This window comes from Oryctolagus cuniculus, chromosome 18 (genome assembly GCF_964237555.1).
Source record: "Oryctolagus cuniculus chromosome 18, mOryCun1.1, whole genome shotgun sequence".
In the NCBI taxonomy this organism is placed as follows: domain Eukaryota; kingdom Metazoa; phylum Chordata; class Mammalia; order Lagomorpha; family Leporidae; genus Oryctolagus; species Oryctolagus cuniculus.
Window position 1 is genome coordinate 1,551,363 of NC_091449.1, and position 140,819 is coordinate 1,692,181.

General features: G+C 46.5%; 7 protein-coding genes, 2 long non-coding RNA genes and 1 pseudogene across 15 annotated transcripts; 4 read left to right on the forward strand and 6 right to left on the reverse strand.

Annotated features, from left to right (window-relative positions):
- The first annotated feature begins 318 nt into the window (after nt 1–318).
- On the forward strand, nt 319–6,315 carry LOC138846765 (uncharacterized). The gene is made up of 2 exons (XR_011384304.1): nt 319–1,523; nt 1,728–6,315. It is a non-coding gene; the product is annotated as an uncharacterized lncRNA (long non-coding RNA).
- Nucleotides 6,316–7,997: 1,682 nt separating this feature from the next.
- Nucleotides 7,998–20,951, reverse strand: LOC100338781 (zinc finger protein 805). 3 transcript variants are annotated; one of them, XM_070063445.1, is made up of 5 exons: nt 20,715–20,951; nt 18,195–18,321; nt 13,272–13,367; nt 12,702–12,820; nt 7,998–12,207 (listed from the first exon to the last, which is right to left on the reverse strand). In XM_070063445.1, exons 4-5 carry the CDS (start codon nt 12,802–12,804, stop codon nt 10,577–10,579), a joined length of 1,734 nt encoding a protein of 577 aa, XP_069919546.1. In that variant the 5' UTR covers nt 12,805–12,820; nt 13,272–13,367; nt 18,195–18,321; nt 20,715–20,951; the 3' UTR covers nt 7,998–10,576. The 3 variants fall into 3 exon arrangements, with proteins under 3 accessions (XP_069919546.1, XP_002721938.1, XP_008247195.1); XM_002721892.5 differs by lacking the exon at nt 12,702–12,820 and having other exon boundaries at nt 20,715–20,944; XM_008248973.4 differs by lacking the exon at nt 18,195–18,321 and having other exon boundaries at nt 20,715–20,736.
- A 3,209-nt stretch (nt 20,952–24,160) lies between these two features.
- Nucleotides 24,161–28,808, reverse strand: AURKC (aurora kinase C). 3 transcript variants are annotated; one of them, XM_070063466.1, is made up of 7 exons: nt 28,790–28,808; nt 28,430–28,454; nt 28,091–28,282; nt 27,645–27,783; nt 26,655–26,803; nt 24,640–24,814; nt 24,161–24,455 (listed from the first exon to the last, which is right to left on the reverse strand). In XM_070063466.1, the coding sequence occupies exons 3-7, from the start codon at nt 28,135–28,137 to the stop codon at nt 24,285–24,287; spliced, it is 681 nt and encodes a 226-aa protein (XP_069919567.1). In that variant the 5' UTR covers nt 28,138–28,282; nt 28,430–28,454; nt 28,790–28,808; the 3' UTR covers nt 24,161–24,284. The 3 variants fall into 3 exon arrangements, with proteins under 3 accessions (XP_069919567.1, XP_008247187.1, XP_017193408.1); XM_008248965.4 differs by lacking the exon at nt 28,790–28,808 and adding an exon at nt 28,585–28,726; XM_017337919.3 differs by lacking the exons at nt 28,091–28,282; nt 28,790–28,808 and adding an exon at nt 28,585–28,726.
- Nucleotides 28,809–28,943: 135 nt separating this feature from the next.
- On the forward strand, nt 28,944–40,727 carry LOC138846767 (uncharacterized). The gene is made up of 2 exons (XR_011384307.1): nt 28,944–31,991; nt 32,418–40,727. It is a non-coding gene; the product is annotated as an uncharacterized lncRNA (long non-coding RNA).
- Nucleotides 40,728–43,901: 3,174 nt separating this feature from the next.
- LOC100343611 (zinc finger protein 264) lies at nt 43,902–70,674 on the reverse strand. Of its 3 annotated transcripts, none has more exons than XM_051835288.2 (4): nt 70,417–70,674; nt 54,141–54,267; nt 50,015–50,110; nt 43,902–47,344 (listed from the first exon to the last, which is right to left on the reverse strand). In XM_051835288.2, the coding sequence occupies exons 2-4, from the start codon at nt 54,172–54,174 to the stop codon at nt 45,750–45,752; spliced, it is 1,725 nt and encodes a 574-aa protein (XP_051691248.2). In that variant the 5' UTR covers nt 54,175–54,267; nt 70,417–70,674; the 3' UTR covers nt 43,902–45,749. The 3 variants fall into 3 exon arrangements, with proteins under 3 accessions (XP_051691248.2, XP_017193392.2, XP_069919547.1); XM_017337903.3 differs by lacking the exon at nt 70,417–70,674 and adding an exon at nt 55,692–56,049; XM_070063446.1 differs by lacking the exon at nt 70,417–70,674 and adding an exon at nt 51,351–51,433.
- LOC100343354 (double homeobox protein A) lies at nt 56,065–65,821 on the forward strand. The gene is made up of 6 exons (XM_051835314.2): nt 56,065–56,714; nt 61,394–61,560; nt 61,775–61,889; nt 62,519–62,694; nt 64,322–64,426; nt 65,027–65,821. Exons 1-5 carry the CDS (start codon nt 56,681–56,683, stop codon nt 64,412–64,414), a joined length of 585 nt encoding a protein of 194 aa, XP_051691274.1. The 5' UTR covers nt 56,065–56,680; the 3' UTR covers nt 64,415–64,426; nt 65,027–65,821.
- Nucleotides 70,675–76,701: 6,027 nt separating the features above from the next.
- LOC127488025 (U6 spliceosomal RNA) lies at nt 76,702–76,800 on the reverse strand (annotated as a pseudogene).
- A 3,854-nt stretch (nt 76,801–80,654) lies between these two features.
- On the forward strand, nt 80,655–85,510 carry ZIM3 (zinc finger imprinted 3). The gene is made up of 3 exons (XM_002721904.2): nt 80,655–81,341; nt 81,881–81,979; nt 84,300–85,510. The coding sequence occupies exons 1-3, from the start codon at nt 81,035–81,037 to the stop codon at nt 85,508–85,510; spliced, it is 1,617 nt and encodes a 538-aa protein (XP_002721950.2). The 5' UTR covers nt 80,655–81,034.
- Nucleotides 85,511–96,147: 10,637 nt separating this feature from the next.
- LOC100342339 (ubiquitin carboxyl-terminal hydrolase 29-like) lies at nt 96,148–98,355 on the reverse strand. Its single transcript, XM_008249042.3, has one exon. The coding sequence runs from the start codon at nt 98,353–98,355 to the stop codon at nt 96,148–96,150; it is 2,208 nt and encodes a 735-aa protein (XP_008247264.3).
- Nucleotides 98,356–118,862: 20,507 nt separating this feature from the next.
- On the reverse strand, nt 118,863–121,070 carry LOC100341314 (ubiquitin carboxyl-terminal hydrolase 29-like). The gene has a single exon (XM_008249038.3). The coding sequence runs from the start codon at nt 121,068–121,070 to the stop codon at nt 118,863–118,865; it is 2,208 nt and encodes a 735-aa protein (XP_008247260.3).
- Nucleotides 121,071–140,819: the final 19,749 nt, after the last annotated feature.

Here is a 140,819-nt window from a genome sequence, read left to right on the forward strand (position 1 = left end):
CACACTGAGACGCCCTTCCACGCATCAAACTCAACATCGAACACCAAATCCATGCATCGGTCATTTTCTTCTCACTACCACCCTCACCTGATTTAATTTCCTCAAACCTAGGCATTCTCTGCATTTTCTACTCAGTTATACTAATTATGCAGCCATTAAAAACTGAGTTTGATTTACCTTACTTGAAGAGTGACCGAGAGGTACTGTCAAATGAGAATAGGTTGTACATAAATAAGCACTGTTTGATCAATTTTACTGACAATTAGTAATCAGGAAAACCAACGCCACTCATTGAGATGCAATGGATTCTGGAGCCCCACATGGCCTCTAAATCCAAACTTCATAATCATACACTTCTGAAAAGATTCGTTTAATCTTTCTGTTCTTGTTTTCTGAGCTATAAAGTAGGATAAATATAACCTGCCAAATAGAGTTTTCATATAGGTTAAAAGAGTTAGGCCGGCGCCGCGGCTCACTAGGCTAATCCTCCACCTAGCGGCGCCGGCATACCGGGTTCTAGTCCCGGTCGGGGCACCAGATTCTGTCCCGGTTGCCCCTCTTCCAGGCCAGCTCTCTGCTATGGCCAGGGAGTGCAGTGGAGGATGGCCCAAGTCCTTGGGCCCTGCACCTGCATGGGAGACCAGGAGAAGCACTTGGCTCCTGCCTTCGGATCAGTGCGGTGCACCAGTCACAGCGTGCAGGCCGCGGCAGCCATTGGAGGGTGAACCAATGGCAAAGGAAGACCTTTCTGTCTCTCTCACTGTCCACTCTGCCTGTAAAAAAAAAAAAAAAAAGTTGATGTGTGTAAAACATTCAAAACAGTGGTCTAATGTATATAATACCATGCTTGCTTTTATGGTGGTTACGATTGCATACCCATTGCCGGATGACAGCCACATGGATACAGGCTCAGTGTATATGAATACAGAGAAAGAGTACAAGAATGATCAGTGAGTACACAGAGGTAGCTAGCGGCTTACGGGTCCAAAAAGGGAGTTGGAGGGGAGGGGGAAGATCATCAAAGGAGACTTGAGATTTAAGTCAGGTTACAGTAGCAGAAGCCATTCTGTACTATCTGTGGAATGAAAGAAATGTGAGGTGGAGCAGACAGGTAGAGAACAGGTTCAAAGGGCATATTTATGAGACGAACAAAAAGAAATGGGCAGAACTTGATAGGCAAGCACTGTAGAAGTGGGCTGCAAATGAGATTGGAGATTTGAACATGGTATAGGTTATGGGGTTAATAAGCAAAAGTTAGACTTAATAGTTGAGAGTGTGAAACAAAGAACTCCTAGATAATCTATGTTAGGGAAGGGTATGTGTCCATCACCAAAGCCTGGAAGAGGAGTGACTACTTCTCTTTTGAGGATATGAGGTATAGAGAACTGGGAAATTTCTCATGCAAAACTTTCTCTTCCCTACAGAACATAACCCTACAGCATCTACAGATCACTCAGCTCTCCGTTCCTAGAAATATTTTGTGATACTCAAAATAGAACACTGAAGGACTTTCATTCCTCCAGGTAATTTAGAATTTCTAACTAAATGTCAAACTATCATAGAACCATGACTTCTGTCGATTTTCTCAGAGTCCTTTGGCATTATAAACTAAGCAAAGTGAGGAATAAAAAAAAAAAAAAAAATGGGGAGGGGGTGCATAGTGCTATGGTATAGTAGGCTAAGCCTCCGGCTCTGGTGCTGGCATCCCATATAGGCACTGGTTCTAGTCCCAGGTGCTCCTCTTCTGATCCAACTCTCTGCTGTGGCCTGGGAAAGCAGTGGAAGATGGCTGAAGTGCTTGGGCCCCTGCACCCACGTGGGAGACCTGGAAGAAGCTCCTGGCTCCTGGCTTCAGAATGGCTCAGCTCCAGTTTTGGTCATTTGGGCAGTGAACCAGCAGATGCAAGACTTTTCTGTCTCTCCCTCTTAAATAAAAATTTAAAAAAATCTAAAAAAGAAAAAATGGGAATAAAGCAATTGAGAAAATTAAAAAAATCAAAATGAGAACACATTGGATAAGCTCAACAGATTAGAAATGGCAGTGGGGCTGATGCTGTGGCACAGCGGGTTAAAGCCCTGGCCTGAAGCACCGGCATCCCATATGGGCGCCGGTTTTAGTCCCGGCTGCTCCTCTTCCGATCCAGCTCTCTGCTATGGCCTGGGAAAGCAGTGGAAAATGGCCCAAGTCCTTGGGAACCTGCACCCACGTGAGAGACCTGAAAGAGGCTCCTGGCTCCTGGCTTCGGATCGGCGCAGCTCCAGCCATTGCGGCCATCTGGGGAGTGAAGCAGTGGATGGAAGACCTCTCTGTCTCTACCTCTCTCTGTAACTCTGTCTTTCCAAATAAATGAATATATCTTTAAATAAATCAATCTTTTAAAAAAGGTACATGAAAAAAATAAAAGCTCGATAGAAATAATTAGTATGAACAATAGAAACTAGACTAGAATAAAACAAAATTAATTACTGAGATGACAACTTGAGGAACCTAACAGCAACAAAAGACCTACCATTCATGTGGCAGAAGTTACCAAGAAAAGAGAAAGAATAGGGGGACCGGTGCTGTAGCAGAGTAGGTTAATTCTCCGCCTGTGGCACCAGCATCCCATATGGGTCAGTTCTAGTCCCAGCTGCTCCTCTTCTGATCCAGCTCTCTGCTATGGCCTGAGAAAGCAGTGGAAGATGGCCCAAGCACTTGGGTCCCTGTACCCCCATGGGAGACCCGGAAGAGGATTCTGGCTTCTGGCTTCAAATTGGCTCAGCTCCGGCCGTTGTAGCATTTGGGGAGTGAACTAGTAGATGGAAGACCTTTCTCTCTCTCCCACTCCCTGTCTTTAACTCTACCTCTCAAATAAATAAAACCTTAAAAAAAAAAAAAAGGAATGAAAAAAATTTGAATGGCTGAAAATTCCCCAAATTTGGGAAATAGCAAAAACCTACAGTTAAAAAAAGCTGAACACTACAACTGATGTTGTGGCACAGTGGATACTGCCACTTGCAATGCTGCAAACACTGGAGTGCTGATCCAAGTCCCTGCTACTTTGCTTCTGACCCAGCTTCCTGCTAATGCAATGCAAAGACAGATGACGGCCTAAATGCCTGGGCTTCTGCCACCTATGTGGGAGCCTCAGACGGCATTCCTAGCCTCCGACTTCTGCCTTCATGGAAGTTCTCTCTCCCTCCTGTCACTCTACCTTTCAATTAAAATAAATCAATAAATCTTTTTTAGTATTTTTTTAAAAGAAAAAACTGACCACTAAACAGTGTAAAAAATTCCTTGTTGGACACATCACAAACTTTTGATTGTAGCTTAACATAAACAAGGGCCAGTGTCATGGCACAGTGGAAAAGCAGCTGTCTGTGACACCAACATCTCATATGGGCACCCGGTTTGTGTCCTGGCTGCTTGATACCCAATCCAGCTCCTGGCTAGTGGCCTGGCAACAGCGAGCGATGGCCCAAGTGTTTGGACCTCTACCATCCATGTGAAAGACCCAAATTGAAGCTTCTAGCTCCTGGCTTCAGACTGGCTGTGTTAGCCATTGTGACCATCTAGGGAGTGAATCAGCAGATGGAAGCTCTCTCTCTGTCTCTCCTTCTAACTCTTTTATGTACCCACATGGGAAACTGGGAAGACACTCCTGGCTCCTTGCTTCTGATCAGTACAGCTCCAGCTACTGTGGCCAATTGGGGAGCGAACCAGCAGATGGAAGACCTCTCTCTCTCCTTCTCCGTGTAATTCTTTCAAATAAATAAATCTTTAAAAAAAATTACAAGACAAAGGAGAGGGGAGAGGAGACCTGGTGGATGGACACATTCAGAGGCCAGCGCTATGGTGCAGTTGGCTGATACACCAGAGCGACATCCCTTATGAACACTACTAAACCAGTGGAATCCAGCTGCTCCAATTCCAATACAGCTCCCTCCTAAAGCACCTGTAAAAGCAGCAGATGACTCAAGTACTTGGGTCCCTGCCAGCCACATGAGACCTGGATGGAGTTCCTAGTTCCTAGCTTTAACCTGGTACAACCCTTGCCATTTTGAGCATTTGGGCAGTGAATCAGTGGATGAAAGGTATCTCTTTTTCTTTCCTCTCTTTCTGCAACACTACCTTTCTAATAAATGTTTTTAGAAATAGAAAAACAAATGACACATTACAACCTGCAAGAGCAATGATTCAAATAGTGGCAGATTTCTCATCTGCAACCACAGAAGACAAAAGGAAGAGACTGGTGCTTAGAACTGTCAACCCCAAATCCTATATCCCACAAAAATATTCTTCAGGGATGAAGGGAACATAGATATTTTCAGATGAAGGAAAACAAAGAGAATCTGTCACCAGCAGACCAACCCAGAAGGAAGACTACAGGAAGTTCACCAAACAGGAAGGAATTATCAAGGAAGAACAGAACAATGGGATGGGTAAAGGAAGATGCGTCTCACGATTTGTCACCTTTATCTGATATCTGAAGTAAAAACTACATCTGAGGCCGGCACTGTGGCTCACTAGGCTAATCCTCTGCCTGCGGCGCCGGCACCCCGGGTTCTAGTCCTGCTCTGGGCGCTGGATTCTGTCTCAGTTGCTCCTCTTCCAGTCCAGCTCTCTGCTGTGGCCCAGGAAGGCAGTGGAGGATGGCCCAAGTGCTTGGGCCCTGCACCCACTTGGGAGACAAGGAGAAGCACCTGGCTCCTGAACGGCGCAATACGGTTGCAGCGGCCATTTGTGCAGTAAACCAACGGAAGGAAGACCTTTCTCTCTGCCTCTCTCACACTGTCTAACTCTGCCTGTCTAAAACAAAAACAAAAACCAACAACAGAACTACATCTGATGGGCTGGTGCTGTGGCATGGCAGGTTGAGGTTGAGGTTGAGCTGCTGTCTGCAGCACTAGCATCCCATATGAGCACCAGTTCAAGTCCCAGCTGCTCCACTTCTGATCCAGTTCCCTACTAATGTGCTTGAGAAAGTAGTGGAAGATGACCCAAGTGCTTGGGCCCTTGCACCCACGTGGGGACCTGGATGAAGCTCCTGGCTGCGGCCTGGCTCAGCTCTGGCTGTTCAGCCATTCGGGAGGGGGAGGGGGTGGTGAGCCAGCAGATGGAAGATCTCTTGCCTTCTCTCTTTGTAACTCTGCCTTCCAAATAAATAAATCTCTAAAACAAAAACAAAACTACATCTGCCAACATGGTGCTCAGTGTATAAAAAGAATATTTCTGACACTTACATTGAATGGGAAGGTAAAGGAAATTGATGGATGTAAGGTTCCTATAACATCAAAGTGCTAAATTACAGATATCATTTACTGTGATTACATGTATATTATAATAATTAGAGCTAGCACTAAAAAATAAACAGATATACTAAAAATATCAAATAGAATTCTAAAAGTTGTTGATGCAACACACAAGACAAAGACATAAAGACAGGAATAATAAACAGAATAAAAAACGACCCAATCATAAAGTGGTAGATGTGTTAACATATCAATAATTAATTATTTTAATCTTAAAAGGTCTAAATATACCAATTAAGACAGACATGCAAAATGGACAGGATGATCCAAGAACATGCTGATCATAAAAAAAGTTACTTCAAATGCAATCATAAAGGTAACGCTTAAACTGAAACAATGAAAAAAGTTAAAGCCTGAAAACATTAATCAGAAAGTGCAGGAGTATAAAGTATACTTCAGGACCAAGATAAAGTATACTTCAGGACCAAGTAACGTTAACAGGAGTGGGGGAGGGAGGTGGCACTACATAATGATACAAGGATCAATACACCAAGAGGACAGAGCAAGTCTACATGTGTATGTATCAAAATTACAGCTTTGAATTAAGTAAAGCAAAGATAGATATAACTTAAAGGAAGGGTAACTCTCTAATAATAGTTAAGGACTTCAACATTCCATTCTGAGCAAGTGATAGAAATACAAGACAGTAAGCCAGCAAAGATATATAATATCTGAGTACACCATCAATCAATGGGATCAAGGAGGCATTTACAGAAATTTCACCCAGGGGCCAGCGCTGTGGCATAGCAGCTAAAGCTGGTTCAAGGCCCAACTGCTCCACTTCAATCCAGCTCTCTGCTGTGGCCTGAGAAAGCAATGGAAGATGGCCCAAGTCCTTGGGCCCTGCACCTGTGTGGGAAGACCTGGAAGAAGCTCTTGGTTCCTGGCTTTGGATTGGTGCAGCTTTGGCTGCCAACTGGGGAGTGAACCAGTGGATGGAAGACCTCTCTCTCTCTGCCTCTCCTCCTCTCTCTGTGTAACTCTGACTTTCAAATAAATAAATAAATCTTAAAAAAAAGAAAAAGAAGAAATGTCACCCAATGAAAACAGAATACATATTCTTTTTTTTTGACAGGCAGAGTGGACAGTGAGAGAGAGAGAGAGAAAGGTCTTCCTTTTCCGTTGGTTCACCCTCCAATGGCCGCCGCGGCCGGCGCATTGCGCTGATCCGATGGCAGGAGCCAGGTACTTATCCTGGTCTCCCATGGGGTGCGGGGCCCAAGCACTTGGGCCAGCCTCCACTGCACTCCCTGGCCACAGCAGAGAGCTGGCCTGGAAGAGGGGCAACCGGGACAGAATCCGTCGCCCCAACCGGGACTAGAACCCAGTGTGCTGGCGCCGCAAGGCGGAGGATTAGCCTAGTGAACCACGGCGCCGGCCAGAACACACATTCTTTCAAGCAGCCATATATAACAAGACAGACCAGCAAATGCTGGGACATTTTAAAAAGTCAACAAATTTAAAGTGAGAGAGCAAATGCAAAACACACTAGTAATCAATAAGAAACAGCAGGAAATCTTGCAAATACCAGGAAATGAAATGTACTTCCAAATAATTCATAAGTTAGAGAAGTAGTCTCAAAAGAAATCCAATAATTTTAGAAACAAAGAAATTATAATCAAAACATTAAACCTTGTGGGATGAAGGCAACAGTGCTGTAATGGAAATCCATAGGACTTAATCCATGTGCCATGTGTAAGGAAAGAAAAAAGTGGGGGGAGGGTCAGCTTTGTGGCACAGTGGGTTAAGCTGCCTGTGACACCAGCATCCCACATCAGAATGCCAGTTAAAGTCCTGGCTACTTTGCTTCCAATCCAGCTCCTGCCAGTGTGCCTGGAGAAGGCAGTGGAAGACGGCCCTGCCACCCATGTGGGACACCTGATGGAATTCTTGGTACCTGGCTTTGGTCTGGCCCAGACCCTTCTGTTGCAGCCATTCAGGGAGTGAACCAGATGAAAGCATGTGCATGCTCTCTCTGCTGACCTGCCTTTCAAATAAATAGATCTTTCATTTACAAAAAGGAAAAACACCCTCAAATTAATAATCTATAGATCCACTTCAAGAAATTATTAATAGCCGAGTACATGAAACATAAGGGTATAAAGAGCAGAAATCAGTGTATTAAGAAAACAGGAAAATTCAGTGATGTAATGTATTGTTTTTTTTTTTTTTTTAAGACGTTTATTTATTTACTTGACAGGTAGAGTTACAGTGAGAGAGAGAGAGAGAGAGAAAGGTCTTCCTTTTGTTGGTTTGCTCCCCAAATGGCCACAACGCCAGAGCTACGCCGATCCGAAGCCAGGAGCTTCCTCCTGGTCTCCCACATCAGTGCAGGGGCCCAAACACTTGGGCCATCCTCCACTGCACTCCCAGGCCACAGCAGAGAGCTAGACTGGAAGAGGAGCAACCAGGACAGAATCCCGTGCCCCAACCGGGACTAGAACCCGGGGTGCCGGCGCCGCAGGCAGAGGATTAGCCTAGTGAGTCAAGGCGCTGGCCAAACACTGGTTCTTTAACATAACAAATGATATTGATAAATGTCTAAGAATGATAAAGATCAAGAAAATGGATATATTTTGTGGGCCAACTTTTGTGGCACAATGGGGTAACAGGATGGATGCATTTACAATATCAGAATAAACGGGACTACAAGTAAACATCCTCATGTCATCAGCAGGATAATAAAGGAATGCCTGAAACAATGCTGCAAATTAGAAATTATATATTTTTTACAATTACAATTTTACAATTCATTGAAAAGAATTATAATTCTTCCAGTATGAAACATTCTGAATAGTTCTAAACTTATTAAATAAAATAAATACATAATCTAAAAACCAAAAGAAAGAGTCTATAGGTCCAAATAGTCTACTGGAGAATGCTACCACATATTAAACAACACTAGCTCTACAAACTATCTTCCAGATAATTGAAGAGAGAGTATCTTCCAATTCAGGAGTGTGTGGGTGGGATGGCTACTATTACCTGGACATTAAAATAAGACAATGACAGCAATTTCACTAATGAAATTAGAAGAAAATACTAACAAATGCAATACGTAATATAATAAAAAACTATTCCACATAACCAAGTGGTGCTTACTCCCAGGATGAAAAGCTGGCTCACTATCTAAAACTCAATGCAGTATATCACAACAGACAACTGAGTAACTGCATGATCACAGCAACTGATGGAGAAAAAGTTTCTGACAAAATCCAAGTCACTAAAAAGAAACTCAGTAAAATACTAGGGTAAACCTTCTGAAGTTGAATGAAAACTGTATGAGAAAATTTATAACATCATACTAATGAGAGACTGAACATTTTTGCCAAGTATCACAAACCAGGTATGGAAGATTTCTTACTATTCCCATTTGGCATCATAGTGGAAATCATACTGAAAGAAGTAACTCAAGAAAAATAAAGGTACACAGATGGGAAGGAGGAAATACAAGTGCCTCTATTTGCATATCACATCTCCACACATAAAATCCCAAGGATTCTCTGAAAGAAGTAGAAACTTACATGTGTATTTAGCAAGGTTGTAGGATGTCAAAAATTTTTAAAGTGATATTTCTGTATATGATCAAATACCATGTAAAAGATTTTGTAATACTTATTTATTTGAAAGGCAGAGTGACACAGATGGAAAGACTAGAGAAACCTCCCATCTAATGGTTTACTCCTCAAATGCCCATGACAGCCAGCGCCGGGCCAGGCCAAAGCCAGGATGTAGGAACTCTATCCTGGTCTCACACTTGAGTGACAGGGTACCAAGCACTTGGGGCACCATCTGTTGCCTTCCCAGTAACTTTATCAGAATGCTGGATTGGGACTGGAGCAGCCAAGACCCAAATTAACACATCCAATATGGGATGCTGATGCTACAAGTAGCAGCTTAACAGACTATACCCCAATGGTGCCCCACCATGTGAAGATTTAAGCTTTATATATAAATATATTTGTAATCAAAGCAAAAATGAAGCTATAAATCTAATTTGAAATGTACAGAAGCTATACCCTGTGTGTTATAAGAGAATAATGAAATAAAACAAGGAATACTTAGATACTTCTATGTTCATGAACTAGAAGACTGAACACAATAAAGCTGATTCTCAACAGACTGATCCATAGATTTAACATATTTTGTATTGAAATCTGAGGACGATTTCTTTGTAAAAACAGAAAATCAAAACCTAAAATGTTTATGGAAGGTCAGAGGAGCTAAGAATGCAAAATCCATTTTAAATAGGAACAAGGTAATCACTTTACCCAATTTTAAGATTTACCATAGCTACAGCAATAAAATATACAATCAAATTGGGATCAAGAAAGTATTCTGAATGTTTTGTGTTTAAAACCACATACTTTTTTTTCTAAAAATCAAATAGATAAAAGTCTTAAGTGGTACAATAAAATGTGCCCATTCATATGTTTCCTTGGCTCCTTATATAGAAGCACTTTAGAACTCAAGTCTTCATATTTCTCATGAAAATTGTGCCCCACAAGAAGAGAAACAATGTTGTGGAACATGGAAGATACCTGGTAAGTTTCCAAATGTTCCTACAACATTCTACCTCTCTTGACCCTAGGCCGCAATGGGTGCATACACAAGACACGCGTAGAGCACCAAGGCCCACTTCCACACCAATAAACTAGGAACTCCATGATCTAGTGTCACAGACTCAGCACAGCACTGTGAAGCAGTGTTTGCATTTCATTTTCTCTTCTCTCCAATTATGATCTCTTTTTTATAAAAAAAATTTTAAGGAGAAAGAGGAAGTTTGGTTTTCCTATTTGCACAATAACTAGTGGGTCTCTCTGTGACTTCTTAGGAGAATAAGGCTTATAAACTGGGTCAATTGCTAATAGAACTGTTTAGATAGGCCGGCGCCGCGGCTCACTAGGCTAATCCTCCGCCTTGCGGCGCTGGCACACCAGGTTCTAGTCCCGGTTGGGGCACTGGATTCTGTCCCGGTTGTCCCTCTTCCAGGCCAGCTCTCTGCTGTGGCCAGGGAGTGCAGTGGAGGCTGGCCCAAGTGCTTGGGCCCTGCACCCCATGGGAGACCAGGAGAAGCACCTGGCTTCTGCCTTTGGATAGGCGCAGTATGCCGGTCACAGCGGCCATTGGAGGGTGAACCAACGGCAAAGGAAGACCTTTCTCTCTGTCTCTCTCTCACACTGTCCACTCTGCCTGTCAAAAAAAAAAGGGAGGGGGGGGGATAAAAAACAAAACAAAACAAAAAACTGTTTAGATGACCAGTGTATTCTGCAAATAGATTTTCTCAGAGTGAAGACACTTGTGGGGTTTCTCTGTGGTAAGAATGGTCAGACAGCACGCAAGATGTTTCCTTCTGCAAAAGATTTTCTTTAGTAGTTACATTCAAGAAGTCATTCCCCAAAAGTAATTCTTGGATGTTGACAGAGGTTTGCTCATTTGCAAAAGGTCTTCCTACTTCTGCTACATTGACAGGGTTTCTCCCCGTGTGCATCCTTTGATGCTGAATAAGGGATGAGCTGCGACGGTAGGCCTTTCCACATTCACTGCACTCATAGGGCATCTCTTCAGTGTGGACGATGGAGTGGCGAATGAGGTTTGTACTCCAGCAAAAGGATTTCCCACACTCGACGCATTCGTAGGGCTTCTCTCCGCTGTGAGTCCGCTGGTGCCTTGTGAGGCCTGACTTGCGGTTGAAGGCCTTTCCACACTCTGCGCATTCATAGGGCTTCTCTCCAGTGTGGATGCTGAAGTGTCGAATGAGGTCTGCTCTATTGCTAAAGGATTTCCCACACTCTTGGCACTCAAAAGGTTTTTCTCCAGTGTGGGCCCTCTTATGCAAGATGAATGTAGAGCAGTGGGTGAAGGCTTTCCCACATTCGTTGCACACGTAAGGCTTCTCCCCGGTGTGAATCCGCTGGTGCCTCTTAAGGTACGACCTGTGGTTGAAGGCCTTCCCACACTCCAGGCACTCAAAGGGCTTCTCCCCGGTGTGGATGACATAGTGGTGAATCAGGGCCGCACTCTCACAGAAAGCTTTCCCACACTCACTGCACTCATAGGGCTTCTCCCCAGTATGAGTCTGCTGGTGCCACATGAGGTAGGACCTGTGCTTGAAGACCTTGCCACACTCGAAGCACTCATAGGGATTCTCCCCGCTGTGGATGATGTAGTGGCGGATGAAACCAGGCCTGTCTCGGAAAGCTTTACCACATTCTTTGCACACAAAGGGTTTCTCCCCAGTGTGGCTTCTGTTATGTAAGACGAAACTGGAGCGGTGAGTGAAGGCCTTCCCACATTCATTGCACTTGTAAGGCTGCTCTCCGCTGTGAATCCGCTGGTGCTGCGTGAGGTGTGACTTGCGGTTGAAGGCCTTGCCACACTCCATGCACTTATAGGGCTTCTCCCCAGTGTGGACCATGTGATGCTGAAGGAGGTATGCGCTCTTGCTGAAGGTCTTCCCACACTCCGTGCATTCGTAGGGCTTCACCCCAGAATGAATCCTCTCATGCTGAGCAAGGAGGCGTTTCTTGTTAAACACCTTCCCACATTCACTGCATTTAAAACTATTTTCTTCTTCCGGAGTCATGGGACATGTACCTGGCCCGTGGGAGTTCTGCTCACCGACAGTGCTTCCTGGAGCGGCTTGTTCCTGTACATTCCGGGAACACAGGTCTTCAGCAGTCCCTAAAACACCATCTTCAGGGATCATTTTCCCAGGAAGCTTCTTGCTCTGGAGGTCAACCCCCAGTCTCAAGTGTCCTTCCTGCCTTGCTGATGCCCCATCCTGATCCTTGGCTTGCACCAGCTGGGAGTCCCCTGAGGCTCCTTGCTTTAGTTGTCCCTGGAGTGAAGCCACCTCAGACAGGGCTGGCTCACGTGCATTAGGTTCTGTGTTCTTGCGTTCTCTTTTGTCATCTAAAAGAAATCCAATACACAAAAGGGATTGTTCATACTGACAAAATACAATAAAACCAGGATTTTAGTGAAAAAAGTTATGTTGAAAATAATGCCTCTATGTCTGTTTTGTTATGCTCTTTTAAAATGTTATTTATTTATCTGAAAGGCACAAAGACAAGCAAGTAGACTGGTTTACTCTGCAAATGTCTACAATAACCAGGGCTGGGGCAGACTAAAGCCAGGAATCTAGAATTCAATCTGGGTCTCCCATATGCTGGATCAAACCCAAGCACTGCAAATAGGGGATGCAGGCACCCCAAGCAGTGTCTCAACCACAACACCAAATGCTCACATCTACGTTACTCTATCTCCAGCTCTGCAACTTCTTTTCTGGTCTTGGATTCTTGATTCCTTGAAAGGGAGATCAAGTAAAAAAAGCAGGGTGAAGTATCAGAGGATCTAGAGTGCAAGTACCTCAACTCCAGACAGAACATTTACAAAAGCTAACTCACTTTGGGTCCATAGATAGTTTGTTCTAAAGGGATGACTCCAGCTAATGGCTCGCCACAACAGAAGACCAAGGAGTGCAGCTTTAACCCTTCGAGCACATGACATGACATCAGTTGAACATCTGGAAAGGGGATGAAGTGAGCCCAAAAACAATGATTCAATCAATGGTTGTGTATGAGGTTCAACAACTGAACAGCAAAGCTCCAGTGACCTTCCTGGGTTGGCAACCCTCCTTCCCGACATTGCCACATAGAGATACCAGGGAGATAATGAGCTCCTGAATAGCAATGCTTCCTGATGGCAATCCTTTCAGTCCCGTTTTGTACCTCTTCTAATTTGTGTCCCTTAACTGTAAAAAATGTAACTGTTTTCTAAGTCTTTTTAGTTGATCATAGAACCTGCTGTTAATTTATTACATTACCAATGTGTTCAGAGGAGTTGGAAAGATTTGACAGTTTTGGAGTATGCGTCATGGTAATGGTGTGTTAAGCTACCACTTGGGATTAAAGGGCCCATGGTCTCTTCTGGTCTCAAGCCTGCAAGGATTGATACCTGCCCATCTTGGCTCCTACCTAGACAGGTGCTTTGGAAGAGGTGTTTCTTCACTGTCCACAGCTCCGGCCTGTGCTCCGAATGGCAGATCAGCTCAGGTCTGGGAACAGGACACCCTGTTCAGGGAAAAAAAGTGGACAATGGATTTTTGTAGAAAGAAATAGAGATCTTCAATCTAGTCTGGATGGGATTTTAGGATGAGGACTAGATCTCAGAATGGAGCTGTACCCATCAATACAAACAAAAAGTTGTCATGTACCTAGCAAACCAAGGGCGTGCCGTGCCATGCCATGCTACGATAGTTTTTTTTTTTTTTTTTAAAGATTTATTTATTTGTTTGAAAGAGTTACACAGAGAGAGAAGGAGAGACAGAGAGAGAGAGGCCTTCCATCCGCTGGTTCACTTCTCAATTGGCTGCAACAGCCAAAGCTGTGTGGATTTGAAGCCAGGAGCTTCCTCCGGGTTTTCCTACATGGGCACAGGAGCCCAAGGATTTGGGCCCTTTACTATTGCTTTCCCAGGCCATAGAGAGAGCTGGATTGGAAGTGCAGCAGCTGGGACTTGAATAGGTGCCCATATGGGATGCTGGGACTGCAGGCAACAGCCTCACCTGCTACACCACTGCGCCGGGCCCTACAATAGTTTTTAACGATTAATAGTAAGTCTTCATTTTTTAAAAAGACTTATTTATTTATCTGAGAGGCAGAGTTACAGAGAGAGAGAAGGAGAGACAAAGATCTTCCATCCACTGGTTCACTCAGCAAGTGGCCGCAACAAACAGGGCTGGGCCAAAGCCAGGAGCTTCTTCCAGGTCTCCCATGTGGGTGCAGTGGCCCAAGGACTTGGGACAGCCTTCACTGCTTTCCCAGGTGCATTAGCAGGGAGTTGGATCAGAAGTGGAACAGCTGGGACTCAAACTGGCACCCATATGGGAGCTAGTGCCGCAGGCCATGGCTTTCACCTGTTGAGCCACAGCACTGGCCCCAATAGTAAGTCTTAAAATTACTATTTATAGGGGTAGACATCATGGAATAATAGGTTATGCTACCACATGGGATGCCTGCATCTCATATAAGAGGGCCTAGGTTCAAATCCCACCTCTGCTTCTAATCCAGTTTCCCACTAATACATAACCTGAGATGCAGCAGATGATGGTTCAAGTACATGGTTTCCTGCCACTCACTGTAGGGGACCCAGATGGAGTTCTAGGCTCCTGGCTTCAGGCAGGCCCAACAGTGGCTGCTGCAGGCACTTGGGGAATGAATCAACAAATGGAAGATTTCTCTCCCTCTGTCACTCTCAATAAATGCCTTTTTTTTTTTTTTTTAACAGGCAGAGTGGACAGTGAGAGAGAGACAGAGAGAAAGGTCTTCCTTTGCCGGTGGTTCACCCTCCAATGGCAGCCACGGCCAGTGCGCTGCGGCCAGCGCACCGCGCTGATCTGATGGCAGGAGCCAGGTGCTTCTCCTGGTCTCCCATGGGGTGCAGGGCCCATGTACTTGGGCCATCCTCCACTGCACTCCCAGGCCACAGCAGAGAGCTGGCCTGGAAGAGGGGCAACTGGGACAGAATCCGGCACCCCGACCGGGACTAGAACCCGATGTGCCGGCGCCGCAAGGTGGAGGATTAGCCTAGTGAGCCGCGGCGCCGGCCAAATGCTTTTATTAAAAAATATATATATATATTATAGGGGTATGATGATATTCAAAGGCAATAATGACTTCATTCAAAACGAAGTATACATCTTCTTTGATCTAACTTTTTAAAAAGATTAATTTTTTAAAAAGATTTATTTATTTGAAAGGCAGAATTACAGAGAGGCAGAGAGGCAGAGAGACAAAGAGAAGTCTTCCATCTGCTGGTTCACTCCCCAAATGGCCACAATGGCTGCAGCTGAGCCAATCTGAAGCCAGGAGCCAAGAGCTTACTCCGGGTCTCCCATGCAGGTACAAGGGCCCAAGCGCTTGGGCCATCTTCCATTGCTTTTCTAGGCCATAGCGGAGAGCTGGATCGGAAATGGAGCAGCCAGGACTTGAAGTGGTGCCCATATGGGATGCCAGCACTAAAGGCTGTGGCTTTACCCTCTAGGCCACAGTGCCGACTCCAAAGATTTATTAATTTAATTGAAAGGGAGAGTTACAGAGAGACAGAGAGAGCTTCCATTCATTGGTGCACTCCCCAAATGGCTGCAATGGCCAGGGCAGAGCCAGGCTGAAGCCAGTAGCCAGGAGCTTCATCCGGGTCTCCCACATGGGTGGCAGGAAGAAAAGCACTTAGGCCATCCTCCACTGCCTTCCCAAGTACATTAGCAGGGAGCTGGATTGGAATTGGAGCAGCCAGGACTCAAACTCCTGCCCATATGGGATGTCAGCATTGCAAACGGTGGTTTAACCCACTGTGCCACAATGCCAGCCCCTGATCTGAATCTTTTTAAAGATCTCAAATGAAGTTTTATAGCTCTCTTCCTGTGAGTCATAAACTAAATGCCCAAGAACACACTGAGGCACAGGCAGACTGAGTAACTTGGCCAGGACCACACAGGTTTTAAGAACACCTGGGAGTCTGTCTGCAGACTGTGGTTGCCCAAGCATCACACTAAGAAGGAAACAGAACACCCCACCACCCTGTGTGGCCAGCAGGAGAGACTGCAGAGGGTGATGGTGAGGGAGCTCCACAAGCAGACAGACTCATCCTGAGGGGGCAGGGGGCAGGGCAGGGGCAGACTTTGACTGAATCTCAGCCTTTCATGAATCACTGACAATTTTAAGTGGCAGGTGTTTGGCCTAGCGATTAAGACGCCACTTGGCATGCATACATTCCATAGCAGAGTACCTGGGTTCGAGTCCTGCTTCTGCTCCCCATTCCACCTGCTAATGCCTACCTGGGAGGCAGCAGGTGATGGCTCAAGTAGTTGGGTCCCTGACACCCATGTGGACAACCCAAATTGAGTTCTTATCAGCTAGCATTGGCCTTGCCCAGCCCTAGCTATTGCAGGCATTTAGGGAGTGAACCAGTAGATGGGAGAACTCTAGCTCTCTCCTTTCAAATAAATTAAATAAATAAAAATTAAAGGGAAAAAAGTCACATACCTGTCCTGCCCTCCCCAAAAGCTTTATTAAAAAAAAATCTTTTAAAAAGGAGATCCCAATGATACATTGCATAAAGACATTTACAGAAATATCAGACAGCATATATTTTCATCAATATTTCACACACAAAAAAACTACTAAAAATATACTATGACAGCCTCATTAAATGAAGATGTGTCTATAGTATGCAGCAAGCTAAATTCGATGAGGGACTTGCTGCAGTGTTCATATTTTCATTAATTTTTTGAGAGAGTTAAGGGAACATGAGCAGTCCCTGCAACAAGCTGGATACCTCAACAGTGCTCTAGGGACATGAACTGTGATCATTAAATGCTTTTTTTTTTTTTTTAGTAACAGCGTGGAACTTATTTATTTTTTTGAGAGGTAGAGTTACAGACAGAGAGAGGGACAGAGAGACAACCATGACAGCTGGAGCTGGGCTGACCCGAAGCACAGAGGCCTGGAAGGGGAGCAGCTGGAACAGAACCCAGTGCCCATATGGGGTGCTGGCACCGCAGGCGGCAGCTTAGCCTACTATGCTACAGCACTGGCCCCTTTAATTGCTTTTAAAATGACTCTTTTTACTCGTCCTAGGTTTCCTACAAAGGGAAGGCTACATCACTCTGGTAAATGAAAAACCCAGAGTCACTGGCCTTGATGGCAGGTCCCCATGAAAACCAGGCAATGAAATCAAAATAGCGTTCAGTCCCAGCAAGTTCACGCTGCCTGCTCAGGGCTCTGAGCCTGAGGCTGCTCCCTCTAATGAAAAGGATTTAAACCCTCTTTCTTCTAAACGGAATGCTTGATGGTTATTAGAGACTTTTAAGAAGAGAACCAACTAACCTGGTATTTTTAGCATTCTTGACATCTAGGGCTTGATAATTCTTTGTTACAGGGCATATCCCATGTATTGTAGGATACGGAACAGCACCTCTGGACTCTACCCACTAGATGTCAACATCTAGTGATTGTCATTCCATGTGTGACAGTCAAAAGTGACTAAATGTCTCCTGGTAGCCAAAACCCTCAAGTGTTGAGAAGTGCTGGTCCAAACTTTCTCATACTAACAGAATACTTTGGTCCAGGGCTTAGGAAAGAGGAAATCATATAGGCATATGAAGAAAGAAAAGTCTTTTAACAGAGCTAGCGCTGTTTACAAGAGTGTCTGGTAATACTGCCGGCAAACATCTGCTAGGATTGGCCTGAGTCCCTCTTCTTCGAGAACCTCCTGCTCTCCATGGCCCTGCTAAGTGGGCCATAGGGGACATTGAGCCAACTAGGCCTACTCATTCAGATCCCTCACTGAAAGGCAAAAAACAATCCCTGAGAGACTACCCTATGCCTAGACTGCTGGAGACGCAAAGGGACATACGGCTTGGGTGCCACCTCCTGCTAAGAACAACCCATGGAGGCCAGCTGCTAAGAAAAACAACACAGACATGCAAAGAGAGACAAATACAGGGGTCAGGGAGAACGAGGACACTGGTGGCCTCTCATGCTACAAACTCACTGAGGCAGAAAACGCCATTTTGTATAGAGTGCCATGAGACCAAGAGAAACACTAGTACATAGCCATGATGGTTCTCAGTTTCTGTATCATTCCATCAGCGTGTCGGACTAGAAATCCTGCTTGGGTTCTGCAAAGCACCCTCCATGTCCTTTGGCTGCAAGCCAGAGTACTGTTTCTTGCTCAAAGAGACACAGGGAGGCCAGCAACAAACAGGTGAGGGTAGAAAATGACTGAAGCTATGAGAAAAGGCGAGGGCGGGCTCCGGTGTCTTTAACCATCCGCACCTAGTGCCAGAGAGGCAAGGAGGCTGCAGGTCTCCTGCACGGTGGAGAGGGCGGCCTTACCCAGCGAGACCAGCAGCCCACAGACGTCCAGCATCACCTCCCGGTACAAGTTATGCTGAGCGGGCTCCAGCTGCCTCCACTCTTCCTGGGTGAAAGTCACAGCCACATCTTCAAAAGTCACAGACACCTGGGAAGTCAAATAGAGATAGCAGTGCTGTCTCACACGCGTGTTTTGTTGGAAGAAGTCGTGGGAGATCAAGATCCGAATCACTGGGCACATTCTGAGGGCCTAACTTTGTACTGGCCTGAAGGCAGATGGCAGACATTGCTTTGGACATAAGTGGTGTCAGAGAGAAATGCTCCTATGTGGAAGTCATTAGATAATGAAAGAAGACAATGGACATGACTTGTGGACTGTGAGATGCAAACAGTGAGGGCTCTAGAAAGTTAGAGGAATGAGGAAACAATAGTACCAGGTTATTAATAATAACAGGTGCATCATGGGAAGGCAGGTATGCTGGAGTAACAATAGCAGCACATGTGTACACTCAGTGTCTAAGGAACTACAACTCCTCAGAGAAGTCAGATTTCTTATGTTTGAAAGCAACCTCCTCAAACTGACATTTGCCAGCAGGGACTTAATCTCTGAACTTCAATGTCCATGTCAATATAGTACTTCTGACTTCACCGATAGCAACTGTGAGATTTAAAAGAACATATCCAGCGCTTCACAGGCTTTGGAGTTTTTATTAATCTTTCCACAGCTACTAAGGTAAACACCTTCGAGAATCACCTCCACGTTACAGTCAGTGACCGCAGGTTAATGCTTCACAAATTCACGCAGAGGCTCACCTCCTGAGAACAGAAACCAGGGTAAGAAGAGAGGAGGCAATTTCTGCTTGAACTGTCATGAAAGACACTTCAGCAAAGCCAAAAAAGATGCGAAGTGCAGTCCTGGAGCAGCCTGAGGGCAGTATCTGAGACAGAGTGAACTGCAGACCAAGCGCCAGAATGGGAAGAGAAATTTCTGTGGTCAGTGGGCCAGGGCTCATAAGCCAAGACCAAAATCCGAATAAGGTGCACTGAAAGCCCCTGAGAAGCCTCATTTATCCTTTGACCAATCACAGAGCAGCACCAGAGGCCTGACACGGCTTGCACTGGGAAGCTGTGGAACAGCCAGTGGGAAGAGGGGCATCCTGGACGATCGGTTAGGGAGTACATGTCTACCTTTCTCTGGCTGGTCTTACAGCAGAAACGGGCAAAAACGAGGAAACACTTATTAAGTAAGTAAAGAGCATTTAGGGTCAGTTACTACATGAACTATCTTTGAGCTCCCTGGACTGTCACCAGAGACAGTAATCTTGATATGGGCTAGGTAGGGAGTCAGTGAAAACAAACCAGCTGGGAGGTTTCCAGCACACTCTGTCTCACAGCCCTGCGCCCGGAACTCCACCCCCTTCTATGCCACTCCAGCACACCCGCCTTCCTATGATGCACCTGTACCCCATCATGAAAAAGACACCAAGATGAATGAATACATATGCACTGAGCTCCACCTGCAGACCCCGAAAAACCTCCTAGAGACCACCATGAACCCTGCGCAAACTCCACCCCGTTTCTATCACCTACCTAACAGAGGGGACCACTGAACTGAGGTGCAAGTGGATTCTCCTCATGGGCCTGCCCACACTGTTATATATTTCTGTTAGCCGTCACAAAGCACACCTAACAGCGGAGTAAGGGAAAGAGTTTATTGGGGAAAACCCAGCAGACTGGAGGGGAGGGACGAAGAAAGATAGCAGAGAGAACGAGAGTATGAGAGAGTCACAGGGGAGAGGAGCTAGCGAGGAGAGGAGAGAGAGAGAAGGGAGGAGGAGAGGAGAGCAGAGAAGAGCCAAGAGAGAGGAGAGAGCAGAGGAGGAGGCTAGAGAGAGCACGTGTTCAGGAACAGGCCCTTTTAAACTTTGCCGGAGGTCCGGCAGGGAAGCAGGTGCAGCGAATCCCATTAGGGTGGGGGTGGAGCTTGGCACAGGTAGCTGGGCCATGTGGCCACCTGGCTGCCAGCAATGGCGGCGGGAACCGGGGTATAGAACACAAATCAGGTGTAGATCGCGCCACAGATAAGATTGTGCCAGTTTCCTAACACACCACCTCTGAATGTGGACTCAAGTTTTTAAACAAACCCTGTTCCCATCCTTGCACTGTATCTGTCTCTGCTTTGAATTCGCATCTCACGTGGAGGGAGAAGCAGGAGACCCTACCCCGCCACAATCCGCCCTCCCGCCAGTCTGACTGACGAGGAACCGGCTGCCTTCCAGAGTTGCTGGCTGTAGAAAAGAGGAGCAGCTGCTGCAGGGTGTAGCTAAAAGGCCGACTTTTATGTATGGCCCGGCTACTGTCCATTTGTATCTTTATCTTCCCAGGTATTGACTGGAATTAAGCAGTGCGACCAGCCAGCTCCACTTTACATCAATAGTCACACCTGCGCTGAGCTACCCCGCGGTTTTCTTGCCTTCAGACTGCCCACGAGGCCTCTCTGAACTAACAGAGAAGCCACAATGCAAAAAACCATCCGCTCACCTGCGCCGGGTCCATGAACGCCGCCGCCATCCCGGGATCCTGAGGACCCAGCTGACCCCAGACCCCGGCTGACTGTCACACTCCGTCCGAACAGGGAGGCTCGCGGCTCTTTGCAACCCACGGAAGTCAGTCTTAGACGCCCTCCTGCTGCTTTACGAAGTGCTGCCAGGTGAGGACCAAGGAACACCACCGCCCTCCGCAAAGCCGGCGTGGACCGCACCGTCGCGGGCAGATGACGTTTACCTCCAAGGAGCCGGAAGTCCCGCCCTGGGCCCTCGGCCCGCAGGAAATGCCCCGTCCTGAGCTTCAAGGAGGTTCCCGGTGTTGTGCCTTCTTCAGCAACGTAGTTTTTTCTGTACTAACAACCGACAAAGGAGGGCGTTCTAGAGTCGGATTTTTGGTGTAAAAGACGCCACAGACCCAGGGCTGCTTCTCAGACCTGTCTACAGTGGGCACAACTCGGGGGCACCAAGGCGCGAAACAAGGTTATCCTGGGGACATAGAGGCGCGAGAGGCAGGAATATTCTGGGGTGAGGGCAAGGATAAAGGCAGGAGCCAGACCTGGACTGGGCCCCTGACTTCCACTTGCATCTTCTCTTAGTTGGTAACAGGTAACAGACCAAGTAACCCCCAAAGGCAAGAAGCCTGCTGGCCCGCAGCCTGCGCTCTCTCGGACGTACCTGTCTTGGGACCACTCCACCCTCACAGTGCAGGGGCGTCTGAGGAGGGCACTTGTCCTCCCACCCCCAACCTGTAGTCGTGCAGTCCACGGTTTCAGTTACCCACGGTCAACCAACCTGAAACTACTAAGTGGAAATTCTAGAAATGAACAATTCTTAAAGCAATTTTTAAAAAGTTTATAATTATTTGAATCGTAGAGTTACAGAGATCGAGAAAAGTCTTTGATCCGCTGGTTCACTACCCAAATGGCCACAAAGGCCAGTGCTGCACCAGTCAGAAGCCAGAAACTTCTTCCAGGTCTCCCACGCCGAGACTTGGGCCATCTTCTACTTTCCCAGGACATAGCAGAATTGGATCGGAAGTGGAGCAGCCAAGATGCGAACCGGCACCTATGTGGGATGGTGGCACTGGCTTTACCAGCTAAGCCAAAGCGCTGGCCCCTCAACAGTGTTTTCAACGGATAATTTCAACTCCTTGTACAGACATCATTGCAATTACAAATGAAATTATAAAACATTTCCCAGCAGGATGAGGTCATGGACACCAGGGACCTGTTCACTTGCAATGTCACGTAATAATCAACCATAGTGGGAACTGCTCAAAAGAAAGCCTTCTTTTCTAAGATTTATTTATTTTGAAAGGCAAAGTTGAGAGAGAGAGACTGACTCTTCCATTCTCTAGTTTGCTCACCAAATACACAATGGCAGAGACTGAAACCAGGAGCTTCTTTGGGGTCTCCCACATGGGTAGCAGGGGCTCAAGCACTTGGGCCATCTTCTGCTGATTTCCCAGGTGCATTAGAAGGGAGATGGATTGGAAGTAGAACAACCAGGACTCGAACTGACACCCATAAGGGATGCTAGCACCACACACAGTGGCTTTCCCCGCTATGCCACAGCACCAGCCCCAAGCCCCATTTCCTTGTGCCAAGTAAAGGACATATATGGTTATGACAATGAAAACAGGACAGGAAATATCAACAGATTTAATTTTTAAAGTGGAAAAGCATTGAGTTGAATAAAGGAGTGGAAGTGGAATTCATGTCCTAGGAGAAACTATTTATAAAAAGAAAATGGAGAAATGTGTGTGAATTACCATGCAGGGAACACTGTTACTAATCACTGGCACTAGTAATAAACCCCAATTATAAAAGAGCCGTGATTCTCCTTTTCATATGTGGATGACTCTTAAATGACTTTGGGATGGGATGTAGAACACGCATTAGAGTCAGAATGTTCATTTATATTCCCTGTGTCACCAGTCCTGGCTGCTCCACTGGTGATCCAGCTCCCTGATAATGGGCTGGGAAAGCAATGTAAGATCATCTAAGTGCATAGACCCCTGCACTTGTGAGACCTGGATGAAGCTCCTGGATCCTGGCTTCAGTCTGGCTGTTTCAGCCACTTGGGGAGTGAACCAGTAAAGATACCTCTTTCTCTGTCTCTTCCTCTATAACTTTTCAAATAAAGAAAAAGCCAGCACTGATATGCAGTAAAATACATTGTTTCAAAGGTGGCAGCATGGGGCCAGCACCATATTCCCATAGGGATGTCAATTAGAGTCCCAGCTGCTCCACTTCCAATCCATCTTCCAGTGCTTTTCCCTGCTAATGACCTGGGAAAAGCAGTCGAAGGTGGCCCTAACATGGCAGATCTGGATGAAGCTCCTGGCTCTTGGCTTCAGCCTGGCTCAGCCCTAGCCATTGTGGTCATCTGAGGAATGAAACCAGCAGATGGATCTCTTCTCTGCCTCTTCCCCCTTCTCTACAGCCGTTTCAAGTGAATCTTAAAAGACAACAGGGGCCAGTGCTGTGGTATAGTGGGTAAAGCTGCCACTTGCAGTGCTGGCATTCCATGTGGGCACCGAGTCCCAGCTGCTCCACTTCTGATCCAGCTCTCTGCTGTGGCCTGGGATAGCAGTATTAGATGGCAGGGTCCTTGGACCCCTGCACCTGCGTGGGAGACCTGGAAGAAGCTCCTGACTCTTGGCTTTGGATTGGCCCAACTCTGGCCATTGTAGCCATTTGGGGAGTGAACCAGCGGATGGACAATCTCTCTCTCTGCCTAATAAATCAGCCCAACTCTGGCCATTGCAGCCATTTGGGGAGTGAGCCAGCGGATGGACAATCTCTCTCTCTGCCATTATAATAAATTGGCCCAACTCTGGCCATTGCAGCCATTTGGGAAGTGAACCAGCGGATGGACACTCTCTCTCTCTGCCTAATAAATCAATCTTTTTTTTGAATAAATCAATCTTTAAAACAAAATGGTGGCAACATGTTGATGGCAGTACAGAGTGGACCTCTGCATTGTTTAAAGTCTTGTCTTACAAATGACATACTCATGAAAATGTGAGAAACGTTAAGTTATGCAAAGAAGCCACTAATGGCATGCAATCCTGGGGTGTTTATCTGCAGTGAGTAGGCATTAGTTTTCAAGGAGTTTCCACATGAAATAAAGATTCTACTGAGGAGCAGGCATTGTGGCACAGTGGGTTAAGCCATCAGCAGGGATGTTACTCCACTTTGGATCTAACTTCCTGTTAATGCACCTGGGAAGGGCAGCAGATGATGGCAGATACTTGGGTTCCTGCAACCACATGGGAAACCCACATGGAGTTCCTGGCTCTTGCATGGCCCAGCCCTGTCTTGTGCAGGCACTTGGGGAGTGAACCAGTGGACAGAAACACTCTGAAAGTCACTGTAACTCTTTCAAATAAATAAATCTTTTTCAAAATTTTACTGTATTACACGCCAACTCAGCTAGTACTAAACGATTCAGCTTTTATTAATTTATATCTTGCATCTTAAAAAGGAAACAAACAAAAAATAGATGAGGTAGCAGAGCCAGGAGAGTTCCCTGCACAAATGCAGACAGAAGCAGACAGGATTCAGGAAGCTGGATGAGCACAAGGAGGCAGCACCCTCCGGGAGTGGGCCTGGACCCAGGGGTGCCTCAGGATCTGGGCTAGGGGTAGCCGCTCTGACGGCTGGTATCTCAGAAGCCTGGATATCAAGTCTCGGGCTCCCAAAGACATTGTTACAGGAAACTTCACATCCACCTGATAAGGTCAGGAAAGAAAAAGAAAAGTCTGGTTAATTCCTCTGGTTAATGTTGTCCCTGCTCATTGAGTATTTAAGGTATTGTCTGGACCTTTGTAGACAACCTTGTATGTCTGCCCCATATCCTACAGCCCCCCCACCAAGCAGCTTCCCCTTGAATCCTCAAGTATGTGGGCCTCTCACCTTAAGGATGCGTCTGTATGTCTCAGTGTGAGAGACGCTCTCGAAGGGTGGATTTCCCACCAGCAGCTCATAGCAGAGCACCCCGATGCACCACAGGTCCACTTTCTCATCGTACGTTCTCCCCTCAATCATTTCTGGGGGTAAGTAATCCAAAGTGCCACACATCGTCTTTCTCCTAGAGGACGACAGAGATTTCTGGAGCTCTGTGCAGGGTCCCAGGATGAGAAATTCTCCTTCCCGAGCTTCCTGCATGATGGGGAGACTAGGACAACCTGAATAGTCACCTCCCAAGCATGGAGGTTAGGAGACACTAACTTTTAATATGGATCAAGATTCGGAGAAGACAAAGCCTGGTACCCACTAATTCCATATTTTGCAATTATTTGTAAAATTATTTAGTCCATGACACAGAATGGCTTCATGAGAATATTCTCAGTATCAAGAAAGATCTGGAGGCTGGAGCTGTGGTGGCATAGTGGCTAAATCTCCGCCTTCAGCGCGGGCATCCCATATGGGCACTGGTTCGTGTCCCAGCTGCTCCTCTTCCAATCCAGCTCTCTGCTATGGCCTGGGAAAGCAGTGGAAGATGGCCCAAGTTCTTGGGCCCCAGCACCTGCATGGGAGATCCGAAGAAGCTCCTGGCTCCTGGTTTCGGATTGGCCCAGCTCTGGCTATTGCAGCCATAAGGGGAGTGAACAAGCAGATAGAATACCTTTCTCTCTGTCTTTCCCTCTCTGTAACTCTACCTTTCAAATGAATAAATAAAATATATTTTTTTTATTTATTTTTTTGACAGGCAGAGTGGACAGTGAGAGAGAGAGACAAAGAGAAAGGTCTTCCTTTTGCCGTTGGTTCGCCCTCCAATGGCCGCTGTGGCCGGCGCGCTGCAGCTGGCGCACCACGCTGATCCGATGGCAGGAGCCAGGAGCCAGGTGCTTTTCCTGGTCTCCCATGGGGTGCAGGGCCCAAGCACCTGGGCCAGCCTCCACTGCACTCCCTGGCCACAGCAGAGAGCTGGCCTGGAAGAGGGGCAACCGGGACAGAATCCGGTGCCCCAACCGGGACTAGAACCCGGTGTGCCGGCGCCGCAAGGCGGAGGACTAGCCTAGTGAGCCGCAGCGCCGACCTGAATAAATAAAATATTTTTAAAAAATCTAAAAAATAAAGATCTAGCAGTTGTTACTGTGGCACAGTGGGTTAAGCCACCATTTGCAATGTGGGTATTCTATACAGGAGCACCAGTTTGAGTCCTAGTTGTTAAATGTTTTATTCATTCATTTAGACATAGAATTACAGACAAAGAGAAGGACACAGAGAAGTCTTCCATCCGATAGTTCACTCCCCAGATGGCTGCAATGGCCAGAGCTGAGCCATTGCCAGGAGCCAGAGGCTTCTTTTGGGTCCCCCCATAGGTGCAGAGGCCCAAGGACTTGAGCCATCTTCCACTGCTTTCCCAGGCCATAAGTAGAGAGCTGGACTGGAAGAGGAGTAGCCGGGACTCAAATCAGCATCCATATGGGACGCCAGCACTGTAGGCAGAGGCTTAGCCTACATGTGTCTGGGAAAGCAGTGAAAGATGACCCAAGTATTTGCTGTTTCAGGCACTTGGGAGTGAACCAGAGGATAGAAGATATTGCTATGTCTTCCCCTCTGCCAAAGGAAGGAACGAAGGGGGGCAGGGGAGGGGAAGAGATAGAGATCTGGAACAAAATGATGGTACATCAAGAGAACTACATAAATTATGATTTATTCATCAAGAAAAAACACACTCCTGGGAATTATGGGGAAAATGCTCTTCAATATTTTTTCATCTGGGACCTTATTGGTCAAGTTATATATTAATGAAGATCAGCAATAAATGTGCCACATTCTTTATATCTACAAATACATAGTAAACATATGTATTCGGGGAAAAAAGTACTCAAATACATATCTAGGTTTGTATATAGGTTTTGCAAAGTGGAATAAATTCAAATGGATCATTTCCAAGTGGTCCCTACCACCACGTGACCCACCTGAGAGAGAGGGTGTGCACAGACCAGCCAAAGTCGGCAATCTTCACCTCACCCCTGAACCCCAGCAGCAGATTCTCTGGCTTAATGTCCCTGTGAATCACCTTCTTGCCATGGCAGTAGGTCAGCGCATCTGCCAACTCCTCCATTATCTGTGTGAACGAAGAAAAAGCACCCCGGAAGGGAAGCTGGCCACAATTCCCCTTTATGGTAGTATTCATCATGAATGCGAGCGTAGTAGAATCTTTTAATTCTTGGATACCAATGCCAATGCTTCTTTTTGGTCCCCATTATCTCCTTTTAACAGCACCATAGTTACTGTCGGGGAAGGACCTATGCTGAGCCAACTGGATGATGTCACAAAGGACCTGAGTCCTGAGGGAATAATACAGACTCCAGAAGAAGGGTGATTCCAAACAAGCTGACCCAACCACTACCACTGAGATGACCACGGCTATGTTCCTTTTCTGGAGCCCTCTAGAAAGCTCCTCTACCAATTCTAATCTAGTTCTACTCCTTTGTACAGAGAATTTCCTCATAGACATTCATTATGTTTCTTCGCATGACACTGTAAAGATAGATTTTGTTGTTTACAAAGAATCTAAACTCATACATAGTACTTATTAGTATCCTGGATATACACTGGAGATAATTAGAGTATCCAAATAGGAAATGTAGGATAGATGCCATCTATGGGCACTACATTAATTGTGATTGTAACTGTCTTAGCTTAGACTCAAGGAGTATTTTTAGGTGGTAGATGGGAAGTTGATTTCCCACCACATAAACATAAAACCCACTTTTCGGAAATGTTGCCATTTTCTAATGGGATGTTCTTCTTCATGTACTTAGTTCAAATATCAACTTTGCACAGGATAAACTGTGTAAGGAGCCACGGGAAACCCTGTGCAGTGCATGACTTTCTGCTGCATCTGGAAGGAACAGATCAACCATCTGCACAGAGCGCCCCCAGCCTCCACGCTCCCACCTCACCGTGGCTGTCCGCTGCTCATCTAACGTGTGGCATTTCTGCAGCTCTTTGTAGAGCTCACCCCGTGGAGCATATTCCAGAATCAGGTATATCCGACGAGCATCGTGGAAGTAGTTGTACAGGCGCAGGATGTTTGGGTGTCTGAAAACGGGACAGAGGAAGGGTCAGACTTCTCCCTGAGGCCTCACACGTCCCGTTTCCGGAAGTTAGGCGAGCGGTGGATAAACAGCCGGACCTGGGAGCGTGTAAGGGAAGAGCCAGGCACCCACATCTCGACTGGGCTGCCTGGCAAGGAGGAAGCTTTGCATGCTCTAAGTGGGACGAGCTGCAGAGAACACCTGGAAGGTGAGCCAAGGAGCTTATCTGGGGCAGTGCAGGGTGCAGACACCGCAGCAGGCAGCGGAGGCGGGGAGCGGGGGAGCGGGGGTCTCCCGCGGGCAGCCCTCACTGGAGGTGCGCCTGGATTTCGATTTCCCTGCGCAGCTGGTGCTCCATGCCTTCCTTTTCTATCTGGGACTTGAAGAGGACCTTCAGGGCCACGATGAAATGGCTGTCCTTGAGCCGAGCCAGGTACACATTCCCGAATTTCCCCTTGCCAAGCGGACGCCCAATCTCGAAGTCCTCAATCGTGAGGCGCCTCCTGGCACAGGAAGAGAGGCTCGGCTGGGGACAGGCCCCGGGGCTCCCTCCCGCCCCTCCCTCCGCCCCGCGCCCTCGCACGGCGGCGAGCTGGGCGCTCCGACCCGGACACCCAGGTCCCGCCCCCCTCCCTCAGGCAGTCACTCACAGGGGGACGCTCGGCTGCGCGGGGCCTGCGGCCGCGGCGGAGGGAAAAGCAAAGGCAGAGAGAACGAAGTGAGCGCCTTCCTCGGTGCACCCCGCCCCCAACGCCAGCAGCCCGAGCCCCTTCCCCTCGGCCGCCTGGGTTTCCGTCCGTCCCACCTGCGGCCTGAGAACTGCCCGACTGCATAACGGCCTTCGGGGACTCCCGCGGGCGATGCTACCGCCCGAGCCCCTTCGCTGGTGCCGAGCCCACGCGAGCCTGCGGGTCCCGCGGAGCTACTCGCTCCCGGCCGAGCCCGTCCCGCCCACAGCCGCCGCGCCCACACCAAGCCCCTCGGGCATGCCCTGGGCGAACCGGGGAGACCTTTCGTACTGCGCGCCTGCTACGGGGCGGGCACTTCCCGATTCCCATTGGTTAAGATTTTCGAGGCCGCGCGGCCGCTTGCCCAATAGAAAGGAGAGAAACACGAGCTTCCGCTCGGGCGCGAAGGCACTACACCAATGGGCGGGCGCGGGTCGCCCGGCACCCGCCCACGGGGGCCGCCCACGGAAGCGTGGGCGAGGCAGGCGGCGGAAGGGAGGCTAACGCCCGCGTGCGGCGGCGGGCGCGTGAACACGGGGAACGCTAAACCAGTGTAAACCGTAGTTAGTCCGCAAGTAGGGGAAAGTGGAGTTCCCGTTGGTGCACAAAGCTTCCCTGAACCCACTCGTTAGTTGGGTTACTTTTCTGAACTAGCTGACTTCACTTTCCGTAACAAAAACCAAGCGGGGTCCTGCGTTGCGGTCGGGGTTTTGAGATGCCGGCACCGTACAGTGCAGGTTGGAGTCCCGGCTGCTGTGTCCGAGCCAGCTTCCTTCCACGTGTCTGAGGGTGCGTGGATGGCGACTCCTGCGCTTGGGGCCCTGCCACCCACGCGGGAGGCCCGGACGGGGTTCTGGGCTGCTGGCTTGTTGGGCTGTTTGGGGGAGTGAACCAGTGGATAAAGATTCATAGTCTCTCCCTCTGCCTTTAAAATGTATAAAGGAATCAATCAAAAAGCAAACCAAGTTTTCAGGGGTAGGTAGCCAAGATGCCCAGGGAAGTTAGGCAAGTTAGAAGCTGGGAGATGGGGTTTTGCTTCCCTTGGTGTTTGTATGTCACAGAGGTCTTTAGGAAGACATTCTTGAGTTTGAAAGTTGGCAAAGGGCTAGAAAATTTATTTGCAAGGCAGAGCTTCCATCCGCTGGTTCACTCCCCAAATGGCCGCCACAGCCAGAGCTGGGCCATACTGAAGCCAGGAGCCAGGAGCTTCATCTGGGTCTCCTACAGGTGCAGGGGCCCAAGCACTTGCGCCATCCTCCACTGCTCTCCCAGGCACATCGGCAGGGAGCTGGATCGGAAGTGGAGCAGCCAGGACTCGAACCAACACCCATATGGGATGCCAGCACTGCAGGCAGTGGTTCTAGCCACTGTGCCACAACGCCAGTCCCCCTCTCTCACTTTTAACAGGGAGAATTTGTCTCTTTCCTTATGTTTGTCCTTATAGACGCAGTGGAAAGGTTCAGATTCCCAATTGATAAATTACTTAAAATCCAAGGATTTCTGTTGCGGTGTATCTCACAGAAATACAAGCCTAAAATTCCCAGGGTTTGTTCAGTACCTTAAAATGTGATGTGACGAAGGAGTCTCTGGCTTTTTCTCTTCTCCTACACTATTTTCAGAGTATGTGTTGGCTTTAGTGATCTTGTCACAAGATGGCATCAACACTTCTGCACCTCACAATCATACTCAAATATGTCTAAAGGGATGGAAGGTGCAGAGGTTGCCATCTGCTTGTTCACCACCCACTCCAAGATGGCCACAGCGACCAGTGAGGGCTGGGCCAGACCAAAGCCAGGAGCCTGGACCTCCATCAGGGTCACCCACGTGGGTGCAGGGGTCCAGGGACTTGAGCCATCTTCCACTGCTTTCCCAGATGCATTAACAGGGAGCTGGATGGGAAGTGGAGCAGCCAGGACTTGAACTGGTGCCCATATGGGATTCTGGTGTTACAGATGGTGTGTTAACCCATTGTGCCACACCACTGGCTTCAGGGGATATCTTTTAACAGTGTGCATGGGTAACTCAGGGGAGCTTGACTCCCTTTCCCTTTGGTTGGGTGGACTTAGTGACTAGGCAACGAAAGAGCAAAATAGTAACCTGACAGAGGAGAAAGCTGGCAGACAGCATCCTAACCAAGAAATCAAGATTAGCAACATTAGTGATAATTCACAGACATCACAGACCATCTAGGATGATACAATGACTTTTAGTCAGGGCTGATGCTGTAGCATATTGGTTAAAGCCGCTGCCTGCAGCTCTGGCATCCCATATAGGCCCTGGTCTAACTCCCTGCTAATGATGACCCAAGTCCTTGGGCTCCTGGAAGAAGCTCCTGACTCAGTTCCAGCCATTGTGGCCATTTGGGAAGTCTCTCTCCCTCTCTTCCCCACTCTCTGTAACTCTGCCTTTCAAATAAATAAAAAAAAACTTGCCGGGTGCCAGCGCTGTGGCGTAGCAGGTAAAGCCATCTGCAGTGCCAGCATCCCATATGTGTGTTTGGCGAAAGGATATCAGAGTGGCCAAGCATTTTTAAAATATTTATTTATTTGAAAGGCAGAGTAAGAGAGATCTTCTATCTGCTGGTTCACTCCACAAATGGCCACAATGGCTCTCAAGTTTTGTTTTTTTTTTTTTAATATTTATTTATTTATTTGAAGGAGTTACACAAAGAGAAGGAGAGACAGAGAGGGAAGAGAGCGAGGTCTTCTATCTGTTGGTTCACTTACCAATTGGCCACAACAGCCGGAGCTGTGCCGATCCAAAGCTAGGAGCCAAGAGCTTCTTCCGGGTCTCCCACACGGGTGCAGGGGCCCAAGAACTTGGGCCATCTTCTACTGCTTTCCCAGGCCGCAGCAGAGAGCTGGATGGGAAGTGGAGCAGCGGGGACTCAAACTGGCGCCCATATGGGATGTCAGCACTGTAGGCGGCAGCTTTACCTGCTATGCCACAGCACTGGCCCCTGATCCATCGCCTTGCTAATGCATCTGGGAAAGCAAAGAAAGATGGCTCAAGTACTTGGGCCCTTGTCACCCACATGGGAGACCTGGACGGATTCCCTGGCTCCTGGCTTTGATTTGGCCCAGCCCAGGCCCTGGCAGCCATTTGGAAACTGAACCTACAAATAGAAGAGGGCGCTGTTTCTCCCTCTCTGTGTAACTGCCTTTCATATAAATAAACAAATCTCAAAAGAAAAAATGTCTGGATCATGAAAAACAATGACAGAGAAACTCTGAGAAATGGGAGATTAAGATATAGGATGATTAAACACAATGTGCTGTCCTGAATTCTCTTCTGCAACAGAAGACATTAGTGAGGAAGAAATGGTGAGATGCAAATACAGTCTGTAGTTTAGGTAAGACTGTTATATGTAAACCAATATTAATTTCCTTCTTTTCTCTTTTATTTTCTTCAGCATTTATTGGCTTTGAAAATGTGCCATACACTTGTAAGATGTTATATTAACATGATATGAAGAAGGGTGCAGGTTCTTTTTTTTTTTTTTTTTTAAATCAAACCCAGGCACTCTGATATGGCATGTGGGTATTCTAACCAGCATCTTTTTTTGTTTAAGATTTATTTATTTATTTGAAAGAGTTACACACACAGATAGAAAGAGAGGCAGAGAAAGAGAGAGAGAGAGAGGTCTTCCATCTGCTGGTTCACGCCCCAGATGGCTGCAACTGCCAGAGCCGTGCCGATCCGAAGCCAGGAGCCAGGAGCCTCTTCCGGGTCTCCCACGTGGGTTCAGGGCCCCAAGGACTTGGGCCATCTTCCACTGTTTTCCCAGGCCATTAGCAGAGAGCTGGATCAGAGTAGAGCAGCCAGGACTTGAACTGGCGCCCACATGGGATGCCGGCACTGCAGGTGGCAGATTTACCCGCTACGCCACAGCGCCGGCCCCAGGGTGCAGGTTCTATAAGAACCCTTCACACTATCTTTGTCACATTTAAGGAAATCTAAATTGTTAACATAAAAAGTTTAAAGCAAAAAGAGCAGAGGCTTCTAGAATGACAGGCTTGCTCCCCAGCAAAACTGATGAAAATTCAAATATGCAAGCAAATACTTAATGTGTCTGAAGATGGTCCCAAGCATATAGAACGTACTAAATAGTGTTCATTCAAGACAACCTGTGAAAACAGCAGGTCTGCAGTACTTGGCCGAGGCCACCACCCTCCCTCCACCCTACTTTGGTGAAATGGAACTCTTCTCCATAGTGGCACAGGCCTATCCTACCAGGAGAGAGGGTATAAGGCTTTCTCACACTGCCCCAGCCACTCGGTGTTGAGGAACTTCCTGGCAAGTGCTGCCTCAGGAGGGGCCCACCTTCCTCCGCAGTCACCACCTGGGGGACACAAGCGGCACCTCAGGCACCATGCCACTGAGTACACTGGGGCTCATCGTACTTGCCCAGTTCTCCACCCGGGGGAGAAGACTGACTTTGGTCTCCACTGCTGAATGGCGCATTCATTGCCCAAAGCCAGGCTGAGACAAGTGGCCCTGTTTCCTCCTGAGCACCAGAACCCCAGCCCAGAGGTGTTCGCTGAGGGTGGACTAGGTGAACAGGTAGGGTCAGAGCGAATGATCACCACATGCCATGGAAACAAAGAAGCCCCGAATCTTTTGGTTTGGGGTTATACAGTTTATGCTCCAGAGAGTCTTAACTCTTCCCTCAAACCCTGTTAGTGATCTCTGAAGGTGTGCAAGTCAACAACCAGACTCTGGCCAGTAATGAATGGTACTGATGTGGGCTAGGCAGGGAGTCAGTGAACAAAGGAGCTGAGTGGTTTCGGGCAGTTTCTGTCTTATAGCCCTTGTACCCCTCACTCCACCCCCTTACATGGCAGTTCAACACACCACTTTCCCATGATGCATCTGTGCCTCCTCCACGAAAAGATGGCATAACAAACACAGGCGAACTCCATGTGGCAACACTATGAAAACCTTTTCTGAGAACATCACAATTACTGAACCCCGCCCAAACTCCACTCCCATTTCTACATATTCAATTCTGGCACTACCTCTTACCCAGTAAAGGGGACAACTAAAGTAGGCAGAGGCACATTCCTCTCCTCACAGACATTTCTCCTCGCACACACCTCTCCTCAAGGGGCTGCTGGCATTCACATCTGAATGTGTACTCTTTCTCTTCCTCCTTAAATAAATCCTGTTCCCATCCTTGCGCTGCCTTGAATTCTTATCTCACATGGCGGCAAGAACCTGGAATGAAGAGCTGGGGACCCCGAATCCTCACAAAAGCCATAAACTTGAAATTCCTCTGGAATCCGTCACTTTCTACTTTGTCCTATCTCTCTGCAGGAGATGTGTCCACTAAGAGGTATCTGCTCCAATCAGCTCCTGTTTCTCTTCCTGTGGAAGCTGTTGTGTCTCTAGGGAGTCAGAAGCATAAACACAATCTTCATCCCAAACCAGGCCTCTCGTCCTCGACGTGGAGCGCCTTTTGTAGTCACAGGCTTTCTGGGAACACAGACAGGGAACCAGCGGCCTCAACAAAGTGTGGCCCACCAGTTCTACAATGGTGACCAGAGTGATGAGCCTCATTGTAAAATACACACAAAACCCACTCTAGGAATACGTCCTCGAAAAGCCGAGGGAAGACGCTTAGAAAGGTACTGCAAAGAGTAGGGTTGTCAGCACCCATGTAGCTGGTTCAGGATGATGAGATGCAGTTGACGTCAACCATTCCCTCCTCAGAGGCCTCCCCAGTCTCAGCCTAAAGCAGTTCGGTCAATATCATCCTGTTTTATTTTCTGCAGATTATAGGCCATCATTTGAGTTGCATTTTATATATTTAGGTACAATTAGTTAAATTCACAAATTCTGATTCGGTCCCTACCATGTAACAAGCACAGCCCTAAACAATGGGAATATATTCATAGTAACAGTTATGCATTCCTATTTTTGAAGATCTTTGATTTCAATAACTACCAATTCAAAGGCAACAACACCTAAGCAATATAGAAAATTAGCAGGAAAAAATAAGAAAGTTAGAAGGAGGTAGTGTTCATGGAGATAAGAAAAAGTAGAGGGGGAATGAATTAGGGAAAAATGGAATAAAAACACATTTCCAATATTAAGAAGCATGGTTGAGACATGTCTATTAAGATGGTTATATCTGAAGAGTCGGAGAACTCAAGGGGCTTCCATAGCCTTGGAAACTCATAACTGGTGCATAGGGAGATTACTGATGCCATAAACAGGAGTGTCAATTGGTAAAGTCAACAACAGGAGTCACTGTGCACTTACTCCTCATGTAGGATCTCTGTCCTTAACGTGCTGTACACTGAGGCTTAATGCTATAACGAGTACTCAAACAGTATATTTCACTTTGTGTTTCTATGGGGGTGCAAACGACTGAAATCTTTACTTAATGTACACTAAACTGATCTTCTGTAAAAAAAAAAAAAAAGAAAGAAAGAAATTATCAATTCCCAACTTGACTCTCACTGGGATTAAACATGACAATAGGTCTGATCTGATTTCATCATCATTTAAAAAAAATCATCTATTATTTTTCACTTTATGTTTCTGTGTGGGAGCAAACTGTTGAAATACTTACTTAAGGTATACTAAGCTGATCTTCTGTATATTAAGATAATCGAAAATGAATCTTGATGTGAATGGAAGGGGAGAGGGAGTGGGAAAGGGGAGGGTTGTGGGTGGGAGGGACGGTATGGGGGGGGGAAGCCATTGTAACACATGAGTCGTACTTTGGAAATTTATATTCATTAAATAAAAGATAAAAAAAAAAAAGATGGTTATATCTGAGCATGGACTTGAAGGAGTGGTGAAGGGACAGTGTCTCATACAGACAGAACACTTAGGACAAGGGAACAAAAGTGGGAAGACTCTTAAATGTTTGAGGAATTGGAAAAAGGCTGGTGTGACCATAGCAGATTATGAGAAACAAGACGGTATGAGATGAATCAGAGAGACAACTTGTATAGAATTGTAGTCCACAGTAAGGAGGCTGGAATAAGCTGCCTGTTAATTTTAAAATGTAACTGGGATTTGATTTAAAAATAAAGGGTATAAGGTGCACACACAGAAATGACTGTCATGAAGAATGAAATTTATACTCAGAGAGCTCTAGACGTGTGGAAGCACCAAGATGTGCTAGGAGGCAAAGGTACCACAGAGAAAGGCACAGCCCAGAGCCTTCACTGTGTTTTCCTCAGGAAAGTCAGCCGGAGGAAAGGAAAGGTAAACAGTTTAGAATGGGCTAGTGTGAGTAACATCCAAAGGCTTCAGGGTATAGGAACCGTCCTTGGCTGTTTGGTACCTGGCTCTAGTGATTAAGGTGAACGAGTGTCTTCCAGAAGGCACAGCCAGTAGAGGTGGTTAGTTCAAAGGGACCACCTGAGTGGTTAATCATTGGCTAACTCTGGGAGGGGCAGTCAGTCAGCAAGACTTCAAATTCCAGAGCATCAGGAATACAGCCGAGCAGGCAGTTGGTGCAGGGATTAAGATGCCACTTGCGATGCCCACATTTCTATCAGAGTCCATGGCTCTGCTTACAACTCATTTCCTGTTAATGCACTCTGGAAGGCAATAGATGGCTGGCACTGGGTCCCTGACACACAGGAGACCTGGACTGAGTTCTAGGTTACTGCTTGGGCTTGGCCCAGCCTGGCCGATAGGGACATTTGGAGAGTAAACCATGGATGCAAAAAAAATCTGTCAGTCTAACAAACTTAAAATAAAAAAACTTTAAAAGAATTTTATGTTTCTTAAGAAAGAAAATACAGACAATAAGAGTACTTTAAAAAAGTCACACCAGGGGCCAGCATTCTGGCACAGAGGGTAAAGGCATCACTTGCAACACTGGCAACCCATATGGGCACCGGTTCAAGCCCTGGCTACCCCCACTTCTGATCCAGCTTCCTGCTAATGGCCTGGGAAAGCAGCAGAAGATGGCAAGTGCTCAGGCCCCTGAACCCATGTGGGAGACATGGAAGAAGCTCCTGGCTCCAGCCTGGCCTAGCCCCAGTTGTTGTAGCCATCTGGGAAGTGAACCAGCAAATGGAAGACCTCTCTCTCTTTCCTTCTCTTCCCTTCTCTGTGTAACTCAGACTTTCAAATAAATAAATCTTAAAACAAAAAGTCAGAAATTAAAACAAAACTAAAACAAAAAAGGGCTTGTGTGCAAAAGATAGTAAAGTACTCATACCCTGAATTAAATAATGCCCAATAGATGGTTATCTCCAGGATTTGGTTTCAGCTTTTTGAAGATGTTATTCCTCAAGGCAGAGTTAAGAGCAAGAGGGAGAGAGAGAGAGCTTCCACCTGTTAGTGCACTCCCCAAATAGCCCCAACAGCTAGAACTGGGCCAGGCCAAAGCCAGGAGCCTTGAACTCTACCCAGGTCTCCCACATGGATGGCAGGGATCCAAAAGCACTTGGGTCATCTTCTACTGCTTTCCTAGGGCATAGCAGAGAGCTTGATCAGAAGTAGAGCAGCTGGGACTCGAACCAGCACCTATATCGGATGCCGGCACTGTAGGCAGCAGCTTTACCGGCTATGCCACAGTGCCAGCCTGCTGCATTGTGATTTTTTAAAATATTTATTTGAAGAGGAAACAGATCTTCCATCTGCTGGTTCACTCCCCAAATCGACGAAGTACTTGGGCCATCCTGCTTTCTGGGGCACATTAGCAGAGAGCTGGATTGGAAACAGTTTCTGGAACCCAACTGGCACTTCGATATGGGATGCTGGCACTGCAGGTGGCAGCAAAGCCGTACCACAATGCCAGGCTCTGTATTGTCATTTTTGAGGAAAGAAATGGGTGATCTGAGGCAAGCAGGCCAAACAAGTTTAGAATTGGCTAGTATGAATAACTTTAGTGATCCCTAGAGTATAGGGACTGCTCTAGTTTCCCAGTTCCTAGTACTGGAGTAAACAAGGAAGGAGGTTTTGTCTAGATATGTGAGAACTTCATAAAGACGACAGTGAAGGGGTAAGGGATCCAGGTCAGTTAGTTTCCATACTAGAGGCAAGCTCACAGGGCCATTTTGTGCTGTCTCCAGGAGTTGGCTTGCTTGGAAGGTACAGTTTCTCCCATTGTGGCAAGGTCCCAGGTATGGAAAGAGAATAAAAACAAATGCTTAATATGTGGATCTTCAAGTGAAAGGGGGTTTGTCATTCAGCAGGTAAGAGCAATGACAAGAAATATACCCAGGTTGAGTACAGCACCCACACCTCAGGACACTGCTTTGAGGAGGACAAGTCGGTTTCCCATGTGCAACCAAGCTGAGACCATACAACTTGTAAGATAAACACCACACCTCTGGTAAAATATTTAAAAATCAGGCTGCACACACACCCAGATACCATATTCCTATAGGTCTCCAGCAGAGGGTACCTTAGCTGGAGCGAACTGCTCTCCAAGTAAAACTCAGACTCATGACAGTGTCAGCAGTAACAAACTCTTAAGTGTCAATTTAGCTGCATATAATGATGCAGGAACTATTATGGACCCCAAAATCTCTCTCCCCAATGAAGCCGGGGCTAGTGTCATGGGCAGCAATAAGACGAAAACCTGTTTGCACTGATCTGACAATTACATCTTTACAGACACAGGCAAACAGTATTTGCCAAATCACACAACTTGAAACTGTATATATTACGTACAAACATACAAACATACGTATTCAGTCATGCATTGCACACCTTCTTGGAAATGTTATCATTAGGCAGTTTTGTAGTTCCAAGTACACCAACACAAACCAAGGCAGCCACAGAGTCACTAGGTAACAATCTTTTTTTTTTTTTTTTTTTTTTTTAATTTTTGACAGGCAGAATGGACAGTGAGAGAGAGAGAGACAGAGAGAAAGGTCTTCCTTTACCGTTGGTTCACCCTCCAACGGCCACTGTGGCCGGCAGACTACGCTGATCCAAAGCCGGGAGCCAGGTGCTTCTCCTGGTCTCACATGCGGGTGCAGGGTCCAAGCACTTGGGTCATCCTCCACTGCACTCCGGGCCACAGCAGAGAGCTAGCCTGGAAGAGGGGCAACCAGGACAGAATCCGGCACCCTGACCAGGACTAGAACCCGGTGTGCCGGTGCCGCACGGCGGAGGATTAGCCTATTGAGCTGCGGCGCCGGCCCAAGGTTAACAATCTTAAGGGACCACCATTGTTGACCGAAATGTCCTCGTGCTGGACACGACTATATGAAGTTTCAATGGTGCATCCAGTGTAGGTTTATAAACACCTCAGGCAGACAAAGCCCATTCTCAGACTTCCTCTGTATTTTGTCATCACTAAATTAAATACTGGCTATGTTGTTTATAAGAAGTTCCCACAGTGACAGGATTTTTTTTATTATAATGGTTATATTTATATAAGCCTTAATATCAAAACTATAACCCTTGTTTAAAGGAAATGAATTGAGTTTAACAGAAGTTCGAATTTACTTGTATTTTAATACAATTTACTTTAGTGAATAAGAGTTAAAACAGCAAGCCAGACTGCTATCCTTCAAGCTTAAAAAAATCCACCCTCGGCTGAGGCGTGGGTCATTAGATTTGGGAAACTTCCTACTGCTCCAAGAGTAGCTTGGTGTGCCCAGGTTTTGTGTGTGAACAATGTGACTTATGTTGAACACCTGCTATCTTCTAAAGGTCTATAGTTTTAATATGTCCTACACAGTGCACCCCCAAAAAACTTTGGCCCAGGAGACATTTCACACAAATTCTAGATGCAGGCTATTGCTCATTCTGTGTGACTCTGCTGACATAGGGCTCTAAAATTGTGCTTGTCTTTTTCTGGACTTCAGCCTATGAGAGTTTTATTTAGTTTGTAGTTCTTTGGTGTGGTACATCATAGATGTTGAGAATTAGAAAATGCTCAGTTTTGTAAATTCTTAGCAAATCACTGAACAGATAAAAAGCATGACTGCAATATGTACTATTTAAAAGCAGCTTACTTCAAATACAATGATATAGATAAAACTTGCTATGGATTGAGGACTTAGCTTCTCATACTCGTGCAGACACTTAAACCACAAAGTCTTGTGTGGTAAAGTTAATGGATCAACACTAATGATTGATGAACTAATTGTGGAGGCCAGAAGCTGGGACTAGTAGAAGTCTTTCAAGTCACTGGGGTGCTGTCCTCAGAAGGTAATTCTTCTATAAGGTTAGCTATTCAACTTAGTTCAGCCTAACCTCTCTGAGGCCTGGCTCACCACGCCACAGCTCCTTCATACCTGCTCTGCCACAGCCAGCCTCCACACAACACCAGAATAACCGAACCTAAAACCATAAGCTGAAATGAAACTTTCCCTTCCCGAGTTCCTCCTTCCTTTCAAGTATCTTAATGAAAATTGACTAACACAAGGTTGAAAATAAAATGAAAAATATAAACCATACAAATATTAACTTTAAAAAAATGCAGGGGCGGGCCAGTGCCGTAGCTCACTTGGTTAATCCTCCGCCTGCGGTACCAGCATCCCATATGGGCGCCGGGTTCTAGTCCCAGTTGCTCTCTTCCAGTACAGCTCTCTGCTGTGGCCTGGGAAGGCAGTGGAGGGTGGTCCAGGTGCTTGGGTCCCTGTACCCACCCGCATGGGAGACCAGGAGGAAGCACCTGGTTCCCGGCTTTGGATCGGTGTAGTTCCAGCTGTAGCGGCCATTTGGGGAGGGTGAACCAACAGAAGACCTTCCTCTCTCTGTAAAAAAAAAAAAAAAAAAAAAAAAAAAAAAAAAAAAAAATTGCAGGGGCTGGTGCTGTGGCGTAGCAGGTAAAGTCACTGCCTACAGCACCAGCATCCCATATGGGCACCAGTTTGAGTCCCAGCTGCTCCACTTCCAATCCAGCTCTCTGCTATGGCCTGGGAAAGCAGAAGATGGTTGAAGTCCTTGGGCCCCTGCACCTACACGGCAGATCCAGAAGAAGCTCCTGGCTCTGGATTGGCACAGCCCTGACCATTGCAACCATCTGCAGAATGAACCAGCAGATGGAAGATTCTCTCTCTGCCTCTGCTTCTCTGTAACTCTACCTCTCAAATAAATACATAAATCTTTATTTTAAAAAAAATGCAGTAATGACTGTTAGCTAAGATAAAGCACATTGGAAAGCCAACAAAATTAACAGTGGCAAAATGGTGAAAAAGGACTAAGCAATCATAAATATACATAAACTAAACAAATGTGCTTTGAGTTACATAAAGCAAAAACTGAAAGAATTTAGAGGAATTTTTTTTTTTTTTTTAAAGATTTATTTATTGGGGCTAGCGCTGTGGTGCAGTAGGTTAATCCTCCGCCTGCAGCACCAGCATCCCATATGGGTGCCAGTTCTAGTCCTGGCTGCTCCTCTTCCCATCCAGCTCTCTACTATGGCCTGGGAAAGCAGCAGAAGATGGCCCAAGTCCTTGGGCCCTTGCATGAGAGATCCAGAAGAAGCTCCTGGCTTCAGATCGGCACAGTTCCGGCTGTTGCGGCCATTTGGGGAGTGAACCGATGGAAGAATTTTCTGTCTCTTTCTCTCACTGTCTGTAACTCTACCTCTCAAATAAAAAAAAGACATCTTTAAAAGATTTATTTATTTACTTGAAAGTCAGAGTTACACAGAGAGAGGAGAGGCAGAGAGAGAGAGAGAGGTCTTCCATCTGCTGGTTCACTCCCCAGTTGGCTGCAATGGCTGGAGCTGTGCAGATCCCAAGCCAGGAGCCAGAAGCTTCTTCTGGGTCTCCCACGTGGGTGCAGGGGCCCAAGGAGTTGGGCCATCTTCTACTGCTTTCCTAGGCAATAGCAGAGAGCTGGATCAGAAGTGGAGCAGCTGGGACTTGAACCGACACCCATATGGGATGCTGGCACTGCAGGTGGCAGCTTTACTGGCTACGCTACAGTGCTGGCCCCATAGAGGAATATATTCTATAATTACAGTTCGGGACTTCAACACCCCTCTCTCATCAACAGAAATATTAGACAGATCCTTTCTTGCTGCTTGAGACTCAGTCATGTGAAATATAAGAAAGATCAAAATGTAAATCTAGAAGATGACACAAGAAGCTTCTAATCTGGTTGGGCCTCTGCTTTCTGCACAATCTGGTGATCAACCACCTCGACAAGAGCCACATGGTGGCACAGTAGGCTAAACCTCGACCTGCAGTGCTGGCATCCTGTATGGGCGCCGGTTCGAGGCCTGGCTGCTCCTCTTCTGATTCAGCTCTCTGTTTATGGCCTGGGAAAGCAGCAAAGATGGCCCAAGTCCTTGGGCCCCTACACCTGCATGGGAGACCGGAAGAAACTCTTGGCTCCTGGCTTCAGAATGGCTCAGCTCCAGCTGTTGCAGTCATTTAGGGAGTGAACCAGCAGATGGAAGACTTTGTCTGTCTCCATTTCTTTCTCTCTGTAACTACTTCTAAAATAAATAAAAACGAAAAATCTTCCAAAAAAAAAAAAAAAAAAAAAAAGAGGAACTAATTAAGGTGAGGGTATTATACCTGGCAAGGAGACAGAAAATGAGGGAACATTTGAGGTTAAAGGGCCTGACTGGAAGCAGTGGATGGCCCAAGTCCTTGGGCCCCTGCACCCACATCGGAGACCTGGATGAAGCTCCTGGCTTCGGTCTCATGTAGCCCAAGCCATTGCAGCCATTTGGGGAGTGAACCAGCTGATGGAAGATCCCCCCCCCCCCCACCTTTCTTTCTCTGTATCTCTGCCTTTCAAATAAATAAATCTTTAAAAAAAAAAAAAAGACTTGAGGTTAACAAGGTATCTGGTGTTGATGTCCAAGAGATTGTATCAAACCTAGAACCCTATAAGGGGCCAGAAGTAGCTGAAGGTTTAAAGAAAGGTAAGTTTAAACAATGCAAACTGTTCTTAGATTGGATATTTGACAACATTCTCAATAAAGTCTTACAATTTTCTCAAAAAATAAAGCCTGGACCAAAAAAAAAAAAAACAAACAAAAAAAAAACAGCAAAGATCTACAACAGCTAAATGATTCCATTAACCAACAGATCTGCAGGCAACTACAGAAACTCCACCCAATGACAGAACACACATTCTTGTTAAATATCCATACAGAACAAGACACCATATGGTAGGTCTTTAAAAAAGAAAGTGTACAAATTTAAAGTCAGGTCAAAAGTGAATCAAATTAGAAATGAATTAACAGATAGGAGATAGTCCATACACCAGGAAGTCACAAATATCTATGTAATTCCAGGGTTGGAGGGGAAGTCTCAAAATGAAGGATTCCAGAACTGAATGAAATATAGGGCCAGTGTTGTAGTGTGGCAGGTAAAGCCACCACCTGAGACGTCAGCATCCCATGTGGGTGCCAGTTCCAGTCCTGGCTGTTCATCTTCCAATCCAGCTCTCTGCTAATGTGCCTGGGAAGGCAGTAGAGAATGGCCCAAGTGCTTGGACCCCTGTACCCACATGAGAGACCCAGAGGAAGCTCTTAGCTCCTGGCTTTGGCCTAGCCCAGCCCTGGTCATTGCAGCCATTTGGGGGAGTGAACCAGCAGATGGAAGATCTAAGTCTTTACAATAAAAAAAAAAATCTTTAAAAAAAGGGAATTTCCTTAAAAAAATAATTGAATATAATTAAAACATTAAAACTTGTTGGACAAAGCTAACAATACTATGAGGGAAACATGGAATTTGGTTTAAGGCCAGCATCACGGTGGTAAAGCTGCAGCCTACAATGCTGGTATCCCCTAAGGGTGCTAGTTCATTCTAGCTGCTCCACTTCCAATCCAGCGTCCTATTAATAGCCTAAGAAAAGCAGCAGAAAATGGCCCAAGGGTTTGGGCCCCTACCACTCACATGGGAGACTTGGATGAAACTCGATTTCGGCCTGTCCCAGCACTAGCTGTAGTCGCCACATAGGGAATGAAGATGGAAGCTCTCTCTCAAACAAACCAACTTTTTTAAAAAAAAACTTTCTTACATTAAAAAGTAAAAAAATGTCTTAAGTAAAAAATCCAAATATCTACCTCAAGAATTAGTAAGAACCACATACAAGTAAAGCAAGCAGAAGAAATACATGTCAGAGCAGAAACCAGTGATACTGATAAAATAATGCTGCCATTGAAAGAATAAAGAAACATTCAAACAATGATTCAAATTACAAAATTTGAGTGAACCAGTGAATAGGAGCTGTCTCTCAAAGTTTTTTGTTTTTTTAAAAAGAGAAACAAAAGAACTAAACTATTCATGAGAACTAAAACTATTTGCAGATGATATTTTTATGTAGAAAATCTAGACTTGCTCAAAAGAGGCTAGAAATAATAACTGAGTTCAGCAAAGTTGCAGGATAGCAAAATATTCAAAATATAATTGTGGGGGCCGGTGCTGTGGCATAGCAGGTGAAGCCGCTGCCCGCAGTGCAGGCATCCCATAAGGGCACCAGTCCCGACTGCTCCTTTTTTTTTTTTTTTTTAGATTTATTTGAAAGTCAGAGATACAGAGAGGAGAGGCAGAGAGAGGTCTTACATCTGCTGGTTCACTCCCCAATTGGCCACAACAGCAGGAGCTGCACCAACCGTAGCCAAGAGCCAGGAGCTTCTTTCAGGTCTCCCACGTGGGTGCAGGGGCCCAAGGACTTGGGCCATCTTCTACTGCTTTCCCAGGCAATAGCAGAGAGCTGGATCAGAAGTGGAGCAGCCAGGACTCAAACCAGCGCCCATATGGGATGCCAGCACTGCAGATGGCGGCTTTACCTGATACACCACAGTGCAAGCCCCTACTCTACTTTGGATCCAGCTCTCTGCTAATGGCTTGAGAAAGCAGTGGAAGATGGCCCAAGTCTTTAGGCCACTGCACCCATGTGGGAGACCCAGAAGAAGCTCCTGGCTTCTGGCTTTGGATCAGCCCAGCTCCGGTCGTTGTGGTCACTTAGGGAATGAACCAGTGGATGTAAGACCTGTCTCTGCCTCTCTGTCACTCTTCCTTTCAAATAAAATAAATCAATCTTTAATATATATATGAGTGTGTGTGTGTAATTGTGTTTCTGTACACTACAAAATATGTAGAAACTCCAAGTTTAAAAAATAAAGGCTATTTATCACCACCCAAAAAAAAACCCACAACACAAAGGCATTTGGTGCAGCAGTTAAGACACCACAGGAGGTGCCTGTGTTGCGTATTGACAGTACTTGACTCTGCTTCCAATCCAGCTTCCTGCTGGCATGCTCCCTAGGAGACAGCAGACGATGGCTCAAGTACTTGGGTATATGCCCTCTATGTGGAAAACCTAGAGGGCTCCTGGTTTTGGCCTGAGGTAGCCCCAGATTGTTATGGACATTTGGAGAGTGAACCAGCAGATGGAAGATCTCTCTCTGCCTTCAAATAAAATGAAAAGTTAAAAAAAAATCTACGCCAAAACAAAAAACCACTAAATGTGAATCCTAAGAAAACCATACAGGATATATATATATATATATATATATATATATATATATATATTTTAAACTATATAAAACTGAAGAATGCTTAAATAAATGGAGATATATATTAATAATACCAAAATTCAACAAAGATATAAATTCTCAACAAACTGATCTCAATTTCTTTGAAAATCTGAGAAATTTTTTGCAAGTATAGACTAACTTGAAATTTTATAGGAAATGTTAAAGAGAAATGTCAAATAAGTTCTAACCTAGAAAGCAATTATTTTTACCTAATTTGAAGATTTACCATATAGCTACAGCAATCAAGTACACCAACATATAGGAATCGAGAAATGGTCTGAGTGTCAGGTTTTTAAAAGCAAATGAACGAAGCTTTTTTTTTTTAAATTAAGCCTTAAATAGTCTAAAGTGGTGCTCCAAAAATGTGCCTGTTCAAGTGTGTATTATTATTGCCTTAAATACAAATGTATTTCATGGCTCAAGCCTCCCACTGTCGTAAGAACACAGTAGAATTTACAGACTTGATTTCAAGCGTCAACCTCTTGATCCTGGACAGACATAAGACACAACACTCCTCTCACCTCAAATAAACTGAGAAGACGATGGCAGAGAGTCATAACTTTTGGCAGAGGAGTCTGAGATCTGTGCTTGCACTTTACTTTCTCTACATTTCCTATTTTAAAAACAATTCCTGAGATAAATTGGCACTGTAAACTAAGAAAAAATAGAAGCTAAAAGTTTTCCTATGTGCAAAAACTGTACTGGGTTTCTCTCCAGTATGAATTTTCAGATGGAGAATAAGGCTCTAATTTCTAATATGAATCTTCAAATGGCAGTAATATCCTGCAACTGAAGGTTTTCTCACAGTGAAGACACTTGTGGGGTTTTTCTTTGGTGTGTATTCTCAGATGCTGAGGAAGTTTCCTGTGGCAAAACATTTTTCTCATTTGTCACATTCAAAAAGTCTTTCCCTAAAAGGAGTTCTCGGAGGGTGACTGAGGTGGGTACACTTGTGAAAGGTCTTCCCACGTCTGTCACACTGATAGTGTGCTTCCCCGTGTGCATCTTTTGATGCTGAGTAAGGGATGAGCTGCGACTGAATGCCTTTCCACATTCACTGCACTTATAGGGCTTTTCTCCAGTGTGTATGATGGCGTGGCGAATGAGGTTTGTGCTCCAACAAAAGGATTTCCCACACTCGACGCATTCATAGGGCTTTTCTCCACTGTGAATCCGCTTGTGCCTCGTGAGGCCTGACATGCGAGTGAAGGCCTTCCCACACTCTACACACTCATAGGGCTTCTCTCCAGTGTGGATGCTGAAGTGTCGAATGAGGTCTTTCCGGTTGCTAAAGGCTTTCCCACACTCTTTGCACTCAAAAGGTTTTTCTCCAGTGTGGGCCCTCTTATGCAAGATAAATGTAGAGCAGTGGGTGAAGGCTTTCCCACATTCACTGCACACAAAAGGTTTCTCCCCAGTGTGAATCCGCTGGTGCCTCTTGAGGTACGACCTGTGGTTGAAGGCCTTCCCACACTCCAGGCACTCAAAGGGCTTCTCCCCGGTGTGGATGACATAGTGGTGAATCAGGGCCGCACTCTCCAAGAAGACCTTCCCACACTCACTGCACTCATAGGGCTTTTTCCCAGTATGAGTCTGCTGGTGCCACATGAGGTAGGACCTGTGTTTGAAGACCTGACCACACTCGAAGCACTCATAGGGATTCTCCCCGCTGTGGACAACATAGTGTCGTAGGAAACCTGGCCTATGTCGAAAGACTTGCCCACATTCTGTACACACAAACGATTTCTCTCCCGTGTGTCTCCTATTATGCAACACAAAATTGGAGCGGTGAGTGAAGGCCTTTCCACATTCATTGCACTTGTAAGGTTTCTCTCCACTGTGAATCCGCTGGTGCTGGGTAAGGTATGACTTGCGGTTGAAGGCCTTCCCGCACTCCATGCACTCATAGGGCCTCTCCCCGGTGTGGATCATCTGGTGTTGAAGGAGGTGAGTGCTCTTAATAAAGGTCTTCCCACACTCTGTGCACTCATAGGGCTTCACTCCAGAGTGTATTTTCTCATGTCCAGCAAGGAGGTGTTTCTTGTTAAACACCTTCCCACATTCACTGCATTTATAGGTATTTTCTTCTTCCTGAATCATGGGATGCTTACCTGGTCCATGGGAGCTAGGGTTATGGGCAGTGTCTCCTAGAGAGACTTGCCGCTGTATAATCCTTGAACACATGTCCTCAGCTGGCCCTAAAACATGTCCAGAATTCACTTTCCCAGGAAGCTTTTCCTCTTGGGAGTCTAGCCATTGTCTCAAGTATCCTTCCTGCATTTCTGATGACCTGTCCTGATGCCTGACTTGCACCAGCTGGGAGTCCCCTGAGGCTCCGTCACGCAAGGCTGGCTCACAAGCGGCAGGTTCTGTGTTCTTGAGTCTTCCTTTAGGACCTGAAAAAACGCAGTACGCAAAACAGCCTATCAGTAGTATCAAAATAAAACAAAATCAGCACTTTGGTAAAAACAAGAAAATAAAGTTGAAAGTGGTCCCTCTATATCCATTATGTTTTATCTTTGAGCTCCAGGTTTCTAATTTCTTTCTTTTCTGGTCCTTGAAGCAGAAAACATTGAATGGAGATTCTGGGGAGAGCCTGGTTCAGGGGATGAGGGTCTACTGAATAGCCACCTTCAAAGTTAGACTGAACATGGATGGAGTAATGCCGATGGGTGTTGTCAGTTTTCTCTAAGCAATAATAGCTCGTGTTCCCAAAAGAATGCTGAGAAAGGGCACCTCATGCAGACACATGGAAGACAAGATGTCTGTAAAGGAAAACAGACTTCCCAGAGGGAAGTCTGGGTTTTGTCTGGCCATGAGAAGTATCCCTCAAACACTGGGTGTTTTCAGAATTTTTTTCTTATTTTCTTTCCTTTCTCCCCTCAGACTGTCTTTATCCAGTAGGCCCCAAGGACCACAACTGTTTATATCAATGGGCAACTCATTATAGGCCCCTCCCTACACAGTTTATCCTGAAGAGATGACTGAAGATAAGGTCTGGCCACATAGAAAGACAAACCATGTGATTGAAAGCTGGACCTCCGGAAAGAGAAGTGTGGCTATTTAGCCATTTGGCAACAATTCAAACAAATCTGTTTAGGGAAGGAAACATCAAAAACACTCTGACACCAAAACTGCTGAGATTCCTGGGTTGGCAACACTTCAGGCACATATTTCCACGTCAAGGCCAGGAGGTTAAGAACTCCTGAAGACACGGAGGCTCAGTATTTGGAACCCTGCAGCTCCGCATGGCACATCTCTTCTAATTGGTATCCTTTGTCAGTAATAAACAGGATTGTCAACAACGTATGTTTTACAGAGTGTTTTTTTTTTTTTCTTTTTTTTTTTTTTTTTTTGACAGGCAGAGTGGACAGTGAGAGAGAGAGAGAGAGAGAGAAAGGTCTTCCTTTTGCCGTTGGTTCACCGGCGCGCTGCGGCCGGCGCACCGCGCTGATCCGATGGCGGGAGCCAGGAGCCAGGTGCTTTTCCTGGTCTCCCAGGGGGTGCAGGGCCCAAGCACCTGGGCCATCCTCCACTGCACTCCCTGGCCACAGCAGAGGGCTGGCCTGGAAGAGGGGCAACCGGGACAGAATCCAGCGCCCCGACCAGGACTAGAACCTGGTGTGCCGGCGCCGCTAGGCAGAGGATTAGCCTAGTGAGCCGTGGTGCCGGCCTGTTTTACAGAGTTTTTGTGAGTCTTTTTAATTAGCAAACCTGAGGGTGGTTTGCAGAAACCCAAACTTGCAATTGAGTTGTGATTTAGGAACTTCTTCCAGGTTTCCTACATGGGTGGCAGGGGCCCAAGGATTTGGGCTATCTTCTGCTGCTTTCCCAAATGCATTAGCAGAGCTGGATCGGAAGCAGAGCAGTTAGGACCCAAACCCATGTCCATATGGAATGCCAGCGTCACAGGCAACAGCTTTACCTGCTACGCTACAATGCTGGCCCCCTTAGCAGGATAATCTTAAAGCAACAGAAGATATCTGGGTCTCTGAAAAACCAGGTGGCACAGAGCTCACTATGGACAGAAACCACGGTGGGAGCAAACCACTGAGATTTTGATGCTTGCTTCATAAGGCAGGCAGCATTAATTCAGCTGAACTTATTTACGAAGACACAAGATCACACCTCTGTGCTAGGGCCACAAAGCTGGTAATCAGCAAGCCAGACTTCAAACCCACTTAGATGGAACCCTGACACAGATCACAGTTCATAAACCTCCCCTCTCCCAGAAGTGGTGATGATTGTGATGGAGCTAGGAGGACAGGGGAGCCACAGGTCAAAGGCTCCCTGGTTCTGCATCCCCAAAGAGGCTACAAAATACTTCCCAAGTGAGAGGTTGCAGTGACTTACAGGTTTGAGATTACAGCTCCAGCCGGGATGACAGAGGTTGTTTGCAACAACCCTATGGGCAAGAAGGCTGTGTTAACTACAACACCAGTAACACTATCAGGGACCTTAAGAAACTGCAGATCAAACTGGCACTCATGGGAATAAGACTGTTCTTAAGAAATGGTATATGGGAGCTAGTACTGTGGCATAGCCAGTGCTGGCATCTCATATGGGTGCCAGTTCAAGTCCCAGCTGTTCTACTTCCGAACCAGTTCTCTGCTATGGCCTGGGAACACAGTGGAAGATGGCCCAAATGTTTGGGCCCCTGCACCCACGTGGGAGACCCAGAAGAAGCTTCTGGCTCTTGGCTTCGGATCAGCCCAGCTCCAACTGTTGCAGCCATTTGGGGGAGTGAACCAGTGGATGGAAGACCTGTCTGTCTCTCTCTGCCTCTGCCTCTCTGTAACTCTGCCTTTCAAATAAACAAAAAAATCTTTAAAAAATAAAATTTCTAAGGACAAGTTGCTGGTGGACTAGAAAATCCATGACAGGTGAACCTGGAGCTTTCTTAGCAATAGAGCGGAATTCCTTTCCCTTGCTCTACCCGAACCCCCTATACTGGTAAAGATGTTTGTTTTTAAAAACTTGCATTAATAAAAATCTAGATGCTGAAAGCAAAACACAACAGAACAAGAGCTACCCAGTGATTCCCTCTGCCCAATCTCAGCTCTTACCTGACCGAGAGCTTTGGGAGAGGTCATTCTTCAGAGTCCATGGCTCCTGCACCCGCTCCAGCTGGCAGATCAGCTCAGGTCTGGGAACAGGACATCCTGTTCAGGGTACACACAGGCGTTTTGTGAAAAGAAGTAACTTCTCTAAATCTAGTCTAGAAGCTGCTCCCACCGACACGAACAGATGCTATCCTGTGACGTGCAAATATACTCTGTCGATCGTAGTGGTAGCTGGGTGGGCAACCTGTATTCACTTCGGCTTCCTTTTTCTAAAATCCCAGACCTGTTCAGATGCAGACTCTGGAAAAATTACACTTCTTTCCTGAAAAACTTTTTCTAATTAGTCCAGAAAGTCAGTCTCAACCTCACAGCATATCAATACCTCCTTGGATGTCTGGTTCACATCCAAATCTCTGGTCTTGAGGCCTGAACATTAGAATTTCAAAACTCCTCTTGGTGATTCTGGCGGCCAGGGACAGTTGAAAAACCGTCCAACTTGTGAGCTGCATTCCTTGACCTTCCACAGTCTGAGGCGGCCAGGTCCCCTACACTGACCACCTAGAGGAAGTGTTGTTTCCAGGCAGGGATCAATGGAGGGGTCGGAAGCTCCTGCTGCCCGGCAGCATCCTGGGACTTCTGTGCGGGAAGCTCCTTCAGGCTTGTAACAAGGAGCAGAAGATGGCAGCCACCACCACCGGAGGCCAGCCCCGCTCTGGGCTTACTACGTGATATATCACCTTTCTTACAGAGCAAGGACCGTTTGAACTGGTTGTCATGTGCAGTCAAACACACATTGACAGACACGGAGGTAACAGAAGCAAAGACTCTGTGGAGAAGTCAACAGCAGGAGCACCAGGACTCACAGCTGGCTTCTCTGGATGTCCTGAACCACAGCACAGGATTCGTCAGTCATCCCCAAGCAAGGTTCACTTGTGTCTGCTTCATGCCTGGCACTGGACTCTGATCAGGCAGGCAAAGAGGTGGGCCAGTCCTCAGCTCTGTCCGTTTCATGCTTCCTCCCACCTCAGGGTCTTTGCACACACCAATCCTTCTAGCTGAACAAGGTCTGCTCCTCTTCCTTGCTCCTTCCAGCTAACTCTAATACCTCGGGGATCCTCTCAAATGTCATTTCTTAAGAAGACTTTTATGAACTGCAGCTTCTAAGTCTGCGTGCTTAGTCATTATCCCACTTTGCCTGCTGTGGAACTTTCCCTCTTAAACATAAAAAACTACTATTTATTGAGTGTGACCACATTCTAGGAAATGTACCAAGCAACACATTATGTCATTTCAAATTGAAATAAATTTATGGGGTAAGAAAGTGATATATTTAACATACCAACTGATTTCATTCAATGCAAGGCATGTAGTTTCACTGATTGAAGTCTTTTTCGCCCCGAACAAAGTTTTACAGTTCTCTTCCTGTAAGTCATAAACTAAATGAATTTCCCCACAGCATAGCCAGGATGTCTATATCGTGATCAGCACTACTGTATAGATGAAGAAACCAGGGGCCGGCACTGTGGCACAGCAGGTTAACACCCTGGCCTGAAGCGTTGGCATCCCATATGGGCGCTGGTTCTAGTCCCAGCTGCTCCACTTCCAACCCAGCTCTCTGCTATGGCCTGGGAAAGCAGTGGAGGATGGCCCAGGTCCTTAAGCCCCTGCACCCACGGGGGAGACCACATGAGGGATCTGGCTATAGATCGTGTTCTCCAAGCACCACAGAAGGCAGCTGAGAGTGCCCCGGTGGGTCAGCAGCAGAGGCCGAGTGGCAGGTGGTGTTGGGTCAGGCAGGCGGGTGAGGGGGACTCATCCTCGGGGGCAGGGGGCAGGGCAGACTTGATGCCTCTACACACTAGCCTTTCAGGGATCACTGAAAATTTAAAAATCTGAAATATTGGGGTTGCCTACAATCCCAGCATCCTGTATGAGCACTGGTTCCAGACCCGATGGCTCTGCTTCTGGTCCAGCTCCCTGCCAATGTACCTGGGAAAGCAGTAGAAGATGGCCCACATCCTTGCGCCCCTGCACCCATGTGGGAGACTGAGATGGAGTTCCAGGCTCCTGACTTTGGCCTGACTAAACACTGGCCACTGCAGCCATTTGGGGGAGTAAATCATTGTATGGACTCTTATGGACTCTCTCTTGCTCTCTCTGGTTTTCCCTTTCCCCTACCCTGCCTTTCAAACAAACAAGTAAATAAATAAATACATTTTTAAAAATGACTGATAATACTACACACCCAGCAGCTCTTCATGCTTTGGGTCATGGAAACAGTACCTTCCTAGTTTCACATGGTTTCCCAGGCCTCCTGAAGACGGGACAGAATCCAGTGTGGGTCCTCTCCTGTGTGCCCCCTGCAGGAAGTGGTGGTCTATGAGCTACACTCAATCTAGCAATGTGCAAACGTACTGGAGGTGACCACTTCCCCAAACTCTCAGGGATTTAACTGAGAGAACAAAAAAGAATTTCAGACTATGTGAATGACAGTTCTAACCATCAGACACCATGGGAGTTTAACGGATTACTGTAGCCTTCTTTTTTTTTTTTTTTTTAACAGGCAGAGTGGACAGTGAGAGAGACAGAGAGAAAGGTCTTCCTTTTCTGTTGGTTCACCCTCCAGTGGCCGCTGTGGCCGGCGCACCGCGCTGATCTGAAGCCAGGAGCCAGATGCTTCTCCTGGTCTCCCATGCGGGTGCAGGGCCCAAGCACTTGGGCCATCCTCCACTGCACTCCCAGGCCACAGCAGAGAGCTGGCCTGGAAGAGGAGCAACCGGGACAGAATCTGGCACCCCAACCAGGACTAGAACTCAGTGTGCTGGCGCTGCAGGCAGAGGATTAGCCTAGTGAGCCGTGGCGCCGGCCACCTTCTATTCTTCAGCTAGGAAATCTTAGATAAAGGACAAGGCCTATAGTAAAACACACTTGGCCAAACTGCAAACTTGTAGCACTGGATGCCTTAACAAAAAAATAAAGGTCTCGTTTTTCAAAATTATTATGAACTGCTAGACCACTGTATAAAACTTTTTTTCCAGGTAATAAAACCTGCCTCACAGACAAAAAATAAATTAACCACACAGCTCTACACATAATACTACTACAAAATAAGGCCTTCCCAAGACACTCCTTATTCCTTTCACAGTTACAGACACTACTGACAATACCTGAGTATATGTTTCACTTATCAAGTGCCAAGCACTTAAAAAAGGCATAAAATTTTATGATCCTAATAGACCTAGGGGCCAGTGCTCTGGTATAGTGGGTAAAGCTGCCGCCTGCAGTGCAGGCATCCCATATGGGCACTGGTTTTGAGTCCTGGCTGCTCCACTTCCAATCCAGCTCTCTGCTATGGCCTGAGAAAGCAGCAGAAGATGGCCCAAGTCCATGGGCCCCTGTGTCCACATGGGAGACCTGGAAGAAGCTCCTGGCTCCTGGCTTCAGATCGATGCAGCTCCAGCCATTTCGGCCATCTGGAGAATGAGCCAGCAGATAGAAGTCCCCTCTCTCTCTCTAGGCCGGCTCCGAGGCTCAATAAGCTAATCTTCCACTTGCAGCGCTGGCACACCAGGTTCTAGTCCCGGTCGGGGCGCCAGATTCTGTCCCGGTTGCTCCTCTTCCAGGCCAGCTCTCTGCTGTGGCCCAGGAGTGCAGTGGAGGATGGCCCAAGTGCTTGGGCCCTGCACCCTCATGGGAGACCAGGGGAAGCACCTGGCTCCTGGCTTTGGATCAGCGCAGCGCACCAGCCACAGCAGCCATTAGGGGGTGAACCAACAGAAAAGGAAGACCTTTCTCTCTGTCTCTCTCTCACTGTCCACTCTGCCTGTCCAAAAAAAAAAAAAAAAAAAAAAAAAAAAAATAATCCCCTCTCTCTCTCTCAACTCTGACTTTCAAATAAATAAATAAATAAATTCTTAAAAAAAAAAAAAAAAAAAAAAGACACAGGGATACCAGCAAGGAAGTAAGGTTGGAAAATGGCTGAAGCAGTGGGAAGGACTGGGGGAGGGGCAGGCCAGGCAGGGCGAGGCGGGGATTAATCCAGGAGCTTTTTTATTAGCTAGGCTGAAAGCCAGAGGGTAAGTTGAGGGAGGCTGCAGTTTCCTTCTATGATGAAGGTAGAAACCCTTACCTAGAGAGACCAGGAGCCCACAGTTCTCTAGCATCACCTCCTGGTACAAGGACCGCTGAGCTGGGTCCAGCTGCCTCCACTCTTCCTGGGTGAAAGTCACAGCCACGTCTTCAAAGGTCACAGGCACCTGGGAAGTCAAGAACAGGCAGTGGTGTTGGCCTGTGAGCTGCTGAACGTGAGCAGAGCTTGTCTTCGCTTTGCTGGAAAAGGTGGAGACAGAATCGAAAGCCTAACTCTGCAGTGGGCTGACGGCAGAGGTAGTCGTGTTGAGAGAGACCTTCCTATGCAAGAACCATAAGAGGACGACAGGGGACGAGGGACACAGCTGGAGAGATGCGAGATGCAAACAAGAGGAGCGCTAGGCAGTCAGGGAATGAGGAATCAGTGATAACGGTAATGACAGTAATAGAGCTAACAGCAGCAGTACCGGGGCCTCACTGGTTCCGCTAGAGGCCTGCCCCAAGCTGCAGGCTCCACGTTCCGTGTTAAAGTGACTAAAATTCCCCAGCGCTGATGTCAGACTCTTGGGGTTCGAATCCAAAATCCGGAAGCCAACACATGACACTCCGGAGACATCACTCCATTTTTGAGAGTCCTAATTTCTGCATCTCAAGTTACCAGTGACAGCTGGGAGGCTTTGAGAGCCATTATTCAATGCTCAGCACCTTCATGAAGGTGCTCATGAAGCCTCCCACAGGCCGACAGGAACACCATTTTAAGTCACAGGCGGAGACCTCAGACTAAAGGTGCTCTACCAACCATTCAAAGGCACAGATTTACAACCAGACAGGATCTGAACACAGTTTTCCCCCACCACCCAAACGAATCTAGGGAAACCTGTGAAGTGTCCCACTTGCTTTCGCTGTTAAATCCATTCCAGTCACCTGTGCCTGCACTGCGACCACGGGCAGCAGCAGCACAGCTCTGGTGACCGACCCCACGAGGAGCCTTGGAGGAGCTGGCGTGTTCCCAGGAAGGGGCAGGACCCACAGCAGTGCCCCGCGCCATCGGGGCTCTGCCTGGGCCTCTCAGATCCCCGGGAAGCTCCACAAGGAGCCGCAGCCTTTCTCCTTGCTGGGACCTGATTGCACTCGTCCTTGTGGCCAGAACACTGCAGAATCACGGAACGCAAGCGGTCAACAGTCACGCAGGCTGTGCCGTGAGAACCAGAGCCTTGGGCCACAATGCCGGCACTGGCTGAGGGCGGGGGGACACGCAAGAAAAGGACACAATTTCACTCTCAACGTCTCGGCGGCCGGAGGGCATCGTGGCACCCTCAGACCCCCCACAGCACCACCTAGACAGCCAACACACGCCGCAGGCCGGAGCGGGACCCGAGTCTTGGCCTAAGTATGACGGCAGAAGCCGAGGGAAGCATCGCTCGTTCTTTCGCCCAACAACCTTTAAGACCAGGGTTAAATTAAACCACAAGGCAGCCCCACTGGCAACACGAACCGCAGCAGAGAGAAAGCCAGGAGCGAGGCCGGGCCCGGCCCCCAGGAACCGTCTCCGCCCCGCCAGACAGCAGCTGTGGAATCAGCGTCCACTCACCGGCGTCTGGTCTGTCAGGGACGCCACGGCCGCCATCACGGGACCCTGGGCGGTCGGTGCAGCCGGCGCCCTGCGACCCAGCTGACAGACGCACTCGCGGCCGCCGCCTCCCCGGTGGAAGGTGCGCACCCGGCGCAGGGCGCTGCCCTCGGCGACTGCGAGGCTGGAGGGCGGGAGAGCCGGGGACACGCCCTCCCTGGAAGGCCTCGATTTGTGCAAAGGTGCGGAGGGGATTTCCTCACTAGGTTCCGAAAAGAAGCCCGAAAAGGGCGCCCAGCCCGAATACTCAGCGACTCAACACTGCAGGGAACCAAAGCGTAGGGGTAAATGGCGTCGGAGGGCAGCAACCCAGAAGTCCCGCCCCTGCCTCCCTGAGCCACAGGAAGCGCCTCTGTCCCGGGCCGTCATTGGCCGAGCGCGGGCCACGTGCTCGATGCACAGACTTCTGGGTAATGTAGTTTCCATGCGATGTCCAACGACCTGAGGGATACCTTAACCAGCCTGTCTCCCTTGGGATGAAAGGTGCGCCAGGACCGGAGCGCCGCTCCGTATCCGGCTCATCTCGGTGTTCACTACGGGGAGAGCGGGGACCGAGGAGCAACGGCGACACCATCCAAAAGCCTCACTACTCAAAATCAAGAGAGAGAAACTGAAAACAAAGCAAGATGTGGTTACAGCTGGACTTGTACAGCTCCAGATATCAACTCCCCAGCAATGAGAAAGTCACTGACGGCTAAATGACAAATTTGCAAAACCCTGTACAAGCTTCCTCGTAGCCCAAAGGATTTAAACCCCGAGACAGCTTCCTTTACTCCATTGGAGGCCCGTTCCTCACGGGAGGGCTTTGTCTTTCTTCGATAAACTTTGCTTCTGTGCCTGCCCTTCCTTGTCCATGCTCTTCATTCTCCGTGGTCGTGAGACAAGAACCAAAGAGATCAGAACCACAGGCACCTGCATCCTTTTCCACAGATTCCTGCCATGTTACCAACATGATCAGAAAAGCAACCATGAGTGTGTCCTCTGGTAAACGTTATTAAAACTCATTGTGTCTTGTTCTCCATTTGCCCTGTTTTTTTTTTTTTTAACATTTACCTATTTATTTGTTTTATTATTTTTTAAAAGATTTATTTGAGAGGTAGAGTTACAGACAATGAAAGGGAGAGACAGAGAGAGAGAGGTCTTCCATCCATTGGTTCACTCCCCAATGGCCGAAAGGGTCAGAGCTGCACTGATCTGAAGCCAGGAGCCAGGTGCTTCTTCCTGGTCTCTCCTGTGGATGCAGGGGCCCAAGGTCTTGGGCCATTTTCTACTGCTTTCCCAGGCAGAGAGCTGGGTTGGAAGAGGAGCAGCCGGGACTAGAAGCGGCGCCCATATGGGATGCTGGCGCCCCAGGCAGAGGATTAGCCTACTGTGCCACTGTGCTGGCCCCAACATTTACCTATTTATTTGAAAGTTACAGATGGGGGGGGGGAGAGCAAGTGAGCGAGAGAGAGAGCTCTCTTCCATCTGCTGGTTCATGCCTCAAATGGCCACAGCAACCAGGGCTGAGTCAGACCAAAGCCAGGAGCTAGGAGCTTCTTCCAGGTCTCCCACATGGGTTCAGTGACTCAAGCACTTGGGCCATCCTCCACTGCTTTCCCAGGCACATTAAAAGGGAGCTGGATGGGAAGTGGATCAACAGGGACTCAAACTGGCACCCATATGGGATACCAGTGCTGCATGTGGCAGTTTTACCTGTTATGCCATGATGCCAGTCCCTAGGTTGGCTTTTCATGGTTTCCTTTGCTTTACGGAAGCTTATTTATGTAAGTACACTCTATGATGGTCACACAATGCCAAAATGAATGTAGTCCCATTATTAAGAGTTGCAGAACTGTAATAAGCAAGAATACTTTTAATTTACAAAGAAAAAGTCACTGCTTCAATAGATAGGTAAAGCCTGTGTAAAAGCAATTTTAAAATTATAGAGGCCAGTGTTGTGGCACAGCAGGTTAAACTGCTGCTCATGATGTCAGTATCCATTATCGGTGTGTCAGAGCCTCCATTACTGTTTCTCTCCTTCAGATTCAGCCTCCTGCTAGTGTGCTTAGGAAAGCACCAGAAGATGGTCCAACTGCCTGGGATCCTGCCACACACGGGAGACCTGGATGGAGTTCCTGGCTCTTGGCTTCAACATAGCCCAGACTACCACTGTGATCATTTGGGGAGGAACCAACAGATGAAACATCTTTCTCTTTCCCTCTCTCTGTTGCTTTACATTTTTAAAGAAATGCATTTTTCTTAAAGTTCATCCCACAAGTGACAGTTTTGTCCTGTAGATTAATGAGATTTTTTTTAAAGGTTAACTTTATTTGAAAATCAGAGTTATATAGGGAGGAAGGGAGGGAGGGAGGGGGAGGGAGAAAGAGAGAGAGAGAGAATCTTTCATCGGCTTTCTGGTTTGCTCCCCAGATGGCCACAATGGCCAGGGCTGGATCAGGCTGAAGCCAGGAGCCAGGAGCTTTTTCCTGGTCTCTCATGTGGGTGGCAGAAACTCAAGTACTTGGGCCATTTCCCACTGCTTTTCCCAGGCCATTAGCAGAGAGCTGGATCAGAAGTGGAGCAGCCAGAACTAGAATCAGCGCCCATATGGGATGCTGGTGCTGCAGACAGATGCTTTACCCCCTACACCACATTGGTCCTGGTATATTTTTTTAAGTATACAATAAACACTGCAAACAAGACGTGTACAGGTAATAGCACTCAGAACTGTTCCTGAGATGATTTAGATGCAGGCATTGGTATAAATTATTAAATCTGTTTATTGAAGAAAGCCTATCAAGACCTTTTTTAGATAAAGAAAAGCCCTTTAAGAAATGATGATATTACCATTTGATTCAAGTACTCTTACAATTGCTGTGGATGATGAGATTTACCCAAATGATTAAAGAAATGGGTGGGGCCATCTGGGCTAATCCTATAAAAGCCATGCTCCTTGGTTTGTGTCCTAGACAGACACTTAGACACTGTGATTGTCTTCCAACATGGCCGAAGACAACTCTTCAAATGGTAAGTTCCTTTCACGTTTGACTGCACTTTTCTCGACAGGAGGAAGAAATTGGGCTAACCACGACTGGGCTTGTCAGTTGTAGAAATTGCATTTTTAAAAAAGATTTATTTTATTTATTTGAAAGACAGAGTTACAGAGAGAGGTAGAGACAGACAGAGAGAGGTCTTCCATCTGCTGCTTCACTCCCCGAATAGTTGCCATGGTTGGAGCTGAGCCGATCCGAAGCCAGGAGCCAGGAGCTTCCTCCAGGTCTTCCACGTGGGTGCAGGGGCCCAAGCACGTGGGTCATCTTTCACTGCTTTCCCAGGCCATTGTAGAGAGCTGGATCAGAAGTGGAGCAGCCAGGACTAGAATCAGGGCTTTAACTCAGTGTGCCTCAGTGTTGGCCCCAGCAATTGCATTTATTTTTTATTTATTTACTTAGAAATTGCATTTTTAAACCTTAGAAATAACTGCTGGTAAAAGGGGAAAAAGTTGAACAAATACTATTTTCTGTGTATTTGGGCACTGGGACTTTAGACAGGTACAGATATTCAAGAACTAAATGAGACAAATTTTTGCTTCATAAGGAAAGAGGCAAGGGAGGTACGGATGGAAAGTAAGAGAGAGGCAGATGCACTATCAAAAGCAGCTGTAGGAAGCATTACAAAATTCAGAGGTTAGGGCCGGTGCTGTGATGCTGTGGGTTAAAGCCCTGGCCTGAAATGCCAGCATCCCATATGGGTGCCAGTTCGTGCCCCAGCCACTCCACTACTGATCCAGCTCTCTGCCATGGCCTGGGAAAACAGTAGAAGGTGGCCCAAGTCCTTGGGCCCCTGCACCCACGTGGGAGACCCGGAGGAAGCTCCTGGCTCCTGGCTTCGGATCGGCTCAGCTCTGGCTGTTGTGGCCATCTGGGGAGTGGATAAAATAAATCGCTTCTAAAGAGTCTGCTCATGTCATTTTCTCAGTAAGCCCCTCCTTAACTACTGCATTTAGAATTCTGATTTCACCCCTGCACTCTCTACTTGCCACTTTCGTTCTTTCCCATAGAAATATTCAACTTTTTTTTTTAAGATTTATTTATTGGGGCCGACGCTGTGGTGCAGTGGGTTAACGCCCTGGCCTGAAGTGCCAGCATCCCATATGGCCGCCTGTTCTAGTCCCGGCTGCTCCACTTCCTATCCACCTCTCTACTATGGTCTGAGAAAGCAGCAGAAGATGGCCCAAGTCCTTGGGCCCCTGCATCCACATGGGAGACCCAGAAGAAGCTCCTGACTCCTGGCTTCAGATCCAGTGCAGCTCCAACTGTTGTGGCCAATTGGGGAGTGAACCATCAGATGGAAGACCTCTCTCTCTCTCTAACTCTGACTTTCAAATTATAAATAAAATAAATCTTTAAAAAAAGATTTATTTATTTCAAAGGCAAAGTTACAGAGAGGCAAAGAGAGAAAGAGAGAGAGAGAGAGGAACTCCATCCACTGGTTCACTCCCCAAATGGCTGCAATGGGCAGAGCAGGGCCAGTCTGAAACCAGGAGCCAGGAGCTTCTTCTGGGTCTCCCATGTGGGTTCAGGGACCCAAGGACTTGAGCTATCCTCTGCTGCTTTCCCAAGCTCATTAGCAAGGAGCTGGATTGGAAGTGAAGCATCCAGGACTCGAACTGGTGCCCATAAGTAATGCTGACATTGCAGGCAGTGGCTTAATCTGTTAAACCACATGCGGACCCCAAAATATTTCCTTTCTGATCTATTATATTGTATTTATTTTCTTTTACTTTTTAGTTTTTCTTTTTAAAGGCAGAAAATAAGGAGAGATAGGGATCTTCCATCTGCTGGTTTATTTCCCAAATGGCTACAACAGCTACGTCTGACCCAAGAACTTCTGGGTCTCTCACATGGGTGGCAGGGGCACAAAGAACTGGGCCATCATCTGCTGCTTTCCCAGGCACATTAGCAGGGAGCTGGATCAGAAGTGGAGCAGCGGGGCCAGTGCTGTGGTGTAGCGGGTAAAGCTACTGCCTGCAGTACCGGCATCCCATATGGGTGCCAGTTCAGGTACCGGGTGCTCCACTTCCTATCCAGCTCTCTGCTATGGCCTGGGAAAGCAGTGGTAGATGGTCCAAGACCTTGGGCCTCTGCACCCACATGGGAGACCAGGAAGAAACACCTGGCTCCTGGCTTCGGATTGGCACAGCTCTGGCCATCGTGGCCATTGGGGAGTGAATCAACGGAAGGAAGACCTTTCTCTCTGTCTCTTCCTCTCACTGTCTGTAACTCTACTTTTCAAATAAATAAAAATAAAATCTTTTAAAAAATACCAGATAGCTAAACTTATTTAAAAAAATCTGCCAAGCAATTTTGACCAGAAAACTTGAGGGTGCTTGTGTCATAGACTCTTCATTTCATCGCTGTAATGATATGCATTATCTTGACTCATTTCTCCTAATCTATATGAAAAAAAAACTATCAGTTTTTCAGAACAGGACCCAGATTCCCAAGTCATGGCATTTAGATCAGTGGGGACAGTTGGAAAATTGACTTTGTATGTTCAGGGTCTTTATCATGGAATGAGTATGGTTCTGTGGGTTCTGGGATTCCAAATGGGAAAAGGAAATGAGGGGCACCTTGAACTGAAATTTGAGTATCTAAATTGGCTGTTAAGTCCTTCTACAGTTCTTTCCACAGAGAAGCTATCAAAAAATTATAGGCGCAGTCGCACAAGATTCACAGAAGAACAACTGAAAATCCTCATCAATGCCTTCAACCAAAAACCATACCCTGGCTATGCTACCAAACAAAAACTTGCTTCCGAAATCAACACTGAAGAGTCAAGAATCCAGGTCAGTCATGCACTCTATATCTCCAAGGGTAGAAGTAGAAGGGAAAAAGCATTGAGTGAGCACATATTACAAACCAGTGTGCTAAATCTTTGGAGTAGCTTCACACTCAGGTTCCTGACTGAAAAAGATGTTGCTCTTAGTCTCACTTCACAACACAGGAGGTGGGAGGAAATACGGTGAACTTTCTACTCTCTCTAAGTCATAGTCTTCTTAGGTTTGGTTTCAGAATCGAAGAGCACGACATCGATTCCAGAAAACACCAGAGCTTAAGGAAGCTTTAGAATCAAGCCAAGGCCATGGAGAAGACTGTCCTCAAGAAGAGATTCAAAGTAAATAGCTTTCTTTGACATTACTTAATGATTTGGAATTCAGAGTGTCATTCTTCTATTTGCTCATAAAATACGTAATAGGCTATTGTGAACGAAAGTTAACCCCCTTGTGCTATGTAACACTAGGAAAATATCCATTCAATCCAACTCAGATGTAGAGTGATAACCATGATTTGAGCTGTACATATGGTACATATGTACATATGCACTGCACCCCATTAATATGTACCATTATGGCTAACAGAAAACTAAATAGCCTGCTCCAATGTTGTTCCCAACTTGGCCTCTATAGCAGGGCTAACTACTGTCTTGAGTAGTAAGGCTGTTCCGTCCCGCATGGTCTTCCATTTAGGTCTTCTGTTGACAAAGGGTTCAACATGACCCAGGAAGTTCTCTGTCCTGTTCTTGGACCTTCTGAGAACCCCCTCATCCTGCCCCCTGCTACTTCTATTCAGCTCAAGTCCAGTAGCCCAGACACATTATCGGCATCTCCTCTAGAATCTTATCTGGAGTGGGATCGGGACAAAGTCCTCTCAGGGAGAGAAAGCAGGTTACAAATTGGATGGAGAGGGACAAGATGATTGGTTTCCATATTTAAATATGCAAAGTAACCCCTGAAATGTTCCTAGACCCATCCTCTCTAGATCCTTCTACTGTACAAAGAGAATCCAGACGGTGTCGTACCAACTACAGCTCCTCTCAACTGCACACCCTCATCAAGGCATTTATGAGCAACCCTTACCCAGGAATTGATTCCAGAGAACAACTTGCCAAAGAAATTGGGGTTCCTGAGTCAAGAATCCAAGTAAGTGATACAGAGTTGTGGCTGCTCCACCTCCTAGATATTGAGATGCATAGACCGGGAAGCCACATTGGCCGTGGGCTGTTCTACCTTTCAATATCAATGTTGTATCCATTGTGACCTGAACAGTACTGAGCATATGACACTAGGAATGAGATGAATGAATGAGTAAACATTGAATATTAGTTAGGCACTTGGCAAAAATCTTTATATCTATTTTACCCTGCAGCCTTTCTAATTTTCCCTTGAGACTGGAATTATTCTGTCCACTTTAGAGATCTAACATTTAGCTCAGAGAAATGTGGAGGCCTGCTCAAGGATTCATTCCTGATTAATCCTAAAATAATTTTATCAGAATGCATTGATACAAGCATGAGTGTATTTGAAGTTATATTTTACAAATTATACTGTATTAGTTTCTATGTTTTATATGCAAATATATACATAGAATATATATATATATATCTATATAGAATTTATGGGCACAGACAAGGAATATAAATTAATTAGGTCTTGCAGATGAAGAATGTCTTTCTAGAATGTTACTCTACTAAAGATCTTGAGTGACATAAGCATTTTTCAAGGGAAAATGTAAAGATTGAAAGGATTTCAGGGAAAAGACAGCACTGCAATACAGAACTGCACTTTAGAAAAAGGCTGACCCAGGGTCAGCGCTGTGGCTCAGTGAGTTAATGCCCTGGCCTGAAGTGCCGGCATCCCATATGGGCACCAGTTCTAGTCCCGGCTGCTCCTCTTCCAGTCCAGCTCTCTTTCCAGGCCCGGGAAAGTAGTGGAGGATGGCCCAAGTCCTTGGGCCCCTGCACCCACATAGGAGACCCAGAAGAAGTTCCTGGCTCCTGGCTTCGGATCGGCGCAGCTCAGGCCGTCGCAGCCATCTGGGGAGTGAACCATCGGACGGATGGAAGACCTCTCTCTCTGCCTCTCCTTTCTCTGTGTAACTGATTTTCAAATAAATAAACAAATATTTTATTTATTTATTTATTTATTGACAGGCAGAGTGGACAGTGAGAGAGAAAGACAGAGAGAAAGGTCTTCCTTTTCCATTGGTTCACCCCCCCAATGGCCGCTGCGGCTGGTGCGCTGTGGCCAGCGCACCATGTTGATCCAAAGCCAGGAGCCAGGTGCTTCTCCTTGTCTCCCAAGCGGGTGCAGGGCCCAAGCACTTGGGCCATCCTCCACTGCACTCCCGGGCCATAGCAGAGAGCTGGACTGGAAGAGGAGCAACAGGGACAGAATCTGGTGCCCCGACTGGGACTAGACCTGGTGTGCCGGTGCCGCAGGCAGAGGATTAGCCTATTGAGCCACGGCGCCGGCCATAAATAAACCTTTAAAAAAAAAAAAAAGGCCAACCCTTGTAATAGGGGCCATGGAGACTATCAGGATAGATACACAACCCATCACCAGTTTAGGAATGGACTGGATGTGAGGTCCACAATTTTGTGTCCTATTCTCAGATTTCATAGACTTTCACAGGTGTCACCTGAAATGTCAATAATGATATTGAGATTAGTCCTAAAATGAACCACCCCTCTCCTATACATTAAGAAAAAAAATGGTGAGTTTCATGCAGCATCTGTTATTTTCACTAAATACATTTGTTCTGGCTTAGATTTGGTTTCAAAACCGGAGAAATAGATTCAATATCCAGAGAAAAAGGAAATCTAATGAGCTCTTAGAACAAGACCCAGGGGAAGAACACTGAGACTGCTTCAAGGTAACCGGCCTCTTTTACCTAATTCAGTTCATAGGAGGAGTCTCTTGGGTATCTATTGCTTCCATGCAGGAGTTCTCTTGGGAGGTGCGGGATATTTCCACACCTTATCTGGCTCCCCAGAGTCAGGAGATTAGTCACAGTCCTTAAAGACTTTCCAAGTCTGTGGATCTTCCAAGGAATTCCATCGCCCTCTTTTCCCATAAGTCCAGTCCTACTTAGATGTGGATTTTTTTTTTCACTGATGTCTCCTCAGTACCTGGTTGCATAGTAAATGCTCAAATTTTTGTTGATGGTAAGAATGAGGAAATGGAGTTGTAGATCCTCAGCTGGGTTTTCCTAGGGGCAGGATGGGGCATGGCTTTCTAAGGAGGTAATGGCTTCCATATTGGATTGGCAAGTGGGGACTGGTTGCCTTCCACATCTGAATATAAATTGGCCTGTAAGCTTTTCTCTTCTATCTTTCCTCCTTAGGTATGGAAGGTACATAAAATGGTACCCCTTCATTAGCAACTGTTTTCTCTGTAGTCAGAACATTATAGACATAAAGACAAATTCAATATATTTGATATAATCAACCTGAGCCCTACATTTCTCTCACAGTCTTTCAAGAAATCTACCTTTTCACTGAGAGTTCAAGATAAACCTTCAAGAAACAGTAAACAGGACTTCAGGAGGCAAATACAAGAGAAACTACACAGTCTGACTGACCCATCCTGGTTTCAGAATTCACCAGACATCGAGACAATGCAAATGAATCTAATAGGAGCCAGTGTTGTGATGCCAGAGTAAAGCCACACTGCTATGCCAGCATTCCATAGTTCACCGGTTCAAGTCCCAGCCTCTCCTCTTCAGATCCAGCTCCCTGCTAACGTTCCTAAGAAAGCAGCAGAGGATGGCCCAAGGGCTTGGGCCCTTGCTTTCCATATGCAAGACCTGGATAGTTTCAGGCTCCTGGCTTCAGCCTGGCCCAGTTCTGGCCATTGCAGCCATTTGGAGAGTGAAAAAGCAGATGGAGGATCTCTTTTTTTCTCTGTGTCTCTACCTCTCTAATGCTAATAAATAAATCTTCTTAAAAATGAAAATAAATCTAGTAATTTTTTCAATCATCACAATAATTATTGATGCACGCAAAAAGCATAGATTGATATTTAAAAATCTTAAAGTTTGGCCTAATAAGCTAAGCCTCTGCCTGTGGCACCAGCATCCCACATAGGCTCCAGTTCGTGTCTCGGCTGCTTCTCTTCTGATCCAGTTCTCTGCTATGGCCTAGGAAAGCAGTAGAAGATGGCCCAAGTCCTTGGGCCCCTGCAATCATGTGGAAGACCCAGAAGCTTCTGGCTCCTGGCTTTGGATTGGCACAGCTCTGGCCACTGTAGTCATTTGGGGAGTGAACCAGTGGATGGAAGACCTTTATCTCTGTCTCTCCTTCTGTCTGTAACTATCTCTCAAATAAATAAATAAAAATCTTTTTAAAAAATCTTAAAGTGTGAATAACAAGGTACGTACATTATCTCAAAGAATCTCCTCATACATGCTTACTGATTACAAAAGGAAAGCTGATCATTGTGCAGTGGAGAAACCTGGCTGGTTCCATCTTAATCAAGTGGCTAAAATCTACTCCATGGGGTTAGCATTGTGGTAACCTGCCACCAGTGATGCCAGCATCCCATACCTGAGTGCTGCTTCAAGTCTTGGCTTCACCACTTCTGATCCAGCTTCCTTCTAATGTACATGGAAAATCAGTGGAGGATGGCCCAAGTCCTTGGACTCCTGCCACCCACTTGGGAGACCCAGATGAAGCTCCAGGCTCCTGGATTTGGCCTGGCCCAGCTGTGGTTGTTGCAGCCATTTGGGAGGTGAACCAATAGAATAAGTCTCCAGAGTTCTTTCCTATATGTAGACCCTGCTACCATTTATGTGGATATTCAGAGGTCTGTCTGTGCTTAGGAAGTGGCAATTTTTATTTGTCCCTTCATATATGGCTTATTTCAATAGTTATCCTCAAGGTTCATCCACATTGTAGCACATCAGAATTTTCTTGCTTTTTAAGGCTGAACAAAATTCCATTGTATGTATATCCCATGTACAGTCATCCACTGCATAATTACCTTCTGGTCAACCATTCCTATGTATGATCTATCATGCACCTGTTTTATAGTCTAAGTGTATGGCAGGCTAGCCCATGTAGGTTTGTGTAACTGTGCTCCAGTTACCCAATGCCCCTAAAGATCTTCTAGTGGGACAAGAGGTATAGGTGGAAGACAGTAATGTTAATGATCCTGACCAGTGCAGACCTGAGCTAATTTGCATGTTGTCTTAAGTTTTTAACAAAAAATGTTCAAAAGGCAAAAATTGGAAAGTTCCAAAGGTAGAAGAAAACTTAGAGTAAGAATATAAAGGAGTAATATTTTTGTACAGTTTTACAATGTGTTTTAAGATAAGTACTTTTACTAATGAGTCAAAAAGTTTCAAATGTTAAAAGGTTTGTAAAGTTATAGTAAGCTAAGGTTAATTCATGATTGAAGAAGAATATTTTTATAAATTGAGTATAGTCTAAATATGCTGTGCTTATAAAGTCTGCAGTGGAGTACAGCAATATCCTAAGGCCTCACATTCACTCACCAGGCACTCAGCTGGCCCACTCAGGGCGACTTCGAAGCTTGCAAGCTCCATTCATGGTTAGTGCCCAATACAAGAATTCCATTAAAAAAATCATTACATGGGGGCCAGCGCTGTGGTGCAGTAGGTTAAACCACCATCTGCTGTACCATCATCCTATGTGGGCACCAGTTCAAGTACTGGCTGCGCCACTTGCAATCCAGTTCCTGGCAATTGTGCCTGGGAAGGCAGTGGAAGATGGCTCAAGTGCTTGGGTCCCTGCACCCATGTGGGAGACCTAGATGAAGCTCCTGGCTCCCAGCTGTGGCCTGGTTTTGGTCCAGCCCTGGGAGTTGCAGTCATTTAGGGAGTGAACCAGCAGATGAAAGATCTCATCTCTCTCTGTCTCTCCCTCTCTCTCTGTAACTCTTTCAAATAAAATAAATAAATGTTTTTTTTAAATCTTTAGATTTACTGTACCTATGTTTAGATGAGCTTAGCTACACAACATTGTGTTACTATTTCCTATAGTACTCAGTATAGTAACATACCATGCAGATTTATAAATTAGAAGCAGTAAGTGTGTACCATCTAGGTTTGTACACATGCACTCTTAATGTCTGCACAGTATAAAATAACCTAGCAACTCATTTCCCAGAACATGTGCCTATCATTAAACAATGCATGGGGGCCAGTGCTGTGGCATAGTGGGTAAGGCTGCCACCTGCAGTGCCGGCATCCCATATGGGCGCTGGTTCAAGTCCCAGCTGCTCCACTTCCAATCCAGCTCTCTGTTATGGCCTGAAAAAGCAGTAGAAGATGGCCCAAGACCATGGGCCCCTGCATCTGTGTGGGAGACCAGGAAGAAGCTCCTGGCTCCTGGCTTCAGATAGGCTCAGCTCTGGCCGTTGCATTGGGGAGTGAACCAGCGAATGGAAGACACACTCTCTCTATCTGCAACTCTGCCTTTCAAATAAATAAATAAATCTTAAAAACAAAACAAAACAATGCTGGGGCCAGTGCTGTGGTGCAGCGGCTTAAAACCCTGGCCTGAAGTGCCAGCATCCCATATGGGCATCGGTTCAAGACCCGGCTGCTTCTCTTTTGATCCAGCTCTCTGCTATGGCCTGGGAAAGCAGTAGAAGATGGTCCAAGTCCTTGGGCCCCTGCACTCAAGAAGCTTCTGGCTCCTGGCTTTGGATCGGCACAGCTCTGGCCATTGTGGCCAACTGGGGAGTGAACCAGCAGATGGAAGACCTCTCTCTCTCTCTCTCTCTCTCTCTTTCTCACTCCCGCTCCTCTTTCTGTTTAACTCTTACTTTCAAATAAATAAATAAACCTTTTTTAAAAAATGTTGACTGTATATTCATACTGATTGTGAACACATAAAGAAAAACTGAAACAATTTCAAAATGTACAAAATCCATCTATTTGGGTCAGTAGGGTAAGGTGAATGGAAAAATAAATAAGTGAGGCTTACTAATTATATGCATATATGTAGGTCTTGCACATTTCTAAAAATTTTGGCATATGAAAGTGATGATTCCTAAAATAAAAGTTTAAATTACACTGTATTTTTTGAATCATACAAACTTGATGATTTTTTGAACTTTTACAATTTTGAATTTAAGAATTCCATATTAAAAAGATAATAATTCCTAAAAGGAAATGTTTAGGATTTAAATTTACATGGCATTATAGCTATAAAGTGTTACTTTTTGAACATTTTCTTTTAGAACTGCATTGATTCAGATGAAAGATGGTTTGCATCTGATACCTGTGAAGCTCTCTGTATAAAGGCGGCAGCTGTGAGGGGCCTGCAACGGAAAGGCTTCTAAGAGACTGTGAGGGGCCGGTGCTGTAGTGCGGCGGGTAAAGCTCCTGCATGCAGTGCCGGCATCCCATAGGGGCGCCGGTTAGAGACCCACCTGCTCTTCTTCCCATCCAGCTCTCTGCTGTGGCCTGGGAAGGCAGTAGAAGATGGCCCAAGTATTGGGCCCCTGCACCCACGTGGGAGATCTGGAAGAAGCTCCTGGCTTCTAATTGGCGCAGCTACGCCATTGCAGGCCATCTGGGGAGTGAACCAGCGGATGGAAGACCTCTCTCTCTGTAACTCTGCCTTTCAAAGAAATAAAAACTTTTTTTTTCAAAAAAAAGATTAGTATTTTAAAAAAGAAGATTGAGAGTAAAGGGAGAAGCGGTCAGAAGAGAGCTGCATGAAACGTGGGTCCTGTGGGAACTGCTACTGGGCTTTGTGAGGAAGAGGTGAGGGAAATGGAGATAGCAAGGAAGAGTTCCAAGCTTTTGGTTCATTCAACTGGAATACGGTGAGATCATTTATGTAATGGGGAAGACTGGAGGTTAATTTAGGAGATAATAGGTTTGAAGTACTCATGTGGATGGATTTTTTTTTTTTTTTGCATGAAAGGTAGAGTTAGAGAGAGAGAGAGAGAGAGAGAGATCCACTGGTTCACTCCTCAAATGGCTGCAGAGGCCCGGGCTGGGCCAGGCAGACAGAGAAGGCGAGAACTCCATCTGCTCCACTTCTGACCCAGCTCCTTGCTAATGCACCTGGGAAGGCAGTGGAAGATGGCCCAAGTGCTGGGCCCCTGTCATTCACGTGGGAGATCAGAAGGAGCTCCTGGCTTCTGGCTTCTGCTGCCATTGGGGAGTGAACAGGAGCTGGAAGATGTCTGTCTCCTCCCTCTCTCTAACTGTGCCTTTCAAATAAGTAAGAGTTTCTTTAAAAGAAGAAGAAAACGGTGGTAGTCAAAAGAGACATTGTATTTGTTAGGAAGTCATCCTGAAAACATACCCCACATGGCAAGGTAGCACGTAGTGTAAGAAGTTCCCCAGCAACTCCGACAGGATGTAAGATAACAAAAAATAGGAGTTTGATACTGCGAGTGATGAGCCGCACCATGAAGATTCTTGAATCTGCTTCAGTCGGGAGCACAGAAGTAGGCAGGATTCCAAGGAAGCAGGGATCTATCTCAAGCAAGGAAAACCCCAATGGCAGTGTTTGGGATCTGGGGGTTCAGCTGGGCAAGGAGGCCCCTTCCTCCCGGAACCCCAGGGGCGTCGCGGGCACCAGTCTTGTCCTTGGTGCCCTCCTGCCGGCGCGGGGTCCCCACGACCTTGTACGGATCAGCAACACAGGAGGCGCTTCCTTTAGAGAGAGCAGCAGCTGTCCAGGCCCAAAAAAACTTCGTGGAATTTTCCCCGGTTTCATTTGCAGAAGAGGCTAAGGGAGCTGCTTTCAGATCCTTCTTCAAGCTTCCATGGAATAGCAAAGCAGACAACCGGCTGCGAAATTCCATCCTGCACAAGGCGCCCCCCCACCCCAAGCCCTGAGAGGCAGTCCTTGGAGCCCCTCACTTTCCGGGTTTTACCTGCCCATGGAGGAGTCATTCAGGAATCTGTGATAAAAGCTGCCGTCAGCGGAGAAAATCCGCACAATATTGCGCGAAAATGCCAGCAGTGTGCTTCGGGGGAACGTGCAGAGCACACCGCCCCCGACGAAAGTTGGAACCAAGCCTGGGGAAGGTGACTCTGGGGCCCCGCTTCTCCAAGATTGACCCCGAAGCCTCTACGCGTCCAGGGGTCACGGACGTTGGTCTCACCGATCCGGCCCCACCGGTGGTCCCCCGACGAACTTGAGGACAGCGCATGCGCAGAGCTCACCTTGCAGAGAAACTGCACCACCGTGGCGCCACACCTGCGGGGGAGGAGCGCGCCCCTCCCGGTCCGCACCGCCTGGCCGCCTGCAGCCAGGAGCCTTGGTCTCGCCAGGGTGCGTGCCTGCGTGCCCGCCTCTGGATCGCCATCCTAACAGGTGTGAGAAGGTCGCCCGGGAGATTGATTTACATTCCCCTGAGGACTGGGAGTGGTGGGCACTTTTTCAGGTACCTGTTGGTCATTTTTAGGCTATTTTTGGAGACAGAGCATTCTTTGAAGGAAAAGAAAAAAAATCCTAAAATTCGTATGGAACCATATAAAACCCTGAATAGCCGAAGGAATTCATGGGCGGGCTAGGTCTATCCTCAACAAAGATAGCCCACGTTTATCTCAGCTTCCAATACGAGACACATTCCCTTTGCATGCACTTCCGTGTCTCTTTATCTGTATATACATTAGGAATGAATCCATATTGGGACTTCTGATTCTAATTAATCACCACGGGATTTAATTTTAGCTTTAAAAAATAGTAATATACTAGACTATTTAAAAATAGTATAGCTTTAAAAATAGTTTAAATAGTCTGGGGCCAATGTTGTAACCTAGTGGCTTAAGCTGTTTTGCCTGGCAAGACATTGGCATCCCTTTTAATAAATAACGTTATACCCATGACAATTTTTTTAAATGTATTCACTTGAAAGGCAGAGTTACAGAGAGACAGATCTTCCACCTATTGGCTCACTCCCCATATGGCGACAATGACTGGGACTGGGCCAGGCCTGGGCCAGGAACACTTGGGCCATCTTCCACTGCTTTCCCAGGCATGGTAGCTGGGAGCCGGGACCCAGGTGGAGCAGCGAGGACCAGAATGGGCACCCATATAGAATGCCAGCTTTACAGACTGGCAGCCTAACCCATTGCACCACACCAATGGCTCCCAACCATGAAAAAAAAATTTTTTTTTTTTGACAGGCAGAGTCTTTCTCTAGAAAGGCAGAGAGAAAGGTCTTCCTTTTGCCGTTGGTTCACCCTCCAATGGCTGCCGTGGCCCGCGCGCTGTGGCCGGCGCACTACACTGATCCGATGGCAGGAGCCAGGTGCTTCTCCTGGTCTCCCTTGGGGTGCAGGGCCCAAGCACCTGGGCCATCCTCCACTGCACTCCCGGGCCACAGCAAAGAGCTGGCCTGGAAGAGGGACAACCGGGACAGAATCTGGCGCCCCGACCGGGACTAGAACCCGATGTGCCGGTGCCGCAAGGCGGAGGATTAGGGTAGTGAGCCGTGGCGCCGGCCCCCCCCCCCCCTTTTTTTTGACAGGCAGAGTGGACAGTGAGAGAGGGAGAGACAGAGAGAAAGGTCTTCCTTTTGCCATTGGTTCACCCTCCAATGGCCGCCGCGGCCCGCGCACTGCAGCCAGTGCATCGCGCTGATCCAAAGCCAGGAGCCAGGTGCTTCTCCTGGTCTCCCATGCTGGTGCAGGGCCCAACCAACCGTGAAAATTTTAAAGCTTATTTCCCATTTAACTACTTCACAGATTATATGTGACAACCTTGAAAACATGACAGTTTTAAGTCACTGACTCACTTTATCCATTCATACCCTGTTTAACTGAGCCCCTCCCAGAGACCGGAGGCGGAGAAATGCTAATGAATTCGTGGGAAACAGGGAGTTAGATAGACTTGTGCTGCCTAATGCGGTGCCTGGGTAGGAAGGGCTGTGCTGCCATAGCTGAAATTTAAATTCAAGACCCAGACTAAGGGACCCGAGTGGCGTGCTGGTTTCTTCAGAGTGAAGCCTCCCGGATGGCTGGAGGGTGTCCATCTCTCTCTCTGGTGTCAGCTGCTTTCGGCCCTCTTTCTCAAGGCATTTCAGGTAAACCATTTTCAGTTTGCAAGTTGTTTTCAAGCAGAAACAAAGAGTTTATAAAAATCAAAGTCTATTTTTAGCTTTCACTTTCATTTTTATATCAATGTTTCTGATGAAGTCTCAGATATTTGTTTTCTTTCTTTTTTTTTTTTTCTTTTCTTATTTTTTTTAACCATTGAAAAAACAATGAGGTGGGTGCTGGTTCTAGTCCGGCTGCTCCTCTTCCAGTCCAGCTCTCTGCTGTGGCCCGGGAAGGCAGTGGTGGATGGCCCAAGTGCTTGGGCCCTGCACCAGCATGGGGGACCAAGTGGAAGTACCTGGCTCCTGGCTTCAGATTGGCGCAGCTCCGGCCGTTGCAACCATTTGGGGAGTGAACCAATGGAAGGAAGACCTTTCTCTCTGTCTCTCTCTCTCTCACTGTCTGTAATTCTACTTGTCAAATAAAAAAAAAAAGAAGAAGAAGAAAAACCAATGAGGTTGTGATATTTTCTTTTAATTTATTTCACTTGGCTTTATGCCATGTGGGTAAAGGTTTTGTTTTTTCTTGCTTACTATTTCAATTTTTGTTTTTTACTATTTCAATTTAAGATGAAATTTTTTACTTCCATGAAATTTTTAAAATTTTCATTGGAAACATGTTGAACATATTTAAAAATAAGACTTTGATATCTATTTATCTATGTTTTTAAAAGACTCATTCGTTTGGTAGTCAGAGGAAGAGAGCTATCTCCCATCTGCTGGTTCACTCCCCAATGGCCACTATGGCTAGGGCTGTGCCAGACTGAAGCCTGGAGCCAGGAGCTTCCTGGGGATCTCCCACGTGGGTGCCGAGATTCAAGCCCTTGGGCCATCCTCTGCTGCCCCTCCCAGGCCATTATCACAGAGCTGGATTAGAAGTGGAGCAGCAGGGAAATGAACTTGGGGTGCTGGCATCACAGACAGTGGCTTTACCCGCCACCATGTCACCACCCCAGCCCCTGTAATCACAATTTTCATGGGAGTTCTTCATATTTGAGGAGATAGAGGAAATAATTGGGAATTAGGACAAGGTAGAGCCCTGATCAGATCAGGTGGGGCTTGACAGGGTGTGATCAAAGTTGGTGGTGTCCTGACTGGATTATGATGTAGATTAAGCTTACCTTGATCACTAGTTTAGCTTTTCCATGCGAATGCATGTCTTCATTTCCAATACACCCTAGAAGAAAAGACCAGGGAATCGTCTTGCCAGTGCAGTTGGAGGTAAGCTATTCTTTTTTCCCTTGAAAGCAAAATGTTTTATGATTTGAAAGGTTGGGATTTTTTTTTAATTTTTTATGTTAAAGGCAGAGTGACAGAGAAAGAGGGAGACAGAAAGATCTTCCATCCACTGTTCATTCCCCAAATGGCCCCAATGGCTAGGGTTGGGCCAGGCCAGAGCTAGGGACCAGGAACTCCATTCTGTCTCCCACAAGGGTAGCAGGGGCCCAAGTACTTGGGTCATCTGCCGCTGGTTTTCTTGCGGGAGCTGGATCAGAAGTGGAGTAACTGGGACACCAAGTGCTCATATGGGATGCCGGCGTGTCGGGTGGCTGCTTTAGGGGCTGTGCCCCAGTGCTGGCCCCCTTTCAGTATCTCTTATATCAGTTCTGGGTGTCTTCTTAGAGACCTCCTTCCCGGAACCTCCATGCCCTGGTAGACCATGGCTGCTACGATTGGCACTGCTGGTGGCCAGGGATTCCCCTTAATACTCCTGTGCTGGGACCCCTGTTTTCCGGAACCCCTTTTGGCCTACTGCCTCATTTGTGTGTACCTCCAATAGCTTCAGAGAGATGATATGTGAAAGACTTAAAAAATGATATTTTGGGGGCTAGCATTGTGGTATAGCGGGTGAAGCTGCTGCCTCCAATGCTGGCATCCCTGGTTCGTGTCCTGATTGCTCCACTTCAATCTAGTTCCCTGCTAATGGCCTGGGAGGGGCAGTGGGGAATGGCCCAAGTGTTTGGGCCCCTGCACCTACTTGGGAGGCCTGGAGGAGGCTCCTGGCTCTGGGCTTTGGCCTGGCCCAGCTCCGGCCTGCTCGGCAGTCTTGGGAGTGAACCTGCTAATGGAAGATCTCTCTCCCTCACCCCTCCCCCTCTGTAACTCTGACTATCAAACAAACACATAAATCTTTTAAAATAAAAGTGTTTTTATACAGGTCATTTTATAGCTACTCTTAATTTAGGAGATTGATTTCTATTTACACATTTTAAAAAATATTTTATTTATTTGAGAGGCAGAGTTACAGACAGTGAGAGGAAGAGGCAGAGAGAAAGGTCTTCCTTCCACTGGTTTCACTGCCCAAATGGCCATAATGGCCGGAGCTGCGCCAATCCGAAGCCAGGAGCCAGGAGCTTCTTCCAGGTCTCCCATGCAGCTGCAGGGGACTAAGCACTTGGGCCATCTTCTACTGCTTTCCCAGACCATAGCAGAGATCTGGATCAGAAGAGGAGCAGCCGGAACTAGACCCTGTACCCATATAGGATGCCGGCGCAGCAGGCAGAGGATTAAACTACCGTGCCACGGCGCCAGCCCCTGATTTCTATTTTGACTCATGATTGCTTTCAATAATTTTGTTGAATTTCTGGCAAGTTAGAGGAACCTACAGATTTTTAAATTTGTTAATCATTTCCACTTTTAACACAGCACTATACTATCTGCACTAAAACTAATCCAGCGTTTCTCCAACTTTGTTTCGGAGCCACTTAGAGAGCTGAGGAGGAACCCAGAGGTCCAAGCTCACCCACTTAGGACAGGACCTGGGGCCTCTCTGTTCTAGAGAATTCTCCAGTGGCTCTAATCTCTTCTCAAGTCCCAGAGAGGCCAGCCTCTGAGCCATTACAGAGGGCCCCAGGACAGGGAGGAGTGGGAGGGTGTGTTGTCCTCAGGGAATTTAGAAGTAACCACTAATTTAGGAGCACTGAGGAGAATGTCAATACTCCTGCCTCCCTGTGTGCCACCCCCAGTACACTGAAAAACCTTTACAGGTTTATATTCTAAATGATTGCCTGTAACCGGCACGGACTTCTCCCACCTAATGTGGTTATGCTTGGCGCTGTGTGCATGTTCCACGGGCTCTGGAAAGGGAGGCAACCGACTTTGCTAGATCCTGGGTTTGCTGTGTGTCAATCAACTCTGTTCAATTTCCCCAATTTTGGGCGTGGTCAGAAGTCACTGGAATTTTGGGGGTCTTCTTTGTTTCTGTATGCACTTCTAGTCATGTCTGCATTTTTTTTTTTTGACAGGCAGAGTGGACAGTGAGAGAGAGAGAGAGACAGAGAGAAAGGTCTTCCTTTTGCCGTTGGTTCACCCTCCAATGGCAGCCGCGGCCGGCGGGCTGAGGCCGGCGCACCGCGCTGATCTGATGGCAGGAGCCAGGTACTTCTCCTGGTCTCCCTTGGGGTGCAGGGCCCAAGCACTTGGGCCATCCTCCACTGCACTCCCGGGCCACAGCAGAGAGCTGGCCTGGAAGAGGGGCAACCGGGACAGAATCTGGCGCCCCGACCGGGACTAGAACCCGGTGTGCCAGCGCCGCAAGGCGGAGGATTAGGCTAGTGAGCCGCGGCGCCGGCCTGCTTTATCATTTTGCCATTAGTTGCAGGCATAAAGTATGAGTAGTGATTCTCCAGTAAGGATTTTACTCTGTATCATTATGGAGTCCTTAAAAAAAAAAATCTTAGCTAGGCTGGTGCCACAGCTCACTAGGCTAATCCTCTGCCTGTGGCGCTGGCACACCGGATTCTAGTCCCAGTTGGGGTGCTGGATTCTGTCCCGGTTGCCCCTCTTCCAGGTCAGCTCTCTGCTGTGGCCCGGGAGTGCAGTGGAGGATGGCCCAAGTGCTTGGGCCCTGCACCCCATGGGAGACCAGGATAAGTACCTGGCTCCTGCCATCAGATCAGCGCGGTGCGCTGGCCACAGCGCGTTGGCCGTGGCGGCCATTGGAGGGTGAACCAACGGCAAAAGGAAGACCTTTCTCTCTGTCTCTCTCTCTCTCTCTCACTGTCTAACTCTGTAAAAAAAAAAAAAATCTTGATTAGTTTGTCTTAAAGTTTTGCTTGAACTCACACTGTTGTCTTCAAACTGGTCAGTTAGTTGAATGGCCACCCAGGGATGGTGCAAAATATGGAACATTTCTCAAATTTGTGTCTTCCTTGTGCAGGAACCATGCTAATCTTCCTTGAACAATTCCAACTTTAGAATACATGCTGCAGCCACCGGCGTTCCTTTAGGACAGGGTGGCTGTAGGAAGTGGGGGAGGGTAAAGTTTCTGAGTCCCCAAGTTGGCTCTTTTGTTCCACTCAGCACTTGTGGAAGAAAGCTCCCACAGGGCTTCCCTAGCGCTCTGGGCTTTGTTTCTGCAGTCTTTTTCTTTTTAATTAACACAATAATTGCACATATTTATGACATGCCATATAACAATTCAATACATGCTTATATTTTTAGATAAATTGATTAACTTATTGAACCTGTCACTGAATGCTACACTTATTAAGATATCAAGACCAAGTTTTTCTTTTTTTTAAAGTAACTTTTTTTAAAAGATTTTTATTTATTTATAAGAGGTAGTTACAGACAGTGAGAGGAAGAGACAGAGAAACGTCTTCCTTATGTTGGTTCAGTCCTCAAATGGCCGCAATGGCCAGAGCTATGCCTGTCTGAAGCCAGGAGCCAGGTGCTTCCTCCAGGTCTCCTACGTGGGTGCAGGGGCCCAAGCACTTGGACCATCTTCTGCTTTCCCAGGCCATAGCAGAGAGCTGGATAGGAAGAGGAGCAGCAGGGACTAGAACCGGCACCCATATGGGTTGCCGGCGCCTCAGGTGGAGGATTAACCTACTGTGCCAAGGTGCTGGCCCCAAGACCAAGTTTTTCATTCCTACTGAAAATCTGCCTATTTTGGTTAGTTTTGTTTTTCACATATAATAGAGCCTAAAATGCATTTAGGCAAAAATATTTTTCTGCTAGAAACATCCTAGCAAAAAGATATGTAGTGGGGGGCCAGCATGGTGACAGAGTGGGTACAGCCACCGCCTGGTCACTGGCATCCCATACGGGCACTGCTTCATGTTCCGTCTGCTCTGTTTGCACTCCAGCTCTGTGCTAATGGCCTGGGAAAAGCAGCAGAATATGGTTCAAGTGTTTGAGCCCGTGTACCCACGTGGGAGAACAGATGAAGCTCCTGGCTCCTGGCTTCAGCCTAGCCCAATACTGGCAATTGCAGCCATCTGGGGAGTGAACCAGTGGATGGAAGCTCTTTGTCACTGTCTCTCTGTCTTTCTCTGTAACTCTGCATTTAAAATACATAAATAAGTCTTAAAAAGATCGATAGTGAACAGGGGTGGTCTGTGTTCAGCAGCCAAGGCTCAGGAAAAACCATTTGCTCCTCCTAACACATCCCCCAGGGTAAGCCTCCACGACGCTCCCTCCGAAACAGTCTGCCCCGTTCTGCACAGAACAGTGAAAATCGAAAACAAAGTATGGCCAGAAATGAAGCAACTGAGCATCAGGCAAGATGTGTCCACTGTCCTCACCCTGAGCTCTGGCTGGGTTCCTGCTACACCACAAACCCCGCCTCTTGTGGATGGTGTGGCCTTGAGTCTGCTGGCCAATGCTGCTTTTGCATACGGGGAAGACTCTGACTTGGAAAACGTTTGGGGACAGCTGCAGTCGCGTGGGAACCATTCCCTCTCAGAGGAGGCAGAGATTTCACATAGACCCCCGCAGTCTCAGGACATGCCTCTGCTCCTGCCACGGCTGACAGAGGGTTCCAAGCCAGTGTAGCCTCTGTCCTGTCCGTGTTGGCAAATGCATGAACACTTGGGAACTGGCCTGACTAGGTTTGCACAAGGAGAAAACCAGGTCTTTGAAAACTGCATGACCCTTGGTTTTGTTATGAGCTTATGAGTTTGCACCATAATTTCCTCAAGGGACCACTTATCCATTTATTTATGTAGGCTGTTCCCAGTTGTTTGATAAGAACATAGGAACATAAGATATAAAGAGATGTCTCAGACTTGGGTTATTTTCACTCTCGTTATTGCTTAAGCAAATGATTGGAAGCAGGACTGCAGGTTCTGAGAGGTGATGATACAATGAAGCATGGAAGTTGCACACTACACTCAATGAAATCAGTGACACAGCTCAGAGTCACCCGGTGCCCCGAAAGGGGTGTAGGTGCAGTAGGGCTCTTATGAGGAGCTGGTGTGTGGCGCTTTCTACATAGGATGACTGGTGAGTACCAGAGCCATTCTGCTTTCTCACAGTTCTTTCCATTTTTCCTCAGGTTTTCCTTCCAGGACTGTTTGGGCTGGAAAAGGATACGAAATGAACCATGTTAGGGTGAGTTTGTGTGTGTGTGTGTTGTTGTTGTTGTTAATTGCTTGAAAGAGAGAGGGAGAGACCTTCCATCTGCTGACTCATTCTCCAAACACCTGCAATAGCCAGGCTGGGCCACGTCCAAGCCAGGAACCCTGCTCCTTGAGCCATCATGTGCTGCCTCCCACAGGACATATTAGCATGGAGCTGGAGTGGGAAGTGGAGCTGGGACTTGCGCCCAGGCACTCCAGTATGGAATGTTGGTGGGCATCCTGAGCTGTGGCTTAATAACCGCACTAAACACCCACCCCTGAGTTTTTCAGTAAGTTCACATCATCAAAATGAACTATCTGTCAACCATGTGCAACTTGCTAGTCTTTTGGCATATTTTCCTCCTCCTTTTCGTATATATGCTAAAAGATATCATGCTCTAAGTTCTTTCCTATCAAAGCTGAACATCTGACCACTGCTTCCACAAATCCAGTCAATTGTTTTGCCCCAGACATAACAGTATTATGAATGTATCACCCCAGTATATTCCTCTAATTATTGATATATTTAATATGTGTTCCCTCAGCTTTGTCCTGTGTTCATTTGGCAGCATTCTTAGAATCTGCACAATAGGATATGTTTATATTATATTCAATGGTTTAAAAAACACCACGAACAACAACAACAAAACAAAAAACAAAAAACCTGACCATGCTGGCATTCTGATCTCAGGTTACCAGCATCCAAAACTGGGAGAAATAACCTTCTACCATTGATAAGTCATGCTGTTTTGGGTACTTGTTATAACAGCTCAAACTTAGTCACTATCATAAAGAAACAGTGCCTTGTGCACAAAGATGTTTATTACAGTATTATTTATAACATCAAACAAATGGGAAAACATAAATATCTCTTTGGGAACAGTTGAGTGTTTTGAAACAATGAAATATTATTCAACAACTAAAAATCTTCACTAAGACTTCTTGATAGGAAGGGGATATGTTTATATTATATTCAGTGGTTTAAAAAACACCACGAACAACAACAACAACAAAAAGAATCTGCACAATAAACTGATGCAGATCAGAACTGAAGCCAAGTGCACAGAATTCATGGAGCAGCAAAAAGTAACCAGCTAAGCAGCGTTGTTTCCTCATAACTGTTAAAATTAAGCCACTGAAGCCCGAGGTTGGAATCTGGTTTTGGCAGGAAAAGCGGACTGGAACATAACAGCCACTGCAAAGTTCCTCTGTCCAAGAAGACAATCCATGCCAGCCTCAAGAGGTGAGATTTTTCAGTGGACAACAAAGGCCTGTACTTTGCAAGTGTGATTCCCAACACTGAGTGGCAGAAATGAAATGCTGATATAGCCCTCGATGACGTGAGATGCAGACAGACATGGAGTGGGAGTGCAACACTGCAGGGAATGTAAAGGCCGTCTCCCACCCTTTCTTAAAGTTTATTATTATTATTAATATTATTATTATTATTATTGTTATTTTCCAGGAGGAAAGCAAGAAAACCCACTAAATTAAGGGATGGCACCATCTAGTTCCCATGCTGACTGGGAACCAGATTAGAAAGGGTCTATTCAGATGAGGCAGCTGCTGCCCTGCTCTGAGGAAAAGGTGGCAGCACAGATCAGTGAGCAGTGGGGCAAGGAAAGTGGCTGAATGGGGTTGAGATTCTGGAAGTGGAATTCAGGAGTGTGTGTGGGATGGCAGGAGTTTTGAGGGAGACAGTGGCCTCATGAGTAGATCTGTTGCTTTTGATTTCTCAACAATGTTGCAGTGGATTCATTTCTGAGAGGAGCAGCGTGGTGGGGGCAAGAGGCTCGGAGTCACCACACAGACCCGGGGAGTCGGGTGAAAGCAGGCTTGAGGCGAGCAGCCCACAGACTCGTTTATTTCAGTTGGTACAATAGCTTATATAGCCAAGACCAGCCAATCTGGTCAAGGGGCGGTCTATGCCCCAACCAATCACAGCCTGTTGCCAGGCAGTTTCCAAAGCCATCCAATCACAGCCTGTTGCCAGGCAGCTTCAAATCCATCCAATCACAGCCTGTTGCCAGGCAGGCTCCATTGCCAGGTGGGCTTCAAAGCCATTCCTGAGTAACTGACACTCGCTTGCCAGTGGCCACCTTGGCATGGCCTTCTCATTCCACCACATAGATCTTGGGTTGATGGCGCCCGGCAAGACATTTCAGGCTCCAGAGAAACTGCCTGGTGAATTCCACACAGAATTACAGCTCGGTTCAGGGGCAGCAACGCCTTGTATCCCAGCCCTCACGGGGAATCTCTCGTTCCAGGGAAGCGTGACCTTCGAGGACGTCAGTGTGAACTTTACGCAGGAAGAATGGCAGTGGCTGACCCCCAGGCAGAGGCGTTTGCACAGGGATGTGATGCTGGAGAACTACAGCAACGTGGTCTCCCTGGCCCAGCACGGCTGCCAGGGTGGGTGACTTAACACATGAGGTCTGAAATGTGTGGGCAGGCCACTGTGTGGCTGAAGGGCCCATCCTCGAGGTGCCCCTCACTGGGCTGAGCCGGGAGTAGGGTGCAGTGAAGGACAGCTCAGATGCTCACTTCCAGGGTGGTGCCCTGCGGATGAGGCCCCTACCCCTTCAGCCCAGCCCTGACCCTGGTTCTTGGGAAAGCTTCATCCCCCAGGAAGAAAAGCCTTTCTTTGTTCTGTTTGGTTTGACTGCTCATGTGGATTCCTTAACACAGCAGCTTCCCTGTCCATTCACCTCATCCCCCTCAACCAATGGCACCCTCATCTCACACGTTCACGAAAACACCCACACACAAAGCCTCACACTCATACTCACACTCAGGAGCACCCACATGGCAACATTCACACACGTTTATAACACTCCCACATGGAAGAAATGCATGCTCACAAAACACCCCCCCACAAACCAACACCCCCCCCCCCCCCGCCCCCGCCCTTACGCCACCCCACCAAGCCCTGTGGTGTTTCCTACAAACAGGCCAAGAGGAAGCCAGCAAACCTGAGGTGATCTTGAGGCTGGAGCGCGGAGAAGAGCCCTGGACGGTGGGAGGCGAGGGGCTGAGCAGCAGCGGACGAGGTAATCAGGGCAGCACCGGTGGGCCAAGGTCCCGGGAAGCCAGCTGTCCTGTTAAAGAGGAACCATTTGGCAGTGACTGGGAATGGCTGGGACAGCCTCAGTGTGCAGGTGCTGTGTTTTCCTTTGCAGATGAGAACTGTTCTCTTCTCGCCCTGAGCTCTCAGCTCCCGTGTGCTGGGTCTCTTGCAGTCCGGTGCAGGCCGCTCAGCAGCGCTCCGGAAGCTGTGGCTCATTTCTTTCCTCTTTTGTGCTCCTCGTGAGATCTGACACTCCCGACCTTACCTGGAAGTCCTCCATTATCTTGGCCCTGTGCCTTTTTTTCCCCTTTATTATTATTAAATATTTATTTATTTATTTGAAAGGCAGAGTTAGAGAAATCTTCCATCTGCTGGTTCACTCCCCAGATAGCCACAGCACTGGGACTTGGGTCATCTTCCACTGCTTTCCAAGGTGCATTAGCAGGGAGCAGGATCAGAAGTGGAACAGTCAGGACTCGAACCGGTGTCCACATAGGATGCCAGTGCTGTAGACTGAGGCTTAACCCACTACTTCAACAGAGCCAGCCCTGGCCCTGTACCTTAAGAAAAAAAAATACATATTCTGTCTCCCAAAAGCTGCTGGCTAGGACACAGGCTTCTGCCTGCTCCCCTTTTGATGTTGGGCTGGGCTGAGTCTGGGGGACCTGGTTCTGTCATGTTCCTGTGGGCAGGTCAGGCTACACAACTGTATATGCAGATAAGAATGAAATGGTTACAGCAAGTAACTGGAGTCTTAACTGTTCTTTTGTACCTATGTGTATAAGTTTCTCCCCGCAATTTCTTCAATATTAGTTTTGTTCTCAGAACCTGTATTGGCCAACTTTTCATCATTATAAAAAATACCTAGGGGGGCTGGTGCTGTGGCATATCAGGTAAAGCTGCCGCCTGCAGTGCGGGCATCCCATATGAGTGCTGGTTTGAGTCCTGGCTCCTCCACTTCTGATCCAGCTCTCTGCCAATGCAATTGGGAAAGTACAGAGGGTGGCCCAAGTCCTTGGGCCCCTGTACCCCTTTGGGAGACCCAGAAGAAGCTCCTGACTCCTGGCTTCAGATCGGCCCAGCTCTGGCCATTGCAGCCATTTGTGGAGTGAACCAGCAGATGGAAGACCTCTCTCTCTCTGCCCCTGCCTCTCTGTAACTCTGCTTTTCTAATAAACAAACAAGTCTTAAAAAAAAAAAAAAAAACCTAAGGCAGGATAATTTTATAAGGAAAGAGATACATTTTCAACTCAGAGTTTTGGAGCTTAGCAGTCCAAGATCAGGTGCGCCCCAAAGCCTCAGCCTATGGTGACAGAGTCCCAGAGTGGTAGGGAGCACCACACAGCAAAATACAGGGACTGCAGGGCTGGCGCTGTGGCATAGCGGGTAAAGCCACTGTCTGCCATGTCAGCATGCCATATGAGTACTGGTTTGAGTCCTGGCTGCTCTACTTGCGATTCAGCTCTCTGTTATAGCCTGGGAGAGCAGTACAAGATGGCCAAGTCCTTGGGCCCCTGTACCCTTGTGGGAGACTGGAAGAAGCTTCTGGCTCCTGGCTTCAAATCAGCACAGCTCCAGCTATTGTGGCCACCTAGGTAGTGGACCAGTGGATGGAAGACTTCCTCTCTCTCCCTCTCTCTCTCTCTCTCTGCCTCAGCCTCTCTGTAACTCTGCCTTTCAAATAAACAAATAAATCTTTAAAAAGAAAATACAGGGACTGCCCCTGTTGTACTATATTCCTCTCAGTCCCCTAACATGAGTTTTGGGACTAACCTGCATGAATTTGGGAGCCATATCATAGAGTCTCTGGCCTTAGGGTTTCTTTTATGTTTGGGCGTACTGAGAAACCTAGATTATCTTAACCAAAAAGAACAAGCCAATTATAAACAGTTATATAAATATATGTTTATTAATGAGAGAAAATCAGAATGCATGTGTTACAGGTAACTCACAAATGATTACAAGGCTGCAGTAGATGTTGAGTTATATTTTGTCTATGTGGAGTTAAAACTACAATTTTTATGTGGAGTTTTACTTTTTGTAAACAGTCAACAGTAAATCAGTTTGTTCTACACTAACTGATGTCTTGATTGCAGTACCTGTGGTTGCCCCAACAGCACATCTGCTTGGTTATACATAAGTTACATCCTTTAACACCTCGCTGAGGTTAGATTAAGTCCAGTTTCCCAGAGACATTAGGGCGCAGTGCAGAATGATTGCCCCAATAGACTGTTTATGACATTTCATTTCAATCATGGGAGTGGAAAATCTGACACAGGAAACTTCTCTGTGTTCGATTTTAGAAGCGTGTGCTTGGAGACTCCAGGCAGTGGAGGAAGATCTCAAGAGAGACGCTGCATCATCGATCAAGAACGCAGCAGTGACCAAGCAGAAAGGCGTTGAACGGGAAGAAACACTTCCTTCAAACAGAGATGATACTACTTCAAGTCCCCCACTCATAGACCATGACCTGTTTGGGAGAGATCTGGAACAGAGTGTGGATATGAAAAGCTGTGTAAAAAACAACTCTCATGAATCTAAGAGATTCAGGAAATTGGTTGGCCATAATGCATCCAAACTGGCAGAGACACAATTTGAATGTGATTTCTGTAGAAAGCTATTCAGTTCCAAAGCATGCCTTCTGAGTCACCTGCGGATGCATGCTGGGGAGAAAGCCTTTGAATGCAGCAAATGTGGAAAAGCATTCAGTAAGCAGTGGAAGTTCAGTAAGCATCAGAAAACTCACATGGAGGAAAAGCCCTACGCATGCGGTGAGTGTGGAAAAGCCTACAAGCAGAAGCTCAATCTCATCCAGCATCAGAAAAGTCACACTGAAGAGAAACCCTATAAATGTAAGACCTGTGAGAAAGGCTTTTTCTGGAAGTCATGCCTCATTAATCATGAGAAAACTCATAATGCCAAGAAAGCCTATGAATGTAATGAATGTGGCAAATCCTACAAGCAGTATGCGACCCTCTTTCAACATAAAAAAATCCACACGGGGCAAAAACCCTATGGGTGTAAGGACTGTGAAAAAACTTTCATTTACAAGTCCGACCTTATGAAACACCAGAGAATACACACGGGAGAGAAACCCTATAAATGTAGCATATGTGAAAAGGCCTTTTCCCAGAAGTCAAATGTCATTGATCATGAGAAAATTCATTCTGGAGAGAGAGCTTATGAGTGTGATCTGTGTGGCAATACCTTCATCCAGAGGAAAAATCTCATTCAACATAAGAAAATCCATACCGGAAAGAAACCCTTTGAATGTGCTAGATGTGGCAAAGCTTTTTTTCAGAAGTCAAACCTTCACAGTCATCAGAAAATTCATGTTGGAGAAAGAGTCTATGCATGTAATGAATGTGGAAAATCCTTCAGCCGGAAGCTAAACCTCAGTTTGCATAAAAAAACGCATAGTGGACAAAAGCCTTACAAATGTTCTGAGTGTGGGAAAGCCTTTGCTGACAAGTCATATCTTCTGAGACACCAGAAGAGAATTCATAGCAAATAAGAGTCCCATAAATTTGAAAAATTTGAGAATGCCTTCGTTTATTGTAGAATGTAGTAGTCACCCAGGAATTTGTACTGAAATGCTTTAGTATTTGAAGGCTATTTCTGAAGCAGTGAAGACTTTTTTTTTAAAGATTCATTTATTTATTTGAAAGTTACAGGGAGGCTGAGAGAGAGAGAGAGAGAGGGGAAGAGATCTTCCATCTGCTGGTTCACTCCCCAAATGGCCTCAACAGCCAGAGCTGTGCTGATCCAAAACCAGGAGCCAGGAACTTCTTCTAGGTCTTCCACATAAGTACAGGGGCCCAAGCACTTGGGCCATTGAAACAGTGAAGACTTCAGTGGAGTATCTTGTGAAGAATGATTTGGCTTATTCATTCATCAAATATAAAGTGTCTTTTGTTTTAAACACTGAATATGTAGCAATAAACCAAAAACCTTCATGAAATTTTAATTTAGTGAATAATGACCAGTGATAACCATTCCTTTAAAAACTTAAAAACATTCACTAATTGGGAATAGACACAAGAAAATGTAATGACATGGTATTGTACCAGTAGTATGAGAGTACTTCAAAAGGTTCATAGAAAAATTAAGTTAAGGGCTGGTGCTGTGGTGTAGCAGGTAAAGCCTCTGCCTGCAGCACCAGCATCCCATATGGGCACCAGTTCCTGTCCCGGCTGCTCCACTTCCCATCTTATTTTCTGCTATGGCCTGGGAAAGCAGCAGAAAATTGCCCAAGTCCTTAGGCCCCTGCACTTGCATGTGAGACCTGGAAGAAGCTCCTGGCTCCTGGCTTCCAATGGGCTAAGCTCCAGCTGTGGCAGCCATTTGGGGAGTGAGCTAAAAGATAGAAAACCTCTCCCTCTCCCTCTTCTTCTCCCTCTCCCTCTCCCTCTCCCTCCCTTCCTCTCTCTGTATATAGAAGGGAACACAGCAGAGAAAATCCCTGACCTCATGGAGTTCCCATTCAGGTAGAAGACATCTGGTTCCAAATATTTACATGTGCTCATCCATCTATCCCTCCAGCTTGCTTTGTATGAACTCGAAATAGTAGAGGCCTGGAATTTCATTTGCTTACTGTTAACAGACAGGAACTCTTGGGAAGTAGGATGATTATTTCTGTCTATGCACTTTGGTGAAATATGTAATTAATAGGAATCATGTACTTTTTAATCAAATAAAAGTGTTTTTCTAAAAAAATGAGATGTGTATATGTCATGATGTTAACATGTTAAGGATGTTTTATAATAACTGATGGGAGAGATATGAATGAAGTATTTTCCTCTCTGCCTTATCTTTTTCTCTAATAATATTTTTAAACAACTAGCTATCAAGTATATACAACAAAGTGGTGTGGGAGCTGAAATACAAGTGCGTTGAATGTGTATCATAGACAATGAATGGAGTGTCTCTTCTGTCCGAGTGTTTAACTCAATTACATTCACCATGGAATTGTTTTTGGTATTCTGAAAAATTATTTTTTAAAGATTTCTTTTCAACTTCCCACACTGGGAGTCAAACCTGGGCCGCCTGGGTGAAAACCAGGAATCCTAACCACTAGGCCATGTGGGATCTCTGTCATTAATGTGTTGCCCAATGTGAATTAACGCTATAACTAGTACTGAACCAGTAGTTTACACTTTATGTTCTGTGTGGGTACAAACTGATGAAATCTTTACTTAATAGATACTAAATCGATCTTCTGTCTATAAAGATAATTGAAAATGAATCTTGATGTGAATGGAAGAGGGAGCAGGAGATGGGAGGGGTGCGAGTGGGAGGGAAGTTATTGGGGGCAGGGAAGCCATTGTAATCTATAAACTGCACTTTGGAAATTTATATTTACTAAATAAAAGTTAAAAAAAAAAAACAGTGAGGGAGAGAGGGAAGCGGGGAGGGAAGCTAGGAAGGAAGGAAGGAGGCAGGGAAGGAGGGAGGGACCTCGCCTTCCCTGCCACACAGATTCTGTTTTCTGTTTAATAAAGCAAGTTGCACCCCCCAAAAAATAAACAAAATAAATCTTTATTTTGGGTGGGGCAACTTGCTTTATTTATTTCATTTATTTTTTGACAGGTAAGTGGGGTATTAAGCAAGTGAGCCATGGCGCTGGCCCAAGATTTATCTCTTTAGTATAAAGGCAGAGTTACAGATAGAGAGAGCTGGAGATCTTTCTTGTGCTGCTTCACTCCTAAAATGGCCACAATTGCTAGGGGTGAGCCAGCCCAAAGTCAGGAACCTAGGACTCCATCCAGGGTTCCTACATGGGCAGCAGGGACCTGAGTAGTTGAGCCATCTTCTACTGCTTTCCTGTGCACATCAGCAGGGAGCTTGATCAGAAGTGGAGTAGGGGCTGGCGTTGTGGCATAGTGGGTAAAGCCAGGAACTCCAACCTGGTCTCCCACATGGATGGCAGCAGCCCAGGTACCTGGACCATCATCTGCTGCCTCGTCAGGCACACAATAGGCTGCAGGCAGCTGGAGTTGCTAGTGGAGCCAGGACTCCACCCCAGGCACTCCGATCCGGGATGTGGGTGTCTCAAGCGGCATCTTTACCACTATGCCCAATGCCCTCTCTTGATTATTTCAGTCTTTGCTGCTGGTTTCCTTGTGTTTACTCTGTTTATGTAGACGGACTGGCCACCTGATTTAGGAGTCCTGTGAGAAATGAATATGCCTGGTCCCTTATACAAGATCATTAAAAATTCCAAATGCCAGGTGCCCCAAGGATCTGTAAGGAATATGATTTTTACTTCAAGACAGAATTTCAAGATGGCAAGAGCAGAGAATCAAGCCACATTCAGGGTGGTCTTAATTCTGAGCCCTGTGGGACGGCAGAGACTCTGTTGCATGCCATGGAACTGGGCCTGTGTCCAGGAACTTTCCGTCCTCTTGCCTGGAGCTCTGGCTTTGCCATGGCCTGTGCCTTCTCTCGTCCTCAGTGTCCGTGTCCTGCGTATACAGCAGCTCAAACGTAGCTCTGTATGCCCTCATACTGGCTTTCAGCTGCTTGAGATTTGTGCCTCACATACCCCAGGAGTCAAGTGATCTGGAGCTAAGTGCAGCAGGGATCTTCTGTGGTCACGCACTCACACTCTGCTTCTTTATGTGTTCTGAGGGGCACCATGTGTGACGACATTGGAAAGATATGACTGAATCATGTAAACACTTAGTAGACCTTTCTGATGCCAGAAAGAAGTGTGAAAGTGAGGTTTACAGGGGCTGGCACCTGTCGTGGTGTAGCGAGTGAAGCCACTGCCTGCAGTGCCGCATCCCATATGGGCACGGGTTGGAGTCCCAGCTGCTGATTTCCAACCCATCTCTGCTATTGCCTGGGGAAGCGGTAGAGGATGGCCCAAGTCCTTGGGACCCTGCACCCACCTGGAAGACCCGGAAGAAGCTCCTGGCTCTTGGCTTTGGATCGGCCCAGCTCCGGCCTTTGTAGCCATTTGGGGAGTGAACCAGCAGATATAAGACCTCTCTCTCTCTTTCCCCTCTGCCCCTCTCTAACTCTGCTTTTCAAATAAATAATTTTACAAAATGGTGAGCTATATATAGAACATGAGCTTTAGAAATTGACAGAAAAAGAAGTTCCAGGTACAGAGGCAAGAGCTGAATAAAAATCGATCCTTGAGGGACAAGTTCGGTGTTGCAAAAGCATAAAATTTGTTGTGGATGGAATTACAAGTTGACAGATGACCATGGACCACATTTTGACATCAATTTGAAAGATTGAAGAAGCATTGATCCTGAAACTCAGTAATTCAAGTAGTGGCTATAGACCCGAGAATGTTGGTTGTCTGGTCTCAGCACCCTGCTTATGCTCAAGGGTCTTTTAGCTTCAACAGTCTCATGGGTAGCTCATCAGTCTATAGAAGCTGCTCCAGTTAACAGTTCCTCCTGCTGTCCTCAATGTGCTGTGAAGCCACATTCCTGAGAATATGATCTGGACACCCCTTTTCCCTCAGCTGCCACAAACACCTGGTGACCTGTTATGCCACCCTGTCACCTTCAAACCTACTCCTGGAGAGCTCCTTCCCCTCAGTGGAGCTTCCAAAGCGAGCTCAGAATGGCCTAAATGGGAGGGGAAGGCAGGGTGCAGGCCTGAGCGGCCTTGGTTCCTATCACCACCTAGTGGGAGCAGCGAGCAACGACTCCAGTGTCTGTACAGGTGCTCCTGTGCTTTCAGATTCTTCCAGAAGACTCTGAACATAAACATAAAGGTTCTGCGACTCTTATCTTGTTTAGACACGGTCATAGTCAAAGTGGAGGTTCTCTCCTCCCTTCAGAGAAAGGCACCTCCCTCTTTGAAGACCTGTTCTTTCCACTGGGATCTCACTCACAGAGATCTTTTTGCCAGAGTGTCTTGGCTTTCCATGCCTGAAATACTCTCATGGGCTTTTCAGCCAGATCCGAGTGCCTTTAGGGCTGATTCTGAGGCCAGAGTGCTATTTAGGACATCCACCATTCTATGAGTCTGCTGAAGGGGCTTCCATAGCCTTGGAAACTCATAACTGGTGCATAGGGAGATTACTGATGCCATAAACAGGAGTGTCAATTGGTAAAGTCAACAACAGGAGTCACTGTGCACTTACTCCTCATGTAGGATCTCGGTCCTTAACGTGCTGTACACTGAGGCTTAATGCTATAACGAGTACTCAAACAGTATATTTCACTTTGTGTTTCTATGGGGGTGCAAACGACTGAAATCTTTACTTAATGTACACTAAACTGATCTTCTGTAAAAAAAAAAAAAAAAAAAAAAAAAAAAAAAAAAAAGAAAGAAATTTTCAATTCCCAACTTGACTCTCACTGTGATTAAACATGACAATAGGTCTGATCTGATTTCATCATCATTTTAAAAAAATCATCTATTATTTTTCACTTTATGTTTCTGTGTGGGAGCAAACTGTTGAAATACTTACTTAAGGTATACTAAGCTGATCTTCTGTATATTAAGATAATCGAAAATGAATCTTGATGTGAATGGAAGGGGAGAGGGAGTGGGAAAGGGGAGGGTTGTTGGTGGGAGGGACGGTATGGGGGGGGAAGCCATTGTAACCCATGAGTCGTACTTTGGAAATTTATATTCATTAAATAAAAGATAAAAAAACAAAAAAAAAAAAAAGAAAAAAAAAAAAAACATAAAGGTTCTGAAGACTTTTGTCTTGATGGATCAGCTCACTTAAAGGAAGCAGGATTGTGGCTCTTACACACACAACGCACAAAAAGACGCTAGGAAGCATATGGAGGAACCTGGGTTTCCAGGGCTATAAAATAGAGGCAATATAACTAGGTGTTTTTGTGTTTTTAAAGATTTACTTTTTTGAGGCCGGTGCCGCAGCTCAATAGGCTAATCCTCGGCCTGTGGCCCCGGCACACCAGGTTCTAGTCCCGGTCGGGGCACCGGATTCTGTCCCAGTTGCCCCTCTTCCAGGCCAGCTCTCTGCTGTGGCCCGGGAGTGCAGTGGAGGATGGCTCAGGTCCTTGGGCCCTGCACCTGCATGGGAGACCAGGAGAGGCACCTGGCTCCTGGCTTCGGATCAGCACAATGCAATGGTCTCATCGCGCTGGCTGTGGCGGCCATTGGAGGGTGAACCAACGGCAAAAGGAAGACCTTTCTCTCCGTCTCTCTCTCTCACTGTCCACTCTGCCTGTCAAAAAATAAAAATAAAAAAAGAAAAAGATTTACTTATTTGAAAGGCAGTTACCGGAAGGAGAGAGAGAAAGGGAGAGAGAGAAAGAGAGAGAGAGAGAGAGAATATGAATCTTTGACTCCCCAAAGGGCTGCAATGGCAGGAACTGGGCCAGTCCCAAGAACGAAGCCCGGAGCCTGGAGCTTCTTCTTCTGGGTCTCCCACGTGGGTGCAGCGACCCAAGGATTTGGGCCATGTTCCACTGCTTTCCCAGGCCATAGAAAAGAGCTGGATTGGAAGTAAAGCAGCTGGGACTCAAACCAGAGCCCATATGGGATACCAGTACTGCAGTCAGTGGTTCAGTGGTTTTACCCATTTTGCCACAGTGCCAGGCCCTGCTTGAACTTTTTTTTGAAAGATATATTTATTTACTTGAAAGTCAGAGTTGCACAGAGAGAGAAGGAGATTCAGAGAGAGAGTTGTCTTCCATCTGCTGGCTCACTCCCCAATTGGCCAAAACAGCCAGAGCTGTGCCAACCCGAAGCCTGGAGCTTCTTCCAGCTCTCCCATGAGGTACAGGAACCCAAGAACTTGGACCATCTTCCACTGTTGTCCCAGTGCATAGCAGAGAGCTGGATCAGAAGAGGAGCAGCCTGGACTCGAACTGGCACCCACATGTGACGCCGGCACTAGGCACAGTGCCGGCCCCTCCATGAACTTTTTAAACACCTTTGCATGTGCCAGACTTCCATGTGTCAATAGGAACATGTGTGGGAGAGCACTGTTGGTCTCCATGGCTTCTTTAACTGTTCATATCATGCTTCCTTTCCCTGTGCCTGTGTTTCTAGCAGGCAAGTGCAGTTTACCTTGAGGAAAGACCCGATCTTTATTACTGGAGACATTGTGCTGTCACAGCTGTGCCTGTCCAGAGCTGCTCTGTGCAAAATATCCTCCATACCAGGCATATAACCTTGCTCGTGTCAAAGCGACTGAGCAGTGTATTAGTCCTGCATTGGCTCTGGCAGAAGGAGGTGGTGGTAGTTTTCTAGGCTTGTAGTGAGAGTATAGGTATGAACTCTGTGGTTCTTCTTACACAGGGATTGGAAAAAGCTCCCAGATGAGTCACAGAACTTAGAAATACATTTTACAAAGTATGTGCATGAGTGCAAGAAGTATAGGTAATAATCATCTCCTTTGTACTTTACTACCATGGAATATCCAAATCTATTGTAAAACTTTGCCAAGACACATGCACACAAAAACTCAGACTGTTGATGGCACCATTCGCAGTCAAGAGAAATGCAAACAAAAGTGCAGTATTAAATTATAGCTGCATAAAATTAACTTGCACATACTGTGCTTCTGTAATCTCTTAGCCACATCTTGTTGCTATTACTGTGGGCTCCAGTGTGGTGAGGATCCACCTGAAATGCCCTGTAACATTAATCTTCCACATGTGAGCAGTTAGTCTCCCTAATAAACTCATCAAGTAAAAATGATGTCTCAATCCTTACGTATTTGTCACCATATATAATATGTATAACATACATAGTTTGCTGATACTTTATGTTATTGGTAAAGCTTCCTGCCAATAGTAGGCATTTAGGAGTTAGCTTTTAAGGGGAGTCGAGAGTTTTACTCAGGTTTTTTCCTGCAAGGGGGTCAGTATTCCTCACTCCTTCATGGTTCAAGGGTCAACTGTGCCACAGACTGGCCTAAGCACTAGAAATTAGCTTCTTTTTTTTAAAAAAAATTCATTTACCTATTTGAAAGTTTAGGTACACAGAGAGAGAAGGAGAGAGAGAGAGAGAGAGAGAGAGAGAGAGAGAGAGAGAGAGAGTTCTTGCAGCCACTGGTTCACTCCCCAAATGCCCGCAATGGCTGGAGTTTCACCAATCTGAAGGCAGGAGCTAAGAGCCTCCTCTGGGTCTCCCACGTGGGGGTAGGGGCCAAAGCACTTGGTCCATCCTTCACTGTTTTCCCAGGTCATAGCAGAGTGCTGGATCAGAAGTGGAGCACTTGTGAGCAGAACCGGTGCCCATATGGGATGCCAGCACCAGAGGAGGCAGCTTCCACCTGCTATACCACAGTGCCAGCCACAACAGAAATTTAATTCGACAGCACTTGACTCTAGAGGTCCAAGATCAAGGTGTCATCATGGTTGGTTCCCTCTGAGGGCAGGATGTTTTAAGCCTTTCTGGCTGGCAGATGTCTCGACATCTTTCTGTATCTTCAAGGTATCTTCCTTTAGTATCTGTGTCCAAATGTCTTCTTCCTATAAGGATACCATCACATAGGATTAAGGAATGCAACCAACTCATTTTAATTTAATCATATCTATAAAAATCCTATCACCGATTACACTTGCATTCTGAAGTACTGACAGGTTAGGATTCCAACATGAGTCTTTTACTTTTTAAACACAGAAAAGCTGAATCAAGGCAGACTGGCTGACACAGAGTCTGTTCCATAGAATGCAACACTTACATGCGTGTATGTAGGCTTTCGTCTCTGGAATATTAGTGCTTGTACCAATCAGCCCTCATTCACAGGAGTAGCGGGTAAATATTTTTGCCAATGAATCAGAGTGGGAAATGTCACAGTGGCTTCCACACCTTGGTTCTGGGACACCAGGGTAGGGCAGAAATGATGCTTCAGATAGGTTCGTGAACATCAGAGTTCAAACCTCCACAAGCACTGCCTCATAAATGGTACTTGTCACTGAGTCTTCACAAGGCCATTCTCGGTTCTTTCATTCCAGGTGATTAAACATTTCTAAAGCTGTGGATCCTGAAAACATGCCCACTGACTTGAATACTTCTTTTAAAAAGTACTGCTCAATCACTCCAAATGATATGTGGGGTACTGTGATGGGGGAAGAAACCATCAATCAGGGTGATTGCAGCCCTGGTAGATGTTCAACAGGGTTTGATGGCTTGACTAGATTATACTGATATCTAGTGGATTGAGGTCAGAAATCTTACTAAGTAGGACAGCCCACTACACCAAAGTACAAACTAACCAATCAACCATGCCAACATTGAGAAGTACTCTTCCAAACATGAGTGAGTTCGCAAAGAACCCAACTGAAGTGTGACCAAGAGAAAATGATTGCTCATCACTATTTCCTCCTTCTTTCCCTCCATCCCTTCCTTTTTTTTTAAAGGTTATTTGAAAGACAGGGGTCCAGAGAGAGAGAGAAAGAGACAGAGAGAGGTCTTCCACTTCCTGATTAATTCCCCAATGGCCACAATGGCTGGAGCTGGGCCAGTTTGAAGCCTGGAGCTTCATCTGAGTCTTCCAGGTGGGTGCAGGGGCAGAGAGACAGAGGAAGACAGAAAGATCTTCTTTCTGCTGATTCACTCCCCAAATGGCCACAAGAGTTGGGGTTAGGCCGAGCTGAAGTCAGGAGCCTGGAATTCCACCCAGGTTTCCCACATGTGCAGCAGGGACCTAAGCACTTGGGGCATCTTCTGCTTTTCCAGGCACATCTGCAGGGAGCTGGATTGGGAGTGGAGCAGATAGAACTCCAGCTAGGTATATGGGATGCTAGCGTTGCAGGCAGTGGCTTAACCTACTGTACCACAACACCGGCCCCATTTTACATAGTGTTTAATTATAAAACCACTTTTGCAGTTTTAATTTATTTATTCCAAAGGTAAAGTGATGTGTGCGAGGGACTAGAGGAAGGAAGAGAGGAGGGAGGGAAGGAGGGAGAGAGATGGATTGATCCTCTTTCTATTGATTCACTCCCCAGATGCCTACTGCTGCTGAGGCTGGGCCAGGCTGAAGCCAGGAGGCAGGACATCCATCCAGTTCTCTTACGTGGGTGGCAGGAACCCAAGTCCTGGAGCCAGTATCTACTGTCTCCCAGAATGTGTATTAGCAGGAAGCTGACTCAGAAGCAGAGGTGGCATTCAATCCCGGGAACTCCAAGAGGGGATGCAAACACCCCAAGCAGTGTCTTAACCCACTGAGCCACAGTGCCTGTCCTCATCATATCATTAACTGCATTGCTCATGTAAGCCTGAAGTTCTACCTTGCAGCTCCTGGGAGGATATGGAAATACAGTTGCTTGCTAGGTAGCAAATTGTTCCAGTGAGGAGTTACAAACACACGTGGAAGCCAGTTAATGGTACTTGCATTGTTTGGGTATTTATTTCAATAAGCTTACAAAAAAGACATATGTGAGTTCAAGAAGCTTAAAATTATAATTAAAATCCTTTAAATAAATACACACACACAGACACACACACAGACACACACACAGACACACACACACACAGACACACACACACACACCCCAGCAGCAGCAGCAGCAGCAGCAAAATAAACCCTAGGTACTCTACACACTATGATTGTGCTTCTCAAAAGTTCATGGGCATCATAATGTCCATGAGATTTCTGGTACACATTTGCAGTTTCTGAGTCAGTTGGATTGGAGAGGTCTCAAAATTGTCATTTCTGATCAGATCCTCTTTGCTGCTGTGACATTGATTGCACAGCAACACTTGGAAAACGACTGCATTAGAACATGACAAGTGCCATTTTAATCTTGTAGGAGAGAATCATGCAACCTAGCCTGAGTTATGTATGAGTCTTGTGGATCTTCCATCTTATTTTATATAAGACGATTTATTGATGTAAAAGGCACAACAGAGAGAACGAGAGCGATCTTTCATCCACTGGCTCACTCCCCAAATGGCCCCAACAGCCAGGGCTGGGCCATGCTGAAGCCAGGAGCCAGGAACTCCACTGTGGTCTCCCACGTGTGTGGCAGAGGCTCAAGGACGCAGGCCGTCTTCTGTTGCTTTCCCGGGCACATTAGTAAGAATGCTGGATCAGAAGCAGAGGTATTGGACCTCAAACTGGCACTCCAGGACAGGCTACGTGCTTCCCAAGGGGTGGCTGAAGCAGCTGTGCCACTCCACCAGCCTGGCATTCGCACCACAAGACCAGCCCCTGATCTTTGTCCTGAGCTCCTTGTGTCTTCAGGAGCCCTCTTATTCTCCTGGAAGGAACACCTCTTCCTGTTGGCTGGTTAGCTGGGACTTCTCTGCCTTGCTCACAAGTGCCTCAAAAATGTCATTGTGCATGTAAAAAAAGATGTACCCACTGTGAAGCCTTGCCTCCTGCACCATGGCCTCTGGGATTTCTGCCACCCTCAGATCACTATACGTGAACCAGGCCTGCTTCTGAAAGTCATACACGTCGCTGATGTAATGGCCTGCACACGGGGAGTTCCCTATGTGGCTGATGACGCTGATCAGTCGGTAAGAATGAAGAGCATCTCCCATTTGCATGCTTCGTTTTGGTTCCTTGACTTTAGCTATGGTTTTCTCCATGCCCACGATGTCTTTGGTAACAGATTCGTGCAGCTGCTCAACCACGCCTCTCGATCCTTCTGAAATCTTGTGTTTTTCATAGTCACAAAGATCTTTTGAAGACTCACTAACATGATCAAAATCTAACTCTACCAATGTACTGGTTTTCTCATTGTCCTTGGGTTCTGGATTTTCAGGCTCCTCTTGACAATAAACTTCTTCAAGTGCTCTGTCTGGGTTGTTTATAGGATTACTTTCATCTTCACAGATCTTAAGAAGAGAGATGTCTCCCTGATTCATCACTGAGGCAGCTGCCAGCATCTCCATTTCTCTGACTTCCCTATCTCTTGCGTTGCCCAGTTTGGACTCCAGATTTGAGCCACTTGCTAGGTCAGTCTGCTGCTTCTCCTTTGGCCTGGCTTGCCAAATTCTCTGAGGTGTGTTTTGTTCAGCATCTTCGTCTGGTGCAACATGCAGAACTGAAGAGTCACTGGATTGCCAGGTCAACTTCACAGATGATGTGCATGGGCTGACTCTCTCAGAAATAACCTCTTGGGTGAGGTTCAGTACTTCGGGGTCCAACACAGGTGCATTACTATCCAAGGGAAGTGGTGGTCTGGTGTCTTCATTGCAATTAGAGGATAAACTCAAATATTTGGGAATAAGAACTTGTTGGTCATCCTTCATTAGCGCGTAAGTGTCACTCAAACTGTAGCGTTTCAGATGAACAATGAAGACTCTGGGTAGCCTGCCAAATTTATGCATCACCACAGCCTTCTTGTGGTTACACGTTTCACAGAGGCGCTCACATTCTTCTGTTGTAAAGAAAAGATCAAAACAATGTTGAAGGGACAAAGGAGATGCTTTTGGTTTTGGGTGTAGGTTGATGGAGATACAATTACCAGGCTCTATCACGACAACAACTTGACCACAGGCTTTGCAAATCACGTAGTCCTGCAATTCAAATTCAAAATTGGAAGCAACTGGACAAACAAACACTTTGGTGGCAGCATCACCAGCAAACAACTCTGGAGGTGAATTTTCATCTCCAGCCTCCCTCCTCGTTTTCCAAATGGTGTTTACTTTTTCAAAATCGCCTTTCAGCTGGTCTAAACACTGACATAAGAATTCATGAGCATCGTTCTGCATGTTGCCCGAGAATATTTCTGCAACAGCTGAGATAGCATTTTTAATATCTCTGAGTAGGTCTTGGCTAGTCTCTAGATTACAAATATCTTTCAAAGCAAGCAACATACTTAAAGGCATGATAAGCACGTCAGAAGGAATGTTCTCCCATGGAATACCTTGTCCTAGTAAGCCATCAGCAAATGATGGAATTGCATAGAGTGACTGTAAAATTGAGTTCATGTAACAGGTGTTTCCCAAATTGGGGAAGCCCTGCTGCAGTTGCTCTGGGTGAGAGTCAAGGCACAATTGGTCTTGATCGTGTTGTGGGTCGTCCTGGGCACGTTCTGGTTCCAATGGGAATAGCAGACTTTTGTCAGACACACTCTGAGGAGAAAGAACAGTCTCATCCAGGGGAGAATTTCCAGGAGAGGCGGTCCTGAGGGAAGGTCCATGTTTCGAACTTCCATCCTTTGCTAGATCTTTCAAGGAATCTTTCTTGAATTTCTTGCTTGGCACACTCTCATTTTCTTCCAGGAAGCCTTCATCCGTATCTAGACTGGACGACAGTGTTGTTTTTCTCTTCCTATCTTTCTTTTCTGGTAACCCTTGTTTGGCAAGCATTGGCGATTTGCCCAGCAACTGCTGGGGGAACGTTGTTCCACTTCCTTCTTCTGTAGTAAAGGTCTCAGCACTTGGCACATGACATACATTGGAAGATGGAGTTTTGTCAGGCTCTGTGTACCCATTCATGCTCTCCATGACACCTCAATAGCTTTCCGATTTAATGGGCCACTGATGTTTGTTCTGATGAATGATGTCCAGCAAGATCTGCAACCGTTCAGTATGTGTGCGAGAGAGTTTGCCAAGACGAAGTTTTTTTTTTTCCAGAAGGTCAGACACAGGCCATTTTGTCTTTCTCCATAATGTCTAAAACATTGTAGAATATTAATGTCTAGGGAAAAACCTCTTATCTATAGGTTTTCCACCTTGAAACATGAAAATCAGTTGAATATCCTTTTCCCTTTCCACTGTTTGTGTGATGGGTTCTTTCAACGTACTAGGTCCAGTCCTCTTGTTCCACGTCTGCACAAAACCATGCACTTTGTGAGGGGATCCATGGCCCTCTGGGAAGAGAACCAGTGGATGGAGGATCTCTGTTTCTCCCTCTCTCTGTAACTGTGCCTGTCAAATAAATAAAAGTTTGTAAAGACAAGAAAGCAAATGGTAATTCAACACCCTCCAATTACTTTTTTTTGTACATTTTTTTCAGATACACCTGATGAATTTTCACAACTTTCTTTTTTTCTTAATTTTTCTTCATTTTTTATTTTTGACATGCCGAGAAAGACAGCAAGAGAGAGAGAGAGAGAGAGAGAGAGAGAGAGAGAGAAAGGTCTTCCTTTTCCATTGGTTCAGCCCCCAAATTGCCAATACAGCCAGCACACTGAGCTGATCTGAAGCCAGCAGCCAGGTGCTTCCTCCTGGTCTCCCATGCAGGTGTAGGGCCCAAGCTCTTGTGCCATCCTCCACGGCCTTCCACGCCACAGCAGAGAGCTGGACTGGAAGAGGAGCAACCAGGAGAGAATCCGGCGCTCCAACCGGGACTAGAACCCAGGGTTCCAGTGCTGCAGGGAGAGGATTAGCCTAGTGACCCCAGGCACCTGGCGCTCAAATGTCTTAAAAGTTGATTAAATCAAGGAGGAAATCTAGTGTGATCATGAGATTACCTCCAAATACCTTTCTAAATCCAGCCCTTCCCAATCACATAGATTGGATTAATACAGCCACAGTCTTGGTGGTGAGGAGATTTTTGGAGCTCTGCCACAATTAGAATTTTAAAATTTATTTATGTATTTGAAAGGCCTAGAACTTTAAACATCTTTGCTTTTTTTTTTCTGTTGACAAACAGGCAACAAGGAGGATACACTATGATCACACAATATACATTCCAGCTGCTAGAAGTCAGAGACTGGTTTCTTATTTACTGCTCTTGGAACATGAAGCTTGAAACTCAAGCTTCCTGGGTCTTAGTGTCACATAAGTGAAAACGGGATTGCAACAACAGCACTGTTGTGATCATAAAACTGCACCACAAGAAAACACACAACCCAGCTAAGAGATGGGCCACGGGCTTAAACTGACATTTTCAAGAGGATATATAATGGCCAACAGATACATGAAGAAATGTTCAGGATCACTAGCCATCAGGGAAATGCAAATCAAACCACAATGAGGAGACATCTCTCCCTCCCCTGGTAAGAATGGCTCTCACACAGCCATACAGCTCAGCTCCGGCTGTCACAGCCATTTGGGGAGTGAACCAGCTGATGGAAGACCTCTCTCTCTCTCTGTAACTCTTTCAAAATAAATAAAAAACAAGTAAGTCTTTAACAAATAGTTAATGCATCTTCAGTTTTCTGAGAGATACTAACACCTGCATTGTGTACCCATAGCGACCACAGTATGAACCCAGAGGCCCTGTATTTCATCCTCCTATCACTGTGCTTGTGAGAAATGACTTTGTTTTTTCATAGGGGATGTTTCTTCTCACTGAATCTTAAATTTAAGGGAAGGGGGAATCATAAGGATTAGAGATCTCCAGTTGCATCCCAAAATGTTACCAAATGATGAGTAGCCTTCATCATGGGTTGTTTACAGTTTACTTGTTGGATTGGTGTTAAGAATGGCCAGGACTTGAACCAGCACCCATATGGGATGCCAGTGTTACAGGAAGAGGGTTATTGCCCTGCACTACAAGGCTGGCCCCTCATCATTTGCATTTTAAGTGCATGTTCCCTTCTGGAGATGCCAGAATCCAAGGTCACAGAAAATTAAAAACTATTCCAAAAGCAAAACCCAGAATCAAGACCTGCTAATTTATAATTCATCCCTGTCAATGGTGGAAGATAAAAACCCCTCAGACAATAACTGATTATCCTTCAAGGGAAATAAATGTAGTCTCCCATTCTCTGAATGCGTAAGAGTGCTCTTCAAAAAGCTCATAGAAAATGGAATGAAAAGACAAATTTTATTATTTTTTGACAGGCAGAGTTAGACAGTGAGAGAGAGAGAGAGACAGAGAGAAAGGTTTTCCGTCCCTTGGTTCACCCCCAAAATGTTCCCTACGGTCAGTGCAATGTGGTGATCTGAAGCCAGGAGCCGGGTTCTTCCTCCTGGTCTCCAATGTGGGTGCAGGACCCAAGCACTTGGGCCATCCTCCACTGCCTTCCCGGGCCACAGCAGAGAGCTGGCCTGGAAGAGGGGCAACCGGGACAGATTCCAGAGCCCCAATGGGGACTAGAACCCGGGGTACCTGTGACACAGACAGAGGATTAGCCTAGTGAGCCACATTGCCAGCCCTAAAAGATGAGGTTTTAAAACCAAAAGAAAGAAACAAAAATGAAAACAAAAAAAGGGATAAGGTTTTGTACAAACTTTTAAAAAATCCATGCATGTTTTCATTATATGTGTTTCCATGTACTTAAAAGATTTATTAATTCACTGGAAAGGCAGAATGGCAGAGAGAGGGAGACCCAAGAGATACCTTTCATCTCCCGTTCACTCCTCAAATGGCCACAACAGCCAAGGCTGGGCCAGACCAAAATGAAGAGCTTGGAACTCCAGCCAGGTCTCTCACATGGGGACAGGGACCCAAATACTTGGGCCACCATCTGCTGCTTTCCAAACCAATATCAGGAGGCAGGAGAGGGAGTGGAGTAGCCAGGGCTCCATCTGCACACCAGTATCCCAAAGGCCAGCTAAAGATGCCACAATGCCTCCTGCCCCGGGACCTTCATGAAGCGCCCCCACACACCAAACAGCCTGCTGACAGGCTGAAGCAAACTCACGGTTTGGATGTGGAGAGCTGCTGTCCTCGCTGTGGGAGTGGATGAGAACTCTGATGTGCAGTCAGCCAGCGCCTTTCATTTATACACCCCTGGCAGCCCCGCCCAGGAAACACCCTTTTAGGTGTGGCTATCTCCTAGGGCAATGAATTTAAAATGCTTGCAGGGGTGGGTCCTGTGGTGCAGGGGGTGAGGCCAGGGCTCTGCTTCCCATCCTGCTCTCTGCCGTGGCCTTGGAAAGCAGCTGAGGAGGGCCTCCTCTGGTTCAGCCCAGCTCCAGCGTCTGGGCCATCTGGGGAGTGAACCAGCGGATGGAAGCCCTCTCTCTCTCTCTATCTCTCCCTGTCTCTCCCTCTCCCAAACCCCCGCCATGCCTCTGCCTCTCTGTTACTCTGAAATTCAAATAAAATAAATATATATTTAAAAAGCATAAAATGCCTAAAAATCCTAGCTAGCTCCAGCGCCATGGCTTACTAGGCTAGTCGTCTGCCTGGGACGATGGCACCCCAGGTTCTATTCCCGGTTGGGGTGCCGGTTCTGACCTGAATGCTCCTCTTCCAGTCCAGCTGTCTGCTGTGGCCAGGAGGCAGTGGAGGATGGCCCAAGTGCTTGGGCTCTGCACTTGCATGAGAGACCAGGAGGAAGCACCTGGCTCCTGGCTTTGGATCGGCACAGCGTGCTAGCCCTACTGGCCATATGCATTGTGAACCAATGGAAGGAAGACCTTTCTCTCCATCTCTCTCGCTAACTCTGCCTGTCCAAAAAAAAAAAAAAATGCTAGCAGTAGACAACTGTATTTTACTGTATTTGTTTATGACACCATTTTTTTTTATTTCACAGATATAGTTAGGCAGTGAGAAAGAGAGAGAGAGAAAGGTCTTCCTTGCATTGCTTCATCCCCCAAATTGCCGCAACGGCCAGAGTTGCACCGATCTGAAGCCAGGAGCCAGGAGCTTCCTCCAGGTCTCCCACTTGGGTGCTGGGGCCCAAGCACTCAGGCCATCCTCCACTGCCTTCCCGGGCCACACTGAGACCTGGACTGGAAGAGTGGCAGCCGAGACTGGAACCTGGTGCCCACATGCGATGGGGGCGCTGCAGGCGGAGGATTAACCTAAGGAGCCATGTTGGCCGCCTCTATGACACAAATTTTAACTTTGGACATCATTGCAAATATACATAAGAATCACAAGATGAGCAGCAAGAACTTTCTTACATCTGTGACTCACTTCTATAATTATATAAATGTATATATAAAATTTATATATTTGTCCAGCAAGATCTGCAACCGTTCAGTATGTGTGCGAGAGAGTTTGCCAAGACGAAGTTTTTTTTTTTCCAGCAGGTCAGACACAGGCCATTTTGTCTTTCTCCATAATGTCTAAAACATTGTAGAATATTAATGTCTAGGGAAAAACCTCTTATCTATAGGTTTTGCACCTTGAAACAAGAAAATCAGTTGAATATCCTTTTTCCTTTCCACTGTTTCTGTGATGGGTTCTTTCAACGTACTAGGTCCAGTCCTCTTGTTCCACGTCTGCACAAAACCATGCACTTCGTGAAGGGATGTTCTTTGTTTACAAATACAACGCATGTACCCTAAAGAAAAAGACACACGGACATTTTAATAGAAATGTAGCTACAGTGGGGACTTGAGTAAATGCTGAGCATGCAAGCAGCCATTTCATGCAAGGAGTATGAAAACAGAATTAAGATGGTGAGCTTTTCATGAAAATTGAGGAGGGTAGGCGAAGAGAAACATGAAGAGACACAGCATAAGGAAGACCCTCCGAGGTAGCACATGAGGTTCAATTATTTGGGACTCTACCACCTGTGTGGAAACGTGCACTAGTTCTGGGCTCCTGGCTTTAGCCTGGCCCAGCCCTGATGGTTGCAGGCATTTGAGGACTGAACCAGTAGATGGAAGATCTCTCTCTCTGCCTTTCAAATGCAATGAAAATTTAAAATGACTTTCTTAATTCTTCTCCCTCCCCTCACCCATTTGCCTATGTCTTTCTAAGCAGCCTAGAATGTCTGTGTCTTTCCAACATTCTGATGTCAGAAAAAGCAAATGAAAAAAAAATTCAAAGGAAACTACAGAAAAAAAGATATTACCTGTTGTCCATTCTCAGTTCCGGCCAAAGACACTTGAGTCAGAATTCAAGGGAATTGACTCTTTGGAGAGTTGTCTGTGGCCACACTGCAAGTAGAATCCTGAGTGCCAAGGCTGCTGAAAGAAAAATAGGAAATCTCAAAAAGTGAGTTTTATGTCATCACCAGTGGATTCCCAACCACATCTTCTGTTGTTTGATTTCACTATCTGGTAGAAAGCAAATGCAGAGGCTAGTGTTTTGGCATAGTGGGTTAAACCACCACATGCAACACCAGCATCCTCTATGGGTGCCACTTTGAGACCCAGCTGCTCCACTTCCAATCTAGCTCCCTGCTGGTGGGCCTGAGAAGGGAGAGAAAGATGGCCCAAGTGTTTGGGCTCCTGCACCCATGCCACGTGTGGGATCTGGAAGAGGCTTTGGGTTCCTGGCTTCAGCCTGCCCCAGCCCTGGCCCCCATGGCCCTCTGGGAAGAGAACCAGTGGATGGAGGATCTCTGTTTCTCCCTCTCTCTGTAACTGCGCCTGTCAAATAAATAAAAGTTTGTAAAGACAAGAAAGCATATGGCAATCCAACACCCTCCAATGACTTTGATTTGTACATTTTTTTTCAGATACACCTGATGAATTTTCACAACTTCCTTTTTTTCTTAATTTTTCTTCATTTTTTATTTTTGACATGCCGAGTTAGAGAGAGAGAGAGAGAGAGAGAGAGAGAGAGAGAGAGAAAGGTCTTCCTTTTCTGTTGGTTCAGCCCCCAAATTGCCAATACAGCCAGCACACTGAGCTGATCCGAAGCCAGCAGCCAGGTGCTTCCTCCTGGTCTCCCATGCAGGTGTAGGGCCCAAGCACTTGTGCCATCCTCCACGGCCTTCCACGCCACAGCAGAGAGCTGGACTGGAAGAGGAGCAACCAAGAGAGAATCCGGCGCTCCAACCGGGACTAGAACCCAGGGTTCCAGTGCTGCAGGGAGAGGATTAGCCTAGTGACCCCAGGCACCTGGCGCTCAAATGTCTTAAAAGTTGATTAAACCAAGGAGGAAATCCAGTGTGATAATGAGATTACCTCCAAATACCTTTCTAAATCCAGCCCTTCCCAATCACATAGATTGGATTAATACAGCCACAGTCTTGGTGGTGAGGAGATTTTTGGAGCTCTGCCACAATTAGAATTTTAAAATTTATTTATTTATTTGAAAGACCTAGAACTTTAAGCATGTTTGCTTGTTTTTTTTTTTTTTTTTTTTTTTTTTTTCTGTTGAGAAACAGGCAACAAGGAGGATACACTATGATCACACAATATACATTCCAGCTGCTAGAAGTCAGAGACTGGTTTCTTATTTACTGCTCTTGGAACATGAAGCTTGAAACTCAAGCTTCCTGGGTCTTAGTGTCACATAAGTGAAAACGGGATTGCAACAACAGCACTGTTGTGATCATAAAACTGCACCACAACAAAACACACAACCCAGTTAAGAGATGGGCCAAGGGCTTCAACTGACATTTTCAAAAGAGGATATCCAAATGGCCAACAGACACATGAAGAAATGTTCAGGATCACTAGCCATCAGGGAAATGCAAATCAAACCACAATGAGGAGACATCTCTCCCTCCCCTGGTAAGAATGGCTCTCACACAGCCATACAGCTCAGCTCCGGCTATCACAGCCATTTGGGGTGTAAACCAGCTGATGGAAGACCTCCTCTCTCTCTCTCTCTCTCTCTCTCTCTCTCTGTAACTCTTTCAAAATAAATAAAAAACAAGTAAGTCTTTAACAAATAGTTAATGCATCTTCAATTTTCTGAGAGATACTAACACCTGCATTGTGTACCCATAGCGACCACAGTATGAACCCAGAGGCCCTGTATTTCATCCTCCTATCACTGTGCTTGTGAGAAATGACTTTGTTTTTTCATAGGGGATGTTTCTTCTCACTGAATCTTAAATTTAAGGGAAGGGGGAATCATAAGGATTAGAGATCTCCAGTTGCATCCCGAAATGATACCAAAAGATGAGTAGCCTTCATCATGTGTTGTTTACAGTTTGCTTGTTGGATTGGTGTTAAGAATGGCCAGGACTTGAACCAGCACCCATATGGGATGCCAGTGTTACAGGAAGAGGTTTATTGCCCTGCACTACAAGGCTGGCCCCTCATCATTTGCATTTTAAGTGCGCGTTCCCTTCTGGAGATGCCAGAATCCAAGGTCACAGAAAATTAAAAACTATTCCAAAAGCAAAACCCAGAATCAAGACCTGCTAATTTATAATTCATCCCCGTCAATGGTGGAAGATAAACCCCCTCAGACAATAACTGATTATCCTTCGAAGGAAATAAATGTAGTCTCACATTCTCTGAGTGCCTATGAGTGCTCTTCAAAAAGCTCATAGAAAATGGAATGAAAAGACAAATTTTATTATTTTTTGACAGGCAGAGTTAGACTGTGAGAGAGAGAGAGAGAGACAGAGAGAAAGGTTTTCCTTCCATTGGTTCACCCCCAAAACGGTCGCTACGGCCAGTGAAATGTGCCGATCTGAAGCCAGGAGCCGGGTGCTTCCACCTGGTCTCCCATGCGGGTGCAGGACCCAAGCACTTGGGCCATCCTCCACTGCCTTCCCGGGCCACAGCAGAGAGCTGGCCTGGAAGAGGGGCAACCGGGACAGAATCCAGAACCCAAACCAGGACTAGAACTGGGGGTACATGTGCTGCAGGCAGAGGATTAGCCTAGCGAGCCACAGTGCCAGCCATCAAAGATGAGGTTTTAAAACAAAAAGAAAGAAACAAAAATGAAAACAAAAAAAGGGATAAGGTTTTGTATAAACTTTTAAAAAATCCATGCATGTTTTCATTATATGCATTTCCATGTACTTAAAAGATTTATTAATTCACTGGAAAGGCAGAATGACGGAGAGGGAGACCCAAGAGATACCTTTCATCTCCCGTTCACTCCTCAAATGGCCACAAAGGCCAAGGCTGGGCCAGGCCAAAACAAAGAGCTTGGAACTCCAGCCAGGTCTCCCACATGGGGACAGGGACCCAAATACTTGGGCCACCATCTGCTGCTTTCCAAACCAATATCAGGAGGCAGGAGAGGAAGTGGAGTAGCCAGGGCTCCATCTGCACACCAGTATCCCAAAGGCCAGCTAAAGATGCCACAATGCCTCCCGCCCCGGGACCTTCTCGAAGCGCCCCCACACACCAAACAGCCCACTGACAGGCCGAAGCAAACTCACAGTGTGGACGTGGAGAGCTGCTGTCCTCGCTGTGGGAGTGGATGAGAACTCTGATGTGCAGTCAGCCAGCGCCTTTCATTTATACACCCCTGGCAGCCCCACCCAGGAAACACCCTTTTAGGTGTGGCTATCCCCTAGGGCAATGAATTTAAAATGCCTGCAGGGGTGGGTGCTGTGGTGCAGGGGGTGAGGCCAGGGCTCTGCTTCCCATCCTGCTCTCTGCCGTGGCCTTGGAAAGCAGCTGAGGAGGGCCTGTCTCTGGATCAGCCCAGCTGCAGAATCTGGGCCATCTGGGGAGTGAACCAGTGGATGGAAGCCCTCTCTCTCTCTCTATCTCTCCCTGTCTCTCTCTCTCCCACCCTCCTCCTGTGCCTCTGCCTTTCTGTAACTCTGAAGTTCAAATAAAATAAATATATCTTTAAAAAGCATAAAATGCCTAAAAAAGGCTAGCTAGCTCTGGCGCCAGGGTTCACTAGGCTAGTTCTCTGCCTGAGACGACGGCACCCCGGGTTCTATTCCAGGTTGGGGTGCCGGTTCTGACCTGAATGCTCCTCTTCAAGTCCAGCTCTCTGCTGTGGCCTGGAGGCAGTGGAGGATGGCCCAAGTGCTTGGGCTCTGCACTTGCATGAGAGACCAGGAGGAAGCACCTGGCTCCTGGCTTTGGATCAGCACAGCGTGCTAGCTCTACTGGCCATTTGCATTGTGAACCAACGGAAGGAAGACCTTTCTTTCCGTCTCTCTCGCTAACTCTGCCTGTCCAAAAAAAAAAAAAAAAAAAAAAATACTAGCAGTAGACAACTGTATTTTACTGTATTTGTTTATGACACCATTTTTTTTTTTATTTGACAGATATAGTTAGGCAGTGAGAAAGAGAGAGAAAGGTCTTCCTTGCATTGCTTCACCCCCCAAATGGCCACAACGGCCAGAGTTGCACCGATCTGAAGCCAGGAGCCAGGATCTACATCTGGGTCTCAAACTTGGGTGCTGGGGCCCAAGCACTCAGGCCATCCTCCACTGCCTTCCGGGGCCACAGCAGAGACCTGGACTGGAAGAGTGACAGCCGATTCTGGAACCCGGTGCCCACATGGGATGGGGGCGCTGCAAGCAGAAGATTAACCTAGGGAGCCATGGCACCCGCCTCTATGACACAAATTTTAACTTTGGACATCATTGCAAATATACAAAAGAATCACACGTTGAGCAGCAAGAACCCAGGCCCCAGCCAGGGCCAACCCAGGCCTCAACCAGGGCTCCACCGGCATCTTGCAGGGCCACACCGGGCATCCGCCAGGGCTCCGCCAGGCTCAGGCAGGGCCGCAGCGGGGCCACAGCCAGGGCCCTGGGGCTCCATCCGGGTCTCCCACGGGAGGCCGGACCAGGCACCGAGCTCAGCAGGTAGATGGATGCACAGCGGGGTGGCCGGGCCTAGAACCGGCACCCATGTGGGATGGTCTGGCCACCCCTACGCCCACTTGCGCCTTCCTCATGCGTGTAGTACATGGGAACAGCTGACTACAGCCCTCGTGGTCACCCCGCTTGAGTCTGGGGTGGTCATTTTATCTTTTCCTTGCAGTGTGCGTTCCATTCTCAGTCTTTACAACTATATAAAACTTTTCCTCACTCAGCGAGGAAGGGAACAGAAATCCCCAGAGCACAAGTGGACCTCCGCTTCCCAGCCTTCTAGAGCCCAGACCCCGCGCCTGCCGGGGCTGCCAGCCCGAGCCTCCTCCGGACATGGCTGCTGTGTGGTGCTGGCCCCGCGGGCCCTGGCTGGGGCGGCAGAGAGGCGCGCGGGGGTGGCTGCCCGCGCTGGGGAAGGTGCACAGGGGGCTGGCTCAGACACTGACGAAGGAGGGGCCCACTGAAGAGCGAGAAAGAGAAATTAAAAGGGGTCGGGACTTCCACTCTCAGGCTTCGAGCATCTTCATTTTCACCCCCTGCCCCCTACAGGAAAATGGAATCCCCGGCAAAGGCCACCACAAGTCTTCTGCAAGCAGCGGCTTTCCCAGCAGGTCTTGTGGGAGGACGCGCCATGGGACCTTAAGGGAAATGTAGTCTGCGATGGTAGTGTCACCGGAGGGTCGCTCTGTGCAGGCATAGCACCAATTCCTGGAGTTGATGTGGCCTGAAGGTTGGCATGGCAATCTCAACACACGGTTCTGCCTGTTTGCTACTGCTGAACTCGTGGAATTCACTCGATTACTATGGACAGGTCGACCCCAGCTCCTCATGATCACCCATCCTTTCTGAACTCGGGTGTGGGCCCATGTCAGCTAAACGCTTGGACTCGGGGTGTGGATTATTGTAGAGGGCACAGAGCAGATCTGGTTTCTCCTATTCCTTTGTGTTTCTCCTTGTGTACTTCTCAGCTAGCTCAATTTGTTTTAAGATTTATTGTATTGATTTGAAAGACAGAGCTATAGAGAGGTAGAGACAGAGAGAGGTCTTCCATCCGCTGGTTCACTCGCCAGAGGGCTGCAATGGCTGGAGCTGAGCCGATCTGAAGCCAGGAGCCTGGAGCTTCCTCCAGGTCTCCCACGTGGGTGCAGGGTCCCAAGGACTTGGGCCATCTTCTACTGCTCTCTCTCCAAGGCCACAGCAGAGAGCTGGATCAGAAGATGAGCAGCCAGGACTAGAACCAGCGTCCATATGGGATGTCAATGCCTCAGGCCAGGGCTTTAACCTGCTGTGTTACAGCACCGGCCACCAACCCTTTTTGTTAAGATTTATATTTTATTTGAAAGGCAGAATTACAGAGAGGCAGAAGAAGAGGGGGAGGGGAGGAGAGGAGAGAGCTCAGTCTTCCATCTGCTGGTTCAATCCCCAGATGGCCACATCAGCTACAATTGAGCTTGTCTAAAGCCAGGAGCTTCTTCTGGGTCTCCCACATGGGTGCAGGGGCCCAAGGACTTGGGCCATCTTTCACTGCCTTCCCAGGCCATAGCAGAGAGTTGGATGGGAAGTGGACAGGCAGGACTTGAACTGGTGTCCATATGGGATGCCGGTACTGCAGGCAGCCACTTTATGTGCTATGCCACAGGGTTTGCTTTACTTTTAAAATTGCTCCTAAATGATTTTCCAAGCACTTCATCCATTCAGCAAGCCTTTCTTTTGTGCCACATGTTTTCTAGGTCAGTGGTTCTGAGCTGGTGGCAGTGTTGCCCTTGAGCGGCCATCTGGTAATGTGTGGAGATGGTTTTCGTTGCCACACTGAAAGGGTGTTCTTGCCAGGGACGCTGCTTCATCGAAAACACAGAGGAAGATGCTGTTGCCATCCCCACCCTGTGCAATGAAGAGTTATCCAGCCCCAATACTAACAAAGCCCCAGGTGAGAGACCTTGCTAAAAGTAGGTGGAGGATGTAGCAGGGAACACAGCAGAGAAAATCCCTGACCTCATGGAGTTCCCATTCAGTTAGAAGACATCTGGTTCCAAATATTTACATGCGCTCATCCATCTATCCCTCCAGCTTGCTTTGTATGAACTCGAAATAGTAGAGGCCTGGAATTTCATTGGCTTACTGTTAACAGGAACTCTTGGGAAGTAGGATGATTATTTCTGTCTACGCACTTTGGTGAAATATGTAATTAATAGGAATCATGTACTTTTTAATCAAATAAAAGTGTTTTTCTAAAAAAAATGAGATGTGTATATGTCATGATGTTAACATGTTAAGGATGTTTTATAATAACTGATGGGAGAGATATGAATGAAATATTTTCCTCTTTGCCTTATCTTTTTCTCTAATAATATTTTTAAACAACTAGCTATCAAGTATATACAACAAAGTGGTGTGGGAGCTGAGATACAAGTGTGTTGAATGTACATCACAGATAAAGAATGGAGTGTCTCTTCTGTCCAGGTGTTTAACCGAATTACATTCTCCATGGAATTGTTTTTGGTATTCTGAAAAATTATTTTTTAAAGATTTATTTTCAACTTCCCACCCCAGGAGTCAAACTCAGGCCGCCTGGGTGAAAACCAGGAATCCTAACCGCTAGGCCATGTGGGATCTCTGTCATTAATGTGTTGTCCAATGTGAATTAATGCTATGACTAGTACTGAACCAGTAGTTTACACTTTATGTTCTGTGTGGGTACAAACTGATGAAATCTTTACTTAATAGATACTAAATCGATCTTGTGTCTATAAAGATAATTAAAAATGAATCTTGATGTGAATGGAAGAGGGAGCGGGAGATGGGAGGGGTGCGAGTGGGAGGGAAGTTATTGGGGGCAGGGAAGCCATTGTAATCTATAAACTGCACTTTGGAAATTTATGTTTACTAATTTAAAGTTAAAAAAAAACAGCGAGGGAGAGAGGGAAGCGGGGAGGGAAGCTAGGAAGGAAGGAAGGAGGCAGGGAAGGAGGGAGGGACATTGCCTTCCCTGCCACACAGATTCCGTTTTCTGTTTAATAAAGCAAGTTGCACCCCCCAAAAAAATAAACAAAATAAATCTTTATTTTGGGTGGGGCAACTTGCTTTATTTATTTTGTTTATTTTTTGACAGGCAAGCGGGGGATTAAGCAAGTGAGCCATGGCGCTGGCCCAAGATTTATCTCTTTAGTATAAAGGCAGAGTTACAGATAGAGAGAGCTGGAGATCTTTCTTGTGCTGCTTCACTCCTAAAATGGCCACAATTGCTAGGGGTGAGCCAGGCCAAAGTCAGGAACCTAGGACTCCATCCAGGGTTCCTACATGGGCGGCAGGGGCCTGAGTAGTTGAGCCATCTTCTACTGCTTTCCTGTGCACATCAGCAGGGAGCTAGATCAGAAGTGGAGTAGGGGCTGGCGTTGTGGCATAGTGGGTAAAGCCAGGAACTCCAACCTGGTCTCCCACATGGATGGCAGCAGCCCAGGTACCTGGACCATCATCTGCTGCCTCGTCAGGCACACAATAGGCTGCAGGCAGCTGGAGTTGCTAGTGGAGCCAGGACTCCACCCCAGGCACTCCGATCCGGGATGTGGGTGTCTCAAGCGGCATCTTTACCACTATGCCCAATGCCCTCTCTTGATTATTTCAGTCTTTGCTGCTGGTTTCCTTGTGTTTACTCTGTTTATGTAGACAGACTGGCCACCTGATTTAGGAGTCCTGTGAGAAATGAATATGCCTGGTCCCTTATACAAGATCATTAAAAATTCCAAATGCCAGGTGCCCCAAGGATCTGGAAGGAATATGATTTTTACTTCAAGACAGAATTTCAAGATGGCAAGAGCAGAGAATCAAGCCACATTCAGGGTGGTCTTAATTCTGAGCCCTGTGGGATGGCAGAGACTCTGTTGCATGCCATGGAACTGGGCCTGCGTCCAGGAACTTTCTGTCCTCTTGCCTGGAGCTCTGGCTTTGCCATGGCCTGTGCCTTCTCTCGTCCTCAGTGTCCGTGTCCTGCGTATACAGCAGCTCAAACGTAGCTCTGTATGGCCTCATACTGGCTTTCAGCTGCTTGAGATTTGTGCCTCACATACCCCAGGAGTCAAGTGATCTGGAGCTAAGTGCAGCAGGGATCTTCTGTGGTCACGCACTCACACTCTGCTTCTTTATGTGTTCTGAGGGGCACCATGTGTGACGACATTGGAAAGATATGACTGAATCATGTAAACACTTAGTAGACCTTTCTGATGCCAGAAAGAAGTGTGAAAGTGAGGTTTACAGGGGCTGGCACCTGTCGTGGTGTAGCGAGTGAAGCCACTGCCTGCAGTGCCGCATCCCATATGGGCACGGGTTGGAGTCCCAGCTGCTGATTTCCAACCCATCTCTGCTATTGCCTGGGAAAGCGGTAGAGGATGGCCCAAGTCCTTGGGCCCCTCACCCACCTGGAAGACCCAGAAGAAGCTCCTGGCTCTTGGCTTTGGATCGGCCCAGCTCCGGCCTTTGTAGCCATTTGGGGAGTGAACCAGCAGATATAAGACCTCTCTCTTTCCACTCTGCCCCCTCTCTAACTCTGCTTTTCAAATAGATAACTTAAAAACTGGTGAGGTATACATAGAACATGAGCTTTAGAAATTGACAGAAAAAGGAGTTCCATGTACAGAGGCAGGAGCTGAATAAAAATCGATCATTGAGGGGCAGTTTCGGTGTTGCAAAAGCATAAAATTTGTTGTGGATGGAATTACAAGTTGACAGATGACCATGGACCACATTTTGACATTAATTTGAAAGATTGAAGAAGCATTGATCCTGAAACTCAGTAATTCAAGTAGTAGGTATAGACCCGAGAATGTTGGTTGTCTGGTCTCAGCACCCTGCTTATGCTCAAGGGTCTTTTATCTTCAACAGTCTCATGGGTAGCTCATCAGTCTGTAGAAGCTGCTCCAGTTAACAGCTCCTCCTGCTGTCCTCAATGTGCTGTGAAGCCACAGTCCTGAGAATATGATCTGGACACCCCTTTTCCCTCACCTGCCACAAAAACCTGGTGACCTGTTATGCCACCCTGTCACCTTCAAACCTACTCCTGGAGAGCTCCTTCCCCTCAGTGGAGCTTCCAAAGCGAGCTCAGAATGGCCTAAATGGGAGGGGAAGGCAGGGGGCAAGCCTGAGCGGCCTTGGTTCCTATCACCACCTAGTGGCAGCAGCGAGCAATGACTCCAGTGTCTGTACAGGTGCTCCTGTGCTTTCAGATTCTTCCAGAAGACTCTGAACATAAACATAAAGGATCTGAAGACTTTTGTCTTGATGGGTCAGCTCACTTAAAGAAAGCAGGATTGTGGCTCTTACACACACACACAGACACAAAGATGCTGGGACGCATATGGAGGAACCTGGGTTTCCAGGGCTATAAAATAGAGGCAATATGACTAGGTATTTTTGTGTTTTTAAAGATTTACTTGAGGCTGGTGCCACAGCTCAATAGGCTAATCCTCTGCCTGTGGCCCTGGCACAGCAGGTTCTAGTCCCGGTTGGGGCACCGGATTCTGTCCCAGTTGCCCCTCTTCCAGGCCAGCTCTCTGCTGTGGCCTGGGAATGCAGTAGAGGATGGCTCAGGTCCTTGGGCCCTGCACCTGCATGGGAGACCAGGAGAGGCACCTGGCTCCTGGCTTCGGATCAGCACGATGCAATGGTACGTTACGCCGGCCATTGGAGGGTGATCCAACGGCGGCAAAAGGAAGACCTTTCTCTCTGTCTCTCTCTCTCACTGTCCACTCTGCCTGTCAAAAAATAAAAATAAAAAAAGAAAAAGATTTACTTATTTGAAAGGCAGTTACCGGAAGGAGAGAGAGAAAGGGAGAGAGAGAAAGAGAGAGAGAGAGAGAGAATATGAATCTTTGACTCCCCAAAGGGCTGCAATGGCAGGAACTGGGCCAGTCCCAAGAACGAAGCCTGGAGCCTGGAGCTTCTTCTTCTGGGTCTCCCACGTGGGTGCAGCGACCCAAGGATTTGGGCCATGTTCCACTGCTTTCCCAGGCCATAGAAAAGAGCTGGATTGGAAGTAAAGCAGCTGGGACTCAAACCAGAGCCCATATGGGATACCAGTACTGCAGTCAGTGGTTCAGTGGTTTTACCCATTTTGCCACAGTGCCAGGCCCTGCTTGAACTTTTTTTTTGAAAGATATATTTATTTACTTGAAAGTCAGAGTTGCACAGAGAGAGAAGGAGATTCAGTGAGAGAGGTGTCTTCCATCTGCTGGCTCACTCCCCAATTGGCCAAAACAGCCAGAGCTGTACCAACCTGAAGCCAGGAGATTCTTCTGGGTCTCCCATGAGGTACAGGAACCCAAGAACTTGGACCATCTTCCACTGTTGTCCCAGTGCATAGCAGAGAGCTGGATCAGAAGAGGAGCAGCCTGGACTCGAACTGGCACCCACATGTGACGCCAGCACTAGGCACAGTGCCGTGAACTTTCTAAACACCTTTGTATGTGCCAGACTTCCATGTGTCAATAGGAACATGTGTGGGAGAGCACTGTTGGTCTCCATGGCTTCTTTAACTGTTCATTTCGTGCTTCCTTTCCCTGTGCCAGTGTTTCTAGGAGGCAAGTGCAGTTTACCTTGAGGAAAGACCCGATCTTTATTACTGGAGACATTGTGCTGTCACAGCTGTGCCTGTCCAGAGCTGCTCTGTGCAGAATGTCCTCCATACCAGGCATATAACCTTGCTCATGTCAAAGCGACCGAGCAGTGTATTAGTCCTGCATTGGCTCTGGCAGAAGGAGGTGGTGGTAGTTTTCTAGGCTTGTAGTGAGAGTACAGGTATGAACTCTGTGGTTCTTCTTACACAGGGATTCGAAAAAGCTCCCAGATTAGAAATACATTTTACAAAGTATGTGCATGAGTGCATGAAGTATAGGTAAATAATCATCTCCTTTGTAATTTACTACCATAGAACATCCAAATCTATTGTAAAACTTTGCCAAGACACGTGCACACAAAATCTCAGACTGTTGATCACACCATGTGAAGTCAAGAGAAATGCAAACAAAAGTGCAGTATTAAATTATAGCTGCATAAAATTAACTTGCACGTACTGTGCTTCTGTAATCTCTTAGCCACATCTTGTTGCTATTACTGTGGGCTCCAGTGTGGTGAGGATCCACCTGAAATGCCCTGTAACATTAATCTTCCACATGTGAGCAGTTAGTCTCCCTAATAAACTCATCAAGTAAAAATGATGTCTCAATCCTTACATATTTTTCACCATATATAATATGTATAACATACATAGTTTGCTGATACTTTATGTTATTGGTAAAGCTTCCTGCCAATAGTAGGCATTTAGGAGTTAGCTTTTAAGGGGAGTCGAGAGTTTTACTCAGGCTTTTTCCTGCAAGGGGGTCAGTATTCTTCACTCCTTCATGGTTCAAGGGTCAATTGTGCCACAGACTGGCCTAAGCACTAGAAATTAGCTTCTTTTTTTTTTTTAAATTCATTTACCTATTTGAAAGTTTAGTTACACAGAGAGAGAAGGAGAGAAAGAGAGAGAGAGAAAGGGAGAGAGAAAGAGAGAGTTCTTGCAGCCACTGGTTCACTCCCCAAATGCCCGCAATGGCTGGAGTTTCACCAATCCGAAGGCAGGAGCTAAGAGCCTCCTCTGGGTCTCCCACGTGGGGGTAGGGGCCAAAGCACTTGGTCCATCCTTCACTGTTTTCCCAGGTCATAGCAGAGTGCTGGATCAGAAGTGGAGCACTTGCGACCAGAACCGGTGCCCATATGGGATGCCAGCACCAGAGGAGGCAGCTTCCACCTGCTATACCACAGTGCCAGCCACAACAGAAATTTAATTCGACAGCACTTGACTCTAGAGGTCCAAGATCAAGGTGTCATCATGGTTGGTTCCCTCTGAGGGCAGGATGTTTTAAGCCTTTCTGGCTGGCAGATGTCTCGACATCTTCCTGTATCTTCAAGGTATCTTCCTTTAGTATCTGTGTCCAAATGTCTTCTTCCTATAAGGATACCATCACATAGGATTAGGGAATGCCATAGACTCATTTTAATTTAATAATATCTATAAAAATCCTATCAATGAATACAGTTGCATTCTGAAGTACTGACAGGTTAGGATTCCAGTGCGAGTTTTTTATTTTTTAAACACAGAAAAGCTGAATCAGGGCAGACTGGCTGACACAGAGTCTGTTCCATAGAATGCAACACTTACATGCGTGTATGTAGGCTTTCGTCTCTGGAATATTAGTGCTTGTACCAATCAGCCCTCATTCACAGGAGTAGCGGGTAAATATTTTTGCCAATGAATCAGAGCAGGAAATGTCACAGTGGCTTCCACCCCTTGGTTCTGGGACACCAGGGTAGGGCAGAAATGACGCTTCAGATAGGTTCGTGAACATCAGAGTTCAAACCTCCACAAGCACTGCCTCATAAATGGTGCCGTCACTGAGTCTTCACAAGGCCATTCTCGATTCTTTCATTCCAGGTGATTAAACATTTGTAAAGCTGTGGATCCTAAAAGCATGCCCACTGCCTTGAATGCTTGTTTTAAAAAGTACTGCTCAATCACTCCAAATGATATGTGGGGTACTGTGATGGGGGAAGAAACCATCAATCAGGGTGATTGCAGCCCTGGTAGATGTTCAACAGGGTTTGATGGCATGACTAGATTATACTGATATCTAGTGGATTGAGGTCAGAAATCTTACTAAGTAGGACAGCCCCCTACACCAAAGTACCAATCAACCATGCCAACGTTGAGAAGCACTGTTCCAAACATGAGTGAGTTCGCAAAGAACCCAACTGAAGTGTGACCAAGAGAAAATGATTGCTCATCACTATTTCCTCCTTCTTTCCTCCCTCTTTCCCTCCGTCCCTTCCTTTTTTTTTTTTAAAGGTTATTTGAAAGACAGGGGTCCAGAGAGAGAGAGAAAGAGACAGAGAGAGGTCTTCCACTTCCTGATTAATTCCCCACTGGCCACAATGGCTGGAGCTGGGCCAGTTTGAAGCCTGGAGCTTCATCTGAGTCTTCCAGGTGGGTGCAGGGGCAGAGACAGAGGAAGACAGAAAGATCTTCTTTCTGCTGATTCACTCCCCAAATGGCCACAAGAGTTGGGGTTAGGCAGAGCTGAAGTCAGGAGCCTGGAATTCCACCCAGGTTTCCCACATGTGCAGCAGGGACCTAAGCACTTGGGGCATCTTCTGCTTTTCCAGGCACATCTGCAGGGAGCTGGATTGGGAGTGGAGCAGATAGAACTCCAGCTAGGTATATGGGATGCTAGTGTTGCAGGCAGTGGCTTAACCTACTGTACCACAACACCAGCCCCATTTTACATAGTGTTTAATTATAAAACCACTTTTGCAGTTTTAATTTATTTATTCCAAAGGTAAAGTGATGTGTGCGAGGGACTAGCGGAAGGAAGAGGGGAGGGAGGGAAGGAGGGAGAGAGATGGATTGATCCTCTTTCTATTGATTCACTCCCCAAATGCCTACTACTGCTGAGGCTGGGCAGGCTGAAGCCAGGAGGCAGGACATCCATCCAGTTCTCTTACATGGGTGGCAGGAACCCAAGTCCTTGAGCCAGCATCTACTGTCTCCCAGAATGTGTATTAGCAGGAAGCTGACTGAGAAGTAGAGGTGGCATTCAATCCCGGGAACTCCAAGAGGGGATGCAAACACCCCTAGCAGTGTCTTAACCCACTGAGCCACAGTGCCTGTGCTCATCATATCATTAACTGCATTGCTCATGTAAGCCTGAAATTCCATCTTGCAGCTCCTGGGAGGATATGTAAATACAGTTGCTTGCTGGGTAGCAAATTGTTCCAGTGAAGAGTTACAAACACACATGGAAGCCAGTTAATGGTACTTGCATTGTTTGGGTATTTATTTCAATAAGCTTACAAAACAGTCATATGTGAGTTCAAGAAGCTTAAAATTATAATTAAAATCCTTTAAATAAATACACACACACAGACACACACACACAGACACACACACAGACACACACACACACACTCCAGCATCAGCGTCAGCAAAATAAACCCTAGGTACTCTACACACTATGCTTGTGCTTCTCAAAAGTTCATGGGCACCATAATGTCCATCAGATTTCTGGTCCACATTTGCAGTTTCTGAGTCAGTTGGACTGGAGAGGTCTCAAAATTGTCATTTCTGATCAGATCCTCTTTGCTGCTGTGACATTGATTGCACAGCAACACTTGGAAAACGACTGCATTAGAACATGACAAGTGCCATTTTAATCTTGTAGGAGAGAATCATGCAACCTAGCCTGAGTTATGTATGAGTCTTGTGGATCTTCCATCTTATTTTATATAAGACGATTTATTGATGTAAAAGGCACAACAGAGAGAACGAGAGCGATCTCTCATCCACTGGCTCACTCCCCAAATGGCCCCAACAGCCAGGGCTGGGCCATGCTGAAGCCAGGAGCCAGGAACTCCACTGTGGTCTCCCGCGTGTGTGGCAGAGGCTCAAGGATGCAGGCCATCTTCTGTTGTTTTCCCGGGCACATTAGTAAGAATGCTGGATCAGAAGCAGAGGTATTGGACCTCAAACTGGCACTCCAGGACAGGCTACGTGCTTCCCAAGGGGTGGCTGAAGCAGCTGTGCCACTCCACCAGCCTGGCATTCGCACAAGACCAGTCCCCGAGCTTTGTCCTGAGCTTCTTGTGTCTTCAGGAGCCCTCTTATTCTCCTGGAAGGAACACCTCTTCCTGTTGGCTGGTTAGCTGGGACTTCTCTGCCTTGCTCACAAGTGCCTCAAAAATGTCATTGTGCATGTAAAAAAAGATGTACCCACTGTGAAGCCTTGCCTCCTGCACCATGGCCTCTGGGATTTCTGCCACCCTCAGATCACTATACGTGAACCAGGCCTGCTTCTGAAAGTCATACACGTCGCTGATGTAATGGCCTGCACACGGGGAGTTCCCTATGTGGCTGATGACGCTGATCAGTCGGTAAGAATGAAGAGCATCTCCCATTTGCATGCTTCGTTTTGGTTCCTTGACTTTAGCTATGGTTTTCTCCATGCCCACGATGTCTTTGGTAACAGATTCGTGCAGCTGCTCAACCACGCCTCTCAATCCTTCTGAAATCTTGTGTTTTTCATAGTCACAAAGATCTTTTGAAGACTCACTGACATGATCAAGATCTAACTCTACCAATGTACTGGTTTTCTCATTGTCCTTGGGTTCTGGATTTTCAGGCTCCTCTTGACAATAAACTTCTTCAAGTCCTCTGTCTGGGTTGTTTATAGGATTACTTTCATCTTCACAGTTCATAAGAAGAGAGATGTCTCCCTGATCCATCACTGAGGCAGCTGCCAGCATCTCCATTTCTCTGACTTCCCTATCTCTTGCATTGCCCAGTTTGGACTCCAGATTTGAGCCACTTGCTAGGTCACTCTGCTGCTTCTCCTTTGGCCTGGCTTGCCAAATTCTCTGAGGTGTGTTTTGTTCAGCATCTTCGTCTGGTGCAACATGCAGAACTGAAGAGTCACTGGATTGCCAGGTCAGCTTCACAGATGATGTGCATGGGCTGACTCTCTCAGAAATAACCTCTTGGGTGAGGTTCAGTACTTCGGGGTCCAACACAGGTGCATTACTATCCAAGGGAAGTGGTGGTCTGGTGTCTTCATTGCAATTAGAGGATAAACTCAAATATTTGGGAATAAGAACTTGTTGGTCATCCTTCATTAGCGCGTAAGTGTCACTCAAACTGTAGCGTTTCAGATGAACAATGAAGACTCTGGGTAGCCTGCCAAATTTATGCATCACCACAGCCTTCTTGTGGTTACACGTTTCACAGAGGCGCTCACATTCTTCTGTTGTAAAGAAAAGATCAAAACAATTTTGAAGGGACAAAGGAGATGCTTTTGGCTTTGGGTGTAGGTTGACGGAGATACAATTACCAGGCTCTATCACGACAGCAACTTGACCACAGGCTTTGCAAATCACATAGTCCTGCAATTCAAATTCAAAATTGGCAGCAACTGGACAAACAAACACTTTGGTGGCAGCATCACCAGCAAGCAACTCTGGAGGTGAATTTTCATCTCCAGCCTCCCTCCTCGTTTTCCAAATGGTGTTTACTTTTTCAAAATCACCTTTCAGCTGGTCTAAACACTGACATAAGAATTCATGAGCATCGTTCTGCATGTTGCCCGAGAATATTTCTGCAACAGCTGAGATAGCATTTTTAATATCTCTGAGTAGGTCTTGGCTAGTCTCTAGATTACAAATATCTTTCAAAGCAAGCAACATACTTAAAGGCATGATAAGCACGTCAGAAGGAATGTTCTCCCATGGAATACCTTGTCCTAGTAAGCCATCAGCAAATGATGGAATTGCATAGAGTGACTGTAAAATTGAGTTCATGTAACAGGTGTTTCCCAAATTGGGGAAGCCCTGCTGCAGTTGCTCTGGGTGAGAGTCAAGGCACAATTGGTCTTGATCGTGTTGTGGGTCGTCCTGGGCACGTTCTGGTTCCAATGGGAATAGCAGACTTTTGTCAGACACACTCTGAGAAGAAAGAACAGTCTCATCCAGGGGAGAATTTCCAGGAGAGGCGGTCCTGAGGGAAGGTCCATGTTTCGAACTTCCATCCTTTTCTAGATCTTTCAAGGAATCTTTCTTGAATTTCTTGCTTGGCACACTCTCATTTTCTTCCAGGAAGCCTTCATCCGTATCTAGACTGGACGACAGTGTTGTTTTTCTCTTCCTATCTTTCTTTTCTGGTAACCCTTGTTTGGCAAGCATTGGCGATTTGCCCAGCAACTGCTGGGGGAACGTTGTTCCACTTCCTTCCTCTGTAGTGAAGGTCTCAGCACTTGGCACACGACATACATTGGAAGATGGAGTTTTGTCAGGCTCTGTGTACGCATTCATGCTCTCCATGACACCCCAATAAGTTTCCAATTTAATGGGCCACTGATATTTGTTCTGACGAATGATGCCCAGAAAGATCTGCAACTGTTCAGTATGTGTGCGAGAGAGTTTGCCAAGACACAAGGTTTTTTCCCAGAAAGTCAGATACAGGCCATTTTGTCTTTCTCCATAATGACTAAAACATTCTAGAATATTAATGTCTAGGGAAAACCCTCTTATCTATAGGTTTTCCACCTTGAAACATGAAAATCAGTTGAATATCCTTTTCCCTTTCCACTGTTTCTGCGATGGGTTCTTTCAACTTACTAGGTCCAGTCCTCTTGTTCCACGTCTGCACAAAACCATGCACTTTGTGAGGGGATGTTCTTTGTTTACAAATACAACACATGTACCCTAAAGAAAAAGACACAGACATTTTAATAGAAATGTAGCTACAGTGATATTATATGTACAATCTTATTGAATCGTATTTGTTTAAAGTATGTTCCTTATGCCCTAATTAAAAGACTATTTTGGGGAATTATTTATATTGTGAAGCTATGCCAGTTCTCTAGAAGACATTATCTCAGGGGAGCTATCAGGAGGAAATGAAGATGGAGATGACATAAATGGCCAACACAGTTATGCAAAGGTGCTCAGTATTACTAATCATAAGGGAAGTACAAATAAAACCATAAAAAGATCATCTTATTAGGATGACTTGTTTCAATGGCCGGCGCCACGGCTCAATAGGCTAATTCTCCACCTAGCGGCGCTGGCACACCGGGTTCTAGTCCCGGTCGGGGCGCCGGATCTGTCCCGGTTGCCCCTCTTCCAGGCCAGCTCTCTGCTGTGGCCCGGGAAGGCAGTGGAGGATGGCCCAAGTGCTTGGGCCCTGCACCCCATGGGAGACCAGGAGAAGCACCTGGCTCCTGCCTTCGGATCAGCGCAGTGCGCCTGCCGCAGTGGCCATTGGGGAATAAACCAACGGCAAAAGGAAGACCTTTCTCTCTGTCTCTCTCTCTCACTATCCACTCTGCCTGTCAAAAAAAAAAAAAAAAAAAAAAAAAAAAAAAAAAAAAAAAGGATGACTTGTTTCAAAATATGAAAATGTAACAAATGTTTGTGAGGGTGTAGAGAAAAGAGAACTCTTGAACATGGATTTGGGAGTGCAAATTGGTTCAACTTTTATGGAAAACAGTATGAAGCTGCCTCAAAAAAATAGGACACAAAAGTTTCCTTTTCTCTATGTAATCACCAGCATTTGGTGTTTGTAAAATTATGTATTTCTTTTATTTTGAAAGGGGAGAGATATATTTATGCATTTCTTTTGAAAGAGGGAAAATCTTCCATCCATGGGTTCATTCCCCAAATGGCCACAAAAGCCAGAGCTGGTCTAGGCAGAACCCAGGAGCCAGGAATTGCATCTTGATTGCCCACATGGATCCAGGGGTCCAAGTACCTGGATCACCTGCTGCTGCCTTCCCAGGTGCATAAGAAGGGACTGGATCAGATAGAGAAGATGGGACTTAAACCAGTACTTCACATGGGATGCTGGTATTGCAAGCAGCAGTTCAGCTGACTGCACCACAACCTGGTCCCTGTTACCTTCTCTTTGATAACAGCCATTTGAACAGGTATCAGATGATATCTCATTGTGGTTTTGATTTGCATTCCTCTGATGACTAGTGATATTCATTTTTTCATATATTTGTTGGCTATTTATTCCTTTAAACTAGAAATAGAGCTTCAATTTTTTTAAAAAATTTATTTGACAGGTAGAGCTACAGAGAGTGAGAGGGAGAGACAGAGAGAAAGGTCTTCCCTCCATTGGTTCACTCCTCAAATGCCTGCAATGGCAGGCACTGTGCCGATCTGAAGCCAGGAGCCAGGCACTCCTCCCAGTCTCCCATGCAGGTGCAGGGGCCCAAGCACTTGGGCCATCCTCCACTGCTTTCCCAGGCCAAAGCAGAGAGCTGGATTGTAAGAGGAGCAGCCAGGACTAGAACCCGATGTCAACATGGGATGCTGGTGCCACAGGCGGAGGATTAACCAAGTGAGCCATGGCGCCGGCCCCAGAACTTCAATTTGATGCCCCAAATCCCACTACTGGGTGTATGTCCAAAAGACATGATATCATGGGATCAAAGAGATATCTGCTTCACCATTTTACTGCAGCACAGTTCACAATAGCCAATATGGAAATAATCAAGGTGTCTCATTAGATGAATGGATAAGAAAATGTTTTAAAAAATAAATAAAATGTTGTATGCATACACAATAGAATATTATTCAGCTATACGAAGGAATGAAATCCTGCCATTTGCAGCAAAATGTATGGAACTGGAGGACATGAGAACATCATATTAAATAAAACAATACAGACACAGAAAGACCAATACTGCTTGTGCTTCCTCACATGTGGAAGCTAAAAAATCTTAACGTGAACATAAAAGAGCAAGTGGGAGGATGGGGGTGGTTAGAAAGAATTTGGATAACAGCTGTCAAATTAGAGTTAGATCAAAGGAAGGAGCTCCCAGTGTTACCCCATATAGTTGCCTGACTATGGTTTACAATGAACTACTCTATATTTATGAACACATAGAAGAAAGGAGCTCCAAGTTTCTAGTCATAAGCTAATGTCAAAGAAGGGGAAATGTTGATCAACCTGATTTGATTAATACATTGTATAAATGTATTGAAACATCACCCTTAAAAATACAACTACCAGCAGCAATCTCACACCAGGATATATATTCAAAGCAAATGAAATCAGAATCTTGAAGACATATCTACATTGCAGTTTGTTGTACCATTATTCACAATGGCCATGATATGGAAACAGCCTAAGTGTCCACCAAGAGATGAATGGATAAAGAAATTGGTGGTATATATACACAATTGAGTATTATTAAGCCTTTAAAATTCTGCCATTTTTGACATGGATGAACCCAGAGAATATTATGCTAAGTACAGCAAGCCAGCCACAGAAAAACACTGAGTTTCCTCACTTAAATGTAGAACCCAAACGGTCAAACTCATAGAAGCAAAGATAGAAATGTAGTTTCCAGCAGTTGGGGTTCGAAAAATGGAAGGATGATGTCAAAGGGTACAAGCTTGCAGTTATAAGAGGAGTAAGCTCTGGATATCTAATGTACAACATGGCCCTCTAGTTGATAGTCCCCTAGTAGATACTTATTTTCTAAATGAGTGGGCTTTAAGTGCTTTCACTAAAAATAAATAAGGTGACAGGTCAATTAACTTGATGGTTAGGATCACTTCACAATGTATATCAGAACATACCTCATGGGGCTGGCATTGTGGTGCAGTGGGTTAGGCCACCACTGTGACACCAACATCCCTTGTTGGAGTTCTAGTGCAAATTCCAGTATCTCCCCTTCCAACCCAGCCTCCTGTTGATCCACCAGGGAAGGCAGGGGAAGATGGCCTGAGAACTTGGGCCTATGCTCTCAGACCATTTTCCACTGCTTTCCTTAGGCCTATTTATAAGAGAACTGGATCAGAAGTGGATCAGCCAGGGCTCAAAGCTGTGCTCACGTGGGATGAGCTCATGTGGCTGGCATGGCAGATGATGGTTTAACCGGTTGCATCACAATGCCGGCCCTCTGCCATTTTTTCTTTTCTTTTTAATTTGAGAGGCAGAGCTACAGACAAACTGAGAGGGAGAGACAGAGAGAGGCCTCCCATCTGCTGGTTCACTCCCCAAATAGCCACAACAGTTGAAGCTGAGCTGATTCAAAGCCAGGAGCCAGGAGGTTCTTCCAGGTCCCCCATGTGGGTGCAGGGGCCCAAGCACTTGGGCCACCTTCCACTGCTCTCCCAGGCCACCAGCAGAGAGCTGGATGGGAAGAGGATCAGCTGGGACATGAACTGGTGCCCCCGTGGAATGCCAGTGCCGCAGGTGGAGGCCCAATCTATTAGACCAAGGACCAACACCTGTCTTTTTTTGTTTAAGACCCACTAATCATCTAGCACATCGACTCACATGAATTCTCACAATTCATGTTTAGACTCAAGCCCCCTGCAGCAGTAACCTATTTAAACAATCAGTACATAGTATTCCACTGTAGCAAGGTGTTGGAATTACCTTAGGCTAATTCGCCTCTCCCTTCAACTGGGGATGAGTCAGCACTCCTTTAATATTTGGACTGGATAGAATAGTTGGTGCCCAATAGAAAACTAGGATATTATTAGGAAGAATTAGTGGAGACTTGAGTAAATGCTGATCATGCAAGCAGCCATTTCATGCAAGGAGTATGAAAACAGAATTAAGATGGTGAGCTTTTCAGGAAAATTGAGGAGGGTAGGCGAAGAGAAACATGAAGAGAGAGACACAGCATAATGCAGATCCTCCGAGGCAGCACGTGAGGTTCAATTATTTGGGACTCTACCACCTGTGTGGAAACGTGCACTAGTTCTGGGCTCCTGGCTTTAGCCTGGCCCAGCCCTGATGGTTGCAGGCATTTGAGGACTGAACCAGTAGATGGAAGATCTCTCTCTCTGCCTTTCAAATGCAATGAAAATTTAAAATGACTTTCTTAATTCTTCTCCCTCCCCTCACCCATTTGCCTATGTCTTTCTAAGCAGCCTAGAATGTCTGTGTCTTTCCAACATTCTGATGTCAGAAAAAGCAAATGAAAAAAAAAATTCAAATGAAACTACAGAAAAAAATATATTACCTGTTGTCCATTCTCAGTTCCGGCCAAAGACACTTGAGTCAGAATTCAAGGGAATTGACTCTTTGGAGAGTTGTCTGTGGCCACACTGCAAGTAGAATCCTGAGTGCCAAGGCTGCTGAAAGAAAAATGGGAAATCTCAAAAAGTGAGTTTTATGTCATCACCAGCAGATTCCCAACCACATCTTCTGTTGTTTGATTTCACTATCTGGTAGAAAGCAAATGCAGAGGCTAGTGTTTTGGCATAGTGGGTTAAACCACCACATGCAACACCAGCATCCTCTATGGGTGCCACTTTGAGACCCAGCTGCTCCACTTCCAATCTAGCTCCCTGCTGGTGCGCCTGAGAAGGGAGAAAAAGATGGCCCAAGTGTTTGGGCTCCTGCACCCATGCCACGTGTGGGATCTGGAAGAGGCTCTGGGCTCCTGGCTTCAGCCTGCCCCAGCCCTGGCCCCCATGGCCCTCTGGGAAGTGAACCAGTGGATGGAGGATCTCTGTTTCTCCCTCTCTCTGTAACTGCGCCTGTCAAATAAATAAAAGTTTGCAAGGACAAGAAAGCAAATGGCAATCCAACACCCTCCAATGTCTTTTTTTGTACATTTTTTTTTTCAGATACACCTGATGAATTTTCACAACTTCCTTTTTTTCTTAATTTTTCATTTTTGACATACAGAGTTAGACAGTGAGAGAGAGAGAGAGAGAGAGAGAAAGGTCTTCCTTTTCCGTTGGTTCAGCCCCAAATTGCCGATACAGCCAGCACGCTGACCAATCCGAAGCCAGGAGCCAGGTGCTTCCTCCTGGTCTCCCATGCAGGTGTAGGGCCCAAGCTCTTGTGCCATCCTCCACAGCCTTTCTGGGCCACAGCAGCGAGCTGGACTGGAAGAGGAGCAACCAGGAGAGAATCCGGCGCTCCAACCGGGACTAGAACCCAGGGTGCCAGCACTGCAGGCGGAGCATTAGCCTAGTGAGCTGTGGCGCTGACCCCTCCAATGCCTTAAAAGTTAATTAAACCAAGGACGATATCCAGTGTGATAATGAGATTACCTCCAAATACCTTTCTAAATCCAGCCCTTCCCAATCACATAGATTGGATTAATACAGCCACAGTCTTGGTGGTGAGGAGATTTTTGGAGCTCTGCCACAATTAGAATTTTTAAAATTTATTTATTTATTTGAAAGATCTAGAGCTTTAAGCATCTTTGCTTTTTTTTTTTTTTCTGTTGACAAACAGGCAACAAGGAGGATACACTATGATCACACAATATACATTCCAGCTGCTAGAAGTCAGAGACTAGTTTCTTATTTACTGCTCTTGGAACATGAAGCTTGAAACTCAAGCTTCCTGGGTCTCAGTGTCACATAAGTGAAATGGGATTGCAACAACAGCACTGTTGTGATCATAAAACTATACCACAACAAAACACAACCCAGTGAAGTGATGGACCAAGGGCTTAAACAGACATTTTCAAAAGAGGATATCCAAATGGCCAACAGACACATGAAAAAATGTTCAGGATCACTAGCCATCAGGGAAATGCAAATCAAACCACAATGAGGAGACATCTCTCCCTCCCCTGGTAAGAATGGCTCTCACACAGCCATACAGCTCAGCTCCGGCTGTCACAGCCATTTGGGCAGTGAACCAGCTGATGGAAGACCTCTCTCTCTCTCTGTAACTCTTTCAAAATAAATAAAAAACAAGTAAGTCTTTAACAAACAGTTAATGCACCTTCAATTTTCTGAGAGATACTAACACCTGCATTGTGTACCCATAGTGACCACAGTATGAACCCAGAGGCCCTGTATTTCATTCTCCTATCACTGTGCTTGTGAGAAATGACTTTGTTTTTTCATAGGGGATGTTTCTTCTCACTGAATCTTAAATTTAAGGGAAGGGGGAGTCATAAGGATTAGAGATCTCCAGTTGCATCCCGAAATGATACCAAAAGATGAGTAGCCTTCATCATGTGTTGTTTACAGTTTGCTTGTTGGATTGGTGTTAAGAATGGCCAGGACTTGAACCAGCACCCATATGGGATGCCAATGTTACAGGAAGAGGTTTATTGCCCTGCACTACAAGGCTGGCCCCTCATCATTTGCATTTTAATGCATGTTCCCTTCTGGAGATGCCAGAATCCAAGGTCACAGAAAATTAAAAACTATTCCAAAAGCAAAACCCAGAATCAAGACCTGCTAATTTATAATTCATTCCTGTCAATGGTGGAAGATAAAAACCCCTCAGACAATAACTGATTATCCTTCGAGGGAAATAAATGTAGTCTCCCATTCTCTGAATGCATAAGAGTGCTCTTCAAAAAGCTCATAGAAAATGGAATGAAAAGACAAATTTTATTTTTTTTTTGACAGGCAGAGTTAGACAGTGAGAGAGAGAGAGAGAGATGTAGAGAAAGGTTTTCCATCCCTTGGTTCACCCCCCAAATGTTCCCTACGGTCAGCGCAATGTGGTGATCTGAAGCTAGGAGCCGGGTTCTTCCTCCTGGTCTCCAATGTGGGTGCAGGACCCAAGCACTTGGGCCATCCTCCACTGCCTTCCCGGGCCACAGCAGAGAGCTGGCCTGGAAGAGGGGCAACCGGGACAGAATCCAGAGCCCCAATGGGGACTAGAACCCGGGGTACCTGTGACACAGACAGAGGATTAGCCTAGTGAGCCACATTGCCAGCCCTAAAAGATGAGGTTTTAAAACCAAAAGAAAGAAACAAAAATGAAAACAAAAAAAGAGATAAGGTGTTGTATAAACTTTTAAAAAATCCATGCATGTTTTCATTATATGCATTTCCATGTCCTTAAAAGATTTATTAATTCACTGGAAAGGCAGAATGACAGAGAGGGAGACCCAAGAGATACCTTTCATCTCCCGTTCACTCCTCAAATGGCCACAACAGCCAAGGCTGGGCCAGACCAAAACGAAGAGCTTGGAACTCCAGCCAGGTCTCTCACATGGGGACAGGGACCCAAATACTTGGGCCACCATCTGCTGCTTTCCAAACCAATATCAGGAGGCAGGAGAGGAAGTGGAGTAGCCAGGGCTCCATCTGCTCACCAGTATCCCAAAGGCCAGCTAAAGATGCCACAATGCCTCCCACCCCGGGACCTTCATGAAGCGCCCCCACACACCAAACAGCCTGCTGACAGGCTGAAGCAAACTCACGGTTTGGATGTGGAGAGCTGCTGTCCTCGCTGTGGGAGTGGATGAGAACTCTGATGTGCAGTCAGCCAGCGCCTTTCATTTATACACCCCTGGCAGCCCCGCCCAGGAAACACCCTTTTAGGTGTGGCTATCCCCTAGGGCAATGAATTTAAAATGCTTGCAGGGGTGGGTCCTGTGGTGCAGGGGGTGAGGCCAGGGCTCTGCTTCCCATCCTGCTCTCTGCCGTGGCCTTGGAAAGCAGCTGAGGAGGGCCTGTCTCTGGTTCAGCCCAGCTCCAGCGTCTGGGTCATCTGGGGAGTGAACCAGCGGATGGAAGCCCTCTCTCTCTCTCTATCTCTCCCTGTCTCTCCCTCTCCCAAACCCCCGCCATGCCTCTGCCTCTCTGTTACTCTGAAATTCAAATAAAATAAATATATATTTAAAAAGCATAAAATGCCTAAAAATCCTAGCTAGCTCCAGCGCCATGGCTTACTAGGCTAGTCGTCTGCCTGGGACGATGGCACCCCAGGTTCTATTCCCGTTTGGGGTGCTGGTTCTGACCTGAATGCTCCTCTTCAAGTCCAGCTCTCTGCTGTGGCCAGGAGGCAGTGGAGGATGGCCCAAGTGCTTGGGCTCTGCACTTGCATGAGAGACCAGGAGGAAGCACCTGGCTTCTGGCTTTGGATCGGCACAGCGTGCTAGCCCTACTGGCCATATGCATTGTGAACCAATGGAAGGAAGACCTTTCTCTCCGTCTCTCTCGCTAACTCTGCCTGTCCAAAAAAAAAAAAAAAAATGCTAGCAGTAGACAACTGTATTTTACTGTATTTGTTTATGACACCATTTTTTTTTATTTGACAGATATAGTTAGGCAGTGAGAAAGAGAGAGAGAGAAAGGTCTTCCTTGCGTTGCTTCATCCCCCAAATTGCCGCAATGGCCAGAGTTGCACCGATCTGAAGCCAGGAGCCAGGAGCTTCCTCCAGGTCTCCCACTTGGGTGCTGGGGCCCAAGCACTCAGGCCATCCTCCACTGCCTTCCCGGGCCACACTGAGACCTGGACTGGAAGAGTGGCAGCCGAGACTGGAACCTGGTGCCCACATGCGATGGGGGCGCTGCAGGCGGAGGATTAACCTAAGGAGCCACGTCGGCCGCCTCTATGACACAAATTTTAACTTTGGACATCATTGCAAATATACATAAGAATCACAAGATGAGCAGCAAGAACTTTCTTACATCTGTGACTCACTTCTATAATTATATAAATGTATATATAAAATTTATATATTTAAATAATTAGTATTTGGCTCTTGACATTGTATTGAAAATGAAAACTCCTAGGTAATATTTAACTTACATCAAATATGGTTTGACCAGATATCTTAAAGTTTGCTTTTGTGTTTTAAGAATGCATTACTAAGAATAATTTTGAGTGAAAAAAAGCTTTCAGAGTATTCTGCGTAGGAAGAGGTCATTTCCCTAATGTCACATATAGAGAGGTTTTTCAGCAGAGAGTTAACTGCAGGAAAAGGCTTTCCCCAGATGAGGGCCATAAGCCACTGTGCGGACGTGGGGCTCAGCACCTGCTCTGCCGGGGCTTCTGCTCCAGCCCCCGCTCACTATCTGCGGTGCCCTGCCGAAACCCTGCTTGGCAACGCCGCCCGTCACGGTCAGCTCTGGCCAACTCGTGCCTGAGCTTTTACTGTCAGATAACCATATTGTTACCACGGGGAAACCTGGCCTTGCTCGGGGCCTTCATCACCGAGTTCTGTCAGGAAAACGCACCCCACGCGTGTGTGCATACGCATTTTCTTGGTTCTTTTCCTTTTATTCACTTGAAAGGCAAAGCGAGAGTGAAAGCGAGAGCGACATCTTCCATCCGCTGGTTCGCTCCGCAGATGCCTGCCTCAGCAGGGCTCCAGGGGACCCCAGCCAGGGCCAACCCAGGTCTCAACCAGGGCTCCGCCAGCATCTTGCAGTGCCGCACCGGGCCTCAACCAGGGCTCTGCCGGCATCTTGCAGGGCCACACGGGGCATCAGCCAGGGCTCCGCCGGGCTCAGCCAGGGCCGCACCGGGGCTTCACCCAGGTCCCTGGGGCTCCATCCGGGTCTCCCACGAGAGGCCGGACCAGGCACTGAGCTCAGCAGGTAGACGGATGCGCAGCGGGGCGGCCGGGCCTAGAACCGGCACCCATGTGGGATGGCCGGGCCACCCCTACGCCCACTTGCGCCTTCCTCACTCGTGTAGTACATGGGAACAGCTGACTACAGCCCTCGTGGTCACCCCGCTTGAGTCTGGGGTGGTCATTTTATCTTTTCCTTGCAGCGTGCTTTCCATTCTCGGTCTTTACAACTATATAAAGCTTTTCCTCACTCAGAGAGGAAGGGAACAGAAATCCCCAGAGCACAAGTGGACCTCCGTTTCCCAGCCTTCTAGAGCCCAGACCGCATGCCTGCCGGGGCTGCCAGCCCGAGCCTCCGGACATGGCTGCTGTGTGGTGCTGGGCCCGTGGGCGCTGGCTGGGCCGGCAGAGTGGCGTGCAGGGGTGGCTGCCCGCGCTGGGAAAGGTGCACAGGGGGCTCAGACACTGACGAAGGAGGGGCCCACTGAAGAGCGAGAAAGAGAAATTAAAAGGGGTCGGGACTTCCACTCTCAGGCTTCGAGCATCTTTATTTCCACACCCCTGGCCCTTACAGGAAAATGGAATCCCCGGCAAAGGCCACCACAGCTCTTCTGGAAGCAGCGGCTTTCCCAGCAGGACTTGGGGGAGGACTTGCCATGGGGCCTTATGGGGAATGTAGTCAGCGGTGGTAGTGTCACCCGGAGGGTCGCTCTGTGCAGGCATAGCACCAATTCCTGAGTTGATGTGGCCTGAAGGCTGGCATGGCAATCTCAGCACACGGTTCTGCCTGTTTGCTACTGCTGAACTCGTGGAATTCACTCGATTACTATGGACAGGTCGACCCCAGCTCCTCATGATCACCCATCCTTTCTGAACTCGGGTGTGGGCCCATGTCAGCTAAATGCTTGGACTCGGATGTGGATTATTGTAGAGGGCACAAGCAGATCTGGTTTCTCCTATTCCTTTGTGTTTCTCCTTGTGTACTTCTCAGCTAGCTAAATTTGTTTTAAGATTTATTGTATTGATTTGAAAGACAGAGCTATAGAGAGGTAGAGACAGAGAGAAGTCTTCCAACCGCTGGTTCACTCGCCAGATGGCTTCAGTGGCTGGAGCTGAGCTGATCCAAAGCAGGAGCCTGGAGCTTCCTCCAGGTCTCCCACGTGGGTGCAGGGTCCCAAGGACTTGGGCCATCTTCTACTGCTCTCTCTCCAAGGCCACAGCAGAGAGCTGGATCAGAAGATGAGCAGCCAGGACTAGAACCAGCGTCCTATGGGATGCCGATGCTTCAGGCCAGGGCTTTAACCTGCTGTGCCACAGTGCCGGCCACCACCCCTTTTTGTTAAGATTTATTATTTTATTTGAAAGGCAGAGTTACAGAGAGGCAGAAGAAGAGGGGCAGGGGAGGGGAGGAGAGAGCTTGGTCTTCCATCTGCTGGTTCAATCCCCAGATGGTCACATCAGCTACAACTGAGCTTGTCTAAAGCCAGGAGCTTCTTCTGGGTCTCCCACATGGGTGCAGGGGCCCAAGGACTTGGGCCATCTTTCACTGCCTTCCCAGGCCACAGCAGAGAGCTGCATGGGAAGTGGACAGCCAGGACTTGAACTGGTGTCCATATGGGATGCCGGCCCTGCAGGCAGCCACTTTATGTGCTATGCCACAGGGTTTGCTTTACTTTTAAAATTACTCCTAAATGATTTTCCAAGCACTTCATCCATTCAGCAAACCTTTCTTTTGTGCCACATGTTTTCTAGGTCAGTGGTACTGAGCTGGTGGCAGTGTTGCCCTTGAGCGGCCATCTGGTAATGTGTGGAGATGGTTTTGGCTGCCACACTGAAAGGGTGTTCTTGCCAGGGACGCTGCTTCATCGAAAACACAGAGGAAGATGCTGTTGCCATCCCCACCCTGTGCAATGAAGAGTTATCCAGCCCCAATACTAACAAAGCCCCAGGTGAGAGACCTTGCTAAAAGTAGGTGGAGGATGTAGCAGGGAACACAGCAGAGAAAATCCCTGACCTCATGGAGTTCCCATTCAGGTAGAAGACATCTGGTTCCAAATATTTACATGCGCTCATCCATCTATCCCTCCAGCTTGCTTTGTATGAACTCGAAATAGCAGAGGCCTGGAATTTCATTTGCTTACTGTTAACAGACAGGAACTCTTGGGAAGTAGGATGATTATTTCTGTCTATGCACTTTGGTGAAATATGTAATTAATAGGAATCATGTACTTTTTAATCAAATAAAAGTGTTTTCTAAAAATATGAGATGTGTATATGTCATGATGTTAACATGTTAAGGATGTTTTATAATAACTGATGGGAGAGATATGAATGAAATATTTTCCTCTTTGCCTTATCTTTTTCTCTAATAATATTTTTAAACAACTAGCTATCAAGTATATACAACAAAGTGGTGTGGGAGCTGAAATACAAGTGTGTTTAATGTGTGTCATAGACAATGAATGGAGTGTCTCTTCTGTCCGGGTATTTAACTCAATTACATTCTCCATGGAATTGTTCTTGGTATTCTGAAAAATTATTTTTTTAAAGATTCTGTTCAACTTCCCACACCGGGTGTCAAAGCCAGGCCGCCTGGGTGAAAACCAGAAATCCTAACTGCTAGGCCATGTGGGATCTCTGTCATTAATGTGTTGCCCAATGTGAATTAACGCTATAACTTGTACTGAACCAGTACTTTACACTTTATGTTCTGTGTGGGTACAAACTGATGAAATCTTTACTTAATAGATACTAAATCGATCTTCTGTCTATAAAGATAATTGAAAATGAATTTTGATGTGAATGGAAGAGGGAGCGGGAGATGGGAGGGGTGCGAGTGGGAGGGAAGTTATTGGGGGCAGGGAAGCCATTGTAATCTATAAACTGCACTTTGGAAATTTATGTTTACTAATTTAAAGTAAAAAAAAAAAACAGCGAGGGAGAGAGGGAAGCGGGGAGGGAAGCTAGGAAGGAAGGAAGGAGGCAGGGAAGGAGGGAGGGACCTCGCCTTCCCTGCCACACAGATTCCATTTCTGTTTAATAAAGCAAATTGCCCCCACCCAAAATAAACAAAATAAATCTTTATTTTGGGGGGCAACTTGCTTTATTTATTTTGTTTATTTTTTGACAGGCAAGCGGGGGATTAAGCAAGTGAGCCATGGTGCTGGCCCAAGATTTATCTCTTTAGTAAAAAGGCAGAGTTACAGATAGAGAGAGCTGGAGATCTTTCTTGTGCTGCTTCACTCCTAAAATGGCCACAATTGCTAGGGGTGAGCCAGGCCAAAGTCAGGAACCTAGGACTCCATCAGGGTTCTATATGTGAGGCAGGGGCCTGAGTAGTTGAGCCATCTTCTACTGCTTTCCTGTGCACATCAGCAGGGAGCTAGATCAGGGGCTGGCACCTGTCATGGTGTAGCGAGTGAAGCCACTGCCTGCAGTGCCGCATCCCATATGGGCACTGGCTGGAGTCCCAGCTGCTGATTTCCAATCCATCTCTGCTATTGCCTGGGAAAGCAGTAGAGGATGGCCCAAGTCCTTGGGCCCCTCACCCACCTGGAAGACCCAGAAGAAGCTCCTGGCTCTTGGCTTTGGGTCAGCCCAGCTCCGGCCTTTGTAGCCATTTGGGGAGTGAACCAGCAGATATAAGACCTCTCTCTCTCTGCGTCTGCCCCTCTCTAACTCTGCTTTTCAAATAAATAACTTAAAAAAATGGTGAGGTATACATAGAACATGAGCTTTAGAAATTGACAGAAAAAGGAGTTCCATGTACAGAGGCAGGAGCTGAATAAAAATCGATCCTTGCGGGACAGTTTCGGGTGGTGCAAAAGCATAAAATTTGTTGTGGATGGAATTACAAGTTGACAGATGACCATGGACCACATTTTGACATCAATTTGAAAGACTGAAGAAGCATTGATCCTGAAACTCAATAATTCAAGTAGTAGCTATAGACCCGAGAATGTTGGTTGTCTGGTCTCAGCACCCTGCTTATGCTCAAGGGTCTTTTAGCTTCAACAGTCTCATGGGTAGCTCATCAGTCTGTAGAAGCTGCTCCAGTTAACAGCTCCTCCTGCTGTCCTCAATGCGCTGTGAAGCCACAGTCCTGAGAATAGATCTGGACACCCCTTTTCCCTCACCTGCCACAAACACCTGGTGACCTGTTATGCCACCCTGTCACCTTCAAACCTACTCCTGGAGAGCTCCTTCCCCTCAGTGGAGCTTCCAAAGCGAGCTCAGAATGGCCTAAATGGGAGGGGAAGGCAGGGTGCAAGCCTGAGCGGCCTTGGTTCCTATCACCACCTAGTGGCAGCAGCGAGCAACGACTCCAGTGTCTGTACAGGTGCTCCTGTGCTTTCAGATTCTTCCAGAAGACTCTGAACATAAACATAAAGGATCTGAAGACTTTTGTCTTGATGGCCTGTGGGTCAGCTCACTTAAAGAAAGCAGGATTGTGGCTCTTACACACACACACACACACACATAGATGCTGGGACGCATATGGAGGAACCTGGGTTTCCAGGGCTATAAAACAGAGGCAATATGACTAGATGTTTTTGTTTTTTTAAAGATTTACTTGAGGCCGGTGCCACAGCTCAATAGGCCAATCCTCTGCCTGTGGCCCTGGCACACCAGGTTCTAGTCCCGGTCAGGGCACCGGATCTGTCCCAGTTGCTCCTCTTCCAGACAAGCTCTCTGCTGTGTCCTGGGAGTGCAGTGGAGGATGGCTCAGGACCTTGGGCCTTGCACTTGCACGTCACGGCGGCCATTGGATGGTGAATCAATGGCAAAAGGAAGACCTTTCCCTCTGTCTCTCTCTCTCTCACTGTCCACTCTGCCTTTCAAAAAATAAAAATAAAAAAAGAAAAAGATTTACTTATTTGAAAGGCAGTTACAGGAAGGAGAGAGAGAGGGAGAGAATATGAATCTTCGACTCCCCAAAGGGCTGCAATGGCAGGAACTGGGCCAGTCCCAAGAATGAAGCCCAGAGCCTGGAGCTTCTTCTGGGTCTCCCACATGGGTGCAGTGACCCAAGGATTCGGGCCATGTTCCACTGCTTTCCCAGGCCATAGCAGAGAGCTGGATTGGAAGTAAAGCAGCAGGGACTCAAACCAGAGCCCATATGGGATGCCAGTACTGCAGTCAGTGGTTCAGTGGTTTTACCCATTTTGCCACAGTGCCAGGCCCTGCTTGAACTTTTTTTTTGAAAGATATATTTATTTACTTGAAAGTCAGAGTTGCACAGAGAGAGAAGGTGATTCAGTGAGAGAGGTGTCTTCCATCTGCTGGCTCACTCCCCAATTGGCCAAAACAGCCAGAGCTGTACCAACCTGAAGCCAGGAGCTTCTTCCAGCTCTCCCACGAGGTACAGGAACCCAAGAACTTGGACCATCTTCCACTGTTGTCCCAGTGCATAGCAGAGAGCTGGATCAGAAGAGGAGCAGCCTGGACTCGAACTGGCACCCACATATGACGACGGCACTAGGCACAGTGCTGGCCCCTCTGTGAATTTTTTAAACACCTTTGTATGTGCCAGACTTCCATGTGTCAATAGGAACATGTGTGGGAGAGCACTGTTGGTCTCCATGGCTTCTTTAACTGTTCATTTCGTGCTTCCTTTCCCTGTGCCCGTGTTTCTAGAAGGCAAGTGTAGTTTACCTTGAGGAAAGACCCGATCTTTATTACTGGAGACATTGTGCTGTCACAGCTGTGCCTGTCCAGAGCTGCTCTGTGCAGAATATCCTCCATACCAGGCATATAACCTTGCTCATGTCAAAGTGACTGAGCAGTGTATTAGTCCTGCATTGGCTCTGGCAGAAGGAGGTGGTGGTAGTTTTCTAGGCTTGTAGTGAGAGTACAGGTATGAACTCTGTGGTTCTTCTTACACAGGGATTGGAAAAAGCTCCCAGATGAGTCACAGAACTTAGAAATACATTTTACAAAGTATGTGCATGAGTGCATGAAGTATAGGTAAATAATCATCTCCTTTGTAATTTACTACCATAGAACATCCAAATCTATTGTAAAACTTTGCCAAGACACATGCACACAAAAACTCAGACTGTTGATGCACCATTCGCAGTCAAGAGAAATGCAAACAAAAGTGCAGTATTAAATTATAGCTGCATAAAATTAACTTGCACATACTGTGCTTCTGTAATCTCTTAGCCACATCTTGTTGCTATTACTGTGGGCTCCAGTGTGGTGAGGATCCACCTGAAATGCCCTGTAACATTAATCTTCCACATGTGAGCAGTTAGTCTCCCTAATAAACTCATCAAGTAAAAATGATGTCTCAATCCTTACGTATTTTTCACCATATATAATATGTATAACATACATAGTTTGCTGATACTTTATGTTATTGGTAAAGCTTCCTGCCAATAGTAGGCATTTAGGAGTTAGCTTTTAAGGGGAGTCGAGAGTTTTACTCAGGTTTTTTCCTGCAAGGGGGTCAGTATTCCTCACTCCTTCATGGTTCAAGGGTCAACTGTGCCACAGACTGGCCTAAGCACTAGAAATTAGCTTCTTTTTTTTTTAAAAAAATTCATTTACCTATTTGATAGTTTAGTTACACAGAGAGAGAAGGAAAGAGAGAGAGAGGGAGAGAGAGAGAGAGAGAGAGAGTTCTTGCAGCCACTGGTTCACTCCCCAAATGCCCGCAATGGCTGGAGTTTCACCAATCCGAAGGCAGGAGCTAAGAGCCTCCTCTGGGTCTCCCACGTGGGGGTAGGGGCCAAAGCACTTGGTCCATCCTTCACTGTTTTCCCAGGTCATAGCAGAGTGCTGGATCAGAAGTGGAGCACTTGTGAGCAGAACCGGTGCCCATATGGGATGCCAGCACCAGAGGAGGCAGCTTCCACCTGCTATACCACAGTGCCAGCCACAACAGAAATTTAATTCGACAGCACTTGACTCTAGAGGTCCAAGATCAAGGTGTCATCATGGTTGGTTCCCTCTGAGGGCAGGATGTTTTAAGCCTTTCTGGCTGGCAGATGTCTCGACATCTTCCTGTATCTTCAAGGTATCTTCCTTTAGTATCTGTGTCCAAATGTCTTCTTCCTATAAGGATACCATCACATAGGATTAGGGAATGCCATGGACTTATTTTAATTTAATCATATCTATAAAAATCCTATCACCGAATACAGTTGCATTCTGAAGTACTGACAGGTTAGGATTCCAACATGAGTTTTTTTATTTTTTAAACACAGAAAAGCTGAATCAAGGCAGACTGGCTGACACAGAATCTGTTCCATAGAATGCAACACTTACATCCGTGTATGTAGGTTTTCATCTCTGGAATGTTAATGCTTGTACCAATCAGCCCTCATTCACAGGAGTAGCGGGTAAATATTTTTGCCAATGAATCAGAGCAGGAAATGTCACAGTGGTTCTGGGACACCAGTGTAGGGCAGAAATGACGCTTCAGATAGGTTCATGAACATCAGAGTTCAAACCTCCACAAGCACTGCCTCATAAATGGTGCTTGTCACTGAGTCTTCACAAGGCCATTCTCGATTCTTTCATTCCAGGTGATTAAACATTTGTAAAGCTGTGGATCCTAAAAGCATGCCCACTGCCTTGAATGCTTGTTTTAAAAAGTACTGCTCAATCACTCCAAATGATATGTGGGGTACTGTGATGGGGGAAGAAACCATCAATCAGGGTGATTGCAGCCCTGGTAGATGTTCAACAGGGTTTGATGGCATGACTAGATTATACTGATATCTAGTGGGTTGAGGTCAGAAATCTTACTAAGTAGGACAGCCCCCTACACCAAAGTACTAACTAACCAATCAACCATGCCAACATTGAGAAGTACTCTTCCAAACATGAGTGAGTTCGCAAAGAACCCAGCTGAAGTGTGACCAAGAGAAAATGATTGCTCATCACTATTTCCTCCTTCTTTCTTCCCTCTTTCCCTCCATCCCTTCCTTTTTTTTAAAGGTTATTTGAAAGACAGGGGTCCAGAGAGAGAGAGAAAGAGACAGAGAGAGGTCTTCCACTTCCTGATTAATTCCCCACTGGCCACAATGGCTGGAGCTGGGCCAGTTTGAAGCCTGGAGCTTCATCTGAGTCTTCCAGGTGGGTGCAGGGGCAGAGAGACAGAGGAAGACAGAAAGATCTTCTTTCTGCTGATTCACTCCCCAAATGGCCACAAGAGTTGGGGTTAGGCCGAGCTGAAGTCAGGAGCCTGGAATTCCACCCAGGTTTCCCACATGTGCAGCAGGGACCCAAGCACTTGGGGCATCTTCTGCTTTTCCAGGCACATCTGCAGGGAGCTGGATTGGGAGTGGAGCAGCCAGAACTCCAGCTAGGTATATGGGATGCTAGCATTGCAGGCAGTGGCTTAACCTACTGTACCACAACACCGGCCCCATTTTACATAGTGTTTAATTATAAAACCACTTTTTTTTACATACGGTCATGAAGTAATTTAATGATAAGTTTTATGTTCATACAGTCATTCAGCAATTTAATGATGAGTGATATTCTAGGAAGAGCAGCATACTGGTTATTCAAAGAAACCAAAACATTGTCTTTGGAAAGTTTTTGTCTACTTTCACAAAATATGGTTAGAAAATTTGCAGCCAATAATTCAATATGAAGAACAAAGAATAGAATTAAGTTAAAATGACTAAGATCTGAGGCTGAATTAATGTATTTCCTTTGTGAGAAACAGAATCAAAAGTAGTAGGAGGCCTGAGTTGTGCTTTTTATGTTTGTGGGGGTGATGGAGGGGAGATCAGAGTTGAAAAATTGGTTTTATAAATTGCTTTTGGGAGAATGGACATTTTGATGATATTGATTCTTTCAATCCATGAGCATGGAAGATTTTTCCATTTCTTGGTATCCTCTTCTATTTCTTTCTTTAAGGTTTTGTAATTTTCATCGTAGAGATCTTTAACGTCCTTGGTTAAGTTTATTCCAAGGTATTTGATTGTTTTTGTAGCTATTGTGAATGGGATTGATCTTAGAAGTTCTTCCTCAGCCATGGCATTGTCTGTGTATACAAAGGCTGTTGTTTTTTGTGCATTGATTTTATACCCTGCTACTTTGCCAAACTCTTCTATGAGTTCCAATAGTCTCTTAGTAGAGTTCTTTGGGTCCCCAAATAAAGAATCATGTCATCTGCAAAGAGGGATAGTTTGAGTTCTTCCTTCCCAATTTGTATCCCTTTAATTTCTTTTTCTTGCCTAATAGCTCTGGCTAGAACCTCCAGAACTATATTGAATAGCAGTGGTGAGAGTGGACATCCCTGTCTGGTACCAGATCTCAGTAGAAATGCTTCCAACTTTTCCCCATTCAATAGGATGTTGGCTGTGGGTTTTTCATAGATTGCTTTGATTGTATTGAGGAATGTTCCTTCCAAACCCAGTTTGCTTAGAGTTTTCATCATGAAAGGGTGTTGTATTTTATCAAATGCTTTCTCGGCATCTATTGAGATAATCATATGGTTTTTCTTCTGCAGTCTGTTAATGTGGTGTATCACATTGATTGTCTTGCGCACATTAAACCATCCTTGCATACCAGGGATAAATCCCACTTGGTCTGGGTGGATGATTTTCCTGATGTGTTGTTGCATTCTATTGGCGAGAATTTTATTGAGGATTTTTGCATCTATGTTCATCAGGGATATTGGTCTGTAATTCTCTTTCAGTGCTGCATCTTTTTCCGGCTTAGGAATTAAGGTGATGCTGGCTTCATAGAAAGAATTTGGGAGGATTCCCTCTTCTTCGATTGTTCTGAATAGTTTGAGAAGAATTGGAGTTAGTTCTTCTTTAAATGTCTGGTAGAATTCAGCAGTGAA

Coding starts and splice junctions, on each gene's coding strand:
- LOC100338781 (XM_002721892.5), bottom strand. CDS start 20,744: ATGGCGGCGGCGTTCATGGACCCGGCGCAG. Junction 18,322..20,714: donor CGTTCATGGACCCGGCGCAG/GTGAGCGGATGG, acceptor TTGACTTCCCAG/GTGTCTGTGACTTTTGAAGA. Junction 13,368..18,194: donor TGGGCTGCTGGTCTCGCTGG/GTAAGGCCGCCC, acceptor TTCCCTGAACAG/GGTGTCCTGTTCCCAGACCT.
- AURKC (XM_008248965.4), bottom strand. CDS start 28,612: ATGCAGTCGGGCAGTTCTCAGGCCGCAG. Junction 27,784..28,090: donor GAAATCCAGGCGCACCTCCA/GTGAGGGCTGCC, acceptor TCCCGTTTTCAG/ACACCCAAACATCCTGCGCC. Junction 26,804..27,644: donor ATGAGCAGCGGACAGCCACG/GTGAGGTGGGAG, acceptor TCGTTCACACAG/ATAATGGAGGAGTTGGCAGA.
- LOC100343611 (XM_017337903.3), bottom strand. CDS start 55,727: ATGGCGGCCGTGGCGTCCCTGACAGACCAGACGCCG. Junction 50,111..54,140: donor TGGGCTCCTGGTCTCTCTAG/GTAAGGGTTTCT, acceptor TACCCTGAACAG/GATGTCCTGTTCCCAGACCT. Junction 47,345..50,014: donor CTCCCAAAGCTCTCGGTCAG/GTAAGAGCTGAG, acceptor GCGTTTTTTCAG/GTCCTAAAGGAAGACTCAAG.
- LOC100343354 (XM_051835314.2), top strand. CDS start 56,681: ATGATCAGAAAAGCAACCATGAGTGTGTCCTCTG. Junction 56,715..61,393: donor AACCATGAGTGTGTCCTCTG/GTAAACGTTATT, acceptor GTCCTTCTACAG/TTCTTTCCACAGAGAAGCTA. Junction 62,695..64,321: donor TTCCTGAGTCAAGAATCCAA/GTAAGTGATACA, acceptor GTTCTGGCTTAG/ATTTGGTTTCAAAACCGGAG.
- ZIM3 (XM_002721904.2), top strand. CDS start 81,035: ATGGCCTTCTCATTCCACCACATAGATCTTGGGTTGATGGCGCCCGGC. Junction 81,342..81,880: donor GGCCCAGCACGGCTGCCAGG/GTGGGTGACTTA, acceptor TCCTACAAACAG/GCCAAGAGGAAGCCAGCAAA. Junction 81,980..84,299: donor GCTGAGCAGCAGCGGACGAG/GTAATCAGGGCA, acceptor GTTCGATTTTAG/AAGCGTGTGCTTGGAGACTC.
- LOC100342339 (XM_008249042.3), bottom strand. CDS start 98,355: ATGGAGAGCATGAATGGGTACACAGAGCCTGACAAAACTCCATCTTCC.
- LOC100341314 (XM_008249038.3), bottom strand. CDS start 121,070: ATGGAGAGCATGAATGCGTACACAGAGCCTGACAAAACTCCATCTTCC.